Below are 141,405 nucleotides of genomic sequence, written 5' to 3'. Positions count from 1 at the left end.
GGCACTTGTTGTTACTGTGTTTGGCATATAGAATACATCATGGGGAGCTTGCCAAGCTTTGCCATGGTGGGGGGAGGGATAAGGGTGGAGGAATTGAACCAGGGTCGGCCCAGTGGGCTGCATGCAAGGCAAACGCCCTACCCACTGTGCTATTGCTCCAGCCCAGGGGTAGAAGTAAGGGGAAGAATTAAAAGAAGACTACCAATTGGGGAGTTTTTTTTGGTAAGTATTTTTAAATTCACTTTATTATTTTTTAAAATTATTTATTTTTGGGTCACACCCGGCAATGCCCAGGGGTTATTCCTGGCTCTGTTATTTCTCTAGTCCCAATTTGAATTGTTTAAGAAATTTTTTTCTTTGCTTTTTTTTTTTTTTTTTTTGGCTTTTTGGGTCACACCCAGCGATGCTCAGGCGTTAGTTACTTCTGGCTCTGCGTTCAGGAATTGCACCTGGCTCTGCACTCAGGTATTACTCCTGGTGGTGCTCGGGGGACCACGTTTTTAAACATTTTTTAGCTATTCCAAGCAGTGCTGCAATGAGCATCCCTACACACACACACACACACACACACACACACACACTCACCACTCACTCCAGGCAGGTCCTGGGCCCCTCCCTGCTGCCCCCAAACGAGACTTGTCTTGGTTGGAGACTGATTTAGAAAGGGTCAGTTCTCTTGACACTGAGAGGTAAAAAGTCCTTGCTCTGCCATAAAGCCCCTCTCAAGGTTAGAAGAACCTTGAGATAACTACTGTTTTGCTTTCTTCTATCATTAAAGGCCTAGACCTATTAAAAAATTCAGTTGTTCTGTATTTCCCTGTAGATACACGCCAAGTATGGGTTAGATCAGGAGTTAGCCTGACCCTGGTAATGCACACGTGCTTCTAGTTTGAAGATAGGAAACACTACCTTTGAACTCCCTTTAAACAAAATCTTTCTCCCCCCTCCAATTTCATTATTTTCCTTAGTAGGTGTATATTAAAAATTTATTGTATTAAAATTATTATTATTTTAATAGTTGTTTAATGACCCTCATGGTGGATTTCAGAGAAAGAGAAGTAAATACCACAAAAAAAGCAAAGCAAGAAGATGTGATAGTTCCAAGTTGCAATTACATCACACACACCCCTCCCACATCCGGACCTCCCCCGACAAACACCATCGCCTGAAAAGAACAGGGATTTCTAATTTTCCATGTCACCAAATATTCCTGACATACTCTGCTGGTTTAGTTCAGAGAACGTAAGAGGGGAGGTAAGAGTGAACCTATTACTGAGCCTCCAGAGAACTTGCTTCATGCACTGAGAACAAGCTCTGTGTGCTAAAGGTTTGAATGAGAACCCTAGCGCTTCATGGTGCCTTGAGCACCCTCAGGAGCAATCCCAGAGCACTGAGCCAGGAGTAACTCCTGATCACCACCAGGTATGGTCTCAAAACTCAACTCAGGACTTTGAATGAACACCTAAGTATTCTAGCACTGCTTAATCACTGTATAAATGACCTCATGGAATCCTCATGTGAACTCTGTAAGGCAGAAATCTGAATCATCTCCTGTTGAAAAAAAAAAATAGAAAAAATAGGTCCAAAATGGAATCACTCAGGTCAGTCATTTGATCACCAAACCACCAACCCTTCCCAGAAATGTAATCATGACCAATTCCAGTGAAGAATAGTAGGTAATCTTCGAAGACCCAAGAGGGCAGCATGGTCTTATCTCAAACAAGCGTTTTTTTTTTTTGGGGGGGGGGGGAAGATGGGCTCTATCCCAGGGCCTTAGATATGAAAGGAAGTACAACATCCAAGCTCTTGCCTGAAGCAGTCTTTCATCTTTCTCTCCTTCCCTACCTTCCTTCCTCCCTCCCTCCCTGCCTCCCTCTCTCCCTTTCTTATTTTTGGGTCATACCAGGATACCCATAAAGGGTGGGGTGGGGTGGGGTTACTCCTGATTTAGGACTTGAAATTCAGCCTGGTTGATCTCTCCAGCCCTCAATTGGTGCCGTGGTGTGTGGGGGGGTGTGTTTGGATTTTTGGCTACACCTGGTGGGGCTCAGGTCTTATTTCTGGTTCAAGAATCACTCCCAGGGAACTCAGAAGGCTATAATGTGGTGCCAGGGCTCAAACCTGGGTTGACTGTGCATGGCAAGAACCTGATTCAACGTATTTTGTCCCTGCTTTTTTTTTTTTTAACACTGCTGACAACTCCAGTCTGACAGCCAATAAAAAAGCAATACTTTGTTCAGAAACAAATATAAAAAGAAAGTAGCTGGGGGGGGGGGGGGGCTGGAGAGAGTACAGCAAGTAGGGCACTTGCCTTGCATGCAGCCAACCCACGTCTGATTTCTGCCATTCATATGGTCCCCTGAGCACCACCAGGAATGATTCCTGAGTGCAGATCCAGGAGGAATCCCTGAACATTACCAGGTGCGGGCCAAAACACAAAGAAACAAACAAGAAAAGGGAGTAGCTAGAGACTAATTGGTGAAAGATCTTGAATGTTTTCCTGGAAAACATCCTTTATTCTGTTTCCTTTCACAGATTCTTTAGTTCTGTAGACCTGGAGGCCTTGAGGGGTGTGAAGTGGTTAGTTTTCTGGGGATGATAACAAGGGATGGCTGGGGGAGATAACTTGAGGCCAAGATGCCAGACAGAAGCTTTTTTTTTTTTTTTTTTTTTTTTGCTTTTTGGGTCACACCCAGCAATGCACAGGTGTTAGTCCTGGCTCATGCACTCACTCAGGAATTAATCTAGCGGTGCTTGGGGGGCCATATGGGATGCTGGGAATCGAATCTGGGTAGGATGCGTTCTATTGCTCCAGCCCTCCAGACAGAAGCTTTTTCAGACAGTACAAGGAAGAGCAAGGGTTTGGAATGATGGAATTGGAGAAGAGAATTTTAGACACATTTCCTGGCTTGGATTCACCACACAGACAGACAGGTGGTGTGGGCCAAGGGGCAAAGAGTCAAAAGCAACTTCAGAGCTCTGGTAGCCAGATGAGAAAACCCGGTGAGAAACGTGTTTGTGGAAGGAGAATCATGAGTTAGCAATGTAGACATTTAAAATCCCTGGGCAGGGCCTGGAGTGATAGCACAGCAGGTAGGGCGTTTGCCTTGCACACAGCCGACCCGGGTTCGATTCCCAGCATCCCATATGGTCCCCTGAGCACCGCCAGGGGTAATTCCTGAATGCAGAGCCAGGAGTAACCACTGTGCATCGCCAGGTGTGACCCAAAAGGCCAAAAAAAAAAAAATCCCTGGGTAATATTGGGTGGCAGGTGAACTGTCTCAGGAACAATTGGAAATATGTGTCTAGAAGTTCAGAAGCTGGTCTCTGGCTTGTCTGGAGAGAATTTGCAGATCCGGACTAAGGAGAATGAAATTCAGAGAGGAAGAGGCAGGAGAAAAGATAGGGAGAAAGGAGTGTGAGGGGAAACTGGTAATTCTAGGCATGAGTACCAGGTAACTCCAGCTGAGAGGTATGTAGAGGACGAGTGTAGAAATGCAAGACTCAGCGATCATCATCAGAACAATTTTGTTTGTTTTGCTTTTGGGTCACACTTAGTGCTGGTGGACTGGGTTTACTCGTGGTTCTGTGCTCAGGGATCTTTTCTGGCGGCCCCCCAGGAGACTCCATAGGGAGCTGAAGATCAAACGTGGGTCAGGTGCAGGCAAAAGCAAGCATCTTACCCACTGTCCTATTGCTCCAGTCCTACTAGAATAGTTTCAATAGGGAAGGGAAGTTGATGAAATGTTACAGAACCATCCAGAACAAACAGGGACCTTCAGTCGGCAATAGGATTTGGCAATTAGAAGGTCACCGGTGACATCAGAGAAAGCTGCAGGAGTGACAACTTCTGAGGAGTGATGGGAAAGAGGGGAAGGAAATGAGGCCGGAAGGCTGGGAGAGCGAAAGTTTATTTTAGGACAGCAAATCTGCAAAGGTCTCGGGAGGGATGAGGGAAAATGAAGACACAACAATTAGCTCCCCGCCCCAGTCTGCGCGGTGGTCATCAGTATACATAGGAATCTCCTCCCCCCCACCCAAACAAAAACAGGCTGGATGGCAAAAGGTCCTTGGAGTTGAAGTAAAGCGATAGGTAGTGCAGAGTGAAGTTTTCTGTAAGTCCCAGAAATCTTCGGACCTTATATTACCTCCATCTTCAACTGGACCAAGACACCTGGCCCTCCCCTGGGTAGGAAAGATTGGATTTACAATCTCCACTCCTAGGGGCGGAACTGAACAAGTGATTAGAGAAGTAAGTGAGACGGCACAAAAGCGGGACTAAAAGTCAGCGCCTACCCCACTTCTCCATTTTTTTTGTAGGGGTTTGGGGGAATACCCAGCTGTCGTCAGGGCGTACTCCTGCCTCGCCTCTGTCCCCAGGCATCGCTTCCACGCTGGCGCAAAGCAAGGGCATCACCCGCTGTACAATGTCTCGGGCCCGGACTTCCCTATTTGATGAGATGCGCACGGTTGCCCGGTCACGCACACAAACGCTCAGTCCCATGCAGGCGTGCGTGTATGTGTGTGTGTGTGTGTATGTGTGTGCGCAATACATCTCCAAAATCTCCAAACCTCCAAACTGCCAAACAAGCCTGAAACGCCCGTGCTAAATGCACATCTGCTCCCCTCTGCCGGGCCAGCCGCGGTCACTGGGGGTGGGCGTAGGGGGTCCGGCTCGGGCTTTGATCACAGCTCGTGAGCACAAGATGGAAGGTGCGATGCAAGTCCCGGCTCTCGGGTTCTGGGGGTCTGGCCAGGGCTTACGGAATCTCGAGCGCGGCGCCTTGGCGGAGCGGTACTGACAGGCAGCAGGAGCGGCCGCTCAGCATCACCTGGGAACCTCGTCGGCCCCGCCAAGCCCCGGGGATCTGGGCCTCTGCAGCCGGGGGAGGACACTCGGGGGCCAGCCCCCCCCCCCCCACCTTGGCCACGAGCCTCGGAACCGGGCTGTCCGGGAGGCGGGGGCGGACCACGCCGGCGCCCCCCCTCCCATCCCCGCTCCCGGGCGTCCCGCAGTTTCCCCCGCAGCATCACCCGGGGGCACTTCCAGACGCCGCCAATCGCGGGCGGCCGCCGGGACCCGCGGACTCCGGAGCGGCCCTTCCACGCCCTCCCCAGTGCGTCCGCGCACAGTCAGTCACGAGGAACCCCTTTCCCCGAAAGGTCCAAAAAAAAAAAAAAAAGCAAGCATACCCCCCCCAAAGAAACCAACAACCCCCCCCCCCCCAACGCTCTAAGTGCCACCTTGTGACATTGCCTAGAAAAAACAAAACAAAACAAAAAAACCCCAAAACAGTCTGCAGGCGCCGCACACCGCTCCGCTCCCCCGAGGGTCGCTCGGGGTCCCCGGGGGTGGGGGAGGGGGGGCTGCAAGGGGCCGGCGCGCGCGGGCCAGGTGGGCGCCGGGGGCAGGTGCGGGCGGGAGGGACGGGGCGGGGGTCGGCGCGCTGGCGGCCGGAAGGCGGCGCGGGGGGCGCGGGGGGCGCGGGCGCGGGGGCGGCGCGGGCGGGCGCGGGGCGGGCGGCGCGGCGGGGGCGGGCGCGGCGGGCGCGGGGGTCGGGGCGGGGAGGGGCGGGCGGCGCGGCTGCTCCCCGCCCCCGGCCCGCCCCTCCGCGGCGCCATTTTACAGGCGGCTGTCGCGGGCCCCGGCGGCGCTGGCCGAGCGGAGCGGGCGCGGCACGGCGGAGGCGGCGGCGGCGGCACCGGCACCACCGGCACCGGCACCGGCACGGTTGGAGCGCGGGGAACTGCAGCCAGGTGAGAGCTCGAGCGCCGCTGCGCCCTGGGCCCGGTGCCGCCGCTGGGGCCGCCCCTGCCCGGCGCGCCCACGAGGTCGGCCCGGCACGGCCCCCGCGCGCCTGTCACCGGCCCCCGCGGCGCGGCCTGCGCGGCCCCCCACGCCCTCCCGGGGGGCGCCTAGCGGGGTCCTCCCGTCCCCTCCCCCCAGTCCCCCCCGCCTTCCCGCCCCGCGCCCTCCGCCCGCGCGTCCCGGGGGTCGTCCTCCCCGCGCCCCCACCTCCCAGCCCCCGACCCCGGAGCTGGGCTCCCAGGAGCGGTGCCTCTGCTGTTTTCGCTTTCTCCTCTCCTACAAAGGCTATGCTACAGGGATTTAAATTTCTTTTAAGAAGCCGCTGCGCCGACCCCCGGGGCCTTTCTTTTCGGTCCGACCCCGGGGGTCGCGGGCTCTCCGCGTGTGCCCCCCCCTCCCGGCAAGGAGCACTGACCCTGGGCGAGGGTGACTCCATCCACCAAAGGCGCAGAATTGAATGGTGGTTTCCTCCCCCCCTCCTTCCCTCCCCAACGCCCCCCTCGCCTCGGGCGCCGGAGGTCCCCTTGGAGGTGCCCCGCGCGGACTCGGCCTGCGGGGCTGGGGGGTTTCGGGCAGGGGGGAAACCAGGGCAAGGGCAGGTGGAAAGTCTCCGGCGGGGGCGGCCGGGGCTGCTCGGGAGCCGCGGCGGAGACTCACGCCGGCCGCGCCGGGAGCCGCGAGGAGGATGCTGGCCCCGCCGACGCCTGGGTCATCCCGGTGCAGAGGGGCCGGCGAGGTGCGGAGGGGACGCGGGACCCGGCGTCCCGAGGGCGCCCGGAGACCGCCGGGTCTGAGCTGTCATTAGCAGGCCATGTGACTCGCCTCCTCCAGTTTCTTCCTCTTCTGCCGGGGCCGAGAGGCTGGGGAGGCTGCAGCCCAGGCGAGCGCTTCCAGGCTTTCTCTCTGTCTCTCTCTCTCTTTTTTTTTTTTGCATGTGAATGCTTCGGGCTGGCCCTCCGCACCTGCCCGTTCACCTTTGCACGTGAGCTGGCCCACCTGGGCCCCGAAGGTGTGCGAATCAGTTCGGATTAGCCGAAGGCCTTGCTTGCAACTGAAAATTCCCTGGGTGGGGTTGGCTTGGGGAGGTGAGCATTCCCTCTCCCTAAATTGAATCACGCTGGGGCATCATCATCAGTCTCCGGTTTAGTTTTAAGCTCATTTATTTTCTATTTTGGGCTGCCAGGGAACCTGGTGGGTGCTGGGGATTGATTGATCTCAAGCCTCCTGCATGCAGAGCTCAGGACCCTCTGAGCTCCCTCTCCCAGTCCTGCAAATTGAAGCCTCTTGTTCACCTCTCGAGGACTTTGCAGCTAAAAGGGGGTGTCAGTGGGTGTGTCTTGATGACTTCCTGCTTCAACCCCAGGGACCTGAACTCTAGCTACCTGCTTTCTAGACGATTTCCTTTGCCAAAATGGCTACCAGCTTGGGGCTTTGACGGCCAGGGCATTTATTCTCTTAGAGTGGAGAAGTGAGAAATTAGGGATTTCCAGAACTTTTCAGATGGATCGTCAGTCCCCTTCCTCTCCTCCTTTTAGATGGTGATGAGGCACTTGTGTGTGTGTGTGTGTGTGTGTGTGTGTTTTGTTGATGTTTTTTGTTTTGGGGCCACACCCGGTGATGCTTAGGGGCTACTCTGGCACTGCACTCAGGAATGACCCCTGGTGCTGCTCCGGAACCGTATGGGATACTGAGGCTAGAAGCTGAGTCAGCCACATGTGCTTGCCTTAAGCACCCTACCCGTTGTACTATCACTCTGGCCCAGTTGTGTGGTTTGGTGTTTTTTTTTTTCTTGACTGTTGTACAGTTAAGTCGAATGTAGTGTCAGGATGTTTTTAAGTGTTTATAAAGGGTCGGATTAGAATCTGGTAGAAGCTTTGGCTCAGTATTTCTCACTGCCATGCTCCTCATTTTCCCTGAGTGTCCAAGTGTCAGTGGGCTTAGTTTGCATTGCACAAGACTCTGGGTGGGTGGGTGGGGGGTCCCAATGGCACACCGCCTTCGTCTTCTGATCCTCAGTTTGGCATCAAGAGAGCTGTTGAGCAAACCCTTGTTGACTCAGACACCGGCTTCTCTTGTCATTCAGGAACCAAAGGCCTTGGTTTTGGATATTGGAAATGCTGGCATTGCCTGGAAAGACCAAGTTCCATTTGCGTATTCGTTTCTGGCAACGGCTAGAGGAATTTTCCCATCTTGGTTAAGGGAATTAAAAGTCAGCAGTAATAATTTGCAATTATATAGGACTTTGGACTTGTAAATGAAAAGCTTTTTAAAAATCTTCTTTAATCCCGCCGGGGCTTCTGCATTTTTAAACATTTCAGCCCTTCCCCCAACCTATTTCCAGGCCATGCCCATAAAACCTCCCACATCCTACTTCCCGATGCCAGATAACCTCATTGATTCATTTTCACACCCTGCTGTTTGGAAGGGGACGAGGCTGGACTGTCTTTTTATTCCTTTACTAGGAAATAGTTCTGCGCCACATTCAGCTGATTCTCGATAGAGGAGTAAGGCAGCACCTCTTGCTCTTGACTTTTTCCTTAAGCTTTTCACAGGTTTTCGTGTGTTGGGGGCTCCCCAGTTCTGCGGGGAGATTCCCAGTCCCGTGGGATGCACCCTCTGGTGGAGAGGCTGACTGGGGAAGAAGCTGCAGGGTTGGGCGCTGAAATTTTAGGGCAGAAAGGGAAAGCCTGAGTCATCTTTGAATATAGGGGTGAAGAAAGTGCGACTGTGACTGGGAATCGTGGCTCTATTTGTTTTTTCCTTTTTTTTTTATTTGGTGCCGCACCCAGCTGGGCGCTCTGGGATTGCTCCCTGTGGCCCAGGGAGGCCTGGCACTATCAAATGGGGCTTTCCCACGTGCAGAGCTGGAGCTCCAGCCCTTTGCTCTTTCTCCCTGTTCTCTCTGGGGTGTATGGTGAGAATCGGTCACCGGCTGAGCCCCTGCTGGTGAGCAGGTGGTGAAAGAGGAGGAAGACTCGGGGAGCACTGAGAAAACAAAAATGGCCCAAGGAACCATTTCTCTCAGTTTTTTTTTCTTCCGGTGTTTGGGTGGTAATCAGGGCTACATCCTGGCCCAGTGCTTAGGGGTCCCTCTTGACGGGACATGAGACCCATCTGTGGTGCCAGGGTTAGCACTCGGGTCAGCTGCACGCAAGGCAAGTAAGTGCTTTACCTGCTGTGCTGTATCACTCCAGCCCCCCAGGAGCAGTTTTATCCTGATACTACGGAGTGTTAGTGTAGTCCTAACGTGTGTGTGTGTGTGTTTGTGTGAGAGCGAATGTTGTGTGTCCTTCTGGGAAGGACCTCTCCTTGGAAATGCAAATCTTGGGGACATTCTGTGTGTGTGTGTTTGTGTGTGTGTGTGTTACCAGGGATTTATAGGGTTTTGGTGCACACGTGCGTGCGTGTGTGTGTGTGTGTGTGTGTGTGTACACGTACCAGGGATTTTATAGGGTTTTGATAATGGGAAGTGCTTTCTGTCTCTGCAGCAGAGTTCTACGGCCTTTTTATTCCTGCAGCCTGGCACCTATTGCGTGGTTCTAACCAAGGCAGTAGACCAGTGGTTTTCAACCATTTTTGTTGTTCTGGGGCCACAGCTGTTGGTGCTCAGGACTTACTCCTGGCTCTCCCCTCCGAAATACTCTTGGGGAGTTTGGGGAACCATATGGAGGGACCGACCCTAAGAGAGCCCTTTGCGGTGCTGGGGATTCAACCCAGGCCAGCCATGTGCTTTCTTATTTCTCTAGCCCCAGCTTTCCATGCTTTTTATACCTCCTGGCCCGCGGTTGGAAGATCACTGCCTGACTGCCCTTCATCTTCACGCCCTGATTTCAGGCAGTGCCTGACCTCAAATCTTGTGGTCTCCCTGGTCTTCTGAAAATTTGTTCCATAAAGGGCCATTCATCTGTTCACAAATCAGTCCTTTTCTTTTGCCCTCCTCTGTCCAGATGTTTCTGGGGATGGAGCCCAGGGCTTCTGCACTGAGCCTTCTCCCTGACTCCCATTGTTTCTTGAGTGACATAACTGGGGGTGTGGATGATTTGCAGACCTGCAATCTAAAAGATGGCACACAAAAAAGCAAAAAACTCTGAAGTTGTGAAAAATGACCTTTATAATCCCCGAAATTCTAGGTAGTGTGCTAGACATGAGACATGATTTACACATGGATGGAGCGACAGCACAGCGGGTAGGGTGTTTGCCTTGCACGCGGCCAACCTGGGTTCGAGTCCTCCCTCCCTCCCTCTCAGTGAGCCTGGCAAGCTACTGAGAGTATCCTGCCCACACAGCATGGTCTGGCAAGCTCCCTGTGGTGTATTCGTGGTGTATTCGATATGCCAAAAACAGTAACAAGTCTCACAATGGAGACATTACTGGTGCCCACTCAATGAACAACCAGAGGACAGTACTACAGTGCTACAGATGTGCACATAGCATGTACAAAAATCCTTCCTTCCTCCCTCCCTCCCTCCCCCTCCCCCTCCCTTCTCCCCTTATATGATGACCTCATATCACCAGAGGGCACACACACGCACACACACCTGGCTTTGGTGCTCCCAGGGGTGAGTGTGGAGGTTCGGGGGTCCCCACTTGCTCCCTTGGCTGCAGTTGTCCCCTAGATTGACACTTCTGTAGTTGGGCTTGTTCATGTGCTCCTTGGGGTTTGCATTCCTCTTTGGGGGACATGGGGGTTTTGGTCAAACCTGACTGTGCTCAGGGCTTACTTTTGGCTCTGCACCGAGGGATCGGGGTCTTGGGGATTGAACTGGGATTGGCCTTATGCAGGGTTAGTGCCTTCCTCCTGTCCTCTCTCCCTGGCCCTCGAGGCTTGCACTCGCATTGCGTCTCACCAGTTCTGGCTGGGGTGCTTGCTGGGCGCTCACACATGAACAGCAGGTCGCGTTTCCCGGCCATGGTGCGCACAGTTTGCAGTGGCAGTGCTTAACAGGAGCTGTGCCCTGGATTCTTTCTTAATTGAATGGGTGTGAGATAGACCCTTACAAAGCTGATTAGGTTTCAGTCAGTGTGCCAACACCCATCATCTCATACTCTTTATTCTCGTTGGCGGAAAATCGCTTGCGCTGTTTCTGTCGGGCTCAAACTTCAGGGTTGCCCATGCCATGCTTGGAACAAGTGGCAAGTGGGGGTTTGAACTCACTACATTTGCCAGAGGGTGCTGTAGGCCAGCCTTCTTCGACCTTCCTACACCTGTGTCCGGAGCGGCTCCTGTCCTTCATAACTGTGGGCCAAAAGTTATACCACCAGGGCCGTTGAACAGGGGGTTCTTCAGCCTTTCTGCCCCGTGGACCTGTGGTTCAGACCACTGCTGTGAGCCTCTGCACTGGTACTCTGGGCCCCGGATTGGTTTTCAGACATAATGAAAACAGCACTGAACAGATTCATTTCCCAGCGGGTCCTATTTAGGACATTAAAGATTTGTTGTGAGCCCATTATCTTTGATTTTTTTTTTTTATTAATCTTTGATTGTTGCTCTTCCTTTTCGGTCTTTCTCTTGACTCCTGCTTTGGCTGGACTATTCCTGGTTCCTCTAGGCCTCCCTAAGCTCTGCAGTGGCCTTCAGTGAGATTCAGTCTTTCGTTGTTGTTTTGCGGCCACTCCCAGCAGTACTCAGGGCTTGCATTCAGGGATTACTCCTGGTGGCGCTTGGGGGAACCATGTGGGATGCCGGGCATCGAACTCAGGTGGTTGGCCACATGCAAGGCAAGCGCCCTCTCTGCTGTTCCATCGCTCCGGTCCCCAAGGAGTTCAGTCTCGTCCTGGGCCTCAGTCTTTCTGGCTGTCCAAGACTCTGTTCAGTAATGAGGGTCGCTGCCTTCATCCGCGTTTCTTTCGTGTGAGCTTTTGCCCAAAGCACCTTGGCTTCTATCTGTTGCCCTGGGACGTCTCACGGGGCAGCTGGTGGGTTACCCAAGCCAACAGCCGCTTCTCTCACATGTATGTGAAATTTTCCACTTGGAAAATCTTCAAATTCATCTCCGCAGTTGAACGCAAGGGCGGATTCCTGAGAGGCAGTTCTCTCGAGCCTCTCTGAGCAAGAGAGGGACCACAGGAGGAGTCGACAAGGAGTCTCCAGTGGCTGGTCAGCCGTGGGCATTGGTTGCTTATGTGCCGGGTACTTGAAGTCATTTTTTGGTGGGGGTTGGGGGAGGTTGGGCCACGCCTGGTAGTGCTCAGGGGCTATTCCTTGCTCTCTGCTCAGGAGTGACTCCTGACAGTGCTCAAGGGACCACATGCATTGCCAGGGATCCAGCCGGGGTCAGCAGCATTTAAGGCCTTAATCACAGCGCTTTGGCCCCTCAATGTCATTGTTAGTTTGACAGCTGGCCTGCCAGGTGGTTGTGGTTTGCTTTTCATCAGTGGTCACAGGAATTTCTAATTTCTGAGTCTTGAGTTCTTTTCTTTTCTTTTTTTTTTAAGTTTTTGGGCCACATCCAGTAATGCTCAAGGGTTACTCCTTGCTCTGCACTCAGGAATTTTCACTCCTGGCGGTGCTCAGGAGACCATATGGGGTGTTGGGGATCAAACCGGATTGATCCTAATTTCTGTACTATTGCTCTGCACCCCTTACTCCCCCCACCTGTCCGCTCCCTCTAGAGATTCTTTGACGCAGGTTGTGGGCTTGAGTTTGGTCTGAAAGTCCCTCCTTCCACCCTCCCCTCCCCCCAACCACCACACACACCAGACTCCAAAGCGTGGTTGTTGAGACTGACCTGGTCAGAAAACGCTCCAGGGAAGCATGAAGTGCTCCCCAAGGGGACTGAGGGGCAAGTGGGGACTTGACTTTCTCTTACCTTCTTCTCTTCCAGCCTGTAGTTCATTTCTGGCTCCTGTTTCCATCTCTGCACCCTGGCGTGTACTCCTATGTCCCCCTCTGTTCCCTAGTTCCCCTCAGGCCAGTGTCTGTGTACCCCGTCCTCCCGCCCGTCTCCAGCTCAGGCTTCTTTCTCTTCCACCGTTTGTCTGTGGGGGCAGCTTCCTCCACGCGGGCCCTTATGCAGACTCAGACTCAGTGTCCCTTCATCATACCTGCCTTCACCTTGTCCTTCTGTCCAGTTTTTTTTTTTTTTTTGTCTTTTGCTTTTTGGGTCACACCCAGCGATGCTCAGGGATTACTCCTGGCTCTGCACTCAGGAATTACTCCTGGCGGTGCTCAGGGGACCATATGGGATGCTGGGGATTGAACCCGGGTTGGCCGCATGGAAAGCAAGGACCCTACCCGCAGTGCTATCGCTCCGGTCCCCAGCTTGTCCTTCTGGGCCCCCACTTTTATCACCCAGGCCTTGACATGACCACACCGGATGTCTTCTCTCACCTGCTGCTTCTGGTGGTGAGCACTGCGGGAAGCACAGTTTCTCCTGCCTTCCAGTGGAGTTGGGATTTCATCCTCAAGTTTGGCCTTCTTGCCTCTCTCCGTCCTCGGGCCGCTGTGGTGCCGCCTGGGGCTGGGTATCCAACTGTCTTCCACACTGCCCTGGGAGGTTTCATTCAGAAGCCAGGGCTGAAGCCTGGTGATTGGCACTGCTCCCCAGTGATGAGGGCGCTGCTGGCGGGGGAGCCTTTGGCACCTCCCTGGCATTCACGGTCCAGTGGCAACCAGCCCTGCTCCTTCCCAAGACTCCATGGTGACCGAGAACACAGGCTGCCCGTCCCTGAAGGGGACGCTGGCTCACCCTTGCTCCGGTTTTGCAATAGTATAAGTATGATCAGTGCTGAAAATGTTCCGAGTTCATATTTTGTTATGGAGGAAGATGTTGCTTCACAAAGTAGGGTATGGGCAGGGATGGGGGTGCAGGAAACAGATCATCCTGCAGGTTGGGCGCTTGCTTTGCAGGGGCCTGACCTGGGCTCAACCCCCACATTCCATATGGTCTACTGGGCCCTCCCAGGAGTGATACTTGACCACTGCCTGGTGTATCCACCCTCGCCCCAGACAAAAACCCAAACCCAACAAAACCCAAAATAGAGTGCAGCAAATACAGTATGTTTTCCAGAGTGTTAGTAGTATAACAGTCTTAAACTAGAGGTTTTCTTTTTTTTGGGGGGGAGTGGTTGGTGGATGGTGACAGGTACTCTGGTGGTTCTGCACCAAGCCCACGGGCTTAGTGCAGGGACCCTGTGGTACCGGGGGTTACCTGGGTTGTCCCCGTGGTGCTGGAGTCCATCCTGCATTGCTGTACCCAGTGATGCTCAGTGTTCAGGGTACCATGCGATGTCCGGATATAACAGGGACCTCTGCATCCAAGGGAAGCTCTTTAACCTTGTGTTACCTCGCTGGCCCCCTAAATCAAGATCTGTCTGACTCTGCGGATTTTATATTGTTTCCTTTGGGATTTTGGACCACACCTGGTGGTGCTGGGGCTATTCCTGGCCAGCTGTGTGCAAGTCAGACTCCCTCACCCGTGTCCTTTCTCTCCAGCTCATGAGTTTTATGTTCTGTTCCAGAAATACAGGTGCTCAGTTTACTGTGAAACATGTTTTCCTCAGCACTGGAGTCAAGTTGCTGTTTCTAGGTCTGTTTGAGAGGTTGTGCTTTCACCTTTCACGGGCTGGAGAGCTGTGTTTTGATTACAAGTTTCAAATTTTTTTTTTTGGTCACACCCAGTGATGTCAGGGTTTACTCAGCTCTGTACTCGGGAATCAGGGCCCCCCCGGGACCCCCCCCCCCAGTGGTCTTCAGGGGACCACATGGGGTGCTGGGGCTCTAACCCCGGTTAGCCATGTGCAAGGCAGCCAAGCATCTTACCTGCTTGGCTGACTTGCACACTTCCTATCTCTCTGGCCCTTTCCCTTGGAATTCTGTGTATTGCCAATTCGCATCGCTCCCGTTTATGGCAAATTTTGCCCAATGAATACCATTTCCCTGATGCTGGGCATCCAGCCTCTGCCTTGCAGTCTCTAGGGCTCGGTTTCAGCTAAAGCTTAGTACCTCACGGGCCTCTCCTGTGTGTGTGTGTGTGTACACATACGTACGTACCTCACAGGCCTTTCCTTTGTGTGTGTCTGTCTGTCTGTCTGTGGTTTCTGACTTGCATCTCCTTCCCACTGCTGTGGGGTCTGGTTTCTCTTCTCCTGCTCTTTGATCTCTGTGAAGATGGACAGGATATGCGTGCAGCATTGAGGATTTGCTTTTTTATCTATTTACTTTTCGTGGTGAAGGTTCTGCTTTTTTCTGCACCTGCTTCCTGACAACCACATGTGATTTGAGGGGCCCTTCGTCCCCCCATTTCCAGTGATGGTGCCTCTTGCTGGTTAGGCGTCAGCTCCTGAACTTCCCTGTCCTGTGCCTCCAGGATCCTGGTAGCTTGGACTGCTCTCAGATGCTCTGAGGTGCAGGGGTGGGTCAGGGTAGGGTGGGATAGAGAATCTTCTAGTTCATCTTGCCAACGGCAGACCACATGGGTTCAGGGCTTCCACCTCTATTCTCAAGTAGTGCCCGCCTCCCTTCCCAGCCATCCTGTCTTCGGGCCTGAGACCTCACACTTGTCGTTTGCTTGAGTAATAGGTGCCAGTCAGCTCCCAAGGCAAAAATATTCCGGACTGTGTTTTGACTCACTTTTTTTTTTCATCGATTGGTTTCCCTCAGTGAGAGCGTGTCTTACTAGGTGTTCCCTACCTTATCCCCGGTCAGTTTTGTATTTTGATATTTTCTTCCTGATTTTCCTTTTCTTCTGTTTTTGGTGACCCTGTTCTGCGGTTTGGGGGGTGGGCTGGGGAGAGAATCACAGAGGCCACAGCATCCCGCGCTGCTGCTTTCAGGCAGCCTCGAGTGGGAAAGGCCATTTATTTACTCTTGGCTCTGTGAGAGGGACTGAAAGGGAATCATCACAGGGATTAAGCTACACAACTTTGAGATCAAATTCCCATGCCACCAGCGTGGTTGGGTGGTGCTCAGTGTGCTCATGCAGTAGAGTATTAGCCCCCAATAAAAGACTCTGTACTTAATAGCCGGCACTGCCACTCCCTAGCCCCTGGTGTCACCTGTCCTTTCCAGTGGATTTGCCTTATCGGAACACTCTATGTAAATAGAATCATGGGCTCTGTGGCCTTTTGGAATGGGTTCCGCGATTCACCCATGATTCACCCATAGGGTAGCCGGCACTGTTACCTTCCCCTGTTTTGTTACTCAGCGGATGGATACTGGGTTGGTTCTGCATTTGGCAGCTGTGTACATTGTTTTTGGTTTCTGGGCCACACATGGCCGTGCTCAGGGCTTAGTTCTGGCTCTGTGGCCTAGGATCACACCCAGCAGGCTCCAGAGACCGTATGTAGTGCTGGGGATCAGACCTTTGTGTCGGCGGCTTGTCAGGCACGCGCCTGACCCTCTGTGCGGTGGGTCCAGCCCCAGCTGTGGACGTCCCCGTACGGTGTTGGGTGAGGTTTCCAGTTCTCATGTGAACCTGAAGGAGTGGCATTTGAGGGCTGGACGGATACTCTCTGCTTAGCGTTTGGAGTCGCCGTCAAGCCTGTGTGGTGGCTGTCTTACTGTGTGAGGGCGGCAGCTTCCCCGTTCGTCTCCAAGGCTGGTCACTGCTGTTTTGACATTAGGCTTCCTCCTGGTGTGAAGTGGGGGTGGTGTGGTGGCTTTTATTTGCATTTTTCTAATGTCTGGGGGAATAACGCAGATCTGTTCTTTGCTTATTGGGTATTTTTGTATGTCACCTTTGGAGAAAGGTCTTTTCTGGTCCTTGCCCATTTAAAAATAGTAAGTTTCCTTTCACTTATTGAGTTGTAAGTTTTCTTAGTGTGTTCTACACTTAAGTCCCTTGTCTGATAATAATTTGCAAATGATTTTTTCTGCCCTATAAGTTGTCCTTTTTACTTTGAAAACAGGAGAAAAGTTTTAAATTTGGTAAGTCTCATTCATCTTTTTCCTTGTTTTCTTTCTCTCGCTCTTTTTTTTAAATTTTTTGTTTTTCTGGCCACATCTGGCAGTGCTCAGGGCTTAATCCTGGTTCTGATCACTCTTGGCAAGGCTTGGGGACCATATTGGGTGCTGTGGATCTAACTGGGTTGACTGCATGCAGGGCAAGCAAGCTCCTCCCTGCTGTATCATCACTCTGCCCCACTTGTATTCTTGATGTCATATCTGAGAAACAACTACCTTATCCAGGGTCACGGATTTACTCCCTGTGTCACCTTCTAAGAGTTTTATCTCTTAGATAAGGTCTTATGGTCTGTTCTTTTCTTTTCTTTTTTTTTTTGCAATGGACGGGTTACTCCTGGCTCGTGCACTCAGGAATTATTCCTGGCGGTGCTCAGGGGACCGACCATATGGGATGCTGGGAATCGAACCCGGGTCGGCCGTGTGTAAGGCAAACGCCCTACCCGCTGTGCTATATTGCTCCAGCCCCTTATGGTCTGTTCTTAGTATGTGGATTCTCCCTTTGTCTTAGCACCATTTGTAGAAAAGGCTGTTCTGTCCTCACTGAATTGTCATGATAACTCTTGTTGAGAGCATCATAGTCATCTGATATAAATGTTTTGATTTATGTTGGGATTCTCAGTTATATCAATTCTGTCTGTTGTACAAATCTTTGAAGACTTCATTCTTCCACTCTTTTTCCTTTTCACGGTTGTCTCAGGTATTTGGCTTGAAGAATTTTCATTTGAGTTTTTCAGACTTTGCCAAAAAGCCAGATGGGTATTAAAAAAAAAAAGTCTTGGGGCCACACACTGGCTTTGCCCTCAGCAATCAACTCCTGGTAATGCTGGGGACCTTTAGGGTGCTGGGGATAGAATCGGGTCGGCCACATGCAAGGCAAACACCTTACAGGCTGTGCTCTCCCTGACTCCCAGATGGTGATCGTAATACTACAGATTTCACCAAATCTGTAGCTCAGTCTAGGTAGTATGGCTAAGAATTAACATTTGTTGAGCGCAGGGTTCTGGTATTTCCCCTCTAATCTATTCCATTCCGTTCTTACATGCAATGCCAGGGATTGAATGGGGTTCAGAGGCATTCAAGGCCAAGTACCTTAACCCCTGTACTCTCCTCCCTCCCTCCCCCTGCCCCTTAAAAAAAAATAAAATGGGCCAAGGCATGACTCAGCACTGGGGCACATGCGTCTGTGTCAGGCTCTGGGTTCAATCCCTGGCACCAAAGTAAATACAATTTTTGGTCCTAGCTCACCGAATTGGCTTTTCTACTCACTCTCTTGGGCAATTATCTTCTGGTTTGAAAAACAGCCCTCAAGTTAGCTGAAGGGCCAATTTAAGAAGACGTGTAGTGACTGGTCTCATAGAGATTGGGGTGCACTTGATCAGAGTCTGGCCAAGCAGTTGTGCCGCCAGAGCCACAGTTGTTCATGAGCTCGATACATGAGCTTTTTTTTTTTTTTTTTTGTATTGTTTTGGGGCCACATCTGGTGCTGCTCAGGGCTTAGTGCTGGCTCTGGGCCCAGGGTTCACTCCTGGTAGTGCTTGGGGAGTTGCCTTATGGGATGCCAGGGATCAAACCTGAGTTGGCCTCATGCAAGGCATGCACCATGCCCGCTGTACTGTCGCTCCACCCCTCTGTCCCTTTTAAAGTCCTTGTACCGGGGCTGGAACATACTCTTGTGTTGGGAGGGCTCAGTCTGTTGGTTGTAGCTGGGCCTGTGTGAACCCTTGGATCGATCACTGTGAGGAATATGAAGGTCTGTTTGTGCACTTTATCGTAACAGGATCACTGACGTTGGACTCTTGAGAAATAAAATGATTTCACTGCTGACTTCCTCCTGGGTGCTTGTTGTTGCCCCTGGGCTGTGGAGAAAGCCAGAAGCATGGGCTCCCCAGAGAGAGCATGTCATCCCTCAGGAATGTTTGGGTCCTCTGCCTTTTTCGCTATAGGAAAGGACATGAATGTGAGAAGCAGCGGCAGGAAAATCCCAGCCGCTGGTATGGGTGCTGCAGAGAGGGCCGTTATAGTACTCCTAGGATGATATGTGAACCTCTCTGTAGAATTAATGCTGGGGGTGGGGGGGCGCTGGAGCGATAGCACAGCAGGTGGGGCGTTTGTCTTGCATGTGGCCAACCCGGGTTCAATTCCGAGCATCCCATATGGTTCCCTGAGCACTGCCAGGAGTAATTCCTGAGTGCAAAGCCAGGAGTAACCCCTGTGCATCACTTGGTGTGACCCAAAAAGAAAAAAAAAAGAACTTTTTAAATTAAAATTAAAGATTATTAGCAGAGGGCCTGGAGCTGGGATTGGTGTCCTGTCTTGAAGATACTGGGGAATGTTAAGTCTGTGGCAAATGTGTGTGTGTTGGGGCCACACTTTCTGAGAGGGTTTTAGGAAATTCTGGGGGTGCCGCACAGAAAAACCTAATGTTTTCACCCTAGGTGACGTTCCCAGTGCTTATTTGTGAGCAGAGGCAGTTCGTTCATTAAGGGCATATGGAGACTTTTGTGCTGCTTTAGTTTGGGTGGTCGTTACCTTTGGTCGCATGATGTGCTTAGTACCGTGCCTTTGATCCTTGGGAAATTAGGAAGATGGGTGAAATCTCAATTTTCATGACCCATTTACTATCCATTTGTAATGCAGGAATACACGTGTGAAGGGAAAGATAAAGGCATCTTTTTTTTTTTTTTTTTTTTTTTTTTTTTTTTTTTTTTTTTGCTTTTTAGGTCAGACCTGGCGATGCACAGGGATTACTCCTGGTGGTGCTGGGCGGGGTGCTGAGAATCATATGGGATGCTGAGAATCGAACCCGGGTCAGCCGCGTGCAAGGCAAATGCCCTACCTGCTGTACTATTGCTCCAGCCCTGATAAAGGTGTCTTTAAATTTTCCTTTTTGGTTTGAGTTTTTTGGGGTGTACCTGGCATGCTCCTGCGCCTACACACAGGGACTTTCCTGGTGCTGTTTGGGGCTCAAACCTGGGCTTCCACTAGGCAGAGCGTGTGCTCAGATCAAAGAGCTTCCAGATACTTCTTTATTGCTGGCAGTGCTCAGGGCTTACTTTTGACTCTGGCAGGACTGTGAGCATCATCTGGAATGCCAAGGATCTAACCAGGTTGGCTGCGTGCAAGAACCCTACACCCCTGTGCCATATTTCCAGCATCCCTACTGAGATTTGATTTGTTTTGTTTGGGGCCATACCCAACAGTGGAGCGATAGCACAGTGGTAGGGCATTTGCCTTGCATGCAGCCGGCCTGGCTGAGCTGGGTTCGATTCCTCAGCCCCTCTCGGAGAGCCTGGCAAGCTACCAAGAGTATCTTGCCTGCACGGCAAAGCCCGGCAAGCCACCCATGATGTATTCAATATGCCAAACACAGTAACAAGTCTCATGATGGAGACGTTACTGGGCCCGGTTGAGCAAATTGATGAATAACGGGAGGACCGTGACTGTGACCCAATAGTGCTCAAGGCTTACTCCTGGCTTTGTGCTAAGGGATAACTCATGCTTGGGGTGGGGGGACCATACAGGCTGCAATGAAACTTGGTCAGCTGCATGTAAGGCAAACACACTGCCCCTATGTTATCTCCTTAGCTTCCTCTTTAGATTTTTGAAAGATTGTTGCAATGTAAGCATTATGGACAAATCTCTCTCTCTGTCTCTCTCTCTCTCTCTTTTTTTTTTTTTGCTATGCTAGGGATGAACTTCACCATGTGACTACTGCTGAGTCATATCCCTGGTCCCTGCAGACTTATTTTAAAATTCGTGTTTAAAAAAATTCGATGGGGCTGGACCTATAGTACAGTGGGTAGGGCGTTTGCCTTGCATGCGACCGACCTGGGTTCGATTCCCAGCATCCCATATGGTCCCCCAAGCACCGCCAGGAGTAATTCCTGAGTGCAAAGCCAGGAGTAACTCCTGTGCATCTCTGGGTGTGACCCAAAAAGGAAAAAAAATTGGTGAGGGGGTGGTGTTGGGTCATACCTGGCTGTGCTCAAGGGCTGTTCCTGGCTCTGGTCAGGTTCACCTCTGATGTTGCTGGGGACTCAGCTGGGGTTGGTGGGCTGCAAAGTGAGACCATAAACCTCCCCCTTCCCTGTACTCTGTTCTCTGGCACTCTGCAGAATTATTTTAGAGACCTATTTTGCATATGTATATGAATTTTAAGCTTACTGCCTAATAAAAACTACAGTGCATTGGCATTAGTAATGTGTAGAGAGTGAAAAGCCTATGAAAAGTTACCACCTGACCCTCAGGGAGGATTGCTGTTATATTGAGGTGAGGGTCTAGTCTTCCAACTTCCTATAGTTTTTACATAAAAATAGAGATACCCCTCCCATCAGACAGATCATGATGGTTTTCTGTGTGTCATCAGGATTTAGTATTTCGTCACTTATTACTCCTGGTGTCAGTTCTCATGAGACCATATGGGGTGCTGAGGATCCAACTCAAGGTCAGCTGCACGGCAGGTGCCTTCTCTGCTGTTGTACCTCTCTGGTCTCAGTTGTTCAATTTTAAAGGGGAGACTGTTAAACAATTAAAAAAAAATTTGGCTTTTTTGGGTCACACCTGGTGATGCACAGGGGTTACTCTTGGCTTTGCACTCAGGAATTACTCCTGGCGGTGCTCAGGGGACCATATGGGATTCTGGGAATCAAACCTGGGTCAGATGCGTAGAAGGCAAATGCCCTGCCTGCTGTGCTATCGCTCCAGCCCCTGTTAAACAATTTTAAATAGTATTGACGGAAAATACCTATCTGAAAATGTGATAGTGATTGTTCTCTGATCTTGGAGTGTCAAGGAATTTTCTAATTATAAAATAGTTCAGAACAATACCATCTTTGATCTCAGATTTTAAAAATGGCTCTTGGGCCTGAGAGAGAGTATATAGGATGTAAGGGGATTAACTTTTCATGTTGCTGACCCCAGTTTGATTTCCAGCACTGCGTGTGGTACCCCCCAGCATCATCAGGGGTTACAGAGCAAAGCCAGGCATAGCTGCTGAGCACTACTGGTTGTGGGTCCCCACCCCAAAATAAATAAAATTTAAAATGTTCTCTCAAGTGGTATAAATGGAGAAAATCAGTCTTTGGGTTGGAGAGTTACCACAGCAGGTAAGCCCGCCTTGCACACAGGTGACCTGGGTTTGATCCCTGACACACCCCGTATGTTCTCACAGACACTGCCGGAAGTGATCTTGAACACAGTCAGGAGTAAGCTATGAGTACCACCAGGTGTGGCCCCCAAAGATCAGATCTGTCTTTTACTTTTTTTTCTGGGAAATATGTTTGCAGCCGGATGACCCAGGGTTAATGTTCTTGACTTATAACGTGCTGTTAAGAATGAATGAGAAGGGGCTGGAGAGATAGCACAGCGGGTAGGGCGTTTGCCTTGCACGCGGCCGACCCGGGTTCGATTCCCAGCATTCCATATGGTCCCCTGAGCACTGCCAGGAGTAACTCCTGAGTGCAGAGCCAGGAGTAACCCCTGTGCATCGCCAGGTGTGACCCAAAAAGCAAAAAAAAAAAAAAAAAAAAAAAAGAGAAAAAAACATGCTGAAAATAACTAAAGTCATTTTGTACAATCCATGCAAACTACGGAAACGTGGATAAAAAACAAGACTGGGCTGAAGAGGTGGCTCCGTGGGCTGGTGCATGCTGGGTGTGCAGGAGGCTTGGGTTTGTGTCTCGGGACCATGTGGCCCCCAGCAATGCTGGCTGTGACTCCCCAACCAAAAACCATTGAAAGACACCGTCCGTCGTCCTTTGCATGAAGAAAATCTAGACATGGCAAGTGAAGTTAGCATTGTTATGCCTTTTATTCCCTGCCTTTGGATTTTGTTTTTTGAGTCACCCCCAGCAGTGCTCCAGATGGAATGTGAGGATATATGCAACCCAGGTCAGCTGCGTACTTTCTTGCTTATTTCGCAGAGGAATCAGGAGGGGCTGTTTCCCATGTCTTACTTGAGAAGGCCGGTGCATCATTCATCCTTACTCACCTGCAGACCTGCATCTGCCAGTTCAAAACAAAACCTAATCCCCTAAATTTTATTATTATTATTATTATTTTTGCTTTATGACGTATTCAATATGCTAAACACAGTAACAACAAGTCTCACAGTGAGACGTTACTGGGCCTGCTTGAGCAAATCGATGAACCACGGGAGGACAGTGCAGCAGTGCAGTGCTGTGGGTCACACCCGGCGATGCACAGGGCTTCATTCGGGCTCAGCACTCAGGAATTAACCCTGGTGGTTCTCAGGGGACCATATGGGATGCTGGGAATCGAACCTGGGTTGGCCGCATGAAAGGCAGACAGATGCTCTGCCTGTTGTGTTATTTATTGCTCCCCCAAATTTTAGGAGCCCAAGAGGAAGTGCTGCCGGCAGGGTGCTTACCTTGAACCTGGCATTCTCAGGTTCAATTCTCTGCATCCCATATGGTCCCTGAGCCTGCCAGGAGTAATCCCTGAGCACCGCCCGGTGTAATTACAAAACAAAGCAATTTTTTTGTTTTGTTTTGTTTTGTTTTTTGGTTTTGGACCATAACCTGCAGTGGCAAGCCAGGGGTCTGTTCCTGGCTCTGCTCAGGAGTGACCTCTGGTGGTGCCTGGAAGACCATATGTGATGCAGCCGATTCAAAACGAGGTCTGCATGCACAAGTGCCTTAACTCCTGTACTCTGTGGCCCCAGTGGACCCGCGGTTCTGCCCAAGGTGGTAGGCCAGTGGTTTTAACCTCTCTATACCTGTGGACCAGTGCCAGTCCCAGGCAGGTGTGTGAAGAATTGTGGTCACCTGTGAATTTGTCTGGGCCTGGGACCTATTCTGAGCATGGGTCTTTGCTTTTGTAAATTTTTCATGCTGTCGTTTAAGTTTTGAAAACATTTTTTCTTAAAAAAAAAAGGCCCCTTTCCTGTTTCCAGGTATATTTATGGGCTGCTGCTTTTTGGATGTGTTTTTTGGTCCACACCTGGCTGTGCTGTGGGCTTGCTCCTGGCTCTGTGCTCAGGGAACACTCCTGGCAGTGCTCGGGGACCCTCTGTGGTGCTGGGTTCACACATGGGTCAGCTGCGTGCCAGGCAAGCATTTTAGTCACTGGACTATCTCTCCATCTCCCTTGTCAGTGCCTTTGGCAGCCAGGTACTGAACTGAGAATGAATGGTTCAGCTGCTCCAAGTGTCTGGGTGTTATTGGTCTTGGGGTTATATCTTCTGTTTCTGCAATAGGAAATTATGACTTCCTATTTAAGGAAATGGTAAAATACAAAGACAGCAGTTCTGTACTCTCGTAAATAGAGTGGTGAATGGTTTTTCACTGGGAAGCTAGATTCTCTGAAAGCCCTTCCCCGCTTTCAGTAAAAGAGAAGTTCTGAATACTTTCTTGTGCTTTCAGAGCGGCAGTTATGGGGGAGATCAGGTGATGCGTCATGTGCTCGTAGAGGCATCTCCACAGCACCCAGAGGGGCCAGGCTGTGACCTCGGCCGAGTCCATGTGTACCAAGGGCAGAGGCTTTGGCTTCCCCTGTGGTACGATCTGCAAGGACAGAGCTGTGCCCGGAGCAGACCAGCTCAAGGATGCCACCCAGAAAGGCCTTGTGTTTGAGGAGCTTAATTACTTTCTTAGGAAGATTCTGTGGCTAAATTGATTTGTGCTTTTCAAAGAATTGGAGTTTGAGGGCCCAGAGGAGATCAGAGGGCTGAGTCTGAGCACTTGTGATATATGCAGATGTCCCTGGTGCGATCCCTGTCACTGCCTGGTCCCCTGAACACCTCTGGGAGTGACCCCGGAGCAGTGTGCCAGGGGGAATCCACTGGCATCATACCTCCCCCACTAAGCAACAGCAAAGCAGAATGGTAGTTTCCCAGCTGCTTCTGCGTGATCTTCGGGGGTTCAGTGGCGGAGCTGGCCGGGCCTTGTAGGTGGTTCCCGGTCAGCAGGGCTATGCGTAAACCAGGGCACTGGCGAGCAAGTGATTTCCCAAAGAGAAACCTTCACGAGTGATCGAAATGTCCTGTGGCTCTTCAGAACTTTCCTATCAGTAGCTAGGATGGCATCTCGACTGTTGGAGGTTTTTGGTCCTCGGGGGCTATTCCTGATTCTGTGCTTCAGGACCATTCCTGTGGATGTTCTGGGAGCCATTCACGGTGCCCGGATTGACCCAGGCGCAAGGCGCCTGTGTTCTGTTTCTCAGGCTCCTCTGAAAGGACATCTTCCTAATTTGCAACTTTACCTCCACAATCTTTTATTTCAATTTCAATTTTTTTTTTTTTTTGGTCATACCCAATTGGGTACTCAGGGGTCCGTGCGGTGCCAGGGTTTAAAGCTGGGGCTGTTGCGTGCAAAGCATGTGCTCCATCGTGAAAAACATTTTAAAATTAACTTTTTAGATATTTAAAGGATCTATGAAGCATTAGGGCGTTTGCCTTGCACGCGGCTGACGTGGCCAACCCGAGTTCGATTCCTCCGCCCCTCTCGGAGAGCCCGTCAAGCTACCGAGAGTATTCGATATGCCAGACACAGTAACAACAAAGTCTCCAATGGAGACGTTACTGGGCCCGCTCGAGCAAATCGACGAACAACGGGAGGGCCTTTACTTTTTTTACTTACTTTATGAAGCGTATACACGTGGAAAAATATCGACTGTGAGAATGATCCAAAGCACAACTGGAAACTTGCACAACCTATGAACACCCCCTGCACACTTGAGGGGAGTTGATGCTTGGTCTTTCCAGCACTCTCCTGTTCACTCAGAATACCCAATAGCTACACAGCAGTAAGAGCGGGATTGTGCCATACAGATCGGGCGACTTGTGATTTCCGAAGAGCGCACGTACTTACTTGATTGAAACTAAGCTGTTTGGTTTGAGCTTTCCTTCCTCCTTTCATTTTTTCCATTCTTCTGGACTAATCCTCATCGATGATTAAGTGCCTTTCTGCCTCCCTCGGCGTAAATTTTTAATAAATGTAGATTAAAATAGCCTCGTGGTTATGGAGATCCTATTTTGGGAGAATGCCTTTTCATTCCGGGCCTCGTGTGCAGGATGTTTCCGAAAGAGGAATAACACCGTTACTTCATTTCACAATTTAATCACTTAAAATGAGTAATCTTGTTTATCGCACACAGCAGGAGACCACTGTTAATTTTCTGAAACTGAAAATACAGGCTGGTTACAGGCTTGTTACTGTTCACATCCCCCCCCCCCGAACAAAATTAACACAAAAATAACCCCCCCACCCCCACCCCAAAACTCAGACCAGGCTTACAGAGGGCTGGACTGGTTCGGGTCGCTCCTGGCCCGAGGTGAGTGGTGGTGTGACGAGAATCCCCAGAGCAAACAGTGGGATTGAAAGAGTCACAGCTCAAATATTTTCCAGTGATCCCTTTGTTATCTGCCTCATCTGTCTTCACCTCCCCTGGCTCCCTTTTTTGTGGAGGTGGCCGCCAATTCGTGAGTCAGGCTTTGGGTACTTTTTTTATATATATATATATATATATATTTATTTATTTATTGAATCACTGTGGGAAAAGTTACAAAGCTTTCAGGTTTAAGTCTCGGTCGTGCAGTGATTAAATACCTTTCGGCTTTGGGTGCTTTTTATTGTGAAACCCTCTGCATGGGCTCAAGCGTATGTAAAGTGCGTTTAATAATGTTTAATTAACAGTAAAACGAGCAATTTGTGAATAAGCCCAAGTATCGATGAGTAATCATTTTAAGAAATAAAACCTAGGGGCTGGAGCTATAGGACAGTGGGGTAGGGTGTTTGCCTTCCACGGCCAACCGGGGTTCGATCCCCAACATCCCATATGGTTCTCCAGGAGTAATTCCTGAGTGCTGAGCCAGGAGTAACCCCTGTGCATCGCCAGGTGTGACCCAAAAAAGAAAAAAAAAATAGAACCTAGGGACCACAGATGTAATACAGTGGGTAGGGCACCTGCCTTGCATGGGTTCGATTGTCAGCGTTTGATATGGTCCCCTGAGCATCGCCAGGAGTAAGCCCTGAGAGCAGAGCCAGGTGTGGCCCAAAGCAACAGCAGCAAAAAAGGAAATAGAACCTAAACAAGAAAAACTCAGAAGTGGCCAGGGAGGTGGTCCAGGGGCTACTTTATAGGCTTGGTATGTGGGAAGCCCGACTCTCTTTCCCCAACAACCCCCCCCCCCCAAAAAAAAACACACACCCAGAAAATAGAATAGAATCTAACCTTGCTTTCAGGAAATCGCCTGACCAATATGTATATTTCTCAAGGTGTTTCAATAGGTGGCTGAATTTAAAAGGTCATTGAATCTTTTTTTTTGTTTCCCCCAACCCATTAATTTTATTTGCTTAATTCATTCCAGAATCTTGTGTCCATGGTATGAGCACCTTGATCCTTGGGTTTTTTTTTTTACACTTTTTTATATTTAATAGACATTTTATTTCTATAGGTCATTGAATTTCTTTTCCTCACCGAGAAGTTTATGGAGCTACGGCATCAGGGCAGTACAGAGTGTTAATTAGATGTAAGGACTGTTTAGTCCTTATCTTGATTTGGATGTTTAGATTTGCTTTACTTTTAATTAACACTTGGAAAAAAATTGGGGCCACCCCTAGCAGTGTTCAGGGCTTAACTCCTGGCTCTGCGTCCAGGAACTACTCCCAGTGGAACTCAGGGGGCCACTGTATGGGGTCCAGGGGATTAAACCTAGGTTGGCTCTGTGTGTGCAAGGCAAGCCCCCTACCTGCTTATCTCTCTTGCCCTTAGATGTGTAGACTTGTGCTGTCAAATGTCTCTGAAGCTCTGGGACCTCACCTCTGTAGGATTTCTTTATTTAATATTTATTTTGATATTTTCGTGGTTAAACCCTGCAATGCTCCAGGACTGCTCCCAGTGGGATTTAGAGGGCCAAGAGGTGTTGGGGACTGAACTCAGACCTTCTGCTTGCAAAGCATGCACTCAGCCCTGTGAGCTCTCTCTCTCTGACCAAAAAAATCCAAATTTTAAAAGTTTTGCCTGTGTGTGTGGGGGGGCACACCCCCAGTGCTCAGGGCTTTTTCTTTGCTCTTCACTCAGGAGTCACTCTTGGTGGGGATTGGGTACCCTGCGTTGAACTTGGTGCAGCTTCTTACAAGGCAAACACCCCATCCAGTGTACTATTGCTCCAGTCTCTAGTTTGGATTTTTAATTAATTGTGGTGCCTGGAATAGAACCGGGGCCCCAGACGCACCATGCTTGTGCTCAATTTCTGAGCCACGTCCCTGGCCCTTAGGGTTTTCTCACACAGTTAGTCATGTGTCTTGTGTAGGAGAGTGTCTGAAACATAGAACTAAAGATGTCTTTACAAAGTTTACCTTTTTGTGTTATTTTTCTTAAAAAAAAATTTTAGGTGGGGGGCCGCACAACTGGGCATATTCTGGGTGGGCGGAGGACCATGCGTACCAGGGATTGAGCCCAGGCCTCCCACATGGAAAGCGTGCTCTCCGTCCATTGGACTCTGTGGCCCTTGTTTTGCTTTTCCATCCATTTTCAGTGATTGGGAATATGCAGTTAATGTATCCACAGGTAAGGAGTGCCCAATGCAGAATTACTTTTCCTTGGTGTTCTTATCTCCTGAGAAATAGGGTGTGCAAATATGGAGTGGACTTTGGAGTTGGGCGTGGGCTTGTTGAGCCGTACCCAGCATTGCACAGGACCGTGGGACCGTGGCTTCAGGGACCACTCCTAGTGGTGCTTGGGACCAGGCTGGGGCTTGAATCAGGTCTGCAGTGTGTAAAGCGAGGGCCGTAACTGCTGTACTATTGTCACGCGACACTTGATTTTTTTTTTTTAAAGGAATTGATTTGTGATTCTGCCCAAGGATGGTTTGGGCCACTGACAATGTTCTTCCAGTGTAAAGCTATACAGCTGAGGGGATGGAAGGGAGAGATTCCAGTGGACTGGAGCACACGCTTTTGGAGGCCTGGGTTTGATTCTCGACACTACATGTTCCCTTGAGCACCCCTGGGAGTGACTCCAGAGCACTGTGGGGTGTGGCCCCTGTGGGGACTAGGCTGAGTAGGAAGTAGACTCCAGCCCTCCGGAGTGCCTCCTGTTAGGCTCGGCCATTACTTTTCTTTTTTTTATTTTAATTTGCTATTTGTTTCTCTCTAGCCTGGATCTTGACTCTGCTAATCCGGATCCCCTGCGGGTTTCAAGCCTGGACCTCTGCAGCACCAGGAAATGTAACAAGTGGCTTGGCTCCTAAGGCAGAGCGTATGGACAGGTCCACGCTGCCTCCCTTAGGTGCGTTTGAATATAGTCGTCCTCGTTCTGTGTTGCATGACTCATGCTGAGATGCGCTGAGTGCCTTAGCGCCCACTCCCCCCGGCGCTTGGCACGTCTGTGACAGCCTCGAGCTGGGCCTGGGGGTAATGGATGGTGAAGTTAAAGCTCATGATAAGGAAATTTCAGCCAAATCCCCTGGAAATTCATCACACCAGAGTATCAACTGTCACAGGGGCTCCCTGTATTAATTGGTAGAGAAAATATTTTTATTCTTTGTCACATGGCTTTGACTTTTCTACTTTTAAATTTTTATTTATTTTTGCTTTTTTTGGGTCACACAGCGAAGCTCAGGGGTTACTCCTGGCTCAGCACTCAGAAGTTACTCCTGACGGTGCTGGGGAGGTCATCTGGGATGCCGGGATCGAACCTGGGTCGGCTGCGTGCAAGGCAAACACTCTCTCTGCTGTGCTATCATTCCAGCTCCATGCTTTTAAATTTTTAAATCCAAGCGTTTGAGTACTTGGTGCTATTCGGGCTCACAGTTGCTCTTCCTGTGGAGAGCCCAGACCTCCCCTTCCCTGAGTTGTACTGTTTTAAGGAGAGGAAGCACTTTGTTTTTTTTTGGGTCACACCTGGTGATGCTCAGGGGTTACTCCTGGCTTTGCACTCAGGAATGACTCCTACCGGTGCTCAGGAGACCATATGGGATGCTAGGAATCGAACCCGGGTTGGCCGTGTGCAAGGCAAATGCCCTACCCACTGTGCTATTGCTCCAGCCCCAGGAGAGGAAGCACTTTGTATGGCACTGGTAACACTGGGCATCCTGGTGGTTTGGAACTTGCTATTATAAACGTCACTCCTGAATTTAAAAACAAATTTTTTTTGGTTTTAATTGAGATACAAGGCTACAGAGCTGAAAAAATGTGGAACATGTCATGAATTTGCGTGTCATCTTTGTGCCGGGGCCATGCTCCTCTCTGTTTGGTTTCAGTTTTAGTAAACGTCTCGCTGAAGCAAGCACAGCACTACTGAATTGACTTTTTTTTTTCCCCCATCTGGTGGCACTTGGTTGCTCCTTTCTTCTCTGTGGGGTTCCCCCGGTGGTGTTTGGGGGTTGGCTAGTGATGCTGGAGATTGAACCCTGGCCTCCTGCCTGCCAAGCATCTGTGTTAGTCCTTTGAGCTATCTCCCCAGCCCCTGCGGTGAATTTCTTGGACACGTATTTATGGGCAGATAGTCATAAGTAATTCCTTCCTTCATTCCTTCTATTATTCCTTCCTTTCTTTGTCCTTCCCCTTCCCTCTGCCCCTCCCTCTGTGCACCCACAGTGCTCGCTTACTCCTGGTTGTGTTGTATGTATTTGCCAGGCATCAAACCTGGACCAGCTGAGCCAGAGAGATAGTACAGTGGGTCGGGCGCTTGCCTTGCAAGTTACCGACCTGGGTTCAATCTCTGATACCCCATATTGTTCCTCCAAGTCTCTCCAGAGGTGGTCCCTGAGTGCAAAGCCAGAAGTAAGCCCTGAGCACAGCCTGGTGTGGGCTCTAAACAAACAAAAACCCACCAAAAAAAAAAAAAAAGAAGGATATGGGTCAGCTGCATGCAAGTGAAACACCTAGGCCCTTGTACTAGACCTCAGGCCCCAAGTGAACTTCTAACAGTAAAGTTGTCAGAGTACAGCACATGAAAATCATGTTCAGTTTTGGTAGATATTGGTAACTTGTCCTGCAGAGAAGCTGCAGGAGTTTTCAGTCTCACCGATCAATATTGTCTGAGATACCCTGTCTTGCCAAAACTGTTTATTCAGGGTGGTGGTTTCTAATGACAGCTAATGTCAAAACCGCTGCTCCATTTTAGTGGGTGTCGGTGTTACCTTTCTTTACCTTTTTTGAAAGGAATGGGGCCACATGTAGAGGTGCTGAGCCAGGGGAGGGCAGGATCTGCAGTAATGGGGATCGAACTTGGGGCCCTGCCCCAGCTCAGCATAAGCACTAGCACAGGAAGCATGTCTCGGGTCGGGGCAGAGGTCGTAAGTTTTCATGCAGTAAAAAATTGTGTCCCTTAGGCGCTGGAGAGAGAGTGCAGTCAGTCGGACGCGTGACTTGGTCGGACGCGTGACTTGGTCGGACGCGTGACTTGGTCGGACGCGTGACTTGGTCGGACGCGTGACTTGGTCGGACGCGTGACTTGGTCAGACGCTTGACTTGCATGCAGCCAGCCTGATTTCATTCCCTGGTACCCCATATGGTCCCTCTAGGAGTGATCCCTGAGTGCAGAGCCTAGAGTAAGGAAGCACCACCAGGTGTACCCCTAGACCCCACCCCCTAATTATTTATCAGTTCTTTTTTTTTTTTTTTCTTTTTGGATCATACCCAGTGATGCTCAGGGGTTACTCCTGGCTCATGCACTCAGGAATTGCTCTTGGCGGTGCTTGGGGGACCATATGGGATGCTGGGAATCGAATCTGTGTCGACCCTGTTGGCTGCGTGCAAGGCAAACGCCCTACCCGCTGTGCTATCGCTCCAGCCCCTATCAGTTCGTTTTTAGGTGTGCTTTTTAAAAATTTTTGCTTCCACATCTGACCTGGCTCAGGGCTTACTCTCGGTTCTGCACTCAGGATTACCCCTGATGATCCTGGGATACCGGGGATGGAACACGAGTGGGCCGTGTGCAAGACGGGTGCCTTAATCGCTGTGCTGGCTCTGTGGCCCTACCAGTTTTGTTTTCTCCACCTCCCCACTGTTGTTGCTGCTGGTGCATTCCCAAGAGCTTTTCTCTCCAATCTCTGAGTGGTCCTTGGTAGATACTTGTCAAACGTACATGCCATTCACACCATCAGCAGCTCAAGTTCAGTGTATCCAAATCTTAGCAAATCCGTTGCCACTTTTTAATTCCAAAGAAGACATTGATCTTTCAGCCGAAGTTACCTGGCACCATCCTTTTCTCTCTGCCACCCTTTGAAATTATTTTCTCTTTTCTTTTTGGGTCACGCCCGGCTCATGCACTCAGAAATTACTCCTGAGGCGGTGCTCAGGGTACCATATGGGATGCTGGGAATCAAACCGGATTGGCTGCATGCAAGGCAAATGCCCTGTCCGTTGTACTATCACTCCAGCCCCTCCACCCTTCGAAATTGCTTATGTGTTCATCACCTTGTGTGGTGGTCACTTTTCTTGCTGAGTTACCAACGTGTTTGCCCCAATACCCGTACCTTTCTTGAGTGCCAGAGAGCAACCCCGAACCTCACACATTCGCTCAAGGCTCATGTTTTGCCATTGAGTCTTGGCTTAGCCGTCGATTCTTTCTTTGTGGGAGGCTACACCCAGCCACGCTCAGGGGTAATTCCTGGTTCTGCTCTCAGGAATTATTCCTGGCAGTGCACAGGGGACAATGTGAATGCCGGGGAGGGGCTGGAGCGATAGCACAGCCTGTAGGGCGTTTGCCTTGCACGCAGCCAACATGGCCGACACAGGTTCGATTCCCAGCATCCCATATGGTCCCCTGAACACCGCCAGGAGCAATTCCTGAGTGCATGAGCCAGGAGTAACCTCTGAGCATCACCGGGTGTGACCCAAAAAGCAAAAAAATAAATAAAATAAAAGAATGCCGGGGACTGGACCCGGGGTCAGATGCTGTGAGGGAAGAGCTCTCCCACTGTATCGTCACTCTCAGGAGATTCTTTTTCACTTTCATCTCTGCCCAGAAACTGCTGTTTCATAAAGCTGTGTTCCCTTTATGTTGGTGTTCGAAGATTCCATGACTTGACGATGGACTGGGGTCAGGCTCTTGCTCCAGCCTTGGGGCAGCTGTCTGGCGTCATTTCCTGTGATCAAACATGTTGTATATATTAAAAAAAAAATCCGTGTTTAAAGCTTGATAAGGAGCCACAAGAGTTTTAAATATTTGCTGGAGAAACTGGGCTGCTTGAAAAGCCTCTGTAAACACGCGTGAGGGCCACGGCGTTTGCACAAGAAGGGAAGGAAAGAATAAAGTAGAACAGTTGTATAACGTTGTATAACGGCACTGTGATAGGGGACACTGGCCCTTTTTAGAGCTGCGCCCTCCTTTTTGGTTGGATGTATTTCATCAATGGTTTTAAAAGAGGTTGTTTGGTCCCGGTTTAAAAAAAAAAAAAGAATGTGAAAGGGATCTGCATGTATATATAAATTGTGTAAGAGGTTTGCTGATTTGTGTTTGGCCAGGGGCTGGGGGTAGGGAAAGATCTCGATGAATCTGACCTATTCCTTGTAATGATCTTTTGTTTTGAATAGAGAACTGGGGTTTCATGTGGGGAGTGGCTCCCTGGCAGTGCTGGGGTACGCCTGGCGAGCTCGGTGCTCCCAGTGGAGACGGGCGGGGGGTGGGGTGCTGGGTATGGGACCAGAGCTCCAGCATGCAAAGGTTGCATCCTGCCTTTTGTGATTCGCTCCCCCCCCCTTTTTTTAAAATATTTTTTAGTTTTTGGGTCACACCTAGAATGCTCAGTAGCCACTCCTACCTCTGCACTCAGGAATTATTCCTGGTGGTGCTTGGGGGACCCTATGGGATGCCCGGGATCAAGCCCGGGTTGAGCGAGCAAGGTAAGGCGCCTTCCCCACTGGACTGTCACTCCGCCCCCCACTACCTTGTTTGTAACTGCCACACAAAACTAGAACCCGCATCGGAGTCATAATAAGGTCCCTTTATGTGCGAAGAGTTGAGTCTGGGATGGAGCCTGTGGGGTAGAAGTGGGCAAGCTGGGGCCTCACACAAAGGAGGGCCACGCTGTGTCGCCCGATACCTCCCGGGGTTGGGCCCCGCTGCTGTGGCTTCCCTGGGAGAGCAGATCTCTCCCCATGGCCTCCTGCTGAGTTTCCTGAGGGCTTTGCGATTTCTGCTGGGGTGCGCTGTGCTGCGTCTCGTGCCTCTGGAAGGATGCGCTTGAATCACGGTCACCGTGGTCCATGCTGCCTTTGCTCTCCCTTGCCTCGGTTACCCACTTTTTATTTTAGACCAGCACTGATACCGTTATAATAGGAGTCACATGTAAGTCAGATGTCTGGCAGCTCTACTAAATGCAGCTGCTAATGCCAGTTTAAATATTCCAGCGTCCTAGGAATGGCCATCCCCCACAGCCAGTGACAATCAGAGCACTTTGCCATGTTTTCCCGGTGCGTATGCTTTAGGGACGGCCTGTCTCATTTATCTGCTGATGGGGACGTGGGACCCAGGGTCCATATGCCTGGGTGCCATGGGGCTTACCACTGAGTAATGTTTTTGGCTTGTAAGCTCCTGACGTAGCCTGTTCACTCCAGGCCTTGACACAGCAGTCAAGGAAGTTGGCTCCTTTTCCTGACTTCCCTTTTCCCATGGTTTCTCCTGTCGGATCGCGAGGTCTTCCCCGCGAGGTCTTCCCGTTGCCAGGGAAGGAGACTGCCGAGCCAGCGCGGCAGGTACTTTCGGCCGGGCGCTATTTATAGGTGTGTTCATTCGCTCACCCTCTCACCCAAAGGGAAATTAAAGAAACAGACCTTGGGACCAGGTAGAACATGAGATACTGCAGCAGGGAAGGCATTTGCCGCACACTGGGTGACCTGGCTCCATCCTTGGCACCGCCTGTGCTCCCTTGAGCACCACCTGGAGGGATGCATCCCTGAGCATTGCCAGTCTTGGCCCCCAAACAAAAACCAAAAACAACAAAAAAGAAATTCATGGAAAAAAAAAGAGAAACCAGTGTGATAGTACGGTGGTTAAGGTTCTTGCCCTGCATGTGGCCGGCCCAGGTTCTCACCTCAGCATCCCGTATGGTCCCCTAAGATCACCAGGAATACTCCCTGCGTGCAGTGCAGAGCCAGGAGTAACCCTCAACTCACCGGCTGTGGCCCCAAACACCCTCCCGCCATCCAGAAAAGGGGAGAGAATTTGCACACAAACTATGTATACTAGGCTCTTTCTCTTTTCTTGGTATTTTCAGCAGTTTTTCTTTTCTTTTGGGGTTCCCAAGTTATGCTCCACCAATGATTCTCGCTCAGCTCCCCAGGTGGTGCAGTGCCAGGCCAAAGAGGGCGATGCCGCTCGGGTCTGCAGTGCCGGGGGTAGCTGAGCACCAGGACAGAGCTGCGGCCTCCAGGGCTGCACCCTGCGTGCGATGCTCGGGGCCATGTGGTCCTGGTGGTCAGGCCCAGGTTGGGCCCTTGTGCAGTGTGTGCCTTGCCTGTCTCCCTGTTTCCTTGCAGTTTACTCAGGAACCGCAGACAGGTATTAAAGGCGACTACCTGAGTGGTAGATAGTACAGCGGGGAGGGCTTTTACCTTGCATGTAGCTGGCCCAGGTTCGATCTCTGACATCCCATAGGCTCCCTCAAGCACCGCCAGGAGTAATTCCTGAGTGTAGAGCCAGGAGTAACTCCTGAGCATCACTGGGGATGACCCAAAAAAGAAAAAAATATATTAAAAAAAAAAAAGCAGACTCTCTTGGTTGGGTGTTGGGTAGCTCTTTTTCTCCCGGCTCTGAAAAGAACAAGCCTAGGCAGGTGTGAGGGACAAGGGCCGCTGTTGTCCTTGTCCCTCACACTGACCTGCAGCTGAGCATTCTCTTGGTCCTTGGAGCATTCAGGGCCAGAGTCCAGATGTGGTGAACATATGCATTGCCTGCCTCTGACCGTGCGCCTTGGAGCCCTCGGAGAATGAGACTGGGGCCTGGCCTGCTGCTCTTGGGGGGGTCCCCAGAGCTCCATCAGAGTATGGTCCTGCGGCTCCAGGCCTTTGCTCTGTGGTGCTTGCCTGCTCCTCCTGGGTCTTACCCACCTGTTTCTATTTCAGTTTCCTTAGGTCGACCAAGCTGGAGGCTTAAAAATTATCAAACACAAAATGAGGATGAAAAAGAAACACTTGTTTTTTTAAGCACCTTCTCTGGACAGGATCAGTCCTGTTGGTTCCGGTCTCTTTCACAATCTGCCTTGTCCTCTGCTGGACACATTTCCACGTTAGTCAGTGTTTCTGCTACCCACAATATTTGAAGAAGGTGCCCATACATGCGGGGGGACCATGTGGTATCCAGAATCAAGGCTCCCTTATGTAGAACCTGGCCTCAGTTTTCTGTTTTTGGGGTATTAATATTTTCTTAGCTAATTTTGTATTACTCTAAACCCTGTTGGTGACCATTCTCATAATGAAAAGCTTGAGCCTATTTTAATTATTTTCTTGAACTTTATTTTTTTTTGGGGGGGGGTAAGGGGCACACCCAGAGATGCTCATGGGTTACTCCTGGCTCTGCACTCAGGAAGCACTCCTGGCAGTGCCTGGGGGACTGGCACTGAGATGAGATGCTGAGGTTCGAACACGGGGCGGCACTGTGTAGGGCCTGTGCCCTACCCGCTGTACTGTCACTCCAGCCTTTCGTGAACTCCTTCATTGCTTGGGGGTCAGCGAGGAGCCCGCAAGGATGGGCCATGTGTTCTGCATGTGAGAGGCCTGGACTGGCTCCCATGGGGCCTGGGCCCTCCGAACCACCGGGAGCGTTCCCTGAGCACCGGGGACCCAAACAGAACAAACAAAAGGAGACTTGTTGGCTCAGGGCATGTGTGTGTGTGTTTTGGGGAACGCTTACAGGAATATGTAACCAGGGCTCATAGGGCACCACCGGGTCTGACCTTCTGGTGGGCACGTGACCGGTTGCTTGCCAGCGTCTTGAGCTGGCTTCCTCCGGACCCAGTCTCGCAGGAACGGAGCCAGACCACCAGGGCACCGGGGTCCATTTTAGGCATCTCTGCATTTGCCCACTCCCTCCTGTCCCCCCTCACCCCCCGTGAGTCCTGCACTCGTCTCTTCCCCAGACCCAGGCTCCCCTTCCTTCTTGTGGACCTTGATCGCATCATCCACAAGCCATGGAGTATGTGCCCCCCTCCGCCTACAAGCCATGGGTACATGCTCCACCCCGCCCCCTCTTTCCCATGTTCCCATGTTACCCCATGTTTACTGTAGACTTCTCTCCCCTCTCCATTCCCATGGAAAAGCTTCCTACCAGGCCTTGAGGAGAGCTGGTTATTGCTCCCTGTGGTGCAGTCGGAATGTCTTATCTCTGTTCATGAAGATGAGTTGTAGAGTTTTTGTAGAGTGTAGGATTTGCGGAGTGGTACACCCTCACAGAGAGAGGGCCCGGCTAAATCCCTCAGTAGGACGGCTGGCCCGTGGCTGGACTGGAACCGCCTTCCAGGTTGTGCTTAACTTAATAAAACAATATTTCCAGGGAAAATCCACCCTGTCCAAGTGAGGGTGTGGAATTGGAAGTGAAAGGAGGTAAAATGTACGTGTGTGTGTGTATGTGTGTGTGTATCTCCCTCCCCCCCCCCCCCCCCCCCCCCCCCACAAATAGGGCCAGAGCGATAGTACAGCAGGTGTTTTGCCTTGCACGTGGCTGATCTGGATTTGATCTCCAGCATCCCAATATGGTCCCCTGAGCACCGCCAGGAGTAATTCCTGAGTGCAGAGCCAGGGATAACTCTGAGCAGTGCCGGGTGTGACCCAAAAAGCTCCCCCAGTTAGGTGGGGGTGGGCGAGTGAGTCCAGGGGCTCAAGTGCCTGCCTTGCAGGAGACTGACTGTGGATTGACCCCAGCACCGCATATGGTCTCCTCACCCGACTCCCCGGCATCACCAGAACTGAGTGCAGAGCTAAAAGTAAGCCCCAAGCACTGCCATGTGTGCCAGCCGTCACCCGGATAATGGAGAGACAGAAAAAAACCCCAAAGGGTGCCCGATGGCCGACTGGGCAATATGTGTCCTGCCTCCCTGCTCCCTGTCTGCTCCCGAGAAGCTTCCACTTTTACCTGCCTGTTGGCTATAGACTTTTATTAGGGTTTTCTCAGGTAGCATGACAGATCCACGCCTTAGGGCGGGCTTGTCTTTGCTTTTCCCTCTTATTCTCTTACCCATCTCTTGCTGCGGTGCCAGGGGTCACACAAGCTTGTTGGGTGGGTGTGTAAGCAGATACCGCACACCCGAGGCTTGTGTGTGTACTCTGGCCAGGGGTGGGGAGACGGGGGGGGGGGGTGTCCCCACATTGTCGCGGTGTTGGCCCGTATCCTGGATATGTTTGCCAAATGTCTCTGGTGCTCTCACTGTTCTCTCCGGGGTCCTCTTCCAGCTCGTTGCTGATTGCGGGGTGGTGGCTGTGGGCTGCTCCCAGCTCCTGTGCTCTGTGTTGTCTGACGGTTGCTCTGGGGATTCAGTTGGGGTGGCCTGTGTGTAAAGCAGGTGCTGTAACCCCTGTACTCTCTCTCTCAGGCCCTGTGTCTATGGGGGTCGTGTGCCTTAGTCGTGGCGCTCAGGCATTAGTGGCTGTGTGCGGGATGTCGCACTGAGCTTCAGGTGGGTACCTGGGACCAAGGTCAGCAGCCTCAGCCCGGCAGGCAGGTGCTGTGAGCTGCTAAGCCTGTGTCCGTGCCCCTCCCCCCAATGTAAGACTGGTACCACCCAGCAGTGGTCAGGGTTTACTCCTGGCTCTGCACTCCGGGATCATTCCTGGTAGGCTTGGGGAACCCTGTGTGGTGCCGGGGATCAAACCTGGGTAGACTGTGTGCAAGGCCAGCACCCTCCCTGCTGTACTGTCACTCCGGGTCCTGACTGCACACTTGAATAAAACGGAGGTTCCCAAACCGCTTTGGCCCCCCACCTCTTGTTCAGAACCACCGAATGTTTGGAGAAAAAAAAAACATTACTCGGTGCCGCCCCACACCCTCCCCACCGCACCTCACCTCACCCCGCAATCTGAAATCCACCCTCTCGGTGAACACAGAAAGATGCCGTGACAGATCTGCATTCTTTCATGTGCCTGTATTCCTGCCTACGTCCTAGAACATAGTAAGAAAACAATGATGTTGTAAGACAAGATGATGAAGCTTGAAAAAATTGGTTATTAATTGTGTGTCACGTCACCCAGAAAATTAAGAGATAATATGGGATGATATTAAAATAAGAATAACAATAACATTAAGTTCATTCTAATGAGAAGGGCGAGCCTGCCGTTAGCTTATTAAGTGCCCTACCCTGTTTGCGGTGGGTTTCTTTTCTTCCCCCTTCTTTTTTTGGTCTTTTTTTTCCCTCTTGCATTTTGGGTCATACCTAGTGGTGATCAGGGGTTACTCCTGGCTCTGCAATCAGGAATTACTCCGGGTGGTGCTTGGGGGACCATATGGGATGCCGAGGATCGGACTCAGGTCGGCCGCGTGCAAGGCAAACGCCCTACCCACTGTACTACCGCTCTAGCCATGTCTCTTTCTTTTGGGTCATACCTGGCTCTGTGCTCAAGGATCACTCCTGGGAGGACTTGGGGGACCATATGCGGTGCTGGGGATTGAACCTGTTTCAGTTGTGTACAAGGCAAACGCCCTACCCGCTGTGCTATCGCTCCGGCCCCATTTTCTTTTTAAAAGTTAACAGATTTGTGGCAACACAGAACCGTTCTTCCGCTAAAACGTGAAAGAAAAGCAATAGCAAACTTCATCTTATAGCTCAAACTCCAAGAAACAGTTTAGGTGTGGAAGCCCGACGGTCCCTTGAGCAGGGTGCTTGCCTTGTACCCAGCACTTGGATATTGGCTAACTTTCTCCCTTGTCCTGAATTTTGATTTGCACAGAAGTTTTGCCATAGACGCTGAAATGACAGTTCTTGTTCTAATTATATCCGACACAGCACCTTGGCACCACAGTTATTTAGTTAATTTTAGAAATATTGTTAAGAAATAACTGTCGGATAAACTGTGTCCTTTTTGGAATCAATCAGGTTGACTTTATAAACATCACTTTTTGAAAAAAAATGTAGAAACAAATTTTATTTGGAGTTTTTGAAGGCGGAATGGAGGGAGGGAGGGAGAGAAAGGTAGAAGGGAGAACGCGGGCTTCTCCAAAGTCAGAGAGGGCCCTGGTACACATCTCCAGAGGGCAGATGACGTCACCTGTTTTCCTAGACCTCTAGGACTGAGCCCCTTTTCTAAAACTGTTCCAAGCAGGCTCCTCTTGATAAGCAGTAAACTAAATCAGCAAGTGATTGAATTCTTCTTTCTTTCCAGCACAAAGTTGTCCCAACAACCAGTCATGCAATGAATTGCTTTTGTTTTCGTTGATTGCTTTACTGACAAAATAGAATGACCTGTGTAAGTGTTCACTGGGATATTTGGCAGCCAAATGTTGATGATGAATGACACAGTTTACTGTGAATATTTTCAGGGCTGCTTCTCTTTTCTTTTTTCTTGGAAATAGTACAAGAAAATTCCCATAGCCATACCACCTGCTGGAGCCTAGGCAACTGAAAAGATATTTGGATAGTATTCGGGGATTTCTTCTGAGAGCTGGAGAGTGCACTCAACAACAGGCTGAGCATATGTGTCACATGCTGGGGGCCCTTGTTCAATCCCTGGCATGGCATGGACCCCTGAGCACTGCCGGGAGTGACCCCTGAACTTGTAGCCTGGAGTAGTCCCTGGGCATGGCCCCTTGTGGCGGCCCCTTCCCTCCAAATCTCCCAGTGCAGGAATTATCAAATCTCCTTTAGTATCACTTTGCACATTTTTAGCAGATAATTACTTTTTTTGTGTGATGGTGGTGGAAGGAGGTTCCTGGTGTTACTGGGGACATTTCTTGGAGTATGTTCCTTAACGGTGCGCAGAGGTCCAATGCAGTGATTGAGCCTGGGCCTCCCACATGGAATATGTGTGTGCTCAGTCATTTGAGTGACTCTGGCCTGCAAATAAATAAGTTCTTGGTGTTTTTTTTTCTTTCATAAATTGCATGTATTTTATTTTTTTTTAATTTTTTTAACTTTTTGTTTTATTTTTTATAATTTTAGTGAAACACCATGAGATACAGTTGTAGACTTACAAATTTTTGTGCTTGGGTTTCAGTTATACAGTGATAAAGTGCCCATTCTCCACCAACACCAATCCCAGTATCCCTCCCACCCGCCATCCCCCATCTCACCCTGCCTCTGTGGCAGGGCATTTCCTTTTGTTCTCTCTTCTTTTGGGTGCTGTGGTTGAATTGCTTGTATTTTAAAATCAAGACTTCATTTTCATTTCTTCTCTTCCTCCTCCTCCTCCTCCTCCTCCTCCTCCTCCTCCTCCTTCTCCTTCTCTCTCTCTCTCTCTCTCTCTCTCTCTCTCTCTCTCTTCCCCCCCCCTCCCTCACCTCTCCTCTCTCGTTTTTGACCACACCCAGACAGTGCTCCTGTTTCATTCCCGGCTTGTGCTCAGGGATCATGCAGCAGCCTCAGGATGTGATGATGTGCCAGGGATGGAACCTGGGTCAGCCGCATCATCAGGCTCAATAGAAACATTGGAATGTTTTTAAATACATGGTGAATCTTCAGTGTTTTTGTTGTTTGTTTTTTACTTTTGGCTCACACGCAGGAGTGCTCAGAGCTTGCTTGCTCCTGGCTCTGCTTTTAGGGAGCAGTCCCGGTGGGACCGTGAATGGTTTCAGATATCAAACCCAGGGAGGCTGTGCAGAAGAAGCACCTTAACCTCTGTATTATCATTCCGGCCCACGGTATATTACTTTCTACAGAATAAAATTTAGAACTGGAGAGGTAGTACAGGGGCTAAGACACTTTCCGTCCACATGGCCAACCCTGGCAGGATCCCCAGCACTGTGTGTGGTCTACAAAGCACCACCAGGGGTAATCACTGAGCCATGGTAGGCTTTGAGCACTGCCGGTATGGCCCCAAACAAAACAACACATAAGTTAGGAAAAATTGGGTTCATATTATAGGGAAGAAAATCACTGATATTTAGCTTTATACAATTAGCAGGTAATGGTTTAAAAAAATACATTGGGATGGGGGGCAGAGAGAGTACAGGATTTAAGGTGTTTGCCTTGCATGCAGTTTACCCTGGTTCACTCCTTGGTAGCATACATGGCCCCTGAGCACTGAACTCAAGTGTCCTCTGAGCACCACGCGGTGTGGCCCAACATCCCCTGCCAAATGTACCAAGTGACTCGAGGCAGATAGCCTAGTAGGCTGGCAATGGTTTTGCCTGCCGGAGGCCTGGATTTGATCCCGGACACCACGTGGTCCCTCCTCAGCATGGCCTGGAGTGATCCCCGAATATCAAGCCAGAAGTAACTCTTGTGAGCACCAGTGTGTGTGGCTTGAAAACCCCTCCCAAAATACATGATATGCAGTTAAAAGTCAGTTAATAGCTTAGTTTGCCCTTACTTAAATCATAATTCCCTATTGATATATACTTTACCAGTTAATACAGGTGATTTGATAGACATGTATTGATGATTAATAGTATTTTCACATAGGGGCCAGAATAGTAACAGCGGGTTGGGCGTTTGCCTTGCACACAGCGGACCCAGGTTCGATCCCCGGCATCCCATGATTCCTCGAGCACTACCAGGAGTGATTCCTGAGTGCAGAGCCTGGAGTAGTTCCTGAGCATCGCTGGGTGTGACCCAAAAAGCCAAAAAAAAAAAGTATTTTCATAATGTTCTCGTTTTAATATAATAAAAATGTGACATTGTCACTCCAAATAGTTACACCAACACCTATCTTTTTTTTTGGGGGGGGGGGGGCACTAGGCAATACTCAGGGTTTACTCCTGGCTCTGCTCGGGAGGTGTTCCTGGTGGCGCTGGGGACTGTGTGGAATGCTGGGGATCAAATGTTGTTTGGCTGTTTGCAAGGTAAGCATACTATCTATTACTTTAGTCCCTGCTATGATTTAGTTATTAGTAAGCACTGAAAGAGGAACGTACAGAATATGGATGGGTAAGAAGATACATAAAATCATTCAACGTGTAAGTAGCTGTTTTATTGAAATAGCAGTAGGGCTTGCTTTGTGTGACATCCATGATCTCTACAGAGCAAAGCTGTTGGATAGGAATTAGAATTTGTAAGTGCTTATGGCCCGTGCACTGCTGTGAGCTTGTCTGAGTTTAGAAGCAGTCTTAGTTAAAGTCCATGCTTGTCACCGATTTAGAGCTCCATATTGAAAACAAGTCACCGCATGCACATTTCTTTCTGATGCGTATTGGAGTTTCACAATGCCGGGCACTTGGAAGCATCGGCCAATTGACCCTGGTTCAGACCTTTCGGTGACTGGTTTGAACGTTGTTGCAAAAGACGGCCACCTTGAGTTTTGTGTGTTTATTTAGAAACTAATCCCTGCAGCTGTAACTCTGTTGCACAATAGATAAAATACAATTTTCTTTCTTTTTCTGTTTTTCTGGGCTGCACCTGGTGGGCTTGGGGGGGTTACTCTTGGCTTAGCGCTCAGGGTTCGTTCTTGGCTAGGTGCACAGGGGACCATGCTGTGCTGGGAATCAAGCCCAGGTCCCCCTCCATGCACTGCAACTGCTCTTCCTCTGAGCTGCATCCTTGGCGCTTCTCTCTTCTCTCCCACTTTTTTTTTTCTTTTTTGCTTTTGGCCCGCACCCAGCGGTGCTCAGGAATAACCCTTTACTCGCACTAGGAATCACTCCCGGCAGGCTTGGGGACACCGTATTGGATGCCAGGGATTGAACCCAAGTCTGCTGCATGCAGGGGAAGTGCCCTAGCTGCTCTGCTATCGCTCCAACCCCCCACCTAATATTGCTGAAAAATGTCTGGGCTGCCCTGGGTGGTGCTGGGATGCCCATGTGAGGTCAGCGGGATCAAACCCTGGCCCCAGGCATGAAAAGTGTGCCCCCAGCCCTTTGAACTTTCTCTCTGGACCCTCCTTTATGCTTCCACCTCCTTATTTTCGTTCAGCACCCCCAAATTGCACCTGAGGCTAGCACTGTTACTGGTACCTTTTAGCCCCCCGAATTGCACCGGAGACTAGCGCTGTTACTGGTATCTTTTAGCCTCTCCACCCCACCCCCCAACCCCCTGATCACCAGGGGGTGGTATCACCCACTTTAGGAGGTCCTAATTTAAAACTTTAAATCAAAAGCTGGGCAAAATAGAACAATAGGCTAAAACAGGCTTCAGCAACTGGATTTGATCCACACCACTTATGGTCTACCAAGCACCTCAAAGGATTAGCGACCCTGAGTACCTGAGTACTGAGCTGAGAGTAGGACCTCCCCCCTCCATGGGAGCCCCCTCCCCACCCCCCAGCACTTCCAGGTGTGGCCCAGAAAGAAACAAACTAAAAAAGTCAAATAAGGCCTTAAATGAAAGTCCTCATGTGGTTGGTTTCTGAAACATACTTGCTCATTTGGGAATAGTAAGTTCTTAAGTCTGTTGACTCCAGAGACCGGGAGTAGAGTACAGCGGGTTTAGGGCATTTGTCTTGTCCACAACCGACCTGGGTTTGATCCCCGGCATCCCATATGGCATATGGCCCCCCAAGCACCACCAGGAGTAACCCCCTGGGCATCGCCAGGTGTGACCAAAAAGCAATTAAAAGAAGCCACTGAAAGCTAAACTGAGAGAGAGACAGACAGACACAGACACACACACACACACACACACACACACACACACACACACACGGGTTAATTTGTTGTAGCAGCTGTTTTATTCCACTGCTCAGCATCCTGTACATTATGTGTGCTGTTACAGACACGGCTTACCAAGAAGTGGCTCTGCTGGGGTCACAGCACACACAGGCATTGTTCTTGAGTACTTGAACCGTTTTTGGTAATACATTTTACATTTCTGGTAATAGGAGAATTCCTGTTTGCCCACAGCCTTGTCACCATTTGAGTATTATTATTATAAAGTCTCCCATTCTGGCCTTGGGTCTTGTTTCAGTAGCTGTGTCACAGTTTATTCATGCACTGTGTAGAAGGTAAGTAAATGTTTCCACGTTTTGAGCAGTGCAAATAAAACGAATGCAAACATTTATATGTAGGTTTTGGTTTGAGCATATTTTCATTTCTCTGGTAGCACCTAATATTGCTGAGTCTTAGTATAAATTGTTGTGGGGGGGATAGGGGATCACAGCTGGTTGTAGCAGTGGTTCTGGTGGAGGCTAGGCAGCCCGGGGGCATGAACCAAGGATCATGCAAGCCAGGTGATCCCACTTGGGCCAGATCACTGGGCCCCACTGTAATTTTTTTTTCTTTTTGGGTCACACAGGCGATGCACAGGGGTTACTCCTGGCTCATGCACTCAGGAATCACTCCTGGTGGTGCTCGGGGGACCATATGGGATGCTGGGAATCGAACCCGTGTCAGCCATGTGCAAGGCAAATGCTCTACCCTCTATCATTCAAGCTCCCCCCCATTGTAGATTTTTTTTTCTTTTTGGGTCACACACAGTGATGCTCAGGGGTAACTTCTGGTTTTGCACTCAGGAATTACTCCTGGTGGTGCTTGGGGGACCATATGGGATGCTGGGGATCGAACCTGGGTAAGCGTGTGCAAGGCAAATGCCCTACCCACTGAACTATCGCTCCAGCCCCTCCAATTGTGATTTTTTTTTTCTTATTGAGTCAAACTTGGCAATGTACAGGGGTTACTCCTGGCTCTGCACTCAGGAATTACTCCTGGCGGTGCTCAGGGGACCATATGGGATGCTGGGAATCGAACCCGGGTTGGCCGCTTGCAAGGCAAATGCCCTACCTGCTGTGCTATCGCTCCAGCCCCTCCCATGGTAATTTTTAAAGAAATAAAACTGCTTTCCAAAGGGGTTATATATCTGTGGGAGAGCATATATAAGCCGTTGATTATTCTGCAGACCTAGTGTTATGGTCGTTAGCAGTTTTCTCTCTTTTTTTCTTTATTGGTTTTTGAGCCGCATTCGCGGCCGCGCGACATCTTAACAGAACTTTTTTTATGACGTCTTATTGTCTTATTCCTACTTTGGACAAACTTGCAGGCTATCGAATGTAGCCTGCCCACAGGGCAGAGTCTGGCAAACTCCCCGTGGCGTACCAAATATGCCAAATACCAGTAACAATGATGGGTCTCATTCTCCTAAAGAGCCTTGAATATAATCTCAGGGCTAAGATGAAAGAGACGTTACTGGGGCCTGCTCGAGGCAATCGACGAATAACAGGATGATGAAATGAAAATGAAATGAGCCGCACTAGGTGAGGCTCGGGGCTTACTACTCCTGGCTCTGCACTCGAGAATTACAATCCCTGGCGGTACTCTAGGGACCATATGCGATGCTGGGGGATTTGAACCCAGGACTGACGGCTTGCAAGGAAAGTACTTTACCCGCTGTACAATTGCTCTGTCCCTGTCTCTATCTTTTCTTTTTCTGTTTATGGGAGGGGATTTGGGGGCCCTGTCCAGTAGTGCTGAGTGGGAAGTGTGCACACCCGGCAATGTGCCTGGCTGGGTTGTGGGGTTTTGTTCCGTGGTTGCTGGGTGGGGGACACCATGGGTGCCGGGAATCAAACCAGAGTTGGCCTCGTGCAGGGCTAGCACCTTAACCTTGGCACTAGCTCTCTAGCTCTGCAGTGTTTCTCATTTAGCCATTCTAATATGTGCGTATTTTTTTTTTGGGTGGGGGGAGGGTCACACCTGGTGATGCACAGGGGTTACTCCTGGCTCATGCACTCAGGAATTACTCCTGGCGGTGCTCAGGGAACCATAGGATGCTGGGAATCAAACCTGGGTTGGTTGCGCCCAAGGTCGGCCCCTTGCCGTTTAAGACCCGCTGTGCTATCGCTCCAGTCCCCCTCATTTTATTTAATTATTTTGGTTGCTTTCTTTTTTGGTGCCCAGGAGACCTGGGGCCACTGCCAGCAATACTCTAGGGCTGGCGATCAGAGTTGGAATCCTGCAGTGCTGCGATTGCCAGGGCCTGTAAGCAGTAAGTGCCCAACCCAGCAGTGCCGGGAGGATGCTCAGGGGGGTGTGTTGTGCTGGGCCTCCCACCTGGGCTGGGAACAAGGCTGGAGCCCCACTGATTGTACCATCTCCCCACAGCGTATTTCATCATAAATCTAAATGCCAGAATTTATATATTTATTGGGGTTTTTTTTTCCGTCCTTTTGGGTCACTCCTGGCGTTGCACAGGGGTTACTCCTGCCTCATGCACTCAGGAATTACTCCTGGCAGATGCTCGGTGGACCGTATGGGATGCTGGGAATCGAATCCGGGTCACCGCGTACAAGGCAAAAACTCCCTGCTCACTGTGCTATTGCTCCAGCCCCAAGAAGTTATATAATTTAAATAATTCAAAGTTGATACTTGACTTTCTTGGTCTCAGATAATTTTCCTTAACTTGAGAGGTGGCATGGAGCAGCAGAACATTTATTGACTACTGCTAGAAAATTCAAATTTTTCTTGCTGCTCCCCGCAAAGATCATTCATTTAACAGAATTTTGATTTGCCAGTTGGACTTAAAATTTTTTTTTTGTTTTGGGGAGTCCAGATTAAAACTTGGCAGCAGAGAGTATTTTGTTCCTGTTGAAGTGACCTCATTCACCTATGTCTGCTCCACTTCCCTCTTTCCTGGCTCAAAGTAAGACGGGACTTGAGGGCACTGTTCTATCAAAAAAAAAAAATTAAAAAAACAAAATCAGAAATTACCCCCCACCTTCCCCCAAGTGCACAGGCGGAGTCCAGCACTTAATTACTTTATAGGGCAGGACATTCAAGGTCCTTTTTTTCTTTCTGCTCGCAGGCTACTCAGGGTCCTCATGCCTCAGGGGTCCTGTTTTCTCACCGGTCTAAGCTTTTGTGGGGTGCGGACCTGGAGGGATAGGAATCCCCTGCTCTGGGGCTGAGTGCTGAGCTTTGATTGTTACAGAAATTCATTCGTCCTTTCGTCAGCTTCTGGTAAATGTTGTTCTCACCCGTTCTGAGTTTTGCTTTGAGAGTATGATTGAGTGGCCAAGACAAACCAAAGACTTCGCTTCATAAACCTTTGACAGTTAAGACACTAATGAGCACATCCAGCTTTTCACCCGCCCTTTGCCATTGATCTTCCTCCTGCATAAGGGTGAATGACGTCAGGGAGGGTTAGACATAGATACTGCCCTGTTTCCTGTAGAAAATTGCTTGGGAACGGGTGATTCCCACTATGTTGTGTTTTTCTTTTTAATTTTTAAGGTGTGTGGGTGTTTTTTTTTTTTTTTTAGTGGGGGTGGGGTGTTAGCAATTGTGGATATAGTTCGGCTGTTCTAACGTAGCCAAATAAGACTTTGTCACATAAGCTGTCTCCTTTTATCTTAATGTTTCTCTATTTTCGGAGGGTTGATTCATTAAAGTGGCTCTGCTTAAAATGTAAGAGTTGTAATTGTTGATGGAATGACACTTGGAGGTACCTGGTGATCTCTTAACGCTTTTGCTGATGAAATCTGGAAGAGGCAACTTGAGTAACAATAGAGCATTATTAGAAATAAGTTGGATATGAAATTAAAATACTTTTAAATTCTGTATGCTCTCCTTTTATGTTCAGAATTTTAAAAACAGTATGGTATTTTACACTGTGTTTCCGTTACTAACTAGCAGTTAAATGCTGTAACACTAGAGGGTGCTTTTGTTCGATTTTCTTTTATTGTTAACAGAAACCCCTCTTCCTCACGAGTGGCGGGATTGGGAGAATTACAGGATTGGGGCAATTTTTGTCAGGCTGATAACCTAAATAAATCTCCTGCTTCACTGCTTTATAACAGTGGAGACACTGAGATGTCACTAACATTAGGAGAGACAGAAAAATAGAAACATGTAAGCTTTAAACAGTAGTTTTGATTTTAATGTTACCTAGTTTATTTTCCTTTTTGCTAATAGTTGAACTCTTTTGGGTATTTAAAAAGCATATTTATTATGAAGAATAAAGCTTTCCTCCAGTATTTGCTCAAGGTTCTGTTTTTCCAGGGAGACGGTGATAGGGGGGTTATCCCCAGTGGTGCTTAGGGGCTGCTTCTGACTTGGTGTTCAGGGGCCACCCCTAGTAGTGGCGGGGAATAAACCAGGCCTACTGCATGCCAAGCTTGAGCTCCAGCCCGTTGATCTCTGCCTCCAGCCCTCAAGGTGGTTAGTCTTTTAGTTATTTCACGTTATATGTTTGGGTCCTCCCTTCACTTTCTGTATGTACTACAAATTGCTGCTACTTCTAATACAGTGGTAGGGGATAAGGATCACTTACAATTTTTCCTTTTCCTCCTGAGTTTTCCTGCTCCTTACAAATGCAGGGATTGCACCTTTAAACGACTATTTCACCTGTAGCTTAGCAGGTGTGCTTAACATAGGTTTACATTTTTGGGGGCTCCTGACCAGAGCTCAATAGACAGGGGTTCAATTCTGGGGGCCACCAGGACCACTTCCCATGGCTCCCAGGGACTCATAAGATTCCAGGACAGAACCCAGTCCTGTGCATGTAAGGCATGCACCCCTGACTCCTGACTTTCTTAAGGCATGCACCCCTGACTCCTGAACTCACTCCTTTGCCTGGTATTGAATCTTTTCACCCGGTGTGTGTGTGTGTGTGGGGGGGGGGGGGATCTTGAGTTAATTGTGCTAGTTCAGGGGATATTTAGTTTATTTTGTAACTGGCCACCTCTCTGAAATCTGATTCTAGGCTATTATTTAAAAATAGGGTTTATGATACCTGTCAGTGTTTGGTCTTCTTTCTCCCATTATTTAACATCAAACCTTTTTCTCTGTAGTGCTTAAGGACTTGTACGGCAGTCTTGCGTGTCCTGCCGAAAGTCCCAGACTTCAGAAGCTAACGGGAAACGTCTCTAGTTGACTAGGCTTCCCCCTCGGAGCCCCACACGCTGCCTCACTGGGAGGGAGGGGGTCTTTGGGAAGATCTTTTTCTTCTCTGTCAGATGTGCTAAGATTTTTATCTGGAAATATGTTTTCTTGTTCGTTTGTTTTTTCAGATCTCCTTTTGGTTTCTGCTGATCTTTTTTCTTTCTGCCTGTTTCTGTGAGTTGTGATACTTGCCCCTTGAGCGCCCTCGTTTTGTGTTTTAGTCCGTTTCAAATTCTAATCACAGTTTCCTTCAAAGAAGACCTGAAACTACCTGGTTATAGCTTAAGATCTGGTGATACATTTGATTGCTGTGTGTTGGGGAGTATGGATTTAGTGTTTTTTCACCCCAGTCTCTATTAATGGAACCTTACTTGGAATTTTTGTTTTGTTCTGTTTTGTTTTGGGGAACTCACCTAATGGTACTTGGGGCTTCCTTGTGGCTCTGTGCTCAGGGATCACTCCTGGCCGGGCTTGGGGGATCATATGGTGCTGGGGATCAAATCTGTCACTGTCTGTCACTGTCCTCCCATTGTTCATCGATTTGCTCAAGCGGGCCCAGTAACGTCTCCATTGTGAGAGATCGAATCTAATGTACTTTATTTTTTTTTTTTTTCCTTTTTGGGTCACTCCTGGCTCTGCACTCAGGAGTTATTCCTGGTGGTCCTCAGGGGACTGTATGGGATGCTGGGAATCGAACCCGGGTTGGCCACGTGCAAGACAAACACCCTACCCGCTGTGCTATCACCCCAGCCCCAAACCTAATGTACCTTTCCTTGCCTTATTGTTAACATCATTTGAAAATTGCATAGCATGTATTTAGAGAAAATTTTTTTTTCCCTTTATTTTATTTTATTTTTTTTAAAAGTTGTAGATTTACAATTTTTTGTGCTTTGGTTTCAATTATACAATGATCAGATACCCATCCCTCCACCAGTGCCCATTTTCCACCACCATGGATAATATCCCTCCCACCCCCATCCCCCCATCCCCTCTGTCTCTGTGGCAGGGCAATCCCCTGTGTTCTCGTATTTAGAGAAAATTTTACCTTTACCTTGAGTCTGGTTTCTTTAGTTGCTAGTATGGTTTGGCATGCGGTCTTAGCAGCTCGATGTGGAGGCCACAGCTGGCTGTGCTCTGGTGAGCTAGAAGGACCCTGTTGGGTGCCAGGGATCGAACCTGGGTCAGCTGCATGCAAGGCAAACGCGCGCCTTTCCCTTGGTTTCTGTAGTTTCATTTCTTACTGACTTCTATTTGCTTTGGAACGTCTTTGGGAATAATCTTTAATTATTGCTACTATTTAAGGAAATAAAACACCATGACCTGAATGTTTCTGTGACTTTTTTCATCCTGAACTCAAGTAGTTTGTGTCCGAAGTACAGGTTTCTTACCAGAGTTTGTATGGGTGGGTTTGGCGTGTGCAGGTAATTTCTGTACTCACATTTTCGTTCCTCTCAGATTAGAGTTGTGCATGCCCACACGTGCATGTGCATGTTGGATTTATAACTGGGTGTCTACACGCACATAAGAAGAGACATACGCGTGTATACGTGTGTTGGAATGTATGCCCTTGAGGCATGCTCTTCCAGTGAACCACGTTCCTGGTCCTTAGAATAGTGTTTTTTTTTTTTTTAATTTTTAATAGACATCATGAGGTACAGTTGCAGACTTACACATTTTTGTGCTTGGGTTTCAGTTATACAATGATCAAGTACCCATCCCTCCACCAGTGCCCATTTCCCACCACCACGGATCCCAGTATCCGTCCCACCCCCCATCCCCCAGAATAGTGTTTTATTCTATGTCCTTGATATCAAAATGTGTTTTGTTTGTGGTTTTAATAAATTTTCAGTTATGTTTCACATCAAAGTATACAGTTCAGTGGTTCCTAGTGTGTCAAGACTTGTTCCAGCAACTGCCACCAGGGTCAATTTTTGGAACATCTTCACTCCAGGCAGAAAACCCGGACGGGGCCAGGAAATAGCTAAGTCAGAGGGTATGCTTTGCAAGGGGGGCGGGGGCCGCAGGGGGTCTGAGGGTATGGAGCTGGAGTTAAGCCCCCACACCACCAGTGGCTCCTGAAACAAACAACAAACACGGGGTTAAGGTTCTTGTGTGCGGCTCTGCAGTGATGCCAATGTCCCCCGAGTACTGTCAGGAGTGACTCCTAAGCACAGAGCCAGGAGTAGCCTCCTGAGCACCACAGTGCATTGTCTCCCTACCCCCCAAAACAAAAATCCCAAATCCTGTCCATTTCCACCCCAGTTCAGCCAGCTGCTGATGGAGTCTGTAGATTTGTCCACTCTGTGTAAGTGGGACTGTACGGTGTGCCCTGGCTGCTTTTTGGATTATTAGCCCCAATTATTCATACCTTGGGTTTGCCCTTGACTGCTCCCCGCCCTGCGTGATCTCCTTCTCTCCCCCCCCCCCCCCCCCCCCCCGCAGCTCCCACCCCATGGGGAAGTAGAAATTAGCAGGGAAGGAAAAGTGCATGCCCTCGGCACCAAGTGAAAGCAACTGGGTTGGATCGGTTGGTCCGCAGGGGGTTGGAGCGAGGGTTCCGTGTTCCATGTTTGTGTGGGGCTGACATACGTGGTCTCGGCAGCTGCCCGGTTTCCACCCGAGAAACGCAGCAGGTCCAGCCTGCGCTGTGGAGGGCTGCCACGGGCGTGCTGGAGGCTTGCAGTAACCGTTTGTAACCAGGTGGTGGCTGTTGTGTAATGCAAATAGATACCATTTCTGATGAGGAGGTGCAGTTATACAATTCGGCGAGCTCGGGTGGGTTATAAAAGCCAGAATTCCTTCAGCACCTGCAGCCTCTCTCGTGCCCAGCCCTGCAGAGGACAGAGAGCGCTGTCTGTCGGGGTGGACACAAGTGAAGGGGCATCTCACTGGACAGGGCCGGGTCTCCCTTTGCAGGTAAGTCTGTTCCTTTCTTGTCCATCGACTGTTTGGGGGGAGTCAGTGTCTGGGTTGTTTGTGCCTGGGTCTGTGGGCTCCCGTAAATACCTAGTGTTTTTAGAGTTCTGTGCCTGTTTCTGTGGGTGTGTGTCAGGGGACGAGCAGCTCATAGCCTCAGGTAGCCCAGCTGGGTACCCAGGGCAGGGGGAATCATGCGTCTTTCTGTGTCTGGAGACATCATTCCTACATTAGCATTTCTGCAACTCTTAGGAGGGTTGGGGTACCTGCATTTAATAGGAGATCAGTGTCCTGATCTGCTGCAGGTAGAATGTCAGATTGTGTGTGTGTGTGTGTGTGTGTCTGTGTGTGTGTCTGTGTGTCTGTCTCTCCCTCCGAGGTGGGGAGGGAGAGGTAGAGTGTTAGTTTTCCTTTAGGGGTCTCTTTTTAGGGATTCACAAAAAAGTGAAAAAGAACATCATCAAGAGAAACTTGCTGAGGAGAGCTGGGTGCACTTGTGGTTAAGATTAAACTCACTGTTGGAGAATGTTTGTTGAAGCTTGGGGGGGATCCTCTGGTAGGTGGGGCCCTTGTGTGCCTTCTAACCCAGGTCATTGCCCCAAAGTTCGGGCAGACCCCCCTTTTTGCCCAGCGCTCAGGTCCACCGTCCTGCCCTAGGGGTGGGGTGGGGGCAGTGGAAGTCTTTGCTTGTCTGTTCTGTAGCTTGGTAAACTGGACAGGAAATGGGGAAGGAGGTGTGGGGGGAGGGAGAAAAAGGACACTGAGGAGATTTACAAGTGATGTTCGTTCCCCTCTAAAGGGTTCCCCTCTAAAGGGAGAGCTCGGTCGACGTGCCGGAATCTTGCAAAGCCGAGCAGGTATCTCAGGGCAGATGGAGCCCGGGGCCTGCCTTCTGCTGAGAGGAAGAAGCTCAGGATGAAGAATCTGAAGTGGGCAGGCTGAGGATGCGATGACGGGAAGAGCTTCTGCCGGTGGTGCCCTGGGGGTGGTGATGGTGGGGGTGGGGTGGGGAAGTGGGCTGCAGGGGCACCTGTGCTGGGGGCGACACCTCCCCAGGCTTCCCTCATTCCCCCGTTTTTGTGTGTGTGTGTGTGTGTGTGTGTGTGTGTGCGTGCGTGCGCGAATCAACATAGTTTTACTGAAATTTCTTTAGAAAGGTGTGAGAAAGGAGAAAGAAATACATGGCGAAGAGAGAACACAGCCTTTTCCAGGGTGGAAGTGAGCAAGGAAGCGAGATGAGTGGGTGAAACATGAAGAGCCAGCCCCTGGGCGTCCCTTTCTTGTTTGTTTGTTTATTACACCCAGTGGGGCTCAGGGCTTCTTCCTGGCTCTGCACTCCGGGCTCGCTTCTGGCAGTGCTCAGAGGACCATACGGCTGCTGGGGATCCAGTCCAGGTCGGGCTCCTGCAAGGCAAGTGCCCTGCCCATCTCGGCCTGCCCACCTACCTACCTCTCCTACCCCTCAGGCTTCCCTTCTAAGTGGGGGCAGGAGGGGGTGTGAGTTCTCCTCTTTGCTGGTGGTGGGCGTGTGTGTGTGTGTGTGTGGGGGGGGTAGAGCTAACGGTTCCTGGGAGCAGGGAGCTGGGGGAGGGGGTGGCAGCCAGTGAGTGGAGCTGGTTCGAGGCAGCCCCTAGAAGTTTCCTCAGCACCCACCTGCCCTGACCCTGTGTGCTGCAAAGTGGAGGGAAGAGCCATCGTGACTTTCGGACATAGTAAAAAAGGAGAGGGCTGCTTTCTTTCCCCTCCTGGCTGCCCCGGGCGTGAGGGGTGGGGGGCTGGCGGTGGGCGACGGGGGTTTCCTTGGCTCGCTCCCAGATTCCTTCCTGCCTGACCCCAGACTCAGTCTGGCTGCTCCTGTGCACAATCTGCGAGTCAGCCTGGAAGGGACCGAGAACAACTCGGGTGTTCTTGGAACAAGTGGGGTCTGCCCCTGGCGTCTTTCCAGGGGCTCGTGAACTCCTCAGCGCCCCGGTTTTCTAAACCACTGCTCTGCTCACGGAGAGGCGCCACATTGCTAAGCATTTCTAGAAGGTTTCCAAGAACTCATGTGTGCTGGCTATGACTGGCTGTTTTAATCTATTCTTTTTTTCCCCTTTTTTTTTTTCCGGGTTGTGGTAGGGGTTATTAAATTCGCATATACAAATAGCCTTCCAGGTGCACCTGGAATTATTTCAACCACAGATTTAAAGTAGTGTTCTTAAAGCCATTTATGCAGGAAGTGATATGTCAGAGCACATCATGAAAAGAAATCTAATAGGCCTTTCTGATTCTGCCTGCTTTGGGTCCACCCCCTGTGTCCGCAGACTGGACCTTCCAGACGGCTGTGTCTCACATCCCGCCGCAGAGTTTCTCCTGAGAAGAATCTTCAGGGCAGGGGTTAGGTTTTGTTGGGCACCTCACGGGCCTGTGGAAAAATGTCAGGTTTTTCTCCCAGTACTTAAAGTGCCTGTTAACAACTGTGGGTGTAGGACCCAGAAGCCCTGTGCCACGGGAGCACGGGGGATGGACAGGTGACCCGGGAGTGCTGCTTGGAGGAGGTGGCCTCCTGATTCCAGACCAGGGTCGCCACGGGTCTGTGGGCGTGGGCCTGGGGCAGGAAAGGCAAGGCAGCGTGGGTGAGAGGAGGCCGAATGCCCTGCCCAAGAGGATCTGGTCACTCACTGATTCTGACCACAGTCGGGCAGAAAAGCAAAGATCCCCCAAGACTGTATTTCATGCTTCCCCCCACTCACCCCCACAACCTAGTAGACCTCAGACCCCAGCTGTGTTTTTGGTCTTAGGGCTATACACCACAGTGCTCAGGGCTTAGTCCTGGTTCTGTGCTCGCTGCTGGCAGTGCTCATGAGACCATATAATTGGCGGGGAAGGAACCTGGCTGGCCCTGCTGTGACCTTTTATTTCAGCCTTGGCTCCATCTAGCCCTGAAGCAGGGTGTGGGGGTGTGTGTGTCTCCATGTCCATTCTAGCACTGAAGCAGGGTGTGTGTGTGTGTTCCCATCTAGCGCTGAAACAGGGTGTGTGTGTGTGTGTGTGTGTGTGTGTGTTCCCATCTAGCGCTGAAACAGGGTGTGTGTGTGTGTCCATCCATCTAGCCTTGAAGCAGGGGTGCGTGTGCATGCGTGTCCGTGTCATTGGGAAGTGCGCTTTCTCCCCACCGTGACTGTTTGGACCCAGACATGGGGCAGGCCCTGTTTCTTGTCTTACCCTTGGCCATTTCACTCGACACCCTGCTGGGAACCTGTGGTGGGAAAGTGCACAAGGCTGCCCACGCCGCTTTGCATCCTCTTGGGCCCTCTGGCCCGCCACCGAGAACCCCGACTGCGTCTGCGGGTGACGGCTCCTTATTTCCTTCAGAGCAGGTGCCTCCGGGCCCTAAGAATGCCAGCACGTCCTCGCGTTCTCCATAGGCAGTTTCTGAGCCTGGAACCTGGCCATTTGACCCTGGGTTCCGTGGAACCCAGTTTGGGCTTTCGTCTTGTTTTAGGGTCTTTTTTTCTTGTTTGAAATTGACTTTGATTTTTAGTCCCATGTCAGCCCCCCCACTGTGGCCCACCTCCCCCAGAGCAAGACTTCTTAGGAAGCGTGTTTGGTTCTAGAGAATTTTCTTTTTTGTTATACCCTGTGAACATAACTGTCATCACAGGATCAAGTGATAACCACTCCTTAAGCTTCGTTCATTGTTGCTCAGATGAAATAATGATAGCTGGGATCAGTCAGACTTGTAAACTCCCTATAGCAGGAGTTGAAGATATTTGTTCCAATAATCTTTTTTTTTCCCCTTATTTTAGCTTGGATCAAAAACATTTAGGTCAAATGTTAGCACTTGGTAGAATTTAATGGAACAGTCATTGTTCAGTCATAATCCCGTAATGATGGGATTTAGGCAGAGAACCTTGATTGGCTTTTAAAATCTGCTTTATCATTGAACCTGGCTAGCTCTGAAAGCCTTATTTATGTCTTTGTAAGGCAAAAACTACCAGTTGGCAAGCTGAGGTTTTGAGCTTCCCGATCCCCAATCTCCCTCCTTAATCATCATACTTTTCACCTGTTGAGATGGTTCATGCCCGTGAAGAACAACATCTTTATCTCTGATTCAAGCTGCCTGGCCCAGGGTGGCCTCAGCACTACCAGCCTCACGTTAGTTGTGTATTAGCTTCAGGTGTAAGTCTCAGGACCCGCTGCAGCTGGTGGAGTCAGAATTTGGAGGAGAGTCTGTTCTTTCAAGTTGGCGGGTTGTTGATGGTTGTGGGTGTGGGTTTTTTGGGTTTTTTTTTTTTTTTGGTCACACCCAGCAATGCTCAAGGTTTGCCCCTGGTGGTACTCGGGGAATCATATGAGATGCCAGGGATTGAACCCGGGTCGCTGTGTGCAAGGCAAACGCCCTACCCGCTCTGTTATCACTCTGGCCCAGGTTCCTGGTTTTAAAACGTGTTGTTCTTTGTTTTTGAAATGTGTTCTTCTAAAGTCAGCTTTTTCTTTTTATTTTTTGGGGCCTTCCCAGCAGTTCAGGGGTTTCTCCTAGCTTTGCGCTCAGTGTTCTGAACTCCTGGCGGTGCTTGGGGGACCATATGTTATGCCAGGAAGTGAACCTGGGTCAGCTGCATGCAAGGTAAATGTCCTACTGACTGTACTATTGCTCTGGCCCCTCTTTTTATTTTTTGGGGGTTGGGCATGGGCCACACCCGTGGTGCTCAGGACTCACTCCTGATGTTGGTGGACGTATCAGGAGACCATATTGGCGTGCTGGGATTGAACCAGGGTTGGTCGTGTACAAAGCAAGAGCCTTTCTCCACTGTATGCTGTCTCTTCAGTGCCCAAAGTCAACGTCCTTGATATACATTTTACACAGAAAGTTTAATGGGCCTCCCAGAATGACAGTTTTCAGACTGCTGTCACTCGGAAGTCTCCTGCCTTTCCCATGGGAACCCCCCTCCTTACATCTCTCCTGTCGGTCACGCTGCTTCCTGTCCCTGGAGATGGTTTTGCCTGCAGGAAACCAGGCTGCTTTTTGTCCAGCTTAGTGCCTGTGAGATTCCTCTTCCATCATCTCTCAGAGGTGGTGCCTGCCAACACTTGTGTCCTTTTCATGGTCCTTTAGTTTTTGTTTCTTGGCCCATTCCCAGCGGTGCTCAGGGTTTACTTTTGAGTCTGAGCTCAAGGATCACCACGGGCAGGCTTCTTACATGATATGGGTGCTGGGGATCAAACCGCGGTTGTCCCCATGCAAGGCAGGTGCCCTAAACCTGCCGCTGAGCTTTCTCTCTGGCTCCAGTTCACTGTTGAGTGTGCTCGCTTAAGAACCGAGCCCTGGGTGGTTCCTTCACCCATGGACAGACAGACGTTTGGGGCTGTTACTATAAATACAGCTTTGCACACTCGTCTCCAAGTATTCTTATGGAAGAAACCTGTATTTTGAATGAGCTTCCCGTGTGCATCTTTGGATCATGTGTTGGTATTCTCTCTCTTTTTCTCTCCTGCACTCCTTGGGTCACCTTGGAGAGCTGTAGGGGTGTTTGGCTTTTGTTTTGGTCTAGACCAAAAGATGTTTAGCATGTGTTGAGCATGAGGGTTTTTTTTTTCTTTTTTTGGCTTTTTGGGTCACACCCAGCGATGCTCAGGGGTTACTCCTGGCTCGTGCACTCAGGAATTGCTCCTGGCGGTGCTCAGGGGACCATATGGGGTGCTGGGAATCGAACCTGTGTTGGCCATGTTGTCTGTGTGCAAGGCAAATGCCCTACCCGCTGTGCTATCACTCCAGCCCCGAGCATGAGTTTTTGATATAGTTATTAATTGCCTTTTAATTGGGCAAAAATGTGTATCATTTATTGATTTTTTTCTTCTTTTTTCTTTTTTTTTGCTAAGGACTAGAAATACAAAGAAAGCTGCATCTGGGGGATTCTGTCCTTTAGGAGAACTCTTCAGAAGTTCATTCAGATGCAGTGAGATTAGTATGCTGTGTACAAGGGGCACTGGGGTGTAGCACATTTTCTCTGGTTCGCTTTGTGCTCCCAAGAAACAGAAAAGGTTTGATATGTAACTCCCGAAGCAACTGTATTCTTCAGTCCTTTGGGTCATTTCCCCATCCTTCCCTGTGAGAGTGGATACTGATGAGGGAGGAAAGAAATGTCCCAGAGAAGACCAGGGGCAGAATAGCTGCTGAAGCCGAGTGAGTACCAGTGGCAGTCCTAACTCCGCACTCGTACATATTTATTGGTGGCTGCAGAGCTGGTGTTTCAGTCATTAGGGAATTAGATTTGTGAATCTAGAAGAATTTCCTCCTTGCACTGGGGCACTAGGGCAGTGATCTGTTTTGTTTTTATTTTGGGGCCACACCTGGTGTTGCCCAAGGCTTGCTTACTCCTGGCTTTGGGTTCAGGGATTACTCAGGGAACCCTATGTGGCGTCAGGGGTTGAGCCTGGGGGGGTAGCTGTGTGCAAAGCAAGCACTTGAACCCCTGTGCTCTTCTCTGGCTCTGGCTGTAGGGAAGGTTTAATCTTGGCAGCCCTTTCTGAGCCGATGCTCTGGGCAGGGGATCAAGTAGGTATTCTGTTTGGGGTTTGTTTGGGTTTTTGTTTTCCCAGCCCCACCTGGTGATGTTTCAGCCCCGCTGCTTTGGGCATTATGTACAGAGCATGACTCTCTGGACTGAGATATTAGTATTCCTTTAAAAAAATGTTTGAAAATTGAATCACTGTGAGATACGGTTACAAAGTTCATGACCTGGTTTCAGTCATACAATATTCCATCTCCTGCCCCTTCACCAGTGTACATTTCCCACCACCAGTGTCCCCAATTTCTTTCTCCTCATCCCCCCTCCTTGATACTTTTAAAGTTCTTTGGGGTGGTCTTGCTCATTGTACACCTCTTATAGTCATTCTCTGCTAGATCTGCTAAGCGTGATTCATAAAACCTCAGTTTCCCCTCTCTTCTGATAAATTCCTTCCTTGCAGCTTTCTTAGTGACCGGTGTAGCACGCCTGGCTGCATTCTAGCCCCTTGATAGGAAGGTCTGACCTGCTCTGTGGTTCCTGGTTAAGGGGGGGTTCCAGCCGTTCCTGGATCTGAGAGGTGGGGAAGAGTCCTATGCCCGTGTAGACTCGCTGGAGCACAAAGTGGACCTGTCTCTTACTGTTGAATAAAGGAACTTTAGCCTCGAGGAGTAAGATGAACCTCCCTGGTGGATATTGATTCATGCGCTCGCACACAGGGAGCAGGTGCTGAGTACATTGCCCCGGCGTGTTCATTGCCAGGCCTGCAGCGATAGCACAGCGGGTAGGGCGTTTGCCTTGCATGCAGCTGACCAGGGTTCAATTCCTCCACCCGTCTCGGAGAACCCGGCAAACTACCAAGAGTATCTCGCCTACACGGCAAAGCCTGGCAAGCTACCCGTGACATATTCGATATGCCAAACACAGTAACAAGTCTCACAATGGAAACGTTACTGGGTGTGCTCGAGCAAATTGGGAGGACAGTGCAGTTCATTGCCAAACAACGACTTGTTCCTTACCTGCTTCCCTCCCATCTGGTGAGGTGGTGGTGGCTGGCGGTTGCACGCACTGTCACTCAGACAGGGATGGTCCTCGTTTGCACGCTTGTTCTTGGGGCCGAGGGGGCAGGGGCGTCTCACTCCTGACAGCGTTTTCTGTCCTGGTGCTTGTGGGAGAGTCGCACTTTTCTGGGTTGGTGCAGTTAGAACTCTGACTGGGGCGGGTGGCGAGCCGCCGGCAGACCCTGGCACACATGGTGTCACTCAGAAACCATTGGTACCTTCTTTGCCCTACTGTTGTGCGAACACTCACCATGAGATCTAGCCACTTCACAAAGTAGTTTTGGCGGGGACTTCTGGGCAGCGCTGGTTGTGACCGGTCCCTGTTACTGTAACTTTACAGTAGCTTTGGGGGGCGGGGAGGGGAGCTTCCCAGGTGGGGCTGAGGAGGCTCAGGGGCCCCGCTAGACATCTGTACTCTGGCTTTGATACAGGGGCCCAAGGATGTAATGCTGCATGGGCCCTGTAATGCTGCTGCACACACCTGGACCAACCTGGAGGTGGGGGGACGACCCTGTGATGCGGGGGGGGGGGGGGTGCGAGACCTGCCCCCTAACCGCTGTCCTCTCTCCTGGCCCCAGCTAGTTTCTCTTGAATCTACTGCATTACATCATCACGGGTGATGTTACGGGATTGCTTCCAAGCCCTTAACCACTTCTGGTCTGTTTCATAAATGACAGCCCAGCGTTGCTCTGGCCACATACTACTCTTCATTTTCTAGTGTTTCACAGTTTTTCTCACTTTTGGGGTTATTGACAGTGTTAAAGAGACACAACTCTAGCCAAATCTTTGTGTTCTAATTATGACTTTAGAATAAGTTCCTACAAGTAGTATATCCTCTGGGCAAATATTATAAATGAATGTGATTTTTTTTGATATACATAATCAAATCAACTTATCAGTAGATTTATTTTTCATTGGGGATGTGACCTTTCTTGTTTTATTTATTTTTACTGTCTTATAAGCTAAAAACTGGCCAAAATTAAAAAAAAAGATGGTACATTTCAATACTATTTTATTGTAAAATGTTTTGCTTTGGGGACTACTCCTGGCTCTGTGCGCAGGCATCACTCCTGGTGTTTATGGGTCCATTTTGTGCTAGACTTTGGTCAGGCCTCCTGTGTGCAAGAAATTTGCTCAGCCTGTTGGGCTGTCTGGTCCTTTATTGACACCTGGGACCAAGGAGACGGGGATCACTCAAAGGGCCAGTGCTCATGCTTTGCCTGTGAGAGGCCTGGATTTGCTCCCTGAGCAATGCACTAGGTGTCAGGCCCAGAAACACGAAAGTAAAATAGAACAAGAATAGGACATTTATTTTTCCACTTGTTATTTGTGCAAGGGTTGAGAATCAGAACCTCCTATGTCTTACCTAATCTATAAAGAATGTTTTCTTTTTCTTGTTTTTAGAGGTCTTTCATAGTAAAACATTGCAAAACACGTGTCATATTTCTTGTTCTTACCATATAACGTTGTTTGTGATTTTTTTTCTTGACTGCCAAAATGTGGAAGGTTTTATAAAATTAGTTTCCCGGAACAATATGCTAAAAATGGAGCTTCTCAGTGACTTTATTATCTATGTTGCAAATTTGTATTATTTCAAGTATTAGGTTGTATTTTGGATTATAGTGCTTACAAGTAAACAGTTGTTTTGGTGCACTGTTTTGGAAAAAGAATACCCATGCTTTATCTCCTGATTTGAGGTCCCTTTAGTACTTCCCTCCATTTCTGTAGTTGTTGTACTCTGATGAATTTGTATGTTTTTGTTTCACCGTTGAACACTTCTATTACAGCTCTCTTAGGCTTAGCTGATGGAGCACACTCATTACTTTTTTTTTTTTTTTTTTTTTTTTTTTTTTTTTTTTTTTGCTATTTTGGGTCACACCCAGTGATGTTCAGGGGTTACTCCTAGCTCTGCACTCAAGAATTACTCCTGGCAGTGCTGGGGGGACCATATGGGATGCTGGGGATCAAACCCAGGTCGACTGTGTGCAAGGCAAACGCCCTACCTGCTGTACTATAGCTCTGCCCCCACATTCCTTATGCCTAGTTTTGTTCGTCCACAGGAATTTGAGCTCAAGTCCTTCTGTGCTTTTCGGTGATTACTTGTTTATTTAAATATATATATACATACAAATATATATACACACATACGTATGTGTGGGTGTGTATATGTGTGTGTGTGTATATACACACACACACACACACATATATATATAGGCGCATATGCTGCCCGAGCCCTTTTTTGCTTCTGCCTATTTGGCATGTGTCACCCGCATCTCCCCTCTTGAGATGTGTACTTTCATGCTTTCATGCCTAATGCTGGGATATGTGTAGGATATGTGTAAATATAAACCCTATTTACCCTTGGAGAAGCCCGGGTTCTCTCTTAAACACGTTACTCTCCACTCTCTTCCACTTTCCCTCCTTTCCTTCAAAACCTCCAAATAAAAACTGTGTCATTTCAAATATATAATATATATATATCATGTTTATAGGAAGATGAAAAGCCTTGCAATAATTTTCAGACTTGAGGATGTTGTCTGTTTCTCTGCTTATCCGTGTTTTTTTATTTTTAAATAGCTCTCAAAATTTATAGTTTAATTCACAAATGCTTTTTATTTTCAATTTGTTTTGCTGTGCTCTTCGTCTTTTTTGGGGGGGTGGGGGCACACCTGGCAGTGTCAGGGGTTACTCCTTGCGATGCTGAGGGGACCATAGGAGGTGACATGAATCGGACCTGGGCCAGCTGTGTGCAAGGCAAGCGCCCTTTTGGCTGTGCTACCTCTCTGACCTTGTATTGTCTTTTGTGATGGTTTTTTTCGAGGTCAGCATTGGCACTACTGGGGGTTACTCCTGGCGGGGGTTGGGGGACCATGTAGTGCTGGCCTCGAGTCCCCGCCTCTATGTTTGGAAAGGAACCCTTTAGCCCTCTTCAGCTTCAGCTCTGGGTCTCTTCCATCACATGCACGCCTTCTTGGATGCTGTTGATAACCCCTCAGACAGGCGAAAGCCATTTTCCGCATGAGAACCATGCAGAACTCTGCCAGGCAGCAGTCACCAGCGTCGGGCCTGGATGCTTATTGCTGGCATTCCAGTCATGCTTGAGTCAACATCAAGCGGTTTTTGGTCTCCTGTTCCGCAGCGGACCCGCGGAGCCTCAGTTCTCAGACCCTCCTGTCTCCTGAATGGGAGACATAACCGAGCCTCTTCCTGTCGAACATTTTCCCCTTTCATCTCTGTTAGAGAGCCAGCAGCTGTGACGTGTACCAACTGGCCTGTCCCTGACATTATCACAGATAATTCGTGTTGGGAGTCATTTCCTTTCCCATCGTCATAACCCTACGGGGAGCACGATCGATGGTTACGATCGATGGGCACGCACCCCACCCCGGTCTCAAAAAAGCACCGCTTATTCAATTTACAACAGCGGGGCACCCTGTAATATATGCATTAGCACCTCGACACCGGGGCCACAGTTGGTGTTAATTAAGCCACATCCCAAGTGTGAGCCGGCAGCAGTGCACGCTGACGTCAGTGTGTTAACTTTAGCCCTGAGCGTTGGAACAGGAGGCTGACAACAGCCGTGGCATGGGCTGCGAACTGAGACCTCAAGGACCATCTTCCCCGGCCTCCCCTCCCCCGTGGCACTGTTGCTGTGATTGATCCCTGCTGTGCTGTAGCTGGGCGCCTGCGTGCGTGGGTGCGTGCGTGTGTGTGCGCGCGCGCGCGCGCTCCCTATCCTGCCAACGTGGGTGCCGCTCTAAGAACTAGGAAACTGAGGAAGGGTGTGTACCTTGTGCAGTGTGGATGAGGCAGGGGAAGTGGGGAGAGATTTCAGGCAGGAAGAAGAAAGTGAGATGAGTAGATACTAGCAGGGGTACCCAGATTTGGGAGTCCCCAGGTCCCCCGAACGGTCTGGGCAGTGCATTCCCTCAGGAGGTTGCCGGCACGTAGAGGACAGTGGGAATGGACAGCGGCCCTCAGCAGTGTGGGCAAAGCAATCCAAGGGTCCAAGCACAGGTTTGTGTCTTGCTTGGAAAGATTGTTACAGCAGTTTAGAACCTGGTTGTTTTTTGCCTCACTCCCTTTTTTCATTTTTTTTGATTTTTGGTCTCACCCAGCAATGCTCAGGGGTTACTCAGGAATCACTCCTGGCGGTGCTCTGGGGACCATACTGGATGCTGGGGATTGAGCAGCAAGTGCCTTAACTGGTCTGGCCCCTTAGAGCCTGTGTGTCCTGCAGTAAGCTCCTTACCTTCCCTGAAGCTCCGTTCTCCCTTTCCTGGAGCTTGGGAAAGCCTTGCTGAGCTAGTTGGTTTCTTAATTGATTTTTTTGTTGTTGTTGTTTTATGCCACACCTGATTGTCAGGGCTTACTCCTGCTTCTCTGCTTGGGGAACTGTATGTGTGAGCAGGGATTGAATCCCAGGGCGGCTGTGTGTGCGAGGCAACCGCCTTCTCTCCGACTCTGCGGGTTCAGGCCCTGTACAAGGAGTGGTGAGCCGTGCAGGTGTGGGCGTGGGAAAGCCGTTCCTGTCTGGCGGTGTCCCCGCTGCTCTTCCTTTCCTTTGTCACACAGTCAGGGGCAAGGCAGAGATGCGCTGCTTTTCTCTATTGCAAGGATTTGGCAGAGCATAATGGGGGACTGGGAGGAAGGGATGGAGTAGCCCCAGTGTCCTGGTGTGTGTGTGTGTGTGGGTGGGTGGGTGGGGCTGCTTTTGGCCCTGTGACCCTTGGTCATAATCTGCACAGGATTAATCAGTCAGTCGTGCCCCAAGTTCACCCTGCATGGAGGCTACTCAGATCGCTGCATGGCCTCTGGCCTTGAGGCTGTTGCCACCAGGCTGGGGTGCTTGGTTGTGCGTGGTTGTGTGTGGCGTCCCACCTTCTGTCTTTCCTGATACAGGGCCCACCCACCTTTCCCAGGCTCTGCAGTGTGACTCCTTCCCTCTCATGTTCTGTAAGATGGGCCAAGAGAGCGGGGGTGGGGGTCCCCACAGCCCAGAGTGGCTCATGTGGCACTCTCACATGTTTGGTGGAGAAGGTGCAGGATACTTGGTCAGAGGGCATGCCCTTGCCCGACTGGAACGGGCCCTCTTTGTTCCTGGGCTGGGAGCAGCGGGAGGCTTGGCCGCTGCCCAGGAAACCCCCGTTGGAATCAACTCTGTGGTCAAAGGGAGCTGTCTGGAGAGGGTGTGAGGGCCGGGGCGCAGGCTCTGTGTGTGGGTACCCGGCTGCCATCTCTGGCACTGTGTGGTCCCCTGAGCACCTTGAGCGGGGCCCCCAACCCCACAGGAGAAAGTAAATGTCTGGCCCCATCCCCAGATCCAGAGAAAGTAGTGGTAAGGGCCGAACCCCAAACCTGAAGAAGAGAAAGTATGCTATGGCCTTCTGGCTCATATTTCTTTCTGCAGTTTCCGTTTCCTGTGTCCAGCAAGGTCTTAGAAAGATACAGTGGGGTGTTTTGAGAGAGCTCATTCACGTAACTCAGTGCAGAATGTTGCTGTAATTAACCTATTTTTAAAAAAATGTTAATCTTTTACCCTGCCTAATTATAAATCAAACCATTGTAGACATGTGGAGGTGGGGGGGGGGGGGTTTGGGAAGTTGATTCTAGACTTAGTTTCAGGTATCATTGGGGAGGTCTTGGAATGCCAACCCCCTGCAGATAAGGGCCAGACCGAAGTCATCTGAAGCCCTTCCGCTTTCTCCATGAGCCCTCAGGTATAGGACAGGCTCAGAAACTCTGCTGGAGGACTGAAGGTGACAGGATTGGATTTAGAACAAAGCCTCTGCCTTTGGCTCTGTGTATGTGGCACACGGCCTTAGACAGTCCTAGCGACTCTTCCCCCGGCCTCTTTGCTTGTCGTGTCTTCTGTCAAATCTCAGGCTCCTGGTGGCTGAGCTAAGGATCTGTTGGGGCTACTCAGGCAGGTTTTATTTTTGTCTCTGTTCATTGTCAAGCTGTGTGTGTATTTTTAGACCCTGGGGAGTGGATGGGGTAGCAGGTGGCTGTCAGATTGCTGAAGATGGATGGATTCGATTACATAAAAGTGAAAACTTCTGAAAGATCCTAAAACTCAGGAGCTGACCACGTTTCTAAGGAGGGATCAGGGAGATAACCGCCAAGGGCTGTGCGCTTGTGGGCCCTTTCGGGCATGACCCATTTATTCCCTGAGCATCTCCAGGGATCAGAGGCCAGCCCTGAGCCAGGTAGCCCCTGAGTACCACTGGCTGTGGCCCCAAAAGAGGAAGAAAGAAAGAGTCTTGAGTGAGGACTACAGGAAATAGACAATCAGGAAGTAAAGCACATGCTTTCCAATGGAATCAAAATGCGCGAATCGGAGCCCCGGTGGCATCTCTGAAAAGTCGCCTGCTGTCAAATGCTGATGGCATTGGTGGAGCCACTGTGAAGAGTATCTTCCTGGAAAAGGTTTTTGTTTTCTGTCTCAGCAGCCCTAGAAACTTTCCAGCCCTCTTGGATTCTTGAGGGACTTGGTCCCAAAGAGAGCAGATCTTAGAAGAGCCGTTGTAATTCTCACCATTGCTCCCTTGTGGCTGCCTGCAGAATCATAGTGATTCTGGCAGTAGATACTCATCCCCATAAAACCAGGCAGGCTGGGGAGAACCCTGAGGTGTCACGGCACAGAACAGAATGCAGGGCGCACGGTGCTTGTTGGAGGAGGCCAGCCGCTTTGCCCCAACTGGAGGCAAGAGTCTTGGGGCTTGCCTTTCAGAACTGCACAAACATCAGCTCTTTCTGGCTTTTTTCTTTCGAGTTTTTTTTTTTTTTTTGGGCTGTTGGATAAGAAGTTGATGTAATATATTATATAATAAGGCAGTATACCACATCTAATCTTTCCTTCGTAAACATTTTGGTTTTATTGGTATGTTTTTGTTTTTGTCTGACCAGCGTTTCTAGACTGTTCCCTCCATGGGGTTGAGGCTGTTTGAGTGGGCCTATCCGAGTGGGGGGAGGTGCCTGGTACCCCCACCTCCAACCTCCTGCATTTGTTTTGAGGGACCTTTGTCTCTGCAGTGGGAACTGACTGTACCTTGCCTTGCCTCCTCTGTGCCTCCTCTGTGCCTGCTTCACAGTTGTCTGTGAGAACCCCGGTCCCAGGGAAGGCCTTCTGGCCCCAGCAGCTCTTCCTGGAATCCTTCCAGTAATTTACAGCTTTGGTTCCCAGTTGTGTGTCTGTCAAGAGATTTCCATTGGCACTCATGTGTCATTTTCAAGAACACTATCTGGTACTTTAGTTAACGACTTTTTCTCGAGTTCCTCAGAGGGTATGACTTTAGATCTATTTAATGAATTAACTTTGGGGGAGTTTTTGTTTTTCGGGCCACTGCTGGCAGTGCTCAGGACTTACTCCGGGCTCTCTGCTCAGGATTTACTCCTCCTGGTGGTTGGGGGACCATATGGGATGCTGGGGATCGAATTTGGGTTGGCCGTGTACAAGGGAGTGAGTGCTCTCCCTGCTGTACTATCCTTTTGGCCCTGATTCATTATTTCTCAAGTCTCCCATGGCTCAGGTGACCTGAGTGCACGCACAGCGCGTGCCGCGCGCCCCCCCCCCCCCCCCCATTCTGGGGATTCTTGGCACGACTGGCAGACAAATTGCTTCAGTTGCTCTGGCCCTGACCTAGGTGGTTTTTGGCCCTTGGGTGGTTTTTGACAAATACCTTGAAGATGGCAGCTTGAGCCCCAAAGCAGTGTCAGTTATCACTGCAGGCTCCTGGCCCATTGGACTCTCTCGCCTTCACCATGGCCTCTCCTCTGGTGGGTGTTGGGAGACTCGCCTTGTGTCTCTCTCCCATCTGCCCCATCGCTGCTGTCCCGCCGTCCTCACCTTCCTGTTCCTGCTCTGCCTCTTCCCCACAGCCAGCAGCTCCGACCACCAGGCAGAGCTGTCCTCTTGCTGCCCCGCTGAGTCTCCTCTCTTCCCGGCTGCTTGCTCTCCTACCTCTTGGGCTGGGCTTTGCAGTGAAATCCCCATGGGTGTCGGAAGTCAGAGAGTCCCTGAGCACTCTGCTTGGGTGAAGTCCGTGATTAAGGACAGGGAGGCCTTAGGCACGAGACCCGAAGCCCCCACATAGCTCATGGTCCTCAGCATCCTCAGAGCAGACAGACGCCTCAGGGCTGGCCAGGCCTCTGCTGGGAGCTGGTGTCTGGAAACCACTTTTAAGAATGGCATAAAAAAGGGTCGATGAAGAAAGGGAATTCCAAGTGATCTGCGCGCAGTATCAGGGCCTCGACTGGAGCCTTTAGGGTGTGTCTGTGACAGTCCTTCTGGATATACAATCCTTCTGTGCTTTGGGAACTGTAAAGTGAACCCTGAGACCCCCTGCAAACATCAGGAGAGAAGGGGGCAAAGATAATGACCCATTCGTCCTTCTCTGTGGAATATGGAAAAGTATCCAAAGGTCACAGAGCTGCCTTTGGCTCCATCCCACATGGCCCTGAGTTGAAGGTGGCTCGTCTGTCCCTGTGGCTGGGGAACACCAGGAGCCTTGTGCAAAGGAGCATCAGGGCACTTTGGGATTGTGGGAGGAAGGGATTTTTAGACAAGGGTTTCTCGGCCGTGGCGCCCCCAGACCATTTTGGGTGGGGTGGTCCCCGCACCGTACACGGCTCAGCGACCCCTTCAATACCAAGCGCACTGTGAGGAGGAGAGGCAGAACCATCTCCAGAACCGGTCCAGTGGAGCCAGCAGGGAAACTGGCCCTAGCCAGATACCATGGCTCTCAACCATTGTGGATCTGGACCTGGGTGAAGCGGGCGCCGGGTGCGTGGACATTCCAATCAGAAGAGCCACTTAAAAAAAATAATAATTTGGCTCTGTAAGCTCTTGCCTGCTCCAAGGGGCCCAGAATGTTCTTTCCCCTTTCCTCTTTGTTTCCTCACCCCGGGACTCTCAGAATGCCACCCCAATCTTGGCCTTTTTGTTTTCCCCAAAGCCTTGGCCGCATGGGAAGTGTCCCTGAGAGAAGTCACATAATAGAAGGCTTCCTGCGCCTGTCTTCACAGTGGCAGACTGACTGCCTGGCCGGGCTGGTGGTTCTGGGTGGGGAACCACTGCTCAGAGCCGACCTCATCCTCGTCCCGAGTGCCACGGAATGTTCCCTGTCCTTTCTCACCCTTACGCTTTTTCTTTCTCGTAAAAATCGAAGCCTATCGGGGCATGCTTCCTTCCCTGTACCCAGGCCAGGCCCGGCAGGATTTCTTTGTGCCCTCTCAGATTTGAAGCCAGAGTCCCCAAATGCGTGTTAATCGCTTGTATTGTCCAAGTTATACTTCGGGTGTTTGGAAATTAAGTTCTTGATTTTCTTCTGCGTCACCAAAACTTGATCACATATAATTATGTCAGTAGTTTCCTGTTTTTGAATTTCACTTGGTTTTTGTTGTTGTTGTTTTTTTTGGTTAGTGATTTGGTTTCTGGGTCATGCCTGTCAGTGCTTGGGGGCTGTGTAGTGCCGAGGGTTGATTGAACCCGGACCTCCTGCGTGCGGAGCATACTCAGCCCTTTGAGTCACCTCCTTGGCCACTGCACTTTTTCTTGTTAAATACCAGGTTCTCTGAGCATGTGAGATCCAGCTTGGCTTTGCTGTGCCTGATCCCTTCCTCCCCTGCCTGCTGGTCGTTACTTAACCTCCTCCTTTAACACCAGAACTTTCTTCAGGCGTGTGTTGTCATTTGAAACAGAATTTCTGTTTGTTTTGTCTCAGGGGGCAACATCCAGAGATTCTCAGGTTCTCAGGCAGGGCTCCAGGAACCATATGGGGTGCTGGGGATTGAACCCAGGTCTGCCACATACATGCAAAGCAAGCTCCCTCTCTGCTGTACTGTCTCCAGCCCCAACGTGAGATTTTCATTTGTTTTGATTCTAGTTTTGGACCACATCTGGTGATGCTCAGGGCTTACTCCCGTCTCTGCAACTCAGGACTCACTCCTGGTGGTGCTGGGGGGACCCTATAGGATACCCAGGATCCAATCCGGGTTGGCCATGTGCACGGCAAGCACCTGACCCACCGTACTACATGCTAGTTAATCCTAATTAATCTTTATTAAAAGTCTGGAATTTCTCTACCTCCAACCACCTTTCCACTGCTTAAGAGCCCTGTGAGCCACCGCACTTGGGTTGGAATGGCAGCTCATGGGCATTTGCATTTGGAGCAAATCCTGGACTGTGAGACGAATCAGAACACACGTCAAAGAAAGGCCCTTGGGCCGTGATTTTGTTTTCATCATCTGGGTTTTGCTCTACCTCATGGGGTCGGGGGCCTCTCCCCTCAGTACCCAGGGAACCATTTGGTGCTGGGGACCCAACCCAGGCTTCTCGCCGGCAAAGCATGCACCTCAGGCCCTCGGAGCTGCCTCCCTGCACTGTCTTCCCTGCACTGGGATCCTTGGATGGTGTGGTATTAGTTACCACCACCAGAAAAGCAAGTGGGGCCCGAGTAGGAAGACGGGCATTTGGGATGTTGAATGTCGGGCTTGAATTGTTGGATTCTTCCTTGTGGGAAACACGGGTGTGTGTGAGGCAAGCCTCTCTGCAGGGGCCTGGGCCGCTTATGTCCCTGATGTCATGTGGCTGCTTTGCTCTTTTTTTCCCTAGGTGCTAAGAGATGGCACTTGTGGGACTTAGCTCTGACTGAGACTCGGCGCGGCGGGCACTGGACGAGCCGACCGTGATCCCGGGCTCCGCGCTTGAAGAAGCCTCCACGTCCGGCCACTCGGGTCCAACGGCCACACCGCTCGGCTGGTCTTAATGATGGGTATTGGCAAGAACACTACAGCCAAGTCCATGGAGGCCGGGAGTTCCACGGAAGGCAAATACGAAGATGAAGCCAAGCACCCAACTTTCTTTACCCTTCCGGTAACAGTATTTCCTGTCTTCCTTTCCCCATGAAAGGAGGGGGGTGAGGAGAGAGGATTGGGGTTTTGGGATCACACTTCGTGGTGCTCAGAGGCTACTCCTGGTTCGTTGCTCCGGGGTCAGCTGGCGGCACTCGGGGGTACTATATGGCGCTGGGCATTGAGCCGGGTTCGGCTGCATGTGTGTAATGCATGCACCTTACCCATTGCGCTATCCCCAGCCTTCTGAGTTGCATTTTTCTTAAATCAGTTCCAGATTGGCTTTACTACTCAGGGTTTTTGTGCCAGTTAAGTTACCGGGAGAAAGGGCCGGAGTGATTATCTAGCAGTTAGAGCGTTTGCTTTGTGCATAACTGACCGGGGTTTGATCATCCAGAAATGATCCCTGAGTCCAGAGCCAGGAGTGACCCCTGAGCATCACTGGGAAAAACAGGTTCCTGGGAGAAGCAAAGGTTCTCCAGGAGATGTTCTCTGGGAAGTCTGAGGCGGACTCTTGCTCTTGGCCCGGCTCCCTGCAGTAGCACCTGAGGGGATTACCTTCTGGAGGGGAAGCGTGGCCCTGAACAGGTTCAAGCTGGCTCAGTGCTGACTCGCTCTGTGCTGAACCGTGACGTGGAGGATGTTGTAGGCTTAATTTTATCCCCAAGAGATATGTTCTTGTCAAATGACCCATTACTCAGCTGCAGACCTGCCCTTCAAGCAGGAAGGATGAATGAATTAGTGTTCAGAGAGTGTCCGAGCCGGGTGGGGGCGGTTCCGCCAGGATAGACGTCAATGGGGCTGATGAGGCTGATAGTACACCTGAATTGTTTTCAGTGCCAGTGTTCTTCCAGAGGTCGTCTCACGGCTGGAGGGTCTTAGAGCTATTACTTGACCTTTAAGAAAAGAAAGAAATCTCACATTTGCAAAATTGGCCTCAGTCTTCTTGTGACACCCCCCCCCCCCCAATTTCTTCCTGAGGCTTTGTTGTTTGGGGGCCACCCTGGCACTGCCCAGGTATTCGCTTTGGTCCCGTGCTCTGGGATCACTCCTGCGTTTGGTTCTGGAGTTGGGAGTCTTTGTAGGGAAAGGCTCCCCCACCCGCGGGTGACCAGCTGGGGGCTTCGCCGCGGTGTCTTCTATGCCCTGCCTTCCCTCGGCTCACCGAGGGTCTGTGAGTGGCACCTGCCTTCTTTCATCTCTGTGGATGTGAAATAACCGTGTCTCAGCTGTTGCTTCCCCTGCTTGCACTCAGAGCCTCCCAGCCCGTCTCCATTTTGCTTTCTGAAATGATTCTTCCTACCATTAGGAGGGATGGTGCCCCCCGCAGCAGTGCTCTGGGGGCCACTTACACAAGTGCTGGGCTTGGACTTGAGCCACGGCGAGTCATTCTTTTTTATTTTGGGGCCACACCTGGAGGTGCTCAGGGCTCACACCTGGCTGTGCACTCAGGTTCCCTCCTGGAGGGGCTTATGGAAGCATGTGGGGTGCCAGGGATCAGACCTGCGTGCCAGGCAAGGTCCCTCCCCACTGAACTATCTGCGGCCCCTGTCATTTCTTTCTTGCTGCTTTCTTGTCATTTGGGTATCCTTCTCTGCATTTTAAACAAGTACCCCTAATGGTGGTTTTTTTTTTTTTCTGTACAGTCATATATTGCAATTTTCTCCCTCCCTCCCTCCCTCCCTCCCTCCCTCTTTTTCTTACTTCATTGTGCTCAGGGCTTACTTCTGGCTCTGTGCTCAGGAATCACTCCTAGTGGGCTCAGGGGACCCTGTAGGGTACCAGTGATCAAAAATGGGTCGGCCACATGCAAGACAGGTATCCTGCCCACTGTACTGTTGCCCTGGCCCCTCAGATATATAACTATAATGTGTTCTTCTGGTTGGGGCAAAATTCCCCTTGCCCCCATGCTTTGCACTGTGATTTGTGTTTTCCTTTTCTGGATCCAGGACCGATCCAGAGTCTTACCGGGGTGAAAACAGCACTCAGGGGAGTGCGGAGCCCCTGACCCCGTGTTCGAGCTGTGAGCCTGGTGGGCCTGGGCCTCCTGCAGCTAGAGTAGCTGTCCATTAGTTTTTCTTTTTCTTTTTTTCTTTTTTTCTTTTTGGATCACACCCGATGATGCACAGGGGTTACTCCTGGCTCATGCACTCAGGAATTACTCCTGGCAGTGCTCGGGGGACCATATGGGATGCTGGGAATCAAACCCAGATCGGCCGTGCAAGGCAAACGCCCTACCCGCTGTACTATCACTCCAGCCCCTATTAATTTCTTACACATTCAGAAACTTGGCACTTTTTTGAGTCTTTGGATCATTGCTGGCAATGCCTGGCAGTGCTTGGGGGGGGGGGATCTAAAATGCCAATCCTGGACCCTGCATTGAGGGGGCAGAGGGGACTTGGGAGAGCCATAAAGACTGAGGGGCCCCAGTGGGCAGAGGCTGATTCTGTGGGCGACGATCCTGCTGCCAAAGAGAGAGTTGGCACAGGAAAAATAAAAGAGGGCTGAGGGCCTGGCGGTTGGAGGTGCCCACGCACGGGTGACTCAGCTGGGGTGAGACGCTGCAGCCGGCGACTGCCTGCCCTGCACCACTGTCTTCCACTCATCAGCCCTGGAGCCTGTGCTGGCTTCTCAGGGACTATCTCCCCTCCCCGTCCCTCGCTCATCTGTGCCTCCTCACAGCCTAACACAGAAGCTGGGAGCCACAGGAAGGTATTTACCTGTCGTTGAAATGGATTGACAGGTCGCTGTCCATCTGTGCTTGAGAGCTGTGAGGCTACAGTGTTTGACCATCCAGGTGGTTGTTTTGTTTTTACTTTAGGCGCTGTGGATTATAGAAGTGTCAGTGATAGGGTTCCATGCACGAGACATCCGAGCACCGGACCCCCCCTCTCCCCCAACTGAGTGTTGGCTTCCCTCCACCATTGCCCTGGCCCCTACCCCTCACTCTGTGCTCAGCTTCCTGCTAAAGACCAGTGCTTAGCTTCTGTGGCCTTTGGGCATTTGTTATTCCCTACTGAGTTTTTCTTTTTTTTTTCTGCTTTTTGGGGTCACATCTGGTGATGCACAGGGGTTATTCATGGCTCTGCACTCAGGAATTACTCCTGATCCTGCTCAGGGGATCATATGGGATGCTGGAGATTGAATCCAGGCAAATACCCTACCCGCTGTACTCACTGTACTAACACTCCGGCTCCAGTTCCTCTGCCTTGACTAACTTCACACAGCGTGATTGTCTCCAGATCCATTCATGTAGCAGCAAATTGCATTTTACATTTTCTTATAATATCCGTGTGTATGTGTGTGAGTGTGTGTGTGTGTGTGACTGTGACTGTGACTGTGACTGTAGCGTCTTTGTGCAGTCGTCTGTTCCTGGACACATGGGCTGTTTCCAGATTCTGGATATTGTGAGCAGTGTTGCACTGAACATAGGAGTGCAAATGTTTTTTTCTGAATAACAATTTTTGGGCCCTTGGGTGGAGATGTCAAGAAGTGCAATCATGGAAGTGGGTCCTATGGAAGCTCCATTACCAGTTTTTTGAAAAGTGTCTAATATTGTTTTCCCAAAAGATTGGACCACTCAACATTACCACTAGCAGTGAGCGACAGTCCCCTGGAAATGAGTTTGCGTGCCATCCATTTGTGCTGCCATAGCAAAACCCTAGCTGCCCACTGTTAATTGCCGGTCAGGTGCTAGATACTAGTGCAAAAACCTGGGTCTCCAGCTATTGGCAGTCGAGGGGTTCTGAGGCAGGTGTGCTTGGATATTAGGAATCACATTTGGCTGCTCGCCAGAACCAGCTATGGCTTGGTCTCTTAGAGTCAGGTCTTGGGGGGGGGGGTATGGGGAATCTTTAATCTCATTAGAGAATCTTTTTGGGCTTTGTGTGTGTTACTGCTGTTTATTCAAAAATATTGTAGATACTGCTCTTTGACGGGGTGGGGGGGACATGGAAACGAGTCAGTTTCTTCTTCTTCTTTTTTTTTTTTTTGTTTTAATGCCACACCTGGTGATGCTCAGGAGTTACTCCTGGCTGTGCTTGGGAGTCATTCCTGGTGGTGTTTAGGGGACCGTACAGAATGCCAGGGATTGAACAGAGGCCTTCCCCACTGTGCTGTCCTCAATCCGTTTTGTTAAAATTTAGAGAGCTAGTGAGAACTCAGTAAACTGAGAGCAGGCTTTGCATTCATTCATAGGCCTGGGTTTGATTTTCTACACCACATGGTCCCATTGAGCACTGCAAGGAGCAGCCCCCAAACACAGAGCTGGGAGTAGCCCCTGAGCAACATTGGGTGTGGTCCCCAATTCCCCCCCCCCCCCCCAAAGACATATAGTAGCACTGTCCTCCCCATTGTTCATCGATTTGCTCGAGCGGGCATGAGTAATGTCTCCATTGTGAGACTTGTTACTGTTTTTGGCATATTGAATACTCCACGGGGAGTTTGCCAGGCTCTGCCATGCGGGCAGGATACTCTCAGTAGCTTGCCGGGCTCTCCGAGAGATATATCTGAAAAGAACAGAATTAGGGCTCATGGCAGTCCTTTAAAGACAAATAACAAATGTGTACACAAGAGGCAGAATGCGAAGTATAATAAACAATACCGAATAGCAGCAGCTGTGGTGATTATGATACAGGCAAACAAGGGACCAGCCAAGCGCTCGGAGTGAGAGGAAGTCTGAGCTTCTGGTCACAATCATCCTAAACAGGAGGAACAGAGCGGGGGAACTGCCCCTGTTGCAGGACTGTCTGTGAGATGCGTGTGCCCTTAAGGCCGCTGCTCTGTGGAGCAGGCATGAATGCCATGTGGCAAGAAGTTAGAACCAGAAAAACAAAGCAAAAAAAGAAAGGGAAAAAAAAAGTCTGGAAGAACTACCATCCCTCCGGGAACTGCGGCTGCAGGCTCAGCAGGAGGTCATGCCCATCCCTGGCGTCCCTCTGGGGTGGACGGCTCCCCGAGGGGAGACCAGGGGCTCTCAGCCGGAGCGAGCTGTAGCCGGGGCGCTGCTCTGACTGAGTCCTATGCATCCAGCACCTAGGTTCGGTGCCGGGCAGTGTTAAGGTTTCTTGAGTTCCTCTCTTTTTTTTTCTCCTGCTTTTCTGACCACCTCTAAGGAGAACGTCTGGGGTCTCCTCCTGGGTGCCATCACCTGAATGTGGAGATGCGACTGGGTCTACACGGAGGAGCTGCTCAGGGTGGGAGGAATACCCAGCAGTGCTCATGCAGTGGGCACTGCAGTCTTGAGCAACCCTTCCCCCCCTTTCTGTCTTGTCTTCAGAGTCTTATAAGACACCTCCCGCCAACCCCCCCCCCCCCCCCCCATGTGGCAGGCACCCTAGATTCCCGATCGCCGCCGATGGCCCAGTCAGGCAAGAGAGTGACCTGCCGTATCAGGTGGGATGACCCAAGAGTCTGACTGACAGTTGTGTGGCTGTGGCCACAGGCTTGACGGAAGGAGCCAGGGGCGGCCCTGGAATACAGCCCATAGTAGCCAGATTTGTGGGGGTTGAGGATTCTTGCTGCCGTGGGTGCCGGGAGGAGGGGGGAGGTCGGGGAGGCCTCATGACATGGGTGCCTCACGTGTGGCAGCTGCTCAGGGGGCCGGGTGGGGACACGCATCGGGCTCCCTGACGGGGCTGAGGGGTAAGGAAGGCACTTAGCATCCTAGGGCGGCCAGTGACCAGTCCTGTGGGTCAGACTGAATAGAGACGGGGATAGTGTGGGCCGCAGGGAGAGGTCAGACAGGCACCACTGTGGCCTGTGGCCATCTGGAAACTCAGCCCTACACATGCCCAGTGACAGTGCAGTGGCGAAGGCACTTGGCTTGCTGAGGTAGACCTGAACTGGGTTCAATCTCTGGCACCACTGGGTGTGTCCCCAAAACAAAACCCAAAATCAAACTTGAAATCCCAGATGCTGAGACTGGAGCGATATTACAGCGGGTGTAGGGTGTTTGCCTTGCTTGCAGCTGACCTGGGTTTGATCCTCAGCCTCCCATATGGTCCCCCGAGCACTGCCAGGAGTGATTCCTGAGTTCAGAGCTAGGAATAGCCCCCAAGCATCACTGGGTTTCTGCCCCACCCCCTCTAAATAAAAAAGAACCCTAAAAAAAAAAAAAACGCCAGGTGTTGAATGTTTCCTGGTCTCTGGAGAGTAGCAGTGAGTTAAAGAAACGGAGTTAAAGTTAAAAAAAAAACTTAAATGAAGGTCCCTGGGTTCCCAGTTTCCTGTGGGGGAGGGGGCGGGAGGAGCCAAGCCCCCTAGAAGTCATTCCTCCGTTGGGAGGAACAAGAGTCCCTGAGCAGTGTCACAAGTTCCAGCAAACGGCCAGGAGGCCTGGGAGGGTCGAAGAAAGCCCCCCAGAGCAGGGTGCCTCTCTAGCCCCCAAGGAGAAAAATTTCTCATTTAGAAAATGAATATACTGGGGCTGGAGCTATAGCACAGCGGGTAGGGCATTTGCCTTGCACGCGGCCGACCCAGGTTCGATTCCCAGCATCCCATATGGTCTCCTGAGTGCAGAGCCAGGAGTAACCCCTGTGCATCGCCAGGTGTGACCCAAAAAAGCAAAAAAAAAAAAAAAGTGAATATGCTGGTCAATGTTTTTGCAATAAAGATCTTTATGCAGAGCCAGGAGTAACCCTTGAGCATTGCAAAAAAAAAGAAAGAGGATATTTCTTGGTTTTAAATAATTTTTGATATTGCAGCTTTTAATATGAATCGTCTTAAAAATTATGAATGGTCTTGGTTGTTCTTTGTTTGGGGTCACTCCCGGCAATGCTCAGGGGACCATGGGAATGAAACTCACCCAGGCTTCCTGCCTGCAAAGCACACACACACTCAGCCCATTGAGCTTGCTCTGTGGCCCAGCCCTGGTCTTAAATGACAGGAGAGCGGTTTTCCGAGTCCAGAATGCTCATTTAATGCTCAGGGCATGCAGAGTTTGGTGCAAATAATCACAATCTGCATGAGGCCAGTCCCCTAGAATTCTGGTGCTCGAGGGGGCATCAGAGGACATCGGAGGGATTCTGCTCTTCCTAACGCTTGCCTTGTGCTCCAAGTGATGCCAGATGTGGCAGAAATACAACAGAAGCCATTGCCCAAGCTTCCTGCCGCCCACCCCCAGCCGCGGCTCTGCCTCCCACCCCCCACCCCCCCCTGGAGCCCCATGACAGCCCCCAGATGGTCTCTCTGCCTCCAGCTTTGTTCTTTTTCCAACCCTGTTATTCCCACCTGTGTGTCTTTTGTATTTCTAGACACTGAAGATTTCTTTTTCTGCTGGGGGCTGGGCATCTAGTTGAGTGATAGACTAAGTTGGCGCCACATCCTTAGCTCCACACTCTTCCTCACCACTAGCCAAGATTTCATTTTCCTCAGCAGTGTATTCACACCACAGACATACACACAATCTCTCTCTCTCTGTGTCTCTGTCTGTGTCTCTGTCTCTCTCTCCCCTCCCCTAATAGGAATTCTAAGCAACATAGGCAAGCCCTTAACATTAAGGATTAGAGGAGGCCTATTTCATGTTGATTTCTTTATCATAATCAAAGTTTATAATCCTGTTGGAGGAAAAGTTAATTTCCTGTTGGGTTTTGATAAAAGTCCTTGAGAAGGAAGTCAGGGGAGATTTCATGACAGTAATTGCTGTCTTGCCTCCTGGCCCTTCGTGGTATGTGCTTTAACGCGTCCACGTTTCATCCCTGGCTTTGGGGCACATATGTTGTTGGAAGGAAGTGGAAGTTGCAGGAAAACATCTTTTGGGGAGTTGTATCTTAAGCTGACAAGCTCTGAATGTTTATTATGAATTATATTAGCTTTCATGGTAGATAACCTTCAGAATTTCATTGTAATTGAAGATAATGGCAAACTTTGATGTTCATTAAAACTAAGTTTAGAGTCTGGAAAATACATTAAGATTTCTCTTTCCATTTTTTTTTCCTCCCCTGGAGGGTTGGACTTTGGGGCCATATCCAGTGGGACTCGGCTAATCCTCCTGGCTCTGTTCTCAGGGATCATTCCTGGGGGTGCTTGGGGATTTTCGATTCTAGGGATCAAATCCAGGGTCTGCTGCATGCAAGGCAAGCACCCTACCTGCCGTACTGTCTCTCCCAAGACCTTTCTTGGAACACATTTTAATTGCAGAGTAGCTATGGATATAGAAGGAAATAGTTGTGTGTGCGTGGTGGTGGTGGTGGGGGGGGGTAAGAATAGCATGACCTTTCTGTGAAGAGACGAGCAACCCATTAATTTGGGGAGCTTTATTACTACTGTGACAATGATTGTTCCAGAATAAAATGGTTCACTTAGCGCTAAGACATGTGCCAGTGGTGGGTTTTAAAGCCGCTCTTCAGAGGCCCAGCGTTGCCCAGGGCCTACCTGTCGGTGTCCCCAACACCGTACCTTCTCTTTTTCGGTGACGCATGCTCTGTCTGCGTCCTTTTCAGTGGGTACTGCTGAGCGATCCAGTCTGTCCGCTATTGCTCCCTTCACTCCCATTCCCATACAAAAATTCCGTGTCTCTGTTGAGGAAGTGCATACTCGAGAATTCTTATTTGAGCTTAGCAGAAATAAAACCCTGAGCAAGTACGTCTTACTGAGCAGTAGACACTCTTCCCCTCCACTCTGGGGTAAAGTAGACTTGTCCTTTGGAGACGAACAGTAATCACTTAGATGCATTTAGGACGAGAAAACCTGCTTTTAGAACGGATTGGGTGATTGTGCGATACTAGTTTAGTGGAAAAAAATTTAGTTTGGTTTTAAATAGTTTTGAGGAGAGAACGGACATCGTGTTCCCAAAGGTTTTAAATATTCTTTTTATACATAAAAATATGATCAATTTCCTGAGCTGAAAGATGTCCAGATTCCCGTTATCTGTGATACTATGAGTAACCCAAGAAAACCCGTCCTTATTAAGTTTAGGAGACTGTCCAAGACATGTTTTATTTCCCAGTTGAAATAATATTTAATGGTTCAAAAATCTGAAGCTTTGATAGTATCAGTCACATTTTTTAAGGGTCCCTTTTCACTTCAGTTTTGTTATTAAAAACCAAAACAAACCATCCACATAGCTAATTTAATAACCCAGAGGAAAATTACTGGTAGAACACACTGGTGTTTGGCTCTGGGTCGTGTTTAGTTAGAGCCTGCACAGAACGGGGCTCACAGCTGCCCTGGTGGTCTCCTCCTGCCTCCCACGGACCCCTGCCCCACTGGGATGTGTCTCCCTCTCCCTTCCACCAAAGCCTGTTTATTCCCCCACAGCCCCAGAGCCGCCCCCTCCCAGGGCTCTGCTGGGCTGCTGGAGCTCAGGCTGGGGACCAAGTGTGTGGCTGGCCCTCTCCTGGGGATGGGCGGCCCAGTGACTCAGCTGTGGACCGTGATGCTGAGGGGGTGGGGGGAGGTTGCGGCAGGCTCCAGGGCCTGGGAATGGCCTGATGGGTGGAAAGAGGCTCCCAGCCAGGAGGGTAGGCCTGGTTACCAGTCAGGCTTGCCAGTAGCGCCCCCTGGCTCCTGGCCTCAGCAGTGCCGCTACCCTTTGCCTCTGATGCCCTTGCTGCGGGCGCCGCCGCCTCCTGCCTCTGTACACCAGCCCTGCCCTCGGGCCTCCCCGTGCAGCCCAGGGTTGGGGTGATGCCCATTGTACTCGGGAGTCTCGTCCCAGATCCAGCTGAGGGAACTGCAGCCAGTGGTGCCTGTCTGAGCAGCACCCTCCTCCCCCCGGGGGGATCCCTCAAGTTTCTATCCTTGCAATCTCTGAACTGGATGATTTTTCTGAACATTGGCACAGGGCCCTGCCCCTCTTTTTAATGTTTTTTGGGGGGGTGCCCACAGCTGGTTGGGCTGAGGGGCTACTCCTGGCTCTGCACTGAGGGATCATTCCTGGTGTCCTGGGGGGACTCTGTGATACCGGGGATTGAACCCAGGTCAGCCGCGTGTGCGGCAAGTGCCCTACACGCTGTGCTATCACCCTGGCTCTCCAGTCACTGTCCTTCATTGTCCAGTGTTTGCCTCTGGAGAGTGTGTCCACATACACGCATGCTGCTCCCCCAGCCCCCAGCCTCCACCCACTCCCCCGGCCACCTTTCTGCAGCCCCCAGCTCTCAGACTGGAGAGGCACAGATGCACGCTACTGTAATGGTCCCCTGTGGAGTCAGAGTTCTGTAGTTGCCAGCCAATCTGAGGTAATGAATACAGTTACTGACTTCAGAGTCACAGAACAAAATGAAACCATTCTACCATCTGTCTGTCTAGAACAAAACCGTTCTATCTGCCCGATCATCTCTCTACCTGTCTGTCTTGCTTGGGAACATGTATCTGTCATCTGTCTATCTTAGGCCACCAGGGCTACATGAAGTGCTTACTCAGGTCACCACCAGAGCCAGGGCCCAGACCGGGAGCCTTGTGCAGGTCATTCTGGGACCCCGGCCCTTGCAGCTCTTTTCCTGGTTCATTGGTGTTTGGGTTGTGGGTCACACCTCACTCCTTGCGTTGTTCTGGGGAACTCCCAGTGATGGGAATTGAACCCGGGCCTCACCGGAGCAGGGCAAGTGCTTCAGGCCCACAACCCTGACCGGCTTGGCTCTGCACTCAGGAATCGCTCCTGGCAGTGCTCGGGGGACCACAAGGGAAGCCCCGTGGAAACCCCCAGCTCACTGTAGCTTTCGAGATGTGTGTACTCCAGTGCTCCCGGCTTCTGGAGTTTAGCCTGAATGCTGCCCTGGGCGAGTTCATCCTGAGTCTGTCCACTGTGTGGGAAGGCCTGAGGCACGGCTCAGGGGCCGGAGCACACGCTTGGCACGCGGGAGGCCCAGGCTCAACCCCAGCAGTACACGGCTCCCCGAGAAACGAGCTGGGACACTTAAATTAAAAACAGAGAAAGAGAAAGGTCTTGCTTGGGAACATGTAATCTGCTGGCAGCTAGTATTTTTGTTTGTTTGTATTTTGGGGCCACTGCCAGCTGTGCTCAAGGCCTTACTCCTGGCTCTGGGATCACTCTCAGTGGGGCTCGGGGGACCATAGGTGGTGCCAGGGATCGAACCTGGGTCAGGTGCTGCATGCAAAGGCCAACTCCCTGCCCGCTGTGTCCCGAACTTGGCAGCTAGTTTCAATAACGGCAAGCCAAATGCTACAAACCCAGTTGTCTGGTGCCAAAGGGTATAGCTCCAAAAGCAAGTCTTTATTTGAATTGTTCCAAGAAACATTTGCTTTACAGAAATTAATGTAGTGTCTAATGTGGGAGCGCTGTCGTTCTTTGAAACCGACTTCAAATTTAAGGTCTAATCTCTGTGACCCCGAATGAGATTTAAGTTTTTGCTGGCCTGCTTTCCTCAACTACAAAACCAAGTAGATGGAAATCTCTGGACCCCCTCCCTGGGAACTGTGCCGCAGGATCTCAAATCTCTTCACTTCTTCCCCATCGTAAAAATAGAATGTCCTCATTACATAAACTTACCAAAATCTCTGAAGAGAAAAAAGAAAGGAAAATGGCCTTACCATTTCTGGAAGTGAAAACAATCCCCTGGTAATAACTTGGTGGTGGCATTTTCCATTATGTCGTTTGCATCTTGTCTGGTGGGTGGGTGGGTGGGTCACACCCAGTGGTGCTCAGGGCTTACTCCTGCCTCTGTGCTTCAGGGATCATTCCTGGCTCTGCACTTGGAAATTATTTCTGGTGGGGTTGGGGTGGCATATGGGATACCAGGGTTGGAACCTGGCCACCAGCTATGCACCCTACCACTGTACCATCCCCTCCCACCCCTCTTTTATCATATTTAAAGAAGCAGCATGAGTACAGGCCATGGTCCAGAGCCAAGGGAGAGCAGGAAAGGGTGCCCACTGGGGCTCTCCTCCCCGTCTGTCACCCTGCCTATGGGCTTGTGACCGACCTTTCTGGGTACCTTTGCTGATTATGCCAACAGGGCATAATCAAAATTAACTTGAATTTCACACACAATTGGGATAATTGGACTTTGACTGTTCTTACTAGTCTGTGCTTCCCCTTATTTAAATTTTGTTTTGGGACTACACTCAGCAGTGCTCAGGGCTTATTTCTGGCTCTGTACTCAGGGATCACTCTGGTGGGCTCAAGGAACCCATCTGGGGTTCCGGGGATGGAGCTTTTGGTTGGCTGCTCTCAAGGCAGATGCCCTGCCGCTGTACTATTTAACCCTTTCATGCTTTTGTAAAGGGGGAAAAAAATCCTTTATTGTATGACAACATTACTCTCCCGTAGGTGTGGCCATAATTGAACACATCTGTCCTTTTTGATCAACTTTTAGGTTGTTTCCAATTATTCTGCAGTGTAAGTGATACTCTAATTATAAGATTTGAATGGACATACTAATTAATAGATATTTCTGGAGGCTAAGTTTCTATGAGTATATTGTATGGATGTAGGAAAAAAGTCTGTTCAGATCTTGGTGCTCAGCCATCCTCCCCAGAGGCCATCTTACAAGGACAGAGACCCCTCAGAGTTGGCCACTATCAGGTTTCTCTTTCATAATTTCTCCTCATCCCTGTGGACTAAATAAAGCCTTGTATTTTTGGTTTTAAGAATTTGTCATGGGACCAGAGTGATAGCGCAGCAGGTAGGGTGTTTGCCTTGCGCGAGGCCAACCTGGGTTCGATTCCCAGCATCCCATATGGTCCCCTGAGCACCACCAGGGGTAATTCCGAGTGCAAGCCAGGAGTAACCCCTGTGCATCACTGGGTGTAACCCTAAAAGCCCTCCCCCTCTCAAAAAAAAAAAGAATTCGTCATTTTACATGTGGTTGAACAGCTTTTCAAAGTGTTTCATAGGATTCTTTAGTTTTCGTATTCTGTTCTTTGCCTGTTTTCCTTTGGATCGTGCCTGTGGATTTTTGCAGGCGTTCCTTAGAAATTGCTCACACTGGTCCATTGTTAGTGGAGCACTTAATTTTCTTTCACACTCTCACTTAATTTTTTTTTTCTTTAATGTAAACATAAAAAACTTGTTTTTGCTCTTTGGGTCCTACCGGTGATGCTCAGGAATTACTCCTCGTGGTGCTTGGGGTCCATGTGGGATACCAGGGATCAAACCCAGGTTGACCACATGGAAGGCAAATGCCCTGCCTGCTGTCCTGTTGCTCTTGCCCCATAATGTAAACCTTTTTTGATTACTAGTCTTCCTCTGGGGCTGGAGTGATAGCCCAGCAGCTAGAGCGTTTGCCTTGCATGCTGCCGATCCGGCTGACCCGGGTTCGATTCCTCCGTCCCTCTCGGGAAGACCCGGCAAGCTACCAAGAATATTTCGCCTGCATGGCAAAGCCTGGCAAGCTCCCTGTGACGTATTCGATATGCCAAACACAGTAACAAGAAGTCTCATGATGGAGACGTTACTGGACCCGCTTGAGCAACTCAGTGAACAATGGGAGGACAGTGCTACGGTGCAGTGCTATTCTTCCTCACACCTCTCACTTCCTGGGTTCTTGGGTGATCATACGGGATGCTGGGTCGGCTGCATACAAGGCAAAGTGCCCTACCCACTGAACTATCTCTCCACAACCCCCAACCCCCTGCCCTGTTCTTCAAATTTCCTTTGGTGGAGGGCAGAATCTCTGAGCTGTGTCCCTCACCCCTTTTCTCTTGTTTCCCTCATCATCGGGGTGGGGCGGGGGCGTTGCGCGGGCTGGGAGAGGGGCTTCCCCAGCGGCCAGAACCACTGGGGTCACCGCAGTGCCACGTGCAGGTCGTGCCTGGTCCGCACTCAGGCTTCGGGCCTGCTGGGCAGCTCCCCCACCATGAGTCAGACAAACAACAAAAAAGGTTCAGTTGTTTCTCCTTCTGACAGGGTGTTCCACAGGGGTTACTCCTAGCTCTGCACTCAGGAATCACTCCTGGCAGTGCTTGGGGGACCATATCGGATATGCTGGGACTCGAACCCGGGTCGGCCGCATGCAAGGCAAATGCCCTACCCACTGTGCTATCGGTCCAGTCCCACTGACAGTATTTTTGGAGAGTGTCTTTCACCTCAGTTTCCTACCGTGGCCCCGTTTGATTCGAGATGGACTGCTGAGGTTCTGACTGCAGGCAGGTGGACCTGGGTTCTTTGTGCTGGGGGACCCGGGACAGGAAGGGCTGAGGGGTGCGTGGCCTGCAGGGTTCTCTGGACTTCGAGTTACCCAGGGATGAGCTCTGGGCCACGCTTTGAAGACCTGGCACTAGATCTTGTTGACACAGACAGCCTGTCCCTGTCGTGTGTGTGTCGTTCCGTCCGTCTGTTGTTGCATCCCTCTTCCCCCTGTGGTGTAAGGAGACGCACATACCGGCAGACCTGTGAGAAATGTGAGCAGCAAGCTGGGGTTAGGGGCCTTCCCCGGGCAGTGCACAGTGGCCCTCTGGCCCCCTGCTGTTCCCTGTGCATCCTCCAGGGCAGGACATATCTCCACTGGGACACATGCCTAGTTGGGGAAGGCCACAGGCTCTCATAGGTTTCATTCACAAAAACTGCGAACTTAGCAAGGAGACACGGAAAAAGTTTTTTTTTTTTTCAAATTTTTAAATTTTGATCTCTTTTTGGGAAACAAGATAAATTTGGAGGGGTAGGGTGGGTAGTCATGCTTCAGGGAGTGCAGGGGATGTCGAAACCGCCTCTAAGCTGAGTATCTTCTCTTCAGGTGGTGATCAATGGAGGGGCCACGTCCAGTGGCGAACAGGACAATGAGGACACCGAGCTCATGGCCATATATACGACAGAAAATGGCATCGCCGAAAAGGTACGCCTTCTGCCTCTCCCCTCCCCTTCCTTTGTGCGGGAGGTGTGTGTGTGTGTGTGTGTGTGTGTGTGGTGGGGTGGTGGGGGGTGACTATCAATAGGAAGGAAAAGAGAAGGTGACGAGGAACTGAAGCGATTGATTTTGTTTTGGGGCCACACCTGACTGTGCTCAGGACATACTCCTGGCTTTGTGCTCAGGAATCATTCCTGGAAGGTTTGGGGGACCATGTGGGGTGCTGGGGATTGGACCTGGGTTGACTGTGTTAAGTGTTCACAATTAAATGTTCTGCCCGCTGTACAATCTCCCTGACCCAAGTGATTTATTTATTTTATGTAGGAATACTGCTATTTATTCAGCCACTGATTAGGCTGATTGAATTGCCAAGGGATTGATTTCTAATGATTGTGGGGACCATGGCTAGGAAAGGCACACGTAGAGAATTTAAAAAGCCCCGATGGACACAAAGAGAACCTGGATTCAGTGTGGGCACAGACCTCGCGTGGTACCACAGGGAGCGAGTTTCTCTCTGGGCGTGAGCTCTCATCTGTGCTACATGAATTTAAAAAGAAGAAGTTAGGACCTGCCTTAAGTTACTGTGCAGATTAAATGGAGCAGTAGTATAAAGTTATTTGCACTGTGCCTGGAACATTGTCTGCGTGAGGTTATGAGAGAAGGCAGCGGGCAGCAGCTGTAGCATGGCAGTGGGGGTGGACGGAGCAGTGAGTGTGCCTCCAGAGGATTCAGAAAGACTGATTTCTTGGGGAGGGGGATAGTTTGGGGCTACCCTTGGGGGAACCATATGGGGTGTACCTGGGATCAAACCTGGCCCGGCCACACATGCAAGGCACAAACACGCGGCCCTCTCTCCTGCCTCTCTGGTCCCAAAAGAGAAGAATTGTTTGCTGTTGTTTTGGGGTCACACACAGCAGTGTATGGGCTTACTTGTGGCTTTGTGCCAGAGATCACGCCTGCCAGGGCTCAGGCAACCAAATGAGGTGCCCAGGATTGAACCCTGGTTGACCCCGGGTGAGATAAGCACCCTTCGCACTGTACTAAATGCCCCAGCCCACCAGAAAGGAAAATTCTTCTGTCTGTGCCGTCTCCAACTAATCGGGTTGTGGGAGCCTCTCCTAGTCCAATGCAATCTCAGAAATGGAAGGGCGGGAGAGAGAGACCCTCTGGAAATGCTGGAGTCATCAAGATATTGTGTCTTGTTGCTTTCCAGCCTTCCTAAAAATAATAGTTTAAAAAAAATCAGTTTTAAGTCTGGGAGACAGCTGTCTTGGCCCATACTGCCATTGGAACAAGCAGGATTGTTGGAGGTTCTGGGGAGTTCAGGATCAGTGGGGATGTTGAGACTCTTGTCCAGAGGCTCCGTCTCCAGCTGAGACACAGCATGGGGCAGGGCAGGGCCAAAGGCCTGGGTGGGCACTGGGGCCTGGGAAGGTGCTTCCAAGTTCACACTTGCTGGCCTAAAGCCAGCCCGCTGGTAATAGGGAGACCCCCCCCCCCAAATTTCTAGGATGCAGCTATCATAATTTTCAGTTTTCTCCTTTTATAGCACAGCGGTAGGGCGTTTGCCTTGCACGCAGCCAACATGACCAACCCGAGTTCGATTCCTCCGCCCCTCTCGGAGAGCCCGGCAAGCTACCGAGAGTATCTCGCCCGCACGGCAGAGCCTGGCAAGCTCCCCGTGACGTATTCGATACGCCAGACACAGTAACAACAGTCTCCAATGGAGACGTTACTGGGCCCGCTCGAGCAAATCGACGAACAACGGGAGGGCCTTTTATTTGTTTATTATTATCCAGGAAACCATGGTTTTTGAAATAAATGTAAGGAACGTAAATCATGGTTTTTTTTTGGTGGGGGGAGGGGGTGCTTGTCATAGCCACAAGCTGCATCTTTTATTTATTTATTTTTAAATTCATTGTGAGGTACAGTTACAGACTTACAAACGTTTGCGTTTACGTTTTAGTCATACAATGATTGAGTACCCATCCCTCCACCAGTGCCCATTCTCTACCACCAGTGAACCCAGTAACTCTCCCACCCCTCCACCCCATCCCCCCATTATGCCTCACCTCCGTGGCATGGCATTCCCTTTTGCTCTCTCTTTCCTGTAGGGTGTTGTGGTTTTCAATAAGGTATTGAGTGGCCATCATGTTCGGTCTATAGTCTACTTTCAGCACGCATCTCTCATCCCGAGCGGGCCCTCCCAGCATCCTTTACTTGGTGGATCCTTCTCTATCTGAGTTTCCTTTTCCCCCAGCATGTGCTGCTGGCTTCCTTATTTCTACTATCCTTGGGTGTTAGTTTCCCATTCTGTTACTTTTCATTCCACAAATAAGTGCAGTCCTTTTATGTCTATCCCTCTCTTTCTGACTCTTTCACTTAACATGATACTCTCCATGTTGATCCACTTATATGCAAATTTCATGACTTTATCTTTTCTAACAGCTGCGTAGTAATAGTATTTCATTGTGTAGATATACTAAAGTTTCTTTAACCAGTCATCTGTTCTCAGGCACTTGGGTTTATTCCAGATTCATCGATTTGCTCAAGTGGGCCCAGTAACATTGTGAGACTTGTTACTGTGTTTGGCATATCAAATATGTCATGGGTAGCTTGCCAGGCTTTGCCGTGCGGGCAAGGTACTCTCAGTAGCTTGTCGGGCTCTCAGAGGGGCGGAGGAATCAAACTCAGGTTGGCCATGTCGGCCCCCAAGTGCAGATATTATTTCTATTATACTTTTTTGCATCTCCTGTATATATTCCCAGAAGTGGTATTGCTGGGGCAAATGAGATATCGATTTCTAATTTTTTGAGAAAAGTCCATACTGTTTTCCAAAAGGTGTGAACCAGTTGGCATTCCCACCAGCAGTGAAGGAGAGTCCCTTTCTCCCCACATCCGCGCCAACACTGGTTTCTGTTCTTTTGGATGTGGGCTGGTCGCTGTGGTGTGAGATGATATCTCATTGTTTTGATCTGCATCTCCCTGCTGATTAGTGATGAAGAACATTTTTTCATATGCCTTTTAGCCATTCGGATTTATTCTCTGACAAAGTTTCTACTCATTTCATTGCCCCATTTTCTGATGGGATTTGATGTTTTCTTGTAGAGTTCAATCAGTGCCTTGTATATCCTTGATATCAACCCCTTATCAGATGGGTATTGGGTGAATTTCCTTTCCTGTTTCTGTAGATTGTCACAAGCTGCATCTTTTATGGATGAGAGTGGTCTGTGGGAGAAGAAAAGGTCAAGTATAAATGTGTAACAGGTGTTTGCATATTTGGAAGAAATTTGTCATTGTTCCATCCCTGATACGTTATCTTCCGATTGTTAAAGAGTGAGGCTGTCTTCCTGTGCCACTGGCCATCTTTCTTGTATTTATGCAGCCATGAATCTGGGCAGAAGAGATGTTGTGGATTGAGTGCCACTGCTCAGTTTTTAAATTTTTTATTTTTTATATGCAGTGTTTATTTATTTTTTTTTTACTTTTTTGAATCACTGAGATAGATCATTACAAAGCTGTTCACGATTGGATTTCAGTCCTGCAGTGTTCCAACACCCATCCCTCCACCTGTGCACATTTCCCAGCACCAGTGTCCCCAGGTTCCCTCCCATCACCCCCCACTCCCTGCTGCCTCTATGGCAGTCACTTTTCTTCCCTCCTTCCCTCCCTCCCTGCCCCCTCCCCCCCCCCCCCCGCCCTGTGGTTTGCACTATTGATACTGAAAGGAATAGGTTGCAGTGTTTAATTTTTACAAAATCTTCCTTGGGAAGTTTCAAGTCCAGACAGAGGAAGAGGAAATGGCCTGAGATAATGGTCGCACCGTATCATACCACGTCACAGTCCAACCTTGACCTCAGCCATGATCGTCATGACAGTACAGTTCCTTCAGTTCCTCCTGAACTGGGGACTCTGTCATGGGACTGTCCAGTGTCACCACTGAAAGCTGAGCAACCCATCACGGTTGCGAGCCTCACCTGTAGTTCTTGTTGAAAGAGTCTGTTCTCTGTATTCTTAAGATACGAAGGAAAATGAAATGATGAGGCCATTAGCAAAGAATGTCACCGCCCAGATCCCACCCTTAGGGGTCTTTCAGTTTAATGACGTCCAAAGGGCCTTTTGGGGGCTCCAGGCTGGGAGATACCATGGTGTCTGAGGAGAGAGGGGACTCTGTGTTCTCCACTTGGGTCTGTTTCCCTAATTATTATTAGCTGTTCATTGTAATAGACCCACTCTGTAAAAACACCAACTGTTCTCGTGTCTGGTAGTGCTTGGAACATTCTATGGTAACCAAGGGTTAATGTGTCATTAGCAGACAACAAACTCATTCTGGAATTTGCTGCAGGGGACTTAACTCCTGAAAGAACCAAAAGGATGCTGTGCCCAGTTACACAATCTCACCTCAGCATCATCGGGATGCTCAGATTAGGGCTGGCCCCAGGGGTTCAGTGCCATAAGCGAGGCTGTCCAGAGCAACTCTGACTTCAGCAAGTCAAAGGCCAAGAAGCTCCCACAGAAATGTCATCCTTTGTGTTGTCTCAAGGATTCCTTGCAACGATTGTTTATGAAGGTCTGTGAAGTGGATGTAGTGGCCCTGTTAGCGTCAGTCACAGTTCCAGAGCATCTGCTGTTTCTGGGAGTGACGTAAGTGTCTCCCGCGTCTGTGGAAGTCTCTGGAGCACAGGCCACCTCTCTTCCCCTCGCCGGCAAGTCCTTCATCTCGGACTTTCCACCTCATTTCTTCAATGGGCCGTAGCAGCACAGGCTTCCGGGGGCTGGGGGGGGATGGGTTCTGCGGATAAAAACAGGAGGGAAATCTAGCACGAGGCTTTTAGTTAGAACGGTGAGAAGCAAACCAGTTTCTGAGGGTTCCACACATCTTGCCCTGCTCAGCGTAAAATTCCCAGGTTCTTTTATGGTTTCAAGCCAGATAGCTGTTATAGCCAAGTGTGTTAAATGCATTTATTTATTTATTTATTTATTTTTTGCGGGGTTTGTTTTGTTTTGGGGCTACATATACCCAGCAATGCTAAGGGGTTACTCCTGGCTCTGGGCTCAGGAATTACTCCTGGCAGTGCTCAGAGGACCAGAGGAGATGCTGGGGTTGAACCTGGGTCGACCTCGTGCAAGCAAACACTCCGCCCTGCTCACTGTACCATTGCTCTGGCCCTGTTTAGCTCTTTTGATGAAAGGAGATCTTTCTCTTGTTTTCTGACATTTTGATCATTTTTGTGATTCTGTCTTTTGATCTTGTGACATTTGGATACTTTATTGCAAAGTGCAAAGCAATAGCACAGCAGGTAGGTCGTTTGCCTTGCACATGGCTGACCTGGGTTCGATTCCTCCATCCCTCTCAGAGAGCCCGGCAAGCTACCAAGAGTATCCCGCCTGCACGCAGAGCCTGGCAAGCTCCCCGTGGCGTATTCAGTGTGCCAAAAAACAGTAATAAGTCTCACATTGGAGATGTTACTGGGGCCCACTATAGCAAATCGATGAGCAATGGGAGAATAGTGCTACATTGCTATTCTGGCGTGGGTGTGCTCACTCTCTCTTCCCTCCCTCCCCCCCCCCCCCCCCCCCCCCCCCCAATCCTTAACTTTTGTCTTAATTCCACACTTAATTTGAGTCAGGCCTTTTTATTTCTTGGGTGACTGAAAAATTATCATCTACTTCTTTGTAACTCAAGTGTGGTCCATAAACCCTAATCGTCGTTACCAGCACCCTCTAGTGGAGCCAGCCTTCCTTCATCCACCCGCCCACCCAGCAGTGCCCAGACAGGAAACCGAACCATTGACGGGGTCCGTGGTCTTTCAGAAACGCAGATCCCTGCTCTAGCCTAGATTCACTGGAAAGTCTATGAAAGATTATTCTGTGATCTTCAAGCCTCCAACAGGAAACTGAATTCTGAGCTTAATCTTTGAAGGGCAAGTCGGCATTTTTTTCCCTTTTAAATTACTTCAGAGCTTGGAAAGGTCCTTTTAAATAATGTTATGCAACCATGAATGTGTTCATCTCTCAAAAGAAACCTTGCTCTTGAAGGTCTCTGTCTCTGTCTCTGTCTCTCTCTCTCTCTCTCTCTCTCTCTCTCTCTCCCCACCCTCCCTCCACTTTCTTAAACTTTTTCCCTTGTTTTGGGCCACAACTGGCAATGCTTAGGGCTCTGCAGTCAGTAATTATTCCTGGCGGTGCGCAGGGGACTATATGGGATGCCAGGGATTGGACCCTGGTTAGCTGCTTGCAAGGCAAATGTCATATCTGCTGCACTCTCTCCTGTCCCTATTGAAGGCTTTTCTGTTGGCACTTGATTCGAGGTGCAGGGCTGCAGGGTGCAGTGGCTGAGCTGGAGCTAGAGTTCAGAAGGGCCTGGAGATGGCGGGGAGGCGGGGCGCAGGGGGAGTTGCCGCTTTATCTTACATGCAAGGCAGAGTCTCCACCCCTGAGCCACATTCCTGGGTGCTGTGTGCACACGCACACATTTCTTTGTTCTAGTTGAGCGGGTACGGAAAGGTGCAGATGCAACATCTTTCTTGTGTTCTGTTTTGTTTTGTTTTGGTGGGGGGGGGGGTCACACCTGGCGATGCTCAGGGGTTACTCCTGGCTCTACACTCAGGAGTTACTCCTGGCGGTGCTCGGGGGACCATATGAGATGCTGGGAATCGAACCTGGGTCAACCGTGTGCAAGGCAAATGCCCTACCCACTGTGCTATTGCTCCAACCCCTTTCTTGTGTGTGTGTGTGTTTTTTTTTCCCTTTTGCCTTTTGAGTCACACCCGGCAATGCACAGGGGTTACTCCTGGCTCTTCACTCAGGAATTACTCCTGGCGGTGCTCAGGGGACCATATGGGATGCTGGGAATGGAACCTGGGTTCGTTGGATGCAAGGCAAACGCTTTACCCGCTGTGCTATCGCTCCAGCGCCTTTCTTGTGTTTTAATGGTTCAAAGTGGCTGTTTCAAAGTCGGTAGAGGAACAGAGCACTGGGCTCTCCTCCGTGGGCTCTGTTTTCAGATATGTCACTATTCCTCTGGGCATTCAGGCCTTTGAGGCCAGTATCACATTGGTATTTAACGAGACCAATTCTCATCGTTGTTTCGTGTTAGCCCCAAGGTCAGCTGGGTGGAAGGATTCCCATGACCTGGATCGGAGGTTTCCAGATCTGGTTCAGCAGTTCCCAGAATCCAGAAAAGTGGTTCTACCTCTCCTGTGGTGTGGCTTTCAGAGAAAGAGCAGATGAGATCAGCAGTGGCCAAAAGGAAGGACGGGAAGCGCTGCGTTTTCTCTGGTGTCAGAGATAGTCCAGCGGCAAGGCGCTTGCTTGCTTTGCACACAGCCAACCCCTGTTCGGTCCTTGTTGCTACAGGGGCTCCTGAGCACAGAGCTAGGAGTACCACTGGTGTGGCCTACCCTGCTCCCTGCCCTCCACCTAAATGGGAGGAAAACACAGTCCACTAAAACAGTTCAGTTACTTGTTCCCAGTGGCTATGTATGGATAAAATGAAGCCATTTCCCCAAAAACACCGGGACCCCTTGGAGTGTTGACATCTGGGCTTTGGGGCCCGGTTGCTCTCGGCAGCCCTTTAGGTGGCTGTGGCTGGCCACAGTGACTGCCCCTGCTCTCCAGACCCCCGCTCTCCCCAGCCCCCCCTTGTTAGGGCATCCCAGGGCCTCAGGTAGACAAACACAGGAGCTCCAGTTATCTCCAAGGTGCCAGGCCAATGCCAATCCTTTCGAGATTTAAAGAAAAAAAAAAGGGTTTGAACATCCCAGATCAGTTGAGTTAAGCCTCTGTTGCATATCCCCATACATCCAATTTCCCACACACATGTACTTTCTTTAACCAGTGAAATTTAAAAAGATACACAGCCCATCTCGGTGATAACAAAAATCTACAAATAGCCGTCCTTTGAGCGGAAGGAAAAGTTCTCCAAAGGTCACATGCAGTCTCCGTTTGGATTAGCTCAAATGTCTCTTACATCAGACGTTTATTTACCTTTAGGCTTTAGAAGGTGAGCCTGAATTGCTTCACCTCCTTTGTTTGAAGGCATTTGTCCCCACAATCCCTAGTTCTCTTGCCCAAGGAAAATTGAGTGACAAACACGTGGAACCAGCGTCTTCCCCTGTTCTAGAAGGAAGCTTGATCTGGGCTAAAAATGATTTAGGGTCTGTCTTTGTTTATCTGTATTGTAGAATATCTTTAAATTTTGTTTCCTGTTAGGTACCTAGCTAGGTTCTAAAACTCAATATATATATTTTTTTAAAGTGGACATTCGCCAGATTTTTAGATCCTCGAGCAGTTTTCTGGCTCCTTGGAAGAGCCCAGAGTCACCTTAAATATTCTTTCATTTGGCCCAAACACCAGATGCGTTCAGAGGGGCTGCTGAAGCTGGAAGTGTCTAGACTGTAATCTGAAATGTCTAGCGGTTTGGAAGATTGTGGCTGAAGAGGGCACTCCACACATAGCACTTTTTAATTTATTTTTGTAACTTGCCCAGATAAATAGTTCAGCAGGGTAAGCCCATGCCCTGGGCCCTGTCTCCAGCACCCACAATGATCTCCTAGCATAGTTAGGTGTATTGTGTGTTTTTGCAGCCACACCTGGCGATGCATAGGGGTAGTTTCTGGCTGTTCATTCTGGAATTACTCCCGGGGGGCTTGGGGGACCCTAGGGATGTGGGGGATCGAACCCAGGTTGACTGCATGCAAGGCAAGCACCCTCCCTGCTGTATTGTCGCTCCTGAGCGCGTGGCGCACCCCCCTCCCCCCAGTGCAGTCAGGAGCTGGGCACTCCTCCAGGTGCAACTCCCCAGTGGATGTCAGATGAGGTCCCAACGTGAAGAGTGTCAGGGAGGGGACAGAGTGGACACAGCCCCGGGTTCGAGCCCTGACAACTCCTGGGATGGCCCCAGAGGAAACCAACTAGTCGCCATGTTGTGGGGTGTGGGTAGGGACAGAAAAGCGTGTCCTTGAAGTATTAGTCCTAAAGTGTTTGGTTCTGTCCAAGTAGCTGGGATAATCTCTCTGCTGTTTTGGCGGGAGAGCCAAGCGTGATTCCTCGGCCCGGAGAGAGGGGGCTCTCCATGCAGAGACGAGCTCAGCGGTGCAGACCGGGGCTCTGGTGGAGGCAGTTTCCATTTTTTAGCCTGTCTTCAGTTTGCACCCCCGACCCCTTCCAAGGGCAGTCACTCGGTGAGTTCACCTTGGGGACCCCTCTCTTGTGCCAGAGGTGTGCTCCCCAGGGTATGAATATGAAGTGCCCAGCAAGGCCAGGTGCTCTTCCAGGATTCCCTGGCCCCCAGATGCTAACACTAGACCTCCCAGACCCCCTTTCCTGGAGCAGGCGCAGTGAGCGTCGCATCTGCCATGTTAAGGGCACTGGGTGGCGGGTTCCCGGGCAGGAGCCGACCGTGCCTCAAGCTGACTCGTGCCTCCTCTTCTCCATCCCGCCTGCAGAGCTCCCTGGCCGAGACCCTGGACAGCACCGGCAGCCTGGACCCCCAGCGCTCGGACATGATCTACACCATAGAAGATGTCCCCCCCTGGTACCTGTGCATTTTTCTGGGGCTACAGGTAAGGTGGCTGCCTTGGGGGTGAGGTGGGGAAGGGGGGCGCTGGGAACAACCACCAGGTGCTTCTGACGTCAGAATTTTGAAAAATTCAATTTGACTTCTGGGGAAAACACACACACACACACACACACACACACACTCACTCACTCACTCACTCACTCATCACTCACTCACTGACCGTTTCACCATCTGTGACTCTCCAGAATGGTCGGTGGGGATTGATGGTAGTGAAAGGAAGGAGCAGACAGTAGTAGCAGGCTGAGAAGTCAGTGAGAGAAGGAAGATGTGGGGTTGGAAAAGAGAGTACAGCCGGGAGCTGGCCCAGACTCGGGGATCTCGTATACGGTCCCCCCAGAATCCCGCCAGGAGTGGTCCCTGGAGCACCGAGCCAGGAGTCAGTCCGGGTGTGACTCGAAAACCCAAAACCAAACGAAAGAGAATAAGAAAAAGATCGGTGCTTGTCCTGAGCGGGGACACCCCTGTGTGGGTCCCACATCCCCGTGCATCACACTCTGGTCACCAAGTGAGCGGGTGATACCAGCAGGCAAAATGTGTGTGAAAGGGAGTGTCAACGGCAGAAGGGGTGGCTGTCATCCACAGCAGGCGGGGGCCCCTTGCACCAGCGGGGGGCCGGGGTGGCGGCGCGCTGACCCTCGGCTCCTATGTGTCGCCCGCAGCACTACCTGACCTGCTTCAGCGGCACCATCGCTGTGCCCTTCCTGCTAGCCGATGCCATGTGTGTGGGCTACGACCAGTGGGCCACCAGCCAGCTCATCGGGACCATCTTCTTCTGCGTGGGCATCACCACTCTGCTGCAGACCACCTTCGGGTGCAGGTGAGCAGGGGGTGGGCGGCCTGGGAGGTGGGGCGCAGGCAGGCGGGCCACGAGAGACAAGTGTGGCGTCCGTGCCCCAGGGGTTGTGGGGGTGGGGGTGGGGGTGGGGGTGGGGGTGGGGGTGGGGATCGGGTCTGTCTGTCAGGAAATGGACCCCCTGTGGCATGTTAGGTGGCCAGGTCAGGTCGCTCTTCCTGCAGACCTGGGCTGGGCTCCGGTCCCGCCTCTGAGCCTCTTGGCTTTGCTCTGTTAGCAATGGCGGGGGGCGTGGGGGGGTCAGTTCCCACCCACTGGGCTCTCCACTGATTCCCTGGCTCACCGACTGCCCCTGCCAGTGCTGTGCTCAGCGGCCGCCAGCCTGCCCTGTGCACACTCCGGGCCCCGAGTCCCCGGAGCCCCCCTCCCTCTCCGCTCCCGCCCCCACACCCAATCTTGGGCACCGGCTTGTCAACGTGGCTCTGATCCCGCTTGGTCCTTGGCAGGCTCCCCCACCCACCGCCACTGCCTCCAGGGTCCCCCTTTCACTCACCCCTGCTCACCCGGGAGTGGAGGCAGTGCATGCTTTCCTGCGGCCTCCTGCGGGCTTGCCTCGCCCCGCCCCTCCTGCCTTCCTTCCACCTTCTGTCAGCATAACGTCTGTCCTGGGGAAGAAGCCCCAGTGGGCTTACTGCTCCTGCATCCTGCCCGGGGGCTGCCCCGTGGGAGGCAGGAGGTCAAAGTGGTCTGCTCTGACCTTCCACGGGGGTAGAGCCGTGGCTGAGAAGTGCTGGGCACGGGGGAGTGTCTGCACAGGCACGTGGCCGGGCCTGACCCTTCACCTGCAGAGCAGTGACAGCAAAGGGAAGTGGAGGCAGGGCAGCCTCCCTTTTTCCTGTAGGGCTCTGGGGCGCCTCAGGGCAGGTGGGCTCTGTGTGGTAAGCCCCTCTCCCGCATGGCGTGACTGACCTGAACAGCACAGGAAGCATGCCTGGGGCTCTTCGTCCCTCTGTGTGCGTGGAGCTGGCACATCCACGGGCACATTTGCATGCAGGGCAGAGCCACAGCGTGCTGGGGGGTGCCTGGACCTTCTGTGAAAGGGTGGGGGGGCCTCAGGGGAGTGGTCCCCCCATCCTTGGCATGGTGTGGCCCTGTTCTTATTGTGGCGTGGCCAGTTGCTATGTTATGCTTGGGGAGGGGCCTGAGTACGTCTGTGTGTGTGTGTGTGTGTGTGTGTGTGTGTGTGTGTGTGTACATGTACCCCAAGGATGGATCCCAGGGTCTCATGTGTCAGGCGTGCATGTGCTTGTACATGTGTGTGGTGCATGCATGTTTCTGTCTCAGGACTCGTCTTCCCTAAGGTGGCAGGCAGGGGGTATCGGGGTGACCCTGCTCTCAGCGCTGAGGTGCTGAGGGACTGTGTATGGTGCTGATCCAGGTGATGAGGCCTCCCGATGAGGGCCAGGCTTGGGGTCTGACTGTCGCGTCCTGCCTTCCTGCCTGAGCTTTGTGCCCAGTCAGAAGACTTGTGGCATCCTTCAGACTTTCCTAAGCTTGGCGATGGTCTCCCAAGCCACGCTGTCCTCTGCTGGGCCTTAGCAAGAGCTTCCTCAAGAGTGAGACCGACTCTGGGTACCACAGCAGTCACCCGAGAACAGTTGGGGCCAGAAGGGTTCCGGGGTGCAGGAGGTTCGGCGAGGGGCGGGAGTGGGCTCGTTTCCGCGGTCCGGGCCCCTGCACCCCGCAGGCTTCCATTGGCTCTCATGCTCTCTGTTGCCAGGAGAGTCTCCCGGCCTCGAGTTCCCCCTTTTGCGTCTGTATGCCTTGGGGTGTGTTGGCCTGCCCCTCTCCCTCAGGCTGTGCCCCACCCATACTCCTGGCCTTTGATCTGGGTGCCCCCCAGGCTTGTGTCGGCCCGCTTCCCCTTTAAGCACCTGGCTTCCCTGTTCTTTGCTGTCTGCTTGGACCTCTGGAGCGAGGTTACACTCCCGCTTGGTGAGTGAGGTCTGCTCAGCAGCCCCTGGGCCCGGGGCTGGTTCCTAGGGAATCCCGAGCCCGTGGGGCAGGCTTGAGTGGGCAGGGCCGTGTCATTGCCCACATCCACCTTGCTGGTGTGCCATGGGGCTGCCAGTGCCGTTAGCCACAGAGACTGAGTCTGGGCAGCCATCCTAGGCTCCCTAGAGCCCCCTGCGTCCCTCCCTGCCTGCCTGCTGTGACCACAGGTTTGGGGGTCTGGGCCAGCCCTGTGGACCCTGCCCCTTTGCTACTTCCCCTGAGCAGCCCTGCTCTTGCCCTCTGCTCTGGGGGCCTGTCGGGGGCAGGGGTGGGGGACTTGCCCCACTCTCTCGGGTGCAGGAGAGACGCTTTATGATGGCTAATTCCAGCCCTTGGGACTGTCAGCGCTGAGGCAAGCCACCCCCCTTCCCAGCACTTGGGGATCTGTGTGTCCCGGTGCTTGGCTCTGTCCCTCTCAACTTGGGCTTGGTGGCCGTGGTGAGAAGGGCAGAGCATACACAAGCTGTTTGGGCAGGAGCCCCCCACAACCCCGTTCCCCTTCTGTCTGTGCCTTTGTGGGGGTCACATAAACCCTCTTGGAAGTTGTAGCCTCATTCTGGTTCCCTCCCTAACCCGAGGAGATGAGCAGTCACCGTCCTAGCATCTCATCTGAGGCCTCTGTGGGTTTCATTTCCCGAGTGTGTCTAAGTGACCTTTATAGCCATTCCCCGGACTTGGGTCCAGTCAGGTTCGCACGGTGTATTTTGTGAGGGGCGTGGGGTCTCTGGTCTCCTAATACAAGTCCTCCTCCCATCCCACCTTTAGTGAGTACAGCGGGGGTTGGATGGTTCCCCTGGCAGGTTGTGATTTATTGTTCTGTCCTTTGGTTTGATGTCCAGTGGAAAACAGGTGCGAGGCATGGTTGATTGGATGGGTGGGAGGGATGGTTCAGGGTCTTACCCAGGTGATTTGCAAAGCTGTTAGCAGCTTCTTGCTGTCCTGTTAAACAGAAGGTTTACACTTTCCCCCAGATTGTGTGTGTGTGTGTGGGGGGGATAATTCTGCACATAAGTTTTATTTTATTTTTGTTTATCCTGGGGCCATACCCAGCAGTGCTCAGGACTGACTCCTGGCTCTGCACTCAGGAATCACTTCTGATGGGGCTTAGGGGACCATATGGGATGCCAGGGATCAAACCTGGGTCATCCGTGTGCAAGGCACGCACCCTCCCCGAAGTTGAAGAATTTAAGCCTCTAGTGGCCTAAGCTCGGAGGACGCAGCCCCACCCCACTCCTCCAGCCAGCTACGCCCAGCCCTGGGTCTTGGGGACCCCACCTTGTTGCCCCGTGCCAGGGTGACAGTTGTCAGACAGTGGAGTGAGCATCTAAGGAGAGGAGGTGGCACTGGGCACCTCCGTTCACCCATGCCTGGCGCCTCGTTCTGTTGAGGTGGAGGCAGCGTGGGGGTGCGGGTCCAGGACTCCTGGTGGACGGGCAGGCGGAGATGGAGCAGCGTGTCCCTGAGGGGCAGCGTGGGTGGTTGTGGGTACCCCCTGGCCACCCTGCCAGCCTCGCACCACCAGCTTGGGGTTCCTTGAGACCTCTCTCAGGCCTCTTGGGAAGTGTCTGCAGGGGGTCTCGGGTGGGCTGCTCTCTCCGTAGCCCCTCGCACTCTCGCGCTCCCCCCCCACCCCTCCGCCCAATGTGTTCACCCACAGTTCTCAGATTGTTGGTTGCTTTCTCTGCTGGCACGTTCCCCTAGTCACTCATCATCCTCTTTCCCCCACCAGGTGTGCCCCTGTAGAAGCTGTGGGTTTGGTGGGCTGTGGGAGGGCAGGCTCCAGGGTTGAGTGCCGGCTTCCCATGCCAGAGACCCCTACCTCCCCTTCCACCTCTGAGATGAGTGCCCGGTCTCCCAGGAGTAAGCACAGAGCCGGGAGTAGGCTTGGCCCCCTCTCAAACTTCACGTGCCCGCACTGTCCTCTAAGGACAACACAAGCGGTATTGGGGGGGGGGCATGGCAGGTTTCCGCAGGAAGACCTGAGTGAAGGCTGGGGGTGTGCACACCCCCTGGTGCTCGGGATCTTACGGGATGCGGGCATTAAACCAGGTCAGCCACTTGCAAGGCAAGTGCTCTACCCGCTGCACCTTCCAAAGATCCACCTCCGAAAACCATGGCAGCCGGGGTTAGAATTTCAGCCCCTGCATTCGGGCATTGAAGCGAACATTCCCGTCTTAAGTGTTTGAGGCTTGCAGACCCATCTTGGGGGAGACTGCTATGTTGGATGAGGGGATCACAGCTGCCTGCAGCTGCCTTGGGGGTTCATGGCTTGGGAGAGGAGGCAGCACTGCCCTGAGCTGCCGGCTATGGGCCACCCCCCCCACCACGCCCTCCCGCCTCTCTGCTAGGAAGAGTACCAGGAACTCGAAGATAAAGGTTATGTGTGCCTTAGGCAAAGCTTACTCTGAATCTGCTCGAAATGCATTAGGGATCTGACCTAGGAGTCCTAAAAGCTAAGTATAGAACAGCAGTGAGTTCCTTGGGAACTTACACGTGATCAGGGACTCCAGAAAATCACAGAAGGAGAATAAGTTGGATATTATTAAGTGTCGAGACATAAATTTGATGTTAATATTGTGAACTATACTACAAGCAGATAGTCTGGAAGCTGGTGTTTGTAGTGTATCACATGCCCCATACCACTAATGTAGAAAGGAAAGAACCCTTAAAAAGATAAATACCAGAGAAAATCATATAGAGGAAAGGGCAGAGAGCAGGATCTGACACCAGCGTCACACAGCCATCCTTCACTGAACGAGAGGCTCCTTCAGCCATCTGGTGATAGAGAAACGCAAGCCACAGCTCCCGAGCGCCTGGGCTCGCCCTTCAGCCTGACACGGCATCTGTCGCCGGCACTGTGCTGGCAAGAGCTGGGAGAACAGACATCTGTTTGGTTGCTGCTTTGGGCCACATGTGGTGGTGCTCAGGGTTTACTCCTGGCTCTGCATTCAAAGATGACTCCCGGCGGGTTTGGGGGGCCATATGGGGTGCTGGGGACCGAACTTGGTGGGCTGCAGACATGGTAAGTGCCCTTCTGGCTCTACTATTACTCTGGCCCTCCCAGCATGATTTTTCTTTCTTTCCTTTTTTAACGCATAATGATGGTGTATGCAAAGAGTCCATATCGCGAGCATAGTTTTTCACATGTACCGGAAAACCCAAAAAACCATCTCCTCCTTCATGGGAGTGGTTGGAACTGGAGCCCACGTGGTCCTTGAGGTCGTTGGCGCAGAAGTCCTGCAGCACTGTCTGCAGTCTTGGTGTGATCCTGGGTCTGTGCTAGGTACCGTGATGAGATGAGGTAGACCAGATGGCCATAGTCCTCTAGGCCGGCACAGGTGAGTGTGGCTGTTGGAAATCTGGGTCCTCGGTGCCGTCCAAATTGAGGAGCCACACAGACAGGGAAGGAAAACACACTGGATTGGCCGGGAGGTGTCCTGAAGACCCCGCGTTTGATGGAGAGCCTGTGGAGGCGCTCACACCTGGCTTTCTCCAGACGCATTTTCCTGGCGTGAGTCAGGGTGCCTGTAAGAGGGGCTGGGAGAAGTACAAGTTGAGCCCAGAACATCTTGTGCCAGGAAGGCCAGGCTGTGGGGGTGGGCGGGGAGAGTTGGAGTCAGAAGAAGCGGGGGACCTGCCCGAGCAGGCTGCTTTGGGCATGTCTGGGACAACTTAATTATTAAAGAGGAGAGTCATGAATTATAAAATGGAGTCAAAAAAGGAACCCGTGAGTCAGGAGGGACGGGGAGCCTACTGGCGATGTTCAGAAAACGGAAGAGAAACGGAGACCGTTGGCGAAAAAGGAAAGCTGTTCTTAACAGCAGAACGCTAATAATACAGATGGAGTGATAAAATTGGAAAAGGGTAATTTAATAGTCACACAGCCCGAGAGCCGCGCCGCAGAGGCTTTATACCGTTTATACCAGCAGCGAATGGGAAAGGTGCTTTGCCAGTGGATGGTCTGGGTACTCCTCACCCTACCCAAGCAGCCACCTGCCATGGGCCCTCTCTGGGGCGCCAGGAGCACAGGGACAGTCTGTACCCCCACACGATACTGGGGGAGAAGTGCCCAGCCCTCAAGCTTGCTCCTTCCTGTCCCACTTGTCATGGCTGTGAAGAGAACACCCAAACCCAGTGTATTAATTCAGCTCAGACAGGTACAGGGAGAGACAGGTAAACTGCAACCACTCTAAATCGCAGAGAAGTCAATTTTGAAATTCAGTTAAAATGGTTTGAGGAGGAAGGCGGCACTGAGTGCCAGGAATCGGACCCAGGGCACGTGCTTTGCCCTGAGACACGGGTCCCGCATCCTGCTTCTTTAAAATTTTAACTCTGTGCATTTATTTAACCAACTGAATGAAAGCCAGAGATGGAACCCAGAACCCCCGTTTGTCTGTGCTGGGGGTGGGCGCTAGCAGTGAGCTCTACTCCCAGCCGTGGCGAAGAGTAAATGCAGCCCAAAGATTGGCTTACATTATTAGATCAGGGTTGCCTTTCTTGGGTGTGGTAAGAGGGAATTGGAGGGTCCAAGAGGGTGAAAAGCTGGCTCCCAGGGTCTGCAGGCTACTTTGCAACAGCTTAGCTGATGTATGTACCGTTAACAATAAGAAAATGGAGTCTACCATGAAGTTCTTCTCCACAAATCGTCTCATTTCAGAATGGTGGGTTTTTTGGGTTTTCTTTTTCTTCTTCTTTTTGGGTCACACCTGGTGATGCTCAGGGGTTACTCCTGGCTGTGCACTCAGGAATTACTCCTGGCGGTGCTCAGGGATGCTGGGGATTGAATCCAGTTCTGCTGCATGCAAGGCAAACACCCTACCCACTGTGTTGTCACTCCAGCCCCCAGGGTGTTGTTGAAGACGCAGAACTGTCTGGGTGAAAAATCTCCATTTTTTTAGCCCCACTCAGACTAGAATAGCCAGTGTTTCAGCACATCCTTACCCTTGTGTTCGCCTGTCCAGTGAGTGTTTCTGGTGCAGGTTCCACCCAGAGCACATCAGTCCAGCTGCTGGTGTCCGCTGCTTCTCCAGTACTCACATTGCCCGTGGCCATGGTGTGGGGGCCAGGTGGATGGGCCTCTGCAGCCTCTTCCAGGCAGTTTGGGCAGGCTTGGGGGGGGGGCGGGGGCTGGAGGGGTTGTCTTTTTTGGCCCCTTTTCACAGGAACCAGCAAGTCCTCTCTGCTCATGTTCATTCCTGAGGCGCTTGGCCTCTCCAGTGGGGTGGTCAGCTTTAGATGGGGAGAGTACGCAGGGGTTATGATCCCTGTCTTGCATGCAGTCAACCCTGGTTGGGTCACCAGCACCACATACAGTCCTGTGGTCACTTAACCCCCCCCCCCCCCCCGCCCCCCTCACAAAAAGAGTAAGGCCAGAGGGCTGGGAGTGTGTAGCTCATAGGTGACACCCTTGCCTTGTCTGTGTAAGATCCTGGGTTTGCTCCCTGGCACCGGGCGGGGGTGGGGGGGGTGGGGGGGTGGGAGGGTTAGAATACCTGTACTTGGTAGGGTTTAACGGAATGTTATGTCTCCTGTTTTGTAACTCATCCTCTCTCGTGACAGATCTGGGTTACTAGCATGATTCTAATGCTGCCTCCGCTCTGCGATTTGGGGGAGGCCGTGACCTACAACGGAACTACAGGGAGATGTCTGTGGGAGAATGACTGAGTCTGCAGGGGAGGAGGGATTGCGCGGGGCAGGCTGGCGGTCAGTGAGCGCCCACGCAGGGAGCTCAGAAGCGTAGCAGGAGATGCCCACCACCTCCCACCCCAAACGCAGGGTGGGGTGGGGATAGGGTGCGGAGAGCAGCCGAGGGGAGAAGGACTAGCCCCGAGGTCTGGGCTGCGTGGCCCTGGGCCTGTGCGCCGTGTGTGTCTGCGGAAAGACGGTTACGCCGTCACAAGCGAACTGCCTCGGGAGTTCCCAACGCCGTGATCATGGTTTTGGTCTCGTTTCTTTTAGGTTACCCCTGTTTCAGGCCAGTGCTTTTGCATTTCTGGCCCCTGCTCGAGCCATCCTGTCTTTAGATAAATGGAAATGTAACACCACAGGTAATTGCAGTTATTTCCGCCTATGTCATTGGGGACCTTGATCGCAGGCTGTGGAAGGGAGACCTGGACTGTGGCTCTCTGCCCGTCTGTGGCGCTGGCGGTGAGGCCTTTGTGGGGCCAAGCAAGGGAGCACAGGACCCCAGCAGACAGCGTGGAGCACTCCGTTGTGGGGGCCATGTTCTCTCTCTCTCTCTCTCTCTCTCTCTCTCTTCCCCCCCCTTCCTCCATCCCCCGCTGCCGCCTCCTTCCTCCCTCCTCCCTCTCTTCCCACTTGTTTGTTCCTTACCCCAGAGCCTTTGAGAACCAGAAATGACCTCATTTTCTTTATGCTAATGAAATAGATGGATAATAGAGTGGAACAGAGAATATCTGTGCTTTTTTTTTCTTTTTCTTTTTCTCTCCACTTTTTTCTCTCAGTGGATTTTATGAGCCACCCCTAATTCTCTGTGCTGTGTGAGCATCCCTTCTTGGAACCATTCGTCTCTGCCTTTTTTTTTTTTAATTAAAAAAATGCATCTGACTGCTTTGGTTTCTGTAAATGATCCTCACCCTTTCCCCTCCTCCCCACCATGAGGGGATTGCAAATATCCTTAAGTGATCCCAGTAAGTAAGGCCAGGAAAGAATCAGAGAGGTGATGGGGAAAATTCAAGCTCTGCTCTGTCGAACTCGGGAGAACACTGTTCATTTTGAGGTTCCAGGAGCAAAGTTTTCCAGCCCTTTTCGCTTTCCATGCTCCTGGGAGTTCCTTCGCGGCTGATTTGATGGAGGTGCTGGCATGGACCTGCTGTTTGACTTGCTCTGTCCCCCCAGTCAGGGGTGTCAGGGAGGCCGGCATGGCCGGGAGCAGGCCGGCTTCTTCACCAGGCTGGCAGCTCTCGGTGGATGAAAAGATGCTGTCAGTCTAGCACGGGGCAGGGGAGAGTCCACCCTTTCTGTCCGGTCAGTCGGTGCTTTTGTAACTCAGATGCAGGGCTGGGCATCTCCCCACCTACACAACAGGGAGGCAGTTGGGAAGAGTACACGGAATCTCTCTGGTTGAAACACGGGGCATCATTCCAGGGAAAATAAATTTTTTCTTTTGTCTTTGTTTTTGTTTTCAAGATGTTTCAGTGGTCAACGGGACAGCGGAACTCTTGCACACAGAACATATCTGGTACCCCCGGATCCGCGAGGTAAAGGGGGAGCACTGTCTGCTCATGCCGCCTTGGTGGTATTCTCTGGGGTACGGGGTCGGGGGCACGCAGCATACCGGGGCTTCCTCCCCGAGCCCCTTCTTCGTATTGCTTCTCAGCTTTTGCACTGGTTGTGCCTGAGAGTGTCTTTGCAGTTACGTGGGCTAAAGAGTCTCCTTTCCAGCCCCGGACACACACACTTCACTGGGCACACAAGATAGCGGTGCCATCCCAAGGAGTAAAGCATGCAGAGCCGCTCTGTGTATTGGCCTACACATAGATTGTCCTACGCACGTGTGCACGCACACACATGCACACACACTCACACACGCACACATGCTCCCACGCCAGCCTGAGCAGCCGAGGGCCAAGGCTCTCCCGGAACCCTTGGAGGCTGATGGACCCACTGTGGTTGCCCGAGGCTGCGGGGCGCGGTGGAGACGCCTGTCCTGAAGAGAACACCGAGTGCAAGTCCCCAGACAGGAAGGACGATGACGCTTCGTTCACCTCTTCCTAAGCCTGTTAACCATTCATCGATTCGTTCAGGATTTGTTCAGGATTAGTGCAGACAAGCCCTTTCTGTAAATTCAGACACCTCCCTGTCCGTCACATTTTTTTTTTTTAATCAGTAAAACTTTGTTTCAAAACAAATTTTGTTTGTTTTCTGCACCATGCCTGGCAGAGCTTTGGGGCATCGCCTTTCCTGGGGAGGGAACCCAGGCCTCCCGCAGTGGACGCTGGTGTTCCAAAGCCTGGTGAGCGGTCTCTCTGCTCCCGGCATACTGTCCCCTTCTGGGACTCACCTTACCACAAAGACTCGTCTTTGTTCTCTGAGATTCTATACTGGAAGCCAGTGATTGATTAGTGTTTGTTTGGTTTTTTTTTTAAGTGAAGTGCAGCAGCTCTCTTGGGCTGGTCTTAAATGACTGGTTTTTGTTACAACGTGAAAATGACGCTCCTTGCCAGTGGAAACCACAAGCTGGCTGTGTCCACAGCACATCTCTGCCCGGGCGGCCTGATTCAGACTTGCGCCAGGTTTCCGGTGGGGTCCCTGGGCATCTCCCAGCTCTGTGTGGTACATTGTTGTCTCTGGGTGCCTTGCAGAGTTGTCGGCTCTGGTTCCAGGTGGTGTTCGGGGCGTTTGGTTGGTCCCTCAGCTGCCTACTCCCTGTCTGCACCCTCTCCTGTTGCAGATCCAGGGGGCCATCATCATGTCCTCGTTGATAGAAGTGGTCATCGGCCTCCTAGGCCTGCCTGGCGCTCTGCTGAAGTACATCGGGCCCCTGACCATCACGCCCACAGTAGCCCTCATCGGCCTCTCTGGTTTCCAGGCAGCAGGCGAACGAGCCGGCAAGCACTGGGGCATCGCCATGCTGTGAGTGTTCCAGAAAGCCCCTTCTTCCCCCTGCTGTCGTGCTGTCTCAGCATTCACACAGACCTTAGGGTGTGTGTGTGTGTGTGTGTGTGTGTGTGTGTGTGTGTGTGTGTGTGTTGGGGGTGGACAGTTGGTCGCACCCAAAGGTTCTCAGGGTTTACTCCTGGCACTGCTCAGGGATGACTCCTAGTGGTGCTGAGACCACCATAATGGGTTCTGGGGCTTGATCCTGGCTCAGCTGCTGCTGGGCCCCTGTGCTGTCTCTCTGACCTCTCCCTCCTTTAAATTTTTTTAAACTAAGAGTAGTCCGATGCTTCAGACTTGATTTGCTTTATGCCAGGTAGTTACAAACAGGTTTAACATGTAATCCCAGTGGTGTGTACCGTGTAGACTAAGTGTGCTGAGCTACAAGTGATGAAGGGAAGTTGGAAGGGAAGGTTCTAAGGTTTTAAACTTTGAGAAAAGGGGATGCAGTGACGGAGAATGACTCTTGGCTTGTAATCAGGCCAGGTGTGTCATGCATGAGCTGAAATTCCTCTACCTGAAACTCAGAAGTACTTGCTGGCCAACAGGAGATGGAAGTACTGCTGGCGTGTCTTGGCATCAAAGGAGATCCAGTTTCCAGAACTATATAAGTGGTGGGCTCCTCGTGCTGGTCACTGTGGCCCCCTCTAACCTGTGGTTCATTTATGGCTTTTAACAGTGTCACCCCTTAATTCGCATTGACTGCACCAGTGCAAGTTGGAGTTGGATTGAGCCCACGGGTTCTTGGCATCTAGAGAGCATATGTAGGCATGAATTCCATTCATGGGGAAATAGTCCCGAGACCTGGGGACTTCACAGACGAGGAGCATTTTCTAAAACAGATTCAGTAGCACAAGAGGGCCTGCACTTGGTTTCACTTGTTCTGTCAGATATTCTGCAGTCATTCCCAAACAGGCTGAACTCTGAGGCTGTGCATCTTCCCTTTACCTAGCACTGAAGTCCCTTTACATGAAACTCAAATACTGGTAGGAGACTGTGTGTATGTGTGTGTGTGTGGTATAATCTCCATTTAATAGCAGGAGACTCTGTGTGTGTGTTATGATCTCCATTTAATAGCAGGAGACTGTGTTTGTGTGTGTGTGTGTGTGTGTGTGTGTGTGTGTATGTTTGTGTAGTATAATCGCCATTTAATGCTAAGGAAGTGTAGTTAGTTGCCTTGGGTCACACGGTAGATAAGTGACCAGGGACTTTTCAGAACTCAAGTATTCTCATTAGATCCATAACCATTTTTTAAATAATTGTGTCAGAGAGCCCGGCAAGCTACCAAGAGAATCTCGCCCTCATGGCAAAGCCTGGCAAGCTACCCGTGATGTATTCAATATGCCAAACACAGTAACAACAAGTCTCACATTGTTACTGGGCCCGCTTGAGCAAATTGATGAACAACGGGAGGACAGTAACAGTGATCCATCATTACAAAATATTAATGCATATGGAAATGTCCAGCATTATTCTTAATTTCTTCATTTCGTCAAAGGTTGTTCATTATTCTCCACTCCAGGATAGGGGCATATGTGTCATATATTTTTTTTTTAAATTTATTTAGTGAAATAAAGTAGTTTTTAGGATAGAGACACTATTTTAAAAAGCATACTGTAAAATTTTAAATGAGTGGATGAACAAAACTTTCAAATAGCTTAAAAACTTAAAAAAAATAAATTACTATTATATAAATAGCCCATAGAGGGGAATTAGAAACTTCACATGTCCTGATAATTTAGAAAATTTGGTGATAGCAGCACTTGATCATAATAACAGAGCAGCTCTAGAGAAAATGCATAATGTAAAAGATAAACCAAGTACTTAAAGGATATATCTTCAGAGATGAGAAAAATGAGGTTTAAAAAAACCCATCTTTGTGGCTGGAGCAATAGCACAGTGGGTAGGGCGTTTGCATTGCACGTGGTCGACCCAGGTTCAATTCGCAGCATCCCATATGGTCCCCTGAGCACCGCCAGGAGTAATTCCTGAGTGCATGAGCCAGGAATAACCCCTGTGCATTGCAGCGTGTGACCCAAAAAGCAAAAAAAAAAAAAATCTTCATAAAAGTAGGGGAATGAAGTAACAAAGATACAAAGAATTGAAAGAGTCAAAAGCACTAAACCTAAAGGAAAATAGCATGTAGACAAATTGGTGAAGCTGATAATTACATCAAAGGGAAATATTTGCTGACGGGTGTGTGCAAGCCGCAGTAAATCGGTGAGAGGGTAGGGGAGTGTGGCACAGCTAGGGTGCCTGTTTGCCTGCAGCTGACTTGGGTTCAATCCTTAGTGTGGCATCTGGTCTCCTGAATACCCCAGGTGGGATCCCTGAGCACTGCCGGATGTGGTCCCTGACTCAAAAGAAATAAGGTGCTTTTCGAGATAAGCACAGATAACTAAAATAGGCTCTTCCTCATCATCTGGATCTTTAAACCTTGGGGCTCCTCAGAATGTGAGTCTTGACTTTATGCGTGAAGAACGACACACACATACACCAACACCCATGATTTCGTACACCTTTGGCCCTGTGTGGGATCATGTTAAATGCGAGGAGTCATTTTAAGACGCATTTTTTAAATGATTTTTTAAAAATCAGTAAATGCTTGATTTGTATATCCTGGGTCACAGCAAACTTCCTCGAGTAAAGTGGGATCACATGTGGAAGAGGTGAATAAGTGTCACTCTTGACTTCCACAAAGACCCACGTTGCCACAGCCCTGAACTCTAACCCTGACCCACTGCACACTCCTAGCTGTAGAGTTCTCATCTGCAGGAGAAAAACACTAAACTTTGTTTCTGTTTTTGAGTCATACCCGGCAGTGCTCGGGGTTACTCCGGGCTCTGCACTCAGGAAATTACTCCTGGTATTGCTCAGGGAACATATGGGATGCTGGGGATCAAACTCAGGTCAACCGCATGCAAGGCAGATGCCTTACCTGCTGTGCTATCGCTCCAGCCCCAGCACTAAACTTCTGACCTCCTTTGTGCCCCAGACCACTTCCTCCTGCCTGTAAGTGACATGACTGAATGCCTTGGTTCTTGCCTTTCCCACATTCCTTATCACCAGCCTGCCCTTCTGTCTCCCCTGTAAAATAAGAATTAATATCAGAAAGGATAGGAGATGGGAGTTGGTGGCTTGCTTTTATAAGAATTAAAACATAGCTCAGAGTTTAGTAACAAAATAACCCCTTCCCTGCTCTCTGGCCCATGAATTTGCCTTCTGTGCATCAGAAGTGAGAAGGACAAGAAAATATTTTAAGAGAGACAGGTCACAGTCACAGTAACTTTTTAAATTTTTAAATTTTTTTTTAATGTTTCCTTATTTATGCTTTGCTTTTTGGACCACAACCAGCAGTGCTCAGGGGTTCCTCCTGGCTCTGCACTCAGGAATCACTCCTGGAATTGCTCAGGGGGACCATATGGGATGCTGGGGATCAAACCCGGGTCAACTGCATGCAACGCAAATGGCCAGCCCGCTCTACTGTTGCTTCAGCCCTTCACAGTAACTTTAATCACAGATTGTTAGTATTGCTGTATTTTGTTAACATCTCACTGTCCCTAATGCTTAATCTGAACGATAGTGGGTCTGTATTAAGACCAGACTGTGTGTCTGTAGGCTTGGTCCTCTGTGTGATCGCCTGGGGGTCAGTGTTCCTTGGACGGTGATCTTGCGACAACAGCTAACATTGGTAGAGCTGGAATAGGAGGAATGGAGATGGAACCTAGGGGGGAAACGTGTGAAAACACATTTGCAATCAGTGGGGAAGGGCAGGATTGTTGTCAGGTTTTTGTTTTTGTTTGGTTGGTTTGGGGCCAACCCAAGTATAATTCTTAGGGCTTACTCCTGGTTCTGTGCTCAGGGATTCCTGGCAGGATTTCCAGGACCATATGGGGTTCTAGGCAGCAAACACGGCTGGGTGCAAGGCAGACCCCTACTTACTGTACTATCTCTCCAGCGTGAGGGGATAAATTGTATAGGAAAAATGGAAGGAAACAGTATTTGGGGGAATTAGATGTCTATAAAATTATTTTTCTGCGAACCAAAGATCTTAATATGGAACTTAAAGGCATAATATGGGTAGAAGATAACCTAAATATTCATAACATGGGGGAAGATCTTAATTGAAAAGAAGATGGACGCATTTTATTCTAGTTCCACTTTAACTCACCTCAAAGACCAGTTGAGATTGAATTATGAATGAATACAGGAAAATATTTCCAGCATGTTGCACAGATGAGGCTAATATCCCTAATTCACAGTTTTACTGATCCAAGGAAAGAGTCCCGGCGGGAGGTCCTTCGGGGAGGCTGTGGTGGGAGCAGATACGTGTCCACAAGAGGCAACACAGGTGCTCTTGTTTGTGACGGGCTTGGGTGAACCTCCTCTGCTGTAGCATGTTCATTCTCTTAGAGCGCCAGGCTTAATCTAAGGCGGATCTAAGCCACTCCAGTAGGGCAGTGGTGCTGGGGGCATTGGGGTGCTGCTCCCATCACCCCAAATCCAACACCAAACAGGTGTGTCCTCAGTGGAAATTTTCCTGAAGATTTTTTCTTTTGGTTTTGGGGCCACACCCAGTGGTGCTCTGCGCTTACTCTGGCTCTGCTCTTGGGGCTCACTCCTGGCAGGGCTCAGGGGACCTTCTGGGTTACAATGGGATGGGGGAGGGGCGCAAAGCCAGGTCAACCTGTACAAGTGCCTTCCCTGCTGTACTTTCTCTCCGATCCTTTGGTTTATTTTTCTTCCGGTAATTTCACTTAGTTAATGGCTCTCCTTGTACTTGTCATCACCACCAGTTAAGGATCTTTTCATTTTGGGCCGGAGCCATCGTACAGAGGGTAGGGCGATTGTCTTGCACGCAACTGTCCTGGGTTATAGTCCCCTGAGCATTCCAGGAGTAAATCCCTGAGCACTGTGCCAGATGTAACCCCTGATAATTGCTGGGTGTGGCCCATCAAAACATACAAAGGAAAGAAGAAAGGATCTCACTCACTGACATTTCAGTCACGTCAAGTTTCCTGGTCATCAGACAGAAAAATTTGAAGATGAAGAAGTAGTTTCCTGACTCTTGCAAGACTGATGAGGCGCCCGAGCTGTTATATAGACTTGCTGTTGCGAATAGTCCTGAATTGCAGATCCCGGAGTAAAGATCAGATATTAAATGACACCATTATCTACATTGATGCAAGTGTCAGAGATTTAAAAGCATATTGAGACTGTGTACAGCAGGTTGGGCACTTGCTTTACATGCTGCCAATCTGGGTTCGATCCCTGGCATCCCGCATGGTCCCCCAAGCACCACCAGGAGTAGCCCCTGAGCATCACCCAGTATGCCCCAAAGATAAAGATAAGATAAAGGCCCTCCCGTTGATCGTCGATTTGCTCGAGCGGGCCCAGTAACGTCTCCATTGGAGACTTTGTTGTTACTGTGTCTGGCATATCGGATACTCTCGGTAGCTTGCAGGGCTCTCCGAGAGGGGCGGAGGAATCGAACTGACGTCGGCCATGTTGGCCGCGTGTAAGGAGAACGCCCTACTGCTGTGCTATCGCTCCAGCCCCCAAAACAAACCAAAAAAGACTGCTGTCATGAGTGGTAGTGTGTGTTTGTGGCAGTGCCTTCCTCCCTGTGTGAGTTTGTGTTGGTGTTGTAGGTGCCATTGTCTTTCCCAAGGAACTTGCGGGGGCAGGCCGTGGGGAGTCCGTCCCAAGGAAGGGGGGGTGACTGGCAGTCGTTCCCCCCCCCCCCCAAGCTCATGCTGCGCTGCTTCTGAGCGCATGACTGGCTGGGAAGCAGGATGGGCAGGGCAACTCCAGCTGGGACCAGATGCTGGACTGTTTGTGCTCCCAGCACCCACAGCCCATCCCCAGTGCCCGGCCCAGCAGCACGTCCCAGCCAGGACTGGAGCCTTGTGGGGGCCATTGGCAGACTCAGAGCCATGCAGTCCTGTTGCCCAAGGGTGGGTGACCAGCACACGCTTCAAGATGTGCTCTTCCCGCCTTCCTGCCCTTTGCTTTCTCCTCCTCTGCCTTTTCCCCCCTTCATTTTGGCATCTGTTGCCTGCACACTCATTGTAAAGCAGTAGGAAGATCATTCAGCAAGGAGGGAGGGAGAGGCAGAGAGTGCGTGTGTGTGTGCGTATGTGTGTACCTGCACGGATGTTCAGGAAGAGTTAACCCCCTTGGTCTCAGGATCCTGGGCACAGAGCTTTGTCTCCCCTCAGCTTGGCCAGACACAAGCCCCCCAGCCTGGCCTCCACTCCTCCATATCTTGACGGAGGCTGCCTGCCCCACAGGTGTATTCGAGAATACGAGTAAAGGGAAAACAGTGTTCATCTGCTCAGTTCCTCCCACTTCCTTTGAAAGAGCTGGAGGTCTGGGTCACCTGCCTGGAACCTGCTCTGTAATGTCTCCGTCCCCTTCTGAAAGAGCTCTGGGGCCCGAGAGAAGGCTCAGAGGGTGGAGCTCATCTCTCCAGGTAGGAGGGGCTGGCTTTGATCCTGGGCGCTGCGGCACCCAGCTCGAGGAAGCTCCAGAACCACTGCCAAAGGCAGATGCAAAACCTGGCAAAAAGGAGCTTTGGAAATAGAAGTGAGGAGTTAACAAAAGGGATGATAAGGTGACTTAAGGCTTTTTAAAGTCTCTTTTATTATTACTATTAAACAATCACTGTGAAATCACAAAGCTATTCATAATTGGGTTCCAACACCAGTCCTTTCACCAGCGACGGCTCCCCTCCACAGTGTCCGCGGTGCACTCTCCCCCCTCCCCGCCCACTTTGCCTCCCACCCACCTGTCTGCCTCTAACAGAGGCACGTGGTTTTTTTTTTTAACTTTTGTACTGGTTTACAGTACCGTATTCTGGTTTTTTTTTTTTTTTTAATTTCTAATACTTGAAAATAAACCTACATTTTAATTCAGGTTCGAAGCACATGGAGGGCAGGAGTGGGCGGCAGGAAAGATAGCACAGTGGGTAGGCCACCTTTGCTTACACTTGACCCGGACTTGATCCCCAGCACCTCTGTGTCATCCCTGAGCCTGCCAGGAGTGATTCCCTGAGTACAGAGCCAGGAGTTAGCACTGAGCACCACCAGGTGTTGCCAGAAACCAAACTGCGTGCGCGCGCACGCAGTTCAGGCTTAGTATCCCTCATTGATGGGTCACGTCTTTGGTTTGACGTCACCACTGCCTCAGAGGGGATTGGGAACGCTGGGGCTCAGCGCCTGCTCAAAGAACTGGGACTGGCCCTTGAGGTAGAACAGAGAACCCCAGAATAGAAGGAGGGGTTGGCGGACACACACAGGGTGGCGCCCACCTTAGCAGGACGGCATTGAGATGGTGAAGTTGATGCCCCCCTCCTTCAGCCCCTGGCCCTGGGCCGGCAGGCGGTGAGTGGGTGTAGTTCTGAGAGCCTCAACCCGCATCCCTGCCAGCTCGCCCTCGGGTGATGAGGACATGTCATTATTAGCCCCAGTTGTTTTATGAGGGGACAGACATGTAGGGTCCTGCTGTAGGGAGGGGTGAGGCCCTGGCCAATGCCACTCCTGGACTGGGGGGGGGGGGTGACAAGATGGGAGGGGCCCACAAACCAGCTCTGATTCCTGAACCTCCAATTCCAAACCTCGATGTTGCCCAGGGGTAGAGCCAGTCATGCCAGGGGCCAGCTATGGAGTGGGGCGAGCCCTTCCTGGCCGGGCTTGACCCGACCCGACATCCAGCTATTGCTCGTAGCAGAGTCTGCTGAAGTGCCCGTCTGACCTCTGGAAGCTTTGCCTTTTGTTCACGTGCCAGGCCAGCCATGCCTCCGCGCCACCTCCCTGGCCGTGGCCGCCCAGGCCAGGCTCTTGCAGAGCTGTTCGCCGTTAACAGACTTTGCTGATGATGACTAGGGCCACAGTGAATGTAGGAATACAGATGTCTTTGTATGTTTCATTTGGTGGCCACCTCCGATGGTTATCAGGCCTGTACGTTCAGGGATCACTCCAAGCAGGACTCCAGGGACCACATGGGATGTTGTGGCTCGAATTCAGGTTGGCCACATGCAAGGCCAGCACCCTGCCCACTGTCCTCTCTTCGAGTTTTGCCCCCTTGGGGCGGATGCCGAGAAGCAAACTGCTGGGTGCTGTGGCTCTGTGGAGGGATCAAGTCGGGCAGCGTCAGCCAGGAGGAGGAGAGGGACAGTACTGGACAATCTCTCACACGCGTGGGAAACAGTCGGGAAACAAAGGCAAACCGAAGGCAGCCCAGCCTGAGAGCTGGGGGGAGGGAGGCGTCAGGTGGGACATTGTGTGCAAGGAACCCTATCACGAACAGTATTGTAAATCACGGCACCTAAAATGAAATAAAAATTTTTTAAAAGTCATTTCGACTCACTGTAAGAGAAAGGAAGGAAGGAAACGGTCAGATTTGCCATGTGAGGCCCGTGTTGCGAGCACTGTCAGGGCCCTTCCTGACCGCGGGGCTGCGGGTGGCTGCTGTGTCTTCATTATTCCTCCCCTGCTGTGGCCCCGTGTCTGCCTCAGGCTCCTCCCTTGGATGGTGTGGTCCTCCCAGAGCACCTCCTGGGGCTTGGCTTCTTGTTGTGTCCTGGGTCATCTAACCAAACGGTTCATGCTGCGGCCTCATGTCGGAGTGCAGGAAGCGTAAACATTTCTCCGAGGACATGGCCACGGCTCAGGCCTTTCTGAGAGATGACAGTTAAAGAGTAAATAAAGTTAAAGAGTGCTCGTGGCTTTCTAGGTGCCTGAGTTGGGACCAGTGTCACCATTGAAGATTGGTGTTATTTTTTTTTTTTTTTTTTTGCCCTCCCGTTGTTCATCGATTTGCTCGAGCGGGCCCAGTAACGTCTCCATTGGAGACTTTGTTGTTACTGTGTCTGGCATATCAAATACTCTCGGTAGCTTGCCGGGCTCTCCGAGAGGGGCGGAGGAATCGAACTCGGGTCGACCATGTTGGCTGCGTGCAAGGCAAACACCCTACCGCTGTGCTATTTTTAAATCAGCCATATGCAGAGGGCTGGAGCGATTGTATAGCAGGTCAGGCACTTGTCTTGCATGCGGCTAACCTGGGTTCCAATCCTGGCATCTCATGTGGTTCCTCGAGCACTGCCAGGAGTGGTTCCTGAGTACAGAGCCAGGAGGAGTCTCTGAGCACCACTGCATGGGCCCCAAAACAAAAAGTGACCGTGTCCAGCCTTGACCCCACTTTATTTACTCTCTCCCCAGGACGATTTTCCTAGTATTACTGTTTTCTCAGTATGCCAGAAACGTCAAGTTTCCACTCCCAATTTACAAATCCAAGAAAGGATGGACCGCCTACAAGCTGCAGCTCTTCAAAATGTTCCCAGTGAGTAGCCACGTTGTATTTTTTGTTTAATTTTTATTTTTTCAATTTTATTTTCGTAAAGTTGTCCACAGTAATCGATTACATTCGATATCACATTTTACCTTCCCTCTGCCATTATTTTGAATTTTCTCACCACCACTAAAGCCTACCCACAGGCAGATGCTAAATAATTCATTTTGTACTGCTTTTTATGAATAGTATAGGATGTACAAAACTTGAAATAATTGAGGTCCAGAGACATCTCTTTGGCGAGCTGCTGTCTTCCGAGATTTCAGTTATAAGTCTCTGGATCATGGCCGTTAATGCGCTTAAGTGGTACCTGGAGGTGTTCAGTTCGTGGGCGTGACAGCCAGGACCCGGGAGGGGGTGTGGAGATGGGGAGGAGTGGACCATTGCCAAATTGTATTTCCGACCCGGACAGTGTTGCCTTAAGTGGCAGGTGGCGTTCTGCTCAGGTTTCCTCCTGCGCCAGGAGGGCAGTGTCTGCATGGGGACCCCGAGTAGCCATGGTCACAGACTTGAAGTCTGAAAGTGTGCGAAGTTCCAGATGCTCAGGCCCTCAGCATGGCTCTGCAGGTGCTGGGACCACTCCACTCTTTCAGCCAGACTCGGGGGAGGTGACATTGCCAGTGGTCTTCCAGTGCTGGTCCTGTTAGCCGGTACTGTGGAATACCCCAGCAGAGGGACGAGGCAAAGACACTTGGAGGAACAAGAAGGAGTAGAATTACTGAGCATCGGGGCTGGCCCTGCCAGAGACTGAGCACTTGATCCAAGGTTTAAGATGCTTTTTGTTGGTTTTGTTGTGGGGTCACAACCGGTGATGCTCAGGGGTTACTCCTGGCTCTGCACTCAAGAATCACTTTCTGGCAGTGCTGGGGGCCCTTACGGGATGCCCGGGATCAAAGCCAGGTTCAGGTGCATATAAGGCAAACGCCCTCCCCGCTGTACTATTGCGCCAGCACCTAGGCCACAGTTGTTACACAGGGCTCATCTTTTGGCTGGAAATGGTCCCCAATTGCTGCTCGGGACGGGAGCAGGCAGAGTTACACGTGGCCAGTGATAAGAGCAGACAGACTCGCTGAAAGAGACCGGGCGTCAGTCTTCCCCGGATGGTGGCGATGAGCGAAAGCAGGCACAGGAACCAGACCACGCTTCACAGCAGTCAGACCCGCCCCTCACGAAAATGGGTCTTGGCCCCATAAACCGGGTACAGGAATCAGACTTCCCTTTCCGAAGAAGCGCTGAAGATCCCTGGTCTGATGCCTCACTTGTAGCTGCTTGGGCCTTGGACGGGTGGGCAAGATGGGTGCTGATCCACAAGTGGGAGAAGGTAGAAGGTGGAAGAACGTGGCTCAGGTGGGCTCGTGACCATGAATCGGGTCTCTGTAGCGGTGACCCCCGCCATGAGGGCCTGATGCTGGTGTCTGCAGATTGAGGGGCGGTGAAGGGGGGCAGTGGAGCTCATGCTGCCCACGCTTCCCCCTGTCTCTGCCTGACCTGACATGGCCGCTCCCTTCTGACCCCTCCAGATCATCCTGGCCATCCTTGTGTCCTGGCTGCTCTGCTTCATCTTCACGGTGACCGACGTGTTCCCGCCCGACAGCACCAAGTACGGCTACTACGCGCGCACGGACTCCAGGCATGGCGTGCTCCTGGTGGCCCCGTGGTTCAAGGTCCCCTACCCGTGTAAGTATCCTGAGGGCCCCAAGAGCTGGGAGTCCGCAGGGGCAGGGCCAGAAAGGTTCTGCATGCAGAATGGGGCACCTTCTTTGTTCCAGAAAGCTCCCTAGAAGTCTTCTTGTTGTCCCTAGAGGGTTCGATGGGGGACGAAGGCCCTTTCTGCAGAGGGGGGCCTTGTTAGCACACAGGTTAATCTGCTCCCTTTCTTGAGCAAATCTGTTCATTTTTGGGTGTTTTCATGTTATTGTTGTTGTTGTTACTGTTCCACTAGCATGAAATTCTGGTCAAGACTTTTCTTGCCAAGGTGTAAGGTCAGGTGGCCAAGACTTGGAAGCATCTGCTCAGAAAGGCGAGTGTAGACTGCACGGTACCCACACAACCAGCGCTAGAGTTGACTAGATGAGTGGGAGAAGCTGCCCAAACATAATCAGATTTAGAATTTCTATAGTCTTCTCATGGATCGGTGGAATCATTCATTGGGTGTATGTGTGTGTGTGGGGGGTGGGGTATGTGTGTTGATGATTACCGTTGTCAAACTGGTCTGAGTCAATGGGGGCTGGATCTGAGGTTCTAACCCCAGTGTTGGGCGCCAAGTTGCATGGGAAGAGTTGAGGGAGCGGCCCCTGGTCGAGGGGCCACTTGGATGCTGGTGTTCCGCTTTCCAGTCTCCCTTCGTAGAAATCAGGGCGGGAGCCCGAGGGCCATTCCCTGCTCTGTGTCAGCGTGGAGACACTGTGCCTGGCATTCAGAGTCATTAGTCGAACTGAAGTCGAAGCTCGGCTGGGCTGTGCCCTCGTCAGCCTTGTCTAACAGAGCCAGTTTTCCCAGCGTCTGGTGACAGGGCATAAAGGTAGATCAAGACCCGGGTGCAAGATGGGGTCAAAGGCACGGTCCGCAGCACCTGAAACACTGGTGGTGTTGGCAGCCAATCCTGGGATTCAGGTCTTAGAACCCCGATCAGCTATGTGCAAGGCAGTTTCCTTGCCTGCTGCCCTGTCTCTGTGGATCCTAAGACATCGTATCTTTGGTGATAAATTGTGGCCCTGTGTGGGTCTCATCACTGATTGGCATGTTGGAACGGGGAAAGAGGTGAGGGCAGCCGTCCAGGGCTTGGGCAGCCATGACAGGAAGCTGTAGCTGCCAGCCGTGCTAGCTCACGCCCCCAGTGCGAGTGGGAGGAGTTTGAACAGCCCTGCCCCACGGAGTCGGGGGTCTCACGCGTGTCCCCTCCCGTAGTTCAGTGGGGACTGCCCACCGTGTCTGCGGCCGGCGTCATCGGCATGCTGAGTGCGGTGGTGGCCAGCATCATCGAGTCCATCGGGGACTACTACGCGTGTGCCCGGCTCTCCTGTGCCCCACCGCCTCCCGTCCACGCCATCAACAGGTACCCGCCCTGCCCGTGCCCCGCTCCAGCCGCCCTCAGCCTTCCTCGTTATCCCCAGCAGCCGTGGGCTTTTGCTGGGTCTGGCCCCGCGGACTGTTAATTGGGTTTGGATCACCTTGGAGAAGCACGTCGGGGATCTCAGCAGGCTCACGGGGGGGCGGCTTGAGACGAGACCTGGTGCCGCCCCTGTTTGGGCTTGGTTTTCCTCTTCCCTGAAGCCCCCAGGGACTGGCCTTCACCTCACCCAGGCAGGCAGGTGCCAGCTGCCGAGTGGGGGAGAGTGGCGTGTCCTAGAGGCCACGGGACAAGGCAGGAGGATGGCTGTGGCAGGTTAGTTGTCAAGTGTGTCTGACCTCTTTTCCATACCTTTTCAGGGGGATTTTTGTGGAGGGCCTCTCCTGCGTCCTCGATGGCGTGTTTGGTACCGGGAATGGCTCCACTTCCTCCAGCCCCAACATCGGCGTTTTGGGAATCACTAAGGTATGAAATACTTCTTTGTTATTTATTTTTTCTTTCGGCTTCTTGTCTGCACCCTCGATACACTCTTGGCTCTACACTTAGAAATTACTCCTGACAGTGCTCAAGGGACCATATAGGGTGTTAGGGATGAAACCCCGGGTCGGCATTGTGCCAGGCAAACGCCCTCCCCACTGTACTACTACCTCTCTGGCCCCTGTCTGACCCCTCCGTGAATTCACCAAGGCAGGCTTTGCTTGGGAGACTGTCTTCTCTCCCTAGCTCTGTGTCCATTCTCATTGACGTCTGTAGCGGGGTCACCTGTTTCCTCCCTGGTGACCTGGGTGGGCAGGCACTTTTGTGCATCATCGGTTTTTGCAGGCTCTGTAGTTTTTTTGGTGGGGAAGGAGTCGGGAACACACCCTGGCAGGACTTGGAGTATAAAGCTTTTTTTTTTTTCCTTTTTGGGTCACATCCTGTGATGCACAGGGATTACTCCTGGATCTGCACTCAGGAATTACTCCTGGCGGTGCTCAGGGGACCATATGGGATGCTGGGAATCGAACCTGGGTCGGCCATGTGCAAGGCAAATGCACTACCCGCTGTACTCCAGCTCCAGCTTTTTTTTTTTTTTTTTTTTTTAATATCAAGCCCCTGCCTGGCTGCTGTTCAGGCATCTGGCACACCAGTAAGTAACAGACAAGTAGCGCCATCCTCACGTGGACCAACAGCACAGCCTAGCGTGGAGGGCTGGGGCCGGGCTGCCTGCGGAAGTGAGGGGGGTCGGACTCGGCCTCCTGGAGGAGATACCCTGGGCAGGGAAAAGAGGGTGTCAGACACCCGCAGACCTGGACTACGGGCATCAGATTTGGGGGTGCCACTTCAGTGCCCTGCTAAACAGGCAGGCTGGTATGTTGTTGGAGACTAGAAGGAAGGGGGTGCCCTGGAAGAAGGCCCCGATTTTGTGGTTTATAAGAATCGCTTCTGCCTTTCGTGAGACCCCAGGGGCAAGTGAGAGCAGTTAGGAAGTGGTGCTGGGCCTGGTGTTTCAGTAGAGAAATGAGCGAGGTTCCCCCCACCCCCCCAAACACACACACACACACACACACACACGAAATGTGCGAGGCCCCCCCCACTCCCAACGTACACACACTCGAGCGCGCCCCCCCCCCCCCCACACACACACACTCGGGAAATGTGCAAGGCCCCTCCCACTCCCAACGTACACACACTCGAGCGCGCCCCCCCGTTCCAGGTGAGAACCCCCTTCTCTTTCGGGTTAGACCCGTTTCCGTGAGCATTCCCCTCATTTGTCCTTCCTTCCCACCCCCCACCCACCCCCGCGCCCCACTGCCCAGCTCCCCGCAGTGGCCTGCTCTCGGGCTGGGGGTTTATCAAGAGCAACTCAGCATCAGACGCCCGTTGCCTCGCTCACACGCAGCCCGAGGCGTGGAGCTGGAGGTGGCCTCAAAGTGCTTCCTCTTGGGGTGGGCCCCGGTGAGGTGTCCATCTCCCTCTGCTGAGCCCCTGGGCCCGAGTAGCTTGGGGTGAGCCTGAGTTTCTTCCAGGCTTCGGCTGAGCCCCTGACATAAGATCAGAACCCCACCCTCCTTTTTTTTTTTTTTTTTTTTACCACCACCCCCAGCTCCCTGTGAGTTGGTATAACCAGATGAAAGAGAAACCAGATGCTTCAGTTTGGGGAATTCTAACTAAGTTCCCAGAAGGGAGCCAGCCCAGTACACAGAAGTGAGACCTGAGGTTTGGGGGGTGATGTTCGGCCCCGAAGCTTCCTTTCTCTGCACGCCTGCAAAGGTAGCCTGGGGTCTCAGGGTTACTGCAGGGAGCGAATCTTGCTCCTCCTTTTCTGCAACCTGACCAATGTGGTTTGGGGAGTAATTCTCTTTATTACCATGGGAAATGCCGGCTTATTCTGAAAGAGCTGCCTGCCAACGGTCTTTTCAGGGAGCTAATTGGTTTTTCCCTCTGAGTCCCGTTGGGCCCACTTCCTGGCAGGCAGGAATCCCCAGTAGTGGGCCCTGCCGGCCCGGGTCTGTTCTCACTGGCCTGACTCCAGGGTGCTGCGTGGAGCCCACAGGCAGCAGTGCCTGGGCAGGGGCAGACCCTCCTCGAAGAGAGCCCAGGAGAAGGACGCCCGAGTACTAGGCTGAACTCTGCTTCTTCTCTGGCCAGTGATTCTTCAAGGAGAACTTGGGTCTGAGAGGCAGTGGCTGTCCCCAGAGGCCCACGGAGAGCCAGTAGCCACTGGGGTCCCTTTTCGACACATTAAAGCAAAGTTAGTCTTACACGCTTGGGCCTTGGCTCTGTAGAAAGTCCTGTGGGCAGTAGGGGTGAGGCCTGGCAGAGAGATTGGTGCTGGGACTCTGCCAGAGTCTGTCCCTAGACCATTGGGCCAGCCAAGGATGCTGACGCTCTCCAGTGTCTGGGGCCGGGGGAGGTAGTCCAGCGGCACTTGAGTGCCTTGAACAGTGGGAGTGACCCCTTGGTACAGAGCCAGGAGTGGCCTCCAAGCACTACAGGTACGACCTCTAAACCGGAAAGACTAAAGCATTCTGACGTTCCTGGGGTCTGGAGAGGGGCAGAAGTGTAGCAGGTGGTGGGGTCCTTGGCAGATTCCTGCCCGGCCCCAGCATCCCTGCCCCACCCCATCAGTCCAGTATGGTTAGTTACCTGGGTCTGTATGGAGCAGTTGCACGGCATTGGGACCAAGGCTTGGCTGTTGCGAGGCTGGTCAGCCCTGAGTGTGTTTCTTGGAAGAGAGGAAACTGCCTCCCCTCGACCAGAGTGTCTGGCGGAATCCCGAGAAAGGGCACCTGCACTCTTGCTGGAGGCCGGGGGTCAGTGGCCCTAAGTACAGGGACATGGTTCCAGAGGGGTGTCAGAGGGAGGCGGGGCCGAGTCCAGGCAGAAGCAGGAGTTTCCCTTCCCTGTTAAAGCTCGGACTCGGTCTCTGGTGTTTGGGACAGAAGCAAGCACTTGGCACTCATTAATTCTCACTGGCTTAGTGGCTACTTTTTCAGGGGTTGTTTCTTTGTTGGGGTTTTTGTTTTTGGTTACTGGCCCACACCCAACAGTGCTCAGGAGTTACGAGCACTGCTCTTGGGGATCATTCCTGGTGAGCTTAGAGGACCATATGGGATATTGGAGGTTGAACCTGGGATTGCTGTGTGCAAGACAAGTGCCTCTATCCACGGTATTATCTTTCTGGTCCTTGTGTTTTTTTGTTTTTCTTTTTCTTTTTTTTTTTAAAAAAAAACAGCATCTAAGGTAGATAAACCTTCCATACATATAAATGATTTTTTTTCAAGCCTCAGGCGAGATGCTCCCCAGTGCACCACTAAGGGCTGGCTGACCCTGTTGAGCTTTGTAGAACTGGTTCTCTACCGGGGCGGGGCGTACTTCTGCTGAACTCTCTATTCATCCCTCGACCATAGTTAAGGAACAAACCCTTGGGGGTTTTTCCCTCCCACGGAGCCTCCCATACACCTTGGCGCATCACAGCAGTGCAGTGACTTGGTCTTCAGCCTGTGACTCTTGTCTGTCTAGCACCCCACCCCTAGCTCCATCCTCCCAGTGCCAGTCCCATTTTAAGTCCTTAAAAAAGACAGATAAGGGGGCTGGAGCAATAGCACAGTGGGTAGGACATTTGCCTTGCACTCGGCCAACCTGGGTTCAATTCCCAGCATCCCATATGGTCCCCTGAGCACCGCCAGGGATAATTCCTGAGTGCAGAGCCAGGAGTAACCCTTGTGCATCGCCAGGTGTGACCCAAAAAGAAAAAAAAAAAAGAAATATTGAAACCTAGAGGACAATGGAGAAATGAAATCTATAAAACAATGTGTTCAAATGTTTGAAGGAAAATTATTTTTAAGTGATATTTCTGGACAGGTAGACTATCAATCAAATGTAAAGGTCAGATAAAGACTTCTTCCCACTCATTTAAGCACTCAAAGATTATCTTTCTTAAAGTACTACAGGGGACTGGAGAGATAGTCAGCGGGTAGGACATTTGCCTTGCACTCGGCCAACCTGGGTTCAATTCCCAGCATCCCATATGGTCCCCTGAGCACTGCCAGGGGTAATTCCTGAGTGCAGAGCCAGGAGTAACCCCTGTGCATTGCCAGGTGTGACCTAAAAAGCAAAAAAAAAAAAAAATACAGATAAGCCGTGAATTATGAGTCTTTGACTTTGATGCACCAGGGATGTTTGCCCGAATCCCCACGGTGTGTACTCTTAGCTCTCAGGGCGCCGGTGACTGGTGGTTCCTGACCACCTTCCTTGATTCAGTCAAGAGAGAGTCCACTCTGATACTTTACCTGCTGGTGTTAGGCCCTCTGGGTCCTGATACCATCCAGGAGGCTGGCTGCCCTCAGATTGGAAATGTCCTCAGCCCCCAGCCAATTATGCCCGTGATGTGTGATCCACAGCCAGGGAGGGGCTGAACTTTTCAGCTTCACCTTAACACGCTTTATTTCATTTATTTATTTTTTAAAATTTATTTATTTATTTATTGAATCACCATGGGAAAGGTTACAAAGCTTTCAGGTTTAGGTCTCAGTCATGCAAATATCAAGCACATTTCCCTTTACCAAAACTTATTTTTTACCATGAAGAACCCCAATAAAACCCTACCCCCCACCCCTCCCAGTCCCTGTGGGGCAGATGAATTCTAGTTAACACTCTATCTGCTTTGATTAGATTCATTGTTTCAATAAAAGATTCACCACTATTATTTAGAGTTTACCCCCCCACCCCCAATCAGACATGCTTTAGGTAGCCATCCCCTCCTCACTGCCTTAGGGAAAGCCCCCAGGGTGACATTCAAAGCCTGTCTGTGGGGGGCAGGGCCATGGTACAGTGAGTAGGTGTTTGCCTTGCATGACCTGGGCTGACCCTGGTTCTATCCCCAGCATCCCAGATGGTCCCCCGAGCAATCTCTGAGCATTGCTGGGTGTGTCCCCCAAATACAAAACACATCCCGTCTTCACCTGTGCAGGCTTTATCTGTGCAGCGCCCTCTAGCGTGTCCTGAAGGTACTTTCCTGGGAGAAGCTGTGCCTCATTGGAGCCACGTGTATGTAGACTTGCTGAGTCCAGGGTTAGCTTCTTTTTCTGCTAGTTGGGGACTCTGGGGTGAATGGGAGCTTCTAGAAGGCAAGGATAAAGTATCACTGATAAAGATGGCCAGGTGGAAATAACTTTGCGGAGGCCACAGGAGAAACAGGCCTTGGGATCCACGAGGTCCTGGCTCCAGGGCAGAGAAGATCCTGGGTATCTTCTCTGGGTATTGTTCTGAGGACTCTCTGGAAGGGGGTTAGGGAAAGGGGGTTCCAGGCAGATGGACCCAAACCCACCCAGTGTCCAGAGCAGTAGCCAGGCAGCAGGGCTGACCTGGGAAGAGGGTGGCTGGGGGGTGGGGGGAAGGTGACGGGAACTTAGGTATTCTGGTTTTCTGTGTAATAATTGTGCATTAATAGGTGTGCGCTGTGAGAATTCCTCTTAACTAAGAATCCAAGAGTAATGTAGGACTGGAGTAATCGGGGCTCAGAGCCCTAATTGGATTCCCAGCATTGCATGGTCTCCTGAGCACTGCTTGGGAGCGACACTTAACCCCCTAAGCACTGCGGGGTCATCCTTTCCCGCCAGGAGTAGTCTAGATAAGTCATTGTATTTACTATTTTTGCCTTTTGAGTCAACACGCCTGGCAAGCTACCTGTGTCATATTTGATGTGCCAAGCACAGTAACAACAAGTCTCATGTAGAGATATTACTGGGCCTGCTCAAGCACACCGATGAACAATGGGCGGACAGTGCTACAGTGCCTTTTGAGTCACACCCAGCGGTGCTCAGGTTACTCCTGGAGATGCTTGGGGGACCCATGGGATGCCGGGGATCAAACCCAGTCGGCCGCTTGCAAGGCAAGCATCCTACCCGCTGTACTATCGCCCCAACCCCATTTCCAACCTTTCTATACTCACAGATGGGCATTGGTCTTAAGGGTCAGTGGTGGAAAATCACCAGCCTGGGCCGGGAGCAACAGTGAATAATGTGCAGTGCATGCAGCCGACCCGGGTTCGGTTCTCCAGTACCCCCCTTGGTCCGCTGAGCACCAAAAGGTTCAGTATTGAGCCCAGAGTCAGGAGTTGGCCCTGAGAACCGTCGGATGTGACCCCAGAACAGAACACCGACTCAATCATCTGTGCTTTGTCACATGGTTGTGGCTGGGCTGGGCAGGTGGCGCCTGGGTAGGAGTTGGTGCTCCTGGAGGACCTCGGGGTGACTTTTGTGCCTGTCTTGCCCCCTCCCCTGGTGTCCTGCAGGTCGGCAGCCGGCGCGTAATCCAGTACGGGGCAGCCCTCATGCTGGGCCTGGGCATGATTGGCAAGTTCAGCGCCCTCTTCGCCTCTCTCCCGGACCCCGTGCTCGGCGCCCTCTTCTGCACCCTCTTCGGTAAAGTTCTGATTCCTTGACCACGGTCTTCCCGGAAGCTGGTTTCCTTCCTTCCCTTTGCCAGGGAAACCCCCTCCTGTCAGACTGGGTGTCACAACACATTGCTGGTCGGATTGCAAAAGATACCGCTGCAATACAAACAAACATAAAAGCTACCGCCCCTCTCCAGTTGAATGTCTTGTGAAAGGTAGAATTTAAAGTCAAGAGTCATTGACTTGATGTTTCGGATTAATGTGACTCAGGCCTTCCTCCTTCAAGTGAGCTCTTGTTAAGCACCAAACAGGACTTCGTTTGGTCTTGACACCAAGCAGGGATCACATTTTTTTTTGCTTTTGCTTTTGCTTTTTGGGTCACACGTGGCGATGCACTCAGAAATTACTCCTGATGGTGCTCGGGGGACCACATGAGATGCTGGAAATCGAACCCGGGTTGGCCGCATGCAAGGCAAACACCCTACCCACTGTGCTATCGCTCCGACCCCAGGGATCGGATTCTTAGGTTGGATTCCCACTCTGATGTCTGCATGAGGCTGAACAGGTTTACAATAACACCCTTAGGTATTTGGTGGGTCTCGTTTTTTTTTTGTTGTTGTTGATGTCTTAATGTAATATAAAGGGTATTTGGATCCGAGACAACCAGGACTTGTGTTGTGACCCCTGCTGACTGTTCTCATGGACAGGGGACCAGAGGAGGGGTCTGCCTCTCCACCAGGCCGTGGGGGAGCTCTTTGTGGCATTTTTCTCTCCAGGCATGATCACTGCCGTCGGGCTCTCGAACCTGCAGTTCATCGATTTAAATTCTTCCCGGAACCTCTTCGTGCTTGGCTTCTCCATCTTCTTTGGGCTCGTTCTTCCAAGTTACCTGCGGCAGAACCCCCTTGTCACAGGTAGGGAGACTCAGCCTCCAGGGGGAGTGGAACCTCGGCTGTCGGCTCACACGCATCTGGGCGATGAGAGGGGACTTGGCGGCTTCCGGAACTCTTGGGGGAGCATTGGGATTTTGTGTTGCCTCAGTTTACCTGAAAGCCCTTTGCACTCAGTGTGAGTGAGCTTGTGCCCAGAACAGGCTGGCTGAGGTCTCCTTAGTCGTTTTATCCAACCCTCTCCTTCTGGAGAATGCCTCAAAAAGCGTAATTCTGTACTAAAGTGTATACTTTTTCCCAAACAGCTTCAGAGACATGTTTTTCCGCTGGGCGTATCGCCACTTCACATTCATGATTAACCCTTTTAACATCTTTTTATTTTAGTTACCTCACTGCCATAGGGCTGGAGCGATAGCACAGTGGTAGGGTGTCTGCCTTGCCCTGCCAAGCCGGGTTCGATTTCCTCCACCTCTCTGGGAGAGCCCGGCAAGTTACCAAGAGTATCCCGCCTGCACAGCAAAGCCTGGCATGCTCCCCGGGATTTATTTGATATGCCAAACACAGTAACAAGTCTCATGATGGAGACGTTACTGGGCCCGCTCGAGCAAATCGATGAACGACGGGAAGAAGACAGTGACAGTGACCTCGCTGCCATGAGAAACAAAGGAAACAAAAAAAAGAAAAACAAAGGGACGCCATCTTAAGAAATTGCTTTTGTTGCTGATATTTCATGTAGAATTAGGGCCATTTCTCACACACACATATCATGCATATTTTTTCAAGTAAAGTTTGTCAAACAAAAACACTGTCCGTCCGTTGTTCATCGATTTGCTCAAGCGGGCCCAGTAACGTCTCCGTTTTCAAACTTGTTACTGTGTTTGGCATATTGTACTCTCGGTAGCTTGCCAGGCTTTCCGAGAGGGGTGGAGGACTCGAACCCGGCTCGGCTGGGCTGGCTGCACAAGGCAAACGCCCTACCGCTGTGCAGTTTGTTTAACAATAAATGTTTTTAAAGCGAAATGGATGAGAGCAATTATGTGATGCTCTGGGTTTGATTCCCAGCCTCTGCCCACCCCCACCCCCCAAAAGTTATAGATAGAACTATAGGAATAGATAAATAAATTGAACTATACAGTGGCATTTTAATACATTTTTAATGTTTCATACATGTCACTTCTACCTGGCTTCCAAAACATCTCATCATCTCCGATACCCTGCCTGTTAAGCAGTTAATCTCCATCACATCCTCCTTCTTCAGCCTTTGACAGCCATTAGTGTACTTTGGTTCCTACATCCATTTTGGCGTCTGATATAAGTGTAACCACACAAGATGTGATTTGCGCATGCACGCGTGTGTGTATGTGTAGCTTTTACTTACCATGTTGTTCAAAGATTTATGCACATTTTCTGTTTTTGGAGGCTTAGTCCTGGCTCTGCCCTCAGGGATCATTCCTGGTGGGCTCTGAGGACAGATCGAACCTGGGTCAGCTGTGAGCAGGGCAAATGCCCTAGCTTCTGCACTATCGTCCCACCCCTGTCTGTACCTGCCTTATTATTCCCTTCCTTTTTTTTTTAATTAATTTTTCTTTTTAGGTCACACCCAGTGATGCACAGGGGTTACTCCTGGGTCATGCACTCAGGAATTACTCCTGGTGGTGCTCGGGGGACCATATGAGATGCTGGGAATCAAACCCGGGTCAGCCATGTGCAAGGCAAACACCCTACCTGCTCTGCTGTCACTCCAGCCCCTGTTCCCTTCATTTTTATGGCCTAGTCGATTACTTTGAACGTTTATACCATTGTTTCTCCACTTTCCAGTGATGGTCATTGGGGGCTTCCCCCTGTGACTGTTATAGATACTGTTAGAACATCAGTGCTGAGTGCAGTTGGTTCCCCTTTCATGACAATCCCCATCTGTGGAATCGCTGAGAGACTGAAGCAGTGGATCCTGGCCCCTGCTCCTGGGAACAGCAGCCCGTTAGCACAGCCCCGGGGCCTGCACGCAGCTCCTCTTCCGGGTGTGATTTTCCCCAGCAGCACCTCAAAATTCTCTTGCTCTCAGCAGCAGCACAACAGTATTTTTCAGCTGCTGTTCTGTGGTGGTCTGTAGGTCTGGCCGGCCGCAGCTGCTACGGCATTTGAGCAGCAAATGGAGGCTGTTAGAACCACATCACCTCAGTGCCCGCAGTGTGTGTTCATTGAACCGTGTCCCGTTGTGGGCCGCAAGTGGGACACAGCAGTGTCGGTGTGTTATAGAGCAAGATCACCAGCAGAGCCCAAAAATGCAAAGGCAGAAAATGTGCTGAAGCACCCCCTGAAGGGACACTGGCTCGCAGTGTGCACCCAACCAGCAGGCCGGTGTCTGCCCCTTGCCCGCCCTTCCCCTGGGGGCCTGTGTTTCAGATGAGTCTGATATTTCTCGGTCATGTCTGCCAAAGCACCATGAGCGTCATTTCGGTGCTCGTGAGTAAATTTAAACTCACAAATGCTGAATCTGTCGCTAGATTTTATTTGTTCCTTTGAGGATCACCTGTTTTGAGAACCCAATTTTCACTTCTTTGGAGTAAAATTACTGGGTAATATGATAATCCAGTTGGCCTTTTGGAAGAACCACCAGACTCTCCAGTGGGGAAGTCAGGTTCCTTCCCACTCACTATTGAGGGCATCTATTTCCATGTTCACCAGCATTGTTTATTTTTATTTTTTTTAATTATTAACCCAGGATTCTGATTTGTGTGTGTGTAATTGCAAATGCCATGACTGCTTTCTTATTGCTCAGCTGATTTCTTTTTTTTTTTTTTTTTTTTTTTTTTTTTTGGCTTTTTTGGGTGGGTCACACCTGGCGATGCACAGGGGTTACTCCTGGCTCTGCATTCAGGAATTACTCCTGGCGGTGCTCAGGGGACCATATGGGATGCTGGGAATCAAACCCAGGTCAACTGTGTGCAAGGCAAACGCCCTACCCACTGTGCTACTGCTCCAGCCCCTCAGCTGATTTCTTTCAGCTCTACAACAGTTACTCATTTATGTATAGTTATTGTTTCTAGTTTGCAAAGCTATCCCTAGTTGCTTTACAGCTCATTGTGTGCCAAAATCCACTCAGTTGCATATTTCTTGTCCATATCTACCTCATTAGGAATCCTCCTTCAGGAAATAGCTTGTGGTTAATGTTGAAAGTGTTTGCAATAGTTTAGGATCTGGGGGGGTGGGGCGCACACCCATCGGTACTCAGGTACCTACTCCTTGCTCTGTGCTCAGGGATCATGCCTGGCAGTGCTTGGAGTGGTGCTTGGACTCGAACCCAGGTTGGCATCCTACCTGCAGTTCTGTCTCTCCTACCCCATCACAGTAGTCTGAAGTGTCACTGCAGGTATTTCTGCTCATGAACTTGGCTGGCAGGTGTCCGCGACCTCCCACTGACCCCCTCCTTTTGTTTGTTTTTAGGGATAACGGGAATTGATCAGGTGTTGAATGTTCTTCTCACAACTGCGATGTTCGTTGGGGGCTGTGTGGCTTTTGTTTTGGATAACACCATCCCAGGTATGTGGCACGTGTCAGTCAGACTCGTGTCAGTCAGACTCCTTACGTATCTAGCCCTCCTTTTTTCATGAGGATCACACTATCCCTGGGTAAAACTAAAACTGTCTTTACTTCAGTAAAGACAACATTTCTTTCACTTTCATGAATCTTTTTTTTTTCTTTCCCCAGCAAGCTTCATAGATTTTATTTGTTCCTTTGAGTTTTTGGATCACACCCGGAGGTGCTTAGGGTTTATTCCTGACTCTGTGCTCATTCTTGGCAGAGCTCAGGAGACCATATGTGGTGCCAGGAATCGAACCCAAAGCAAGCTTTATATGCTTTATTGCTGAATTACAGTGATTTCTCCTCATTTCAGAGGATACATCCCAAGGTCCCAAATGGGTACTTGAAACTGGATCATACCTAACCCCGTGTATACCGTAATTTGGCTATGTCTACATACCCATGACAGGTTTAATGTGGCGCTCCGAGGGCTACTGCCCATGCGTTGCAGGCAGGAGCCTGTGGTTTCATCCCCAGAGTCCCGGGCACTGCCAGGAGTAGCCCCTGAGTACCACCAGCTATGGCCTTCAAACAGATAAGGAAAGTTTAATGTGTAAATTGGGCCTGGTAAGAGAGTAGCAAAACCAAATACTGATAAAGGATGTTTACTATATAGGAATATGTGACTGTGGGTGATAGGTGGGTGGCCAGGGGACCAAGTGGGGCAGGCTGACTGCTGTGCCTTTAAGAGCAAGGGGACCAGTCAAGGGCTGGTTGGGCTTCTGGACCCGCCCTGTGCAGCCTTGCCTGTGGTTTCCACGAGTATGCTCCAGAGCCCACAGGTGCCGCCGCCCGGGGCCCTTCCCTCCTCGGGGAGTGTGATGAGTGGGGACTGCATGATAAACGCCCAATTGACAACCCCCCCAACACACACATACGCACGCACATGTACACACACATACACGTGTGCACACATGTACACACATGCATTCTCATCTGCACACACGATAAATAGCACAGTATGGAACACTCAGTCTGTCTGGGTTAGGGTGGCGTGGTGAAGGCCTTATAGGGCATACTGAAAGTCCTGACCCCGTTTTTATTTGCGTTGTATGGAGTTGTCTGGAGATGGGGAGGCGAGTCTTGGCTCTCTACCTCGGGCCTCTCCACCCTTTCCTGCAGCTCTCTGCTGTCTTCCGGGGTCGGGGTAGGGGGTGCTTGCTAGATGGGAGAGCAGATGGGCTCATGGCGGGCTCTTTTTTTTTTTTTTTTTTTTTTTTTTTGGTCACACCCAGCGATGCACAGGGTTCATGCACTCAGGAATTACTCCTGACTGTGCTCAGGGGACCTTATGGGATGCCGGGAATTGAACCCGGTTCGGGCCGCATGCAAGGCAAACGCCCTACCTGCTGTGCTGTCACTCCAGCCCCACATGGCAGGTTTTGATCACTCTGTTGCTGCATGTGTGTGCACTCTGCAGGTACTCCCGAGGAGAGAGGCATCAGGAAATGGAAGAAGGGCGTAAGCAAGGGGAACAAGTCCCTGGAAGGCATGGAATCCTACGATCTGCCCTTCGGCATGAACATTGTTAAGAAATACAGATGCTTCAGCTACCTGCCCATCAGCCCCACCTTCGTGGGCTACGCGTGGAAAGGCCTCCGGAAGAGCACCACCGGCCGGAGTTCAGACGGGGACTCGCAGGCCCCTGTATAGCCACGGCTCGCCCGTGTCTCGGCCGTGGTGGGGCGTCCCTCTGTAGTTCCTCGCTGAGTCCTAAGCAGTCGCGTATCTATTTGTATATCTGCATTTCCATCCTGCGCCCCAGAGCTCAGCCCTTCCACGTAGCTTTTCTGTTGTGGGTGGTGAACAGTGTCCGATAGCGTGTCTCGCGCCCTCTCCTTATTTAAGCCCTCGACCCCTCGCCTCTGAGAGCGTCCGTTGCTGGCCGTGATCGCTGACCGTGAAGTTCCTGTCCTCCTGTGGGGGTGGGTGTCTGGCATCCACAGCCGTTCCTTCTCTTCTGCATCCCCCTCTCTGCCCGCCAGCGTTCCTACAAGCTGCCTGCTGGGTTCAGGGCTTTCTGTCCCTGTTGCCTTTTTAAGATTATATATATATATAATATATATTTTTTAAACTTAAGTCCGGGGCCGGAGCGATAGTACGGTGGGTAGGGCGCTTGCGTTGCATGTGACCAACCTGGGTTCAATCCCCGGCACTGCATCTGGTGCCCTGTTCCCGCCAGGAGTGGTCCCTGAGAGCAGAGCGAGGACTATGCTCTGAGCACCGCAGCGTTTTGCGCCCCCCCCCCCCCCCAGCAAAACAAAACAAACAAACCCCCAAAAATCTTAGTCGGCACCCGAGAGACGCCCTCTGGTTCAGGAGCACCTGCGTCGTCCTCATGCAGTCCCGACTGACAGTGGCCAATCTGTCTGTCCCCCACTTCCCCTGCAGGGGGAGCCGTGGGCTTCCTGGGGGAACCTGTGCCCTGGTTCCGCCCTGCCCAGATCTGTCCCCGGGGAAGTCTGTCTGGGGGCCAGGGGAAGCCAACAGCATCTCGGGGCTCTGCGGCCAGTTCCCAACTGCTCTTTCTGTGTGCCACTCGGGCTCCAACGGGCCTCATTCTTCACTCCTTGCCAAGCCGCTCTCTGGCATCTCTCACTCCTGGTGGGTGTGACGGGGCTGGGCCACCACACGGAGGCACCAGCAGGTCCCCCGGCGAGTGTGGGCTCGGCGCTCAGTGGCTGTCAGTGATCGCCGCGTGTGTTGTTCGCGCCAAAGGTTGTATTCCTGTTGAAAGTGATTGACTAGAGCCGATTTTTGAGATCAGTGTTTTCCCGTGTAAACCCTCTCCCCCCTCCCCCATCCCTCCTCCCCCTCCCCCTGCCGGTTACCTTGTGTCCCCTTCACTTGTCCTGCTACCCTCCCCGCTTCCCCTGCATCAAGAAAAGAACCAGTCTCTGTAGCCGCGGTGGACACCATCAGGGAAGCTTGTTGTGGCTTTTGAAGGCCAGTAACCATTATTTGTGGCTGTTCTTTGTTTTTTTGTTGTTGTTGCTGTTGCTTGATAACCATGAAAAGTGTAAATACTGTAACGCTTAAATCTATTTATCAAAACTGACTACTTTTACCAGAGCCCAGACACCCCATGGGCGTAGTGCTCTATGTGAATTTGTTCAGCGAAGACGAAGACTGGGAGTTGGGGGACCCATCTGGAGCAGCCCCAGGACCCTGGTCGATGGCCCGTGCCGGCCGACTCTGGCATTCGCTGCCTCCGGATACTCTGGATTGTTGTGTGTCCACTGGATCTTGGTTTTTTTTTTTTTTTTTTTTTTTTTAATGTGTGTGTGGTTTTTTTGTTTGTTTGTTTTTGTTTGATGCAGAGGGGGAGATGCTGCTTTTCTCCTTTAAATGCTGGAAGGAGGTGGGGAGACGCAGCGGGCAAGGCCCCCTCTGAGTTCTAATGCACAACACTAAATTATTGGGGGTGAGGGAAGGGTGGGGCAGGAAGTGACCTCTGCTGAACTTGGTCTGGGATGCCGGCGACGACGGGAGGCCACTCTGCCCGGTCGAGCTGCTGGCGTCACCCCGCGTGGGGCTCCTGTTCTTGGCGGCAGCGGGCATTCCTGGCGTCTTGTGCATGCGGGGCCACCCGCTGGCCATGTTCCTGCCCCGCATGGGGGCAGCGTGCTTGTGTCACTACAGCTTCCTGGACTCCCGGCAAAGTACATGTCACGGTTTATTCTGACAAGAACGCGTGAGAGCACTGCACTGTTGGCCCAAGATCTCAGACTCTGCAGATGGGGTCAAGACTTCAATTCTGACATGCGTTAATCTCGTAGGTCTCTTTTTCCCTGCCTTTTTTTTTTTTTAATGTATTCAAAGCATTGTTACTTTAGGAACACACTGGTTAAGACTTTAGTCCCTTTAACCTGGGCCCTCCCTTGAGGCCCCCTGGCCCCCTTGGAAGTTGAAGTTGCGCTCGGTCCCTCCTATTCATACTTTGCTCAGCGCCTTCGGTTTCTCGGTTTTACAAACGAGGAGGAAGTTGTATAGTAGCCCGAGGCTGGTGTGGCCGAGCTTCCCCAGGGCAGCCGGGGTCAGTTCTCTCTGCTGGGACTGGTGGCCAAGATCCAGCATCCCCTGCCCTCCCCAACCCTACCTGAAACATTTTAGGGAGGGGCCGGGGGGGCTGCTTCTGCAAGGAGACCCCTGTGGAAGGATGCTTTAGACCACCCCTGCAGTGGGAATGCTCTGGATTCTCTCTCCAGGGAAGGGCAGAACCCGGCACTGGGGGCACACAGCCTGTGAAGTTCGTCTTTGCCCAGGTCTTCGGGTGCTGGTGGGGAAGTGCTGATAAGTCTTGCACACGAGCAGCACACGCCAGCGCTTTGCATTGAGGAAGAGCTGCTCCTGTTTGCAAATCCACTCCCAAGGCAGCTTTGAGCATGGGCACTGAACCACCTCCCCTGCAGGGGAGGCCCAGGAGGCAGCCTGCCCCCATGTGCAGGGGGCCATCAGAACAGCTTCAAACATCCAGTTAGATATGGGCAGGGTTTTCACTTTTGAGTTTGAACCGTTTCACCTTTTCTTGGGGAACCATGATGTGGAGAGGAGAAGGTACTTATCGGGGCATGGCTGCCCGTTTCACAGTGTGGGCAGTGGGGAGATGAGGGAGGACCCCCACCCCCATGGGGTGTACTGCATTTGTCCAGCAGGGGGTAAACAGGCCAAGGAGAAATGGCTCCAATCTTGGCCAAACTGTTTTCGTTCTCAACTAGGGAATTTGGTTTCTGGACACAGACCCTTTTTCTCAGAGGGTTTCAGATGTCAACTTTTTTTATGTCTCAGCCAGAGAATGTGGCTCCCCCGGGCCAGCTGGAAGGAAGCATCCGTAGCCCCCTGCTGGTCTCCCCATTTTCACCGTAACAAATTCATACCCAGGATTTGCTTTCTACTGTAGAATACTGACTCTCATGTCGACAACCTGGTTCATGCATGAATATTGCAGTATTTCCATATAGTCAAAGAACATTTCTGCCCGGGATAATAGTCGCATTTTTTCCAGGGAGGGAATGATAATAATTTTCATGACAATGTCATGCAATGATAGAATTTCTCCATTGATGAATCTCTAGTACGTGTGTATACTTTCTTTACCCGTGCCTGCCTTTCGGGCCCGCAAGCTCAGCTGTTCCTGCTGAAACATCGGTATTCGTAGCTTAGACCGGAAGTTGGCAGCCCTTATCTTTGGGAATGGGGGCGGGGTGGGGGGGCACACATGTGAGCAGTCCAGATGAAAAGAGAACTAAGGATCTGCGGCAGAAGCCTCATTCCTGAACCTGCCCGGGGTGTCCAGGGGCTGCGCACACCAGGCCCCACATGGCTATCAGGCCCAGCCTGTTCCCACCGGTCCCCCAGGATGCAGCCAGTCTTTGGCAGGGGCCACTTGTTAGGGAACCACCCTCAGCTCGAGAGATGAGGCCCGGCTCCCACTGGCCATGCCTTCTGGGCTCTGGCCACTGACGGTCTGGTCACACAGGAGGATGACCCCCGCCCACCTCAGACACGGCCCAGGCAGGGTGAGTGCACGGGTTGCTGCCGGGACCCCTTCCCGGCCTTCCCCGCACACCGCACCTGCTCTTGGGGTGGTTCCTGATCATGCTTCCTGGTGGTGGTGGGCACGAGCAACATCCAGCCCCTTCTCGAATCCTCTCGTGTGTTTCCAGGCCTGTTGGACACCCTTCCTGAGTTGCCAGCTTACTGACGGCTGAAGTTAATACCTCCTTTTCTGTGGGTAACCGTCCTCGTTGGAAACATTCACAAATTTCTAACTGTTCTGAACAGTGGGGGATGCCGCTGCTTTTTTTTTCCCCTTGTTTTCGTGACTGACTTTGGCTATAGACCCTTCTGGAATTTTGTTTATTTCGCATATCAAGGGTAATCTGGGGGTGGGTTTTGTTTTGTTTTGTTTTGTTTTTCTCCTGAGATGTGTAATTCTTTTATGGAGTTTTTAAAAACAAAAACAACAAAAAAAGGATTTTCATATTGTTTTTCTAACATGGCTTCATTCAACGTTTTAAGTATTTTAAAAAAATATGTAATATTTGGACCAGATGTTGTGAATAATAGTAGAGATAAAGCTATTTTATTCTGTATTTTTAAAACTGTTCCGTACAAATAAAAGCTCTTCGTGGACGCAGCATTGTGGTTTCTGTGCCTCCTTTGATTGTTTTTTTAGGTCCTGGAAGCGGTTCATCATGCTGCCCCAAAGCAGGGCGGTCACCTGCTTCCACGCCTGGGGACTCCGACGGCTCCTGGAGGAGAAAGCAGGAAATGAGGCCTCGAGGTGTCTGGTCAGGGGGTGCCCTCATGCTGGGCTCGGGTGGAACTCAAGTCTGAAGTCAGTGGCATCAGGAGTCTTGAGCCCTCTGGGGGCCCAGTCACAATTCTCACACCAGCATCCTCACTGACTGGATGGTGGATGAAGACAAGAGTGGTCCAGAGGTGCCTTATGTATAGTTCACTGGGGAGAGTGGGGGACCAGGCCGCACCTGGCACCTGTTTAGGGGTCACTCCGAGCCATGGTCCCAGGGATTGAACCCAGGTTGGCTGCACACAAGGCAAGTGCCCAACCCCCTAGACTATATGCTCACCCCCAACACCCCCACTTCAGGACTGATCACATGACCTGGCTACTACTTAACAGCCCTTACAGATGGGGGATTCGGTTTTCATGTGATTTTGGGGAGATAATCTATACTGCAGTGCTTGGTAGCAAGCACCAGAGGAAAGAGGAAGAATCCAAGATACGTTCTGATGACACGCTGTGGTTGTGGCCATGGGTCTGTGGTGAGGGGGAAGTGCGAGGCCAAGTGCAGTGGGAGCTGGACCGGCCCACTTAGCGATCGTTAGACCAGGCCCAGAGGAGAATCCAGGTTTGCAGAGATCCTGCTGGAGGGCTGGCTGGGCATGTAGTTTGGTGGCTGAGCACGTCTTGGCTGTGTGAGGTCCTGAGTAATGTAATGTAATGTAAAGGCCCTCCCGTTGATCCTCGATTTGCTCGAGCGGGCCCAGTAACCTCTCCATTGGAGACTTTGTTGTTACTGTGTCTGGCTGGAGAGGTCCTGAGTAAAATCTCCAAATCCCATAAACCCCTCACCCACACCCCTTAACCCCAGCACTCCCTGGTGTCATCCTAGTAGCAACCCCTGAGCGTTGAACCCAGAGTCCCACAATTAAAAACAAGTGGCATTGATTGCCAAAAGCTACAGGGCAGACAATGTCTAGAAACCCCTCTCCAGAAGCTTTCTGAATTTAAGTTTCTAATCCATTTTATGTGTGTTGAATATTAAAACATTTGGGTCACATTCTCCACCTCTTCATTTCCCGGATTTTGTTAATTCAGGTTTAAATACATTTTACAAAAACCCTGGCCTTTAGTAGGTTGGGGAAATCGAAAAGCAAACCAGACTTTTGCAGCAGATGGTGGTTCATAAGGGCTGCTGACAAGGGACGGATGCAGGACAAGTGCGCTGGCAAAGTGAAAAATGAAAGGGCGGCCTAGTACAGCGGGCAGGGCACTTGCCTTGATCACGGCCATCCCGGGATTGAGCCCTGGCACCCCATATGGCCCCCAACCAAACCTGCCAGGAGTGATCCTTGACTGCGGAGCCAGGAGTAAACTCTGAGCCCAACTGGGTGTAACACACACACACACACACGTCCAAAGAGCAATACAGCCTGGTTGTCTAGTGTGCTTCCTGACAAAACCAAACATTTGTGATGGGGTGAATTCAGGCCACACTCCGGAGTGCTGAGGGACTAACTCCCAGCAGTACAATGCTGGGGATTACTCAGGGCTAACCACATGCAAGGCAAGCACCTTAACCCCTGTCCAAGTTCTCCAGCCCCACAAAATATATCCTCAGACATAAAAACAAACAAACAAAACAACGTAGGGATAGGGAGGCTCACGTAGTTACGGCAGGTTCAGTTGACAAAGATGAAGCCATTGTGGGGCTGGAGCAATCGCACAGCGGGTGTGGCGTTTGCCTTGCATGCAGCCGACCCGGGTTCGATTCCCAGCATCCCATATGGTCCCCTGAGTACCGCCAGGGGTTATTCCTGAGCGCAGAGCCAGGAGTAGCCCCTGTGCATCGCCGGGTGTGACCCAAAAAAGCAAGGAAAAAAAAAAGATGGAAGCCATTGTGGTCCTTTTCTTTTTCTTTGGTGTGGTGCTGGGGAAGGAACCCAGGTCCTCACAACTTGCCTTGCAGAAGAACCTTTCCTGCTGAGGGGCCCGAGAGGAGTCTCCAAAACACTTGCACCTAATGGGACTGCTCAGTAATCAGACAAGACCAATGATAGGACAAGAGGAACTTCCCTTTGGATACAGCAGGCAAAAATTATTATTATTATTATTATTATTATTATTATTATTATTATCCCGCCCGCATAACAGAGCCTGGCAAGCTCCCCACGGCGTATTCGATATGCCAAAAACAGTAACAACAAGTCTTACAATGGAGACGTTACTGGAGCCTGCTCAAGCAAATTGATGAACAACAGGAGGACAGTGCTACAGTGCATTATTATTTTGAGCCACCCCTGGGGATGCTCAGGGCTTCCTCCTGGCTCTGCATTCAGGAATCCTGGCAGTGTTGAGGAGGCCATACGTATTGTCGCCAATGGAACCATCGAACCTAGGTCAAGGCAAGTATCCTATCTGCTGTACTATTTCTCCAGCCCCACAGCACACAAAATTGAAACAAAGGCTAGAAGTAACCAAAGGGCAGGAATAGCGGAGAACTCTGGCAGTGTGCCTGCCTCCCCCGGGAGGCCCTGGGCTCATTCCTGACCGGAAGGTGTGCTTCCTCGGCTTCCGGCCAGACAGTCTTGCCCAACACACTGAAAGCCTTTCTTGTCCAAGGCTTTAAAGCAAGCGTCAATTTCTAAATATAGGACCACGATCTCTCACAGTGCACAGTTCAGCTAGAAGTTCAGAAAGGTAAGTTTTTAAATCTGCGTGTTTGGATGTACCAAGTGTCCTTGGTAAGTGTATAAATCAGTTCAAGAAGAAACCAAACGTGCCTGTGCTCTTCATGTGCTCTTCGTGCTCTTCGTGGCTTCTGTGGTCTTCAATCAATCCACATGGCGTTGCCTCTGTTCCGGGCAGCCTCATGGCGCCCGGGCTGCCCCTCCAAGTTTCTCCCCTGCTCTTCCTTGTCCTTTAAGTTCCGTATCTCTGAACAATGATCCGAGTCACTAACAGGCTTTTGTCTTCTGCTCCCCTGTCACCTGGTGCAGTTTTAAAACTATTTCCTTTGGCTACTCTCAAATAAGCAGGTTGGAGCAGAGTGTGCTAAGCCTGAGAGGCCCGTCAGCCACAGTGAAGACTCCTGCCTCGTTCACCGTCACGCCTTTGCTCTGCCCACCTGTGAGACTTTCCGTTCCCCTTTCTCACTTCCCTATATATCGCAGATAACTAGGACTCTCTCCCTCTGTTCTTCATCTGTCTTCGCGGTACATGATACCGGTTCCATCCAAGCTGCATGATTGCACCCTTCCTTCTGGCTGTGCGTTGTACCATCTCTTGCTCCTGCAGTTCCTTCCCAACTGGAGAGACTCTTCTGCCCCTCCTTTATTAGTGTCTGTGCATCCTTCCATCCCAGATCAAGTAGTCTTCCCCTCCCTTCCATCCTCTCCCCTCCCCTTTTTTCTCCCCTCCCCTCTCCTCTCTTCTCTCCTCGTTTTGGGTCACACCCAGCTGTGCTCAGAGCTTCCTGCTGGTTCTGTGTTCAGGGATCATTCCTAATGAACTTGGGGGACCATATGGGATGCCGGGGATTGAACCCTGGTCAGCTGCGTGCAAGACAGATGCCCTACCTGCTGTACTATCGCTTTGTGCCCTCCCCCCATCCCCAGGTTGAGGAATTTCTTAAGGCTACTGTGTTTTCACTTTGGTGACTGTAGTTCACAGAAATATAATGAAATCAAATATTTCATTGCAAATATGTGTAGAAACATCTTCCAAGGCGAGAGGTGTGACTCAAGGGCTGAAGCATTTGCCCCACTTATTAGAGGCCTTGGGCCAAATCCCAACACTAAATCCCAACACCCTCTGCTCTTCAGTTTCCCCCAAATACCACCCAGACTCCCTTTCCAGCCCCACCCACCCCCCACCCAACACCACCAGAAATAGCCCTGTAGCCACCAAAGAAAATAAGCATGTGTTTCTGAGGAGATCTTTTCACAGAAGTAAATATCCTCTGGGATCCCGCTGAAAATACACTGAGGGGGTTTTGCTGGAATGTTCTCCCCGTTTTTATAAGCTTGTTTCGTTGGAAAGTGTTTCTCAATTCCTCAGGAGAGAACCTCCCCTTTACTGTTGAATCTTTTGCAAGTTTGGTGATTTTTGTCTTGACAGCTTCTATGGAGATAAAAAAAAAAAAGACTTGTGTTGGCTCAGCAAGAAATTTTGGCTAATTAACTTCCTCACATCCTCAAAGTTCGTGAGTTAACATTAAAATTCCTCTAACCTTTTAAGTTGGCCTCTCCTGGCCTTTCTTCATTTTGCCTTCAACTGAACTGGACTTCTCGGCCTTTCTCGTTTACTGCAGATACCTTCCTATCTGGATGTGTTTGCTCAGGAGAAAGCCATGCAGATTGACCAAAATCTCTGCACCTGGTCCTGGGTGTGTAAACACAAAAAGACAGCAACAGTCTATCTCTCCCGCCGCCTGCGTTCGGTAGTCTCACGCCACTTCTCCAACCCGAGGGAGGTCTATGGCGATGGGCAGGTGAAGGAAGGAACAAGGACCAGGCTGGTTGGTCTTAGTTGCAGTTTATTCCAATCCTCTCTCCATTCACTCCTGCCTCTCCTCTACCTCTCCCCAGGCCACTCTTACAGTCTAGTTAAAACCCAATGCATGAGGTGTTGGGGTAACAATTACACATAGGCGTGGTCACAATCAATAGGGGTAGAGTTCTTTCCCTCAGGGAAAGTCGCTTC

The 141,405-nt window shown here is 51.0% G+C and overlaps 1 protein-coding gene and 1 non-coding gene across 3 annotated transcripts; one reads left to right on the top strand and one right to left on the bottom strand.

The window, feature by feature from the left end:
* Positions 1–28,829: 28,829 nt before the first annotated feature.
* SLC23A2 (solute carrier family 23 member 2) lies at positions 28,830–132,533 on the top strand. 2 transcript variants are annotated; one of them, XM_056122141.1, is made up of 16 exons: positions 28,830–28,961; positions 70,649–70,909; positions 85,521–85,619; positions 95,081–95,197; positions 95,874–96,031; positions 104,021–104,109; positions 105,212–105,282; positions 106,476–106,657; positions 115,903–116,023; positions 117,553–117,709; positions 118,940–119,087; positions 119,462–119,567; positions 125,881–126,010; positions 126,759–126,896; positions 130,317–130,412; positions 131,875–132,533. In XM_056122141.1, exons 2-16 carry the CDS (start codon positions 70,802–70,804, stop codon positions 132,105–132,107), a joined length of 1,953 nt encoding a protein of 650 aa, XP_055978116.1. In that variant the 5' UTR covers positions 28,830–28,961; positions 70,649–70,801; the 3' UTR covers positions 132,108–132,533. The 2 variants fall into 2 exon arrangements, with proteins under 2 accessions (XP_055978116.1, XP_055978117.1); XM_056122142.1 differs by lacking the exon at positions 28,830–28,961 and adding an exon at positions 52,340–52,484.
* LOC130030829 (U6 spliceosomal RNA) lies at positions 29,861–29,962 on the bottom strand. The gene has a single exon (XR_008793508.1). It is a non-coding gene; the product is annotated as a U6 spliceosomal RNA (small nuclear RNA).
* Positions 132,534–141,405: the final 8,872 nt, after the last annotated feature.

This window comes from Sorex fumeus, unplaced genomic scaffold, assembly GCF_029834395.1.
Source record: "Sorex fumeus unplaced genomic scaffold, SorFum_2.1 ptg000044l, whole genome shotgun sequence".
NCBI classification, from domain to species: Eukaryota; Metazoa; Chordata; class Mammalia; order Eulipotyphla; family Soricidae; genus Sorex; species Sorex fumeus.
This window is presented reverse-complemented; position numbering and strand designations above follow the sequence as displayed.

Bases quoted from the DNA above. Each gene is read 5' to 3' on its own strand.
- SLC23A2 (XM_056122141.1), top strand. From the start codon at position 70,802: ATGATGGGTATTGGCAAGAACACTACAGCCAAGTCCATGGAGGCCGGG. The intron at 116,024-117,552 runs GTGAGTAGCCAC...TGACCCCTCCAG, and splicing joins AGCTCTTCAAAATGTTCCCA to ATCATCCTGGCCATCCTTGT. The intron at 119,088-119,461 runs GTACCCGCCCTG...ATACCTTTTCAG, and splicing joins CCCGTCCACGCCATCAACAG to GGGGATTTTTGTGGAGGGCC.